Source organism: Pimephales promelas, chromosome 18, assembly GCF_988280905.1.
Source record: "Pimephales promelas chromosome 18, fPimPro1.hap1.1, whole genome shotgun sequence".
Classification (NCBI taxonomy): domain Eukaryota; kingdom Metazoa; phylum Chordata; class Actinopteri; order Cypriniformes; family Leuciscidae; genus Pimephales; species Pimephales promelas.
Window position 1 is genome coordinate 10,319,497 of NC_142786.1, and position 124,107 is coordinate 10,443,603.

General features: G+C 37.1%; 4 protein-coding genes across 8 annotated transcripts; 2 read left to right on the forward strand and 2 right to left on the reverse strand.

The window, feature by feature from the left end:
• The first annotated feature begins 13,654 nt into the window (after positions 1-13,654).
• Positions 13,655-15,895, forward strand: npy (neuropeptide Y). The gene is made up of 4 exons (XM_039679004.2): positions 13,655-13,882; positions 14,180-14,367; positions 15,188-15,265; positions 15,466-15,895. The coding sequence occupies exons 1-4, from the start codon at positions 13,655-13,657 to the stop codon at positions 15,488-15,490; spliced, it is 519 nt and encodes a 172-aa protein (XP_039534938.2). The 3' UTR covers positions 15,491-15,895.
• Positions 15,896-20,446: 4,551 nt separating this feature from the next.
• Positions 20,447-49,765, forward strand: pals2b (protein associated with LIN7 2, MAGUK p55 family member b). 3 transcript variants are annotated; one of them, XM_089123267.1, is made up of 14 exons: positions 20,447-20,583; positions 27,953-28,029; positions 28,127-28,160; positions 36,820-36,938; positions 38,031-38,183; positions 39,070-39,222; positions 39,418-39,645; positions 42,480-42,611; positions 42,698-42,794; positions 44,593-44,661; positions 45,015-45,176; positions 45,294-45,496; positions 46,164-46,292; positions 48,724-49,765. In XM_089123267.1, the coding sequence occupies exons 3-14, from the start codon at positions 28,151-28,153 to the stop codon at positions 48,898-48,900; spliced, it is 1,632 nt and encodes a 543-aa protein (XP_088979393.1). In that variant the 5' UTR covers positions 20,447-20,583; positions 27,953-28,029; positions 28,127-28,150; the 3' UTR covers positions 48,901-49,765. The 3 variants fall into 3 exon arrangements, with proteins under 3 accessions (XP_088979393.1, XP_088979392.1, XP_039534903.1); XM_089123266.1 differs by lacking the exon at positions 28,127-28,160 and adding an exon at positions 31,856-32,071; XM_039678969.2 differs by lacking the exon at positions 28,127-28,160.
• Positions 49,766-49,890: 125 nt separating this feature from the next.
• Positions 49,891-67,298, reverse strand: LOC120483763 (gasdermin-E). Its single transcript, XM_039678980.2, has 11 exons — positions 67,200-67,298; positions 67,011-67,061; positions 62,752-62,960; positions 62,433-62,625; positions 58,660-58,822; positions 57,716-57,836; positions 55,683-55,811; positions 55,390-55,508; positions 50,838-51,186; positions 50,683-50,756; positions 49,891-50,589 (listed from the first exon to the last, which is right to left on the reverse strand). The coding sequence occupies exons 3-11, from the start codon at positions 62,957-62,959 to the stop codon at positions 50,374-50,376; spliced, it is 1,572 nt and encodes a 523-aa protein (XP_039534914.2). The 5' UTR covers position 62,960; positions 67,011-67,061; positions 67,200-67,298; the 3' UTR covers positions 49,891-50,373.
• Positions 67,299-69,728: 2,430 nt separating this feature from the next.
• Positions 69,729-112,100, reverse strand: osbpl3a (oxysterol binding protein-like 3a). Of its 3 annotated transcripts, XM_089122645.1 has the most exons (23): positions 111,852-112,100; positions 111,660-111,782; positions 86,600-86,731; positions 86,293-86,409; positions 86,161-86,214; positions 85,930-86,043; positions 85,694-85,822; positions 83,677-83,761; positions 83,411-83,514; positions 83,097-83,180; positions 82,864-83,017; positions 82,629-82,714; positions 82,398-82,529; positions 81,320-81,413; positions 80,994-81,229; positions 79,955-80,092; positions 76,614-76,677; positions 76,453-76,531; positions 76,183-76,333; positions 75,880-76,024; positions 75,577-75,703; positions 71,185-71,307; positions 69,729-71,097 (listed from the first exon to the last, which is right to left on the reverse strand). In XM_089122645.1, the coding sequence occupies exons 3-23, from the start codon at positions 86,714-86,716 to the stop codon at positions 71,001-71,003; spliced, it is 2,430 nt and encodes an 809-aa protein (XP_088978771.1). In that variant the 5' UTR covers positions 86,717-86,731; positions 111,660-111,782; positions 111,852-112,100; the 3' UTR covers positions 69,729-71,000. The 3 variants fall into 3 exon arrangements, with proteins under 3 accessions (XP_088978771.1, XP_039534900.2, XP_039534901.2); XM_039678966.2 differs by having other exon boundaries at positions 111,660-112,100; XM_039678967.2 differs by having other exon boundaries at positions 82,864-83,014; positions 111,660-112,099.
• Positions 112,101-124,107: the final 12,007 nt, after the last annotated feature.

The window sequence follows — 124,107 nt, forward strand, 5'->3', positions numbered from 1 at the left end:
CATTTCACCCCCCCAGTTCAGTTGGACTCCTCACTCCCTCCGGTCACCCGTCAGCTCTCACTCCCTCTGTCCCCACCGTGTCCCTCTGTGTCCCTGTCATCACTTCAGTCACCTGAGCCTGCGGTGTCTCCATGTTCCCTTGGTCCCTCATCATCACCATGTCTCGTCGGTCCCTCAGCTTCGCCCTGGTCTCCTCTCTCACTTGCTCCGCCCTTGTCAGTCGGCCCCCTGGTGTCGTCAGCCCCGTCTCCATCGGCTCCACCAGGGGTCCTCCCTCCATCTACTCCGCCCTGGTCTCACCCTGAGCCTGCTCCGCCCTGGTCTCGCCCTGAGCCTGCTCCGCCCTGGTCTCGCCCTGAGCCTGCTCCACCCTGGTCTCGCCCTGAGCCTTCTCCGCCCTGGTCTCGCCCTGAGCCTGCTCTGCCCTGGTCTCGCCCTGAGCCTGCTCCGCCCTGGTCTCGTCCTCAACCTGCTCCGCCCTGGCCATGCCCTCAACCTGCTACGCCCTGGTCTCACCCTCAGCCTGTTCGGCCCTGGCCTCGCCCTCAGCCTGCCCCGCCCTGGCCCCGCCCTCAACCTGCTCCGCCCTGGCCACGCGTCGCTCTACCTTCAGCTCGTCAAATTCTGTCACAGTCTCGTCTGCACCATTCTGTCTGCGTCTCCTTCATCATCACGCCAGTATGGTGACGAGTTTGTTGAGGATCAGTGTCAATGAGGCCTTCACAGGACTGATAAGGCTGGCACTTCAGGGATGCGTCATGGATGGGTCCAAGTGCAGGTTCACCATCTGATCTGGATACGGCTGGGATCCGGCTGACTTCAGTAAACAGGGAAGGGACTGGTTGACACTTCAGGACTGCACTGTCATCGTGTCCTGCATCATATCTGGATCTGGGCAAACTGCCGAAAACCTCTGATAAACAGACGGACTAATATTAGTGTAGACATCTTCCTTCTTATGATGTAACAAGTACATCAGGATTTGTGGGGAGTATTCCCGGTTCCAGCTGATCTAAACTAAACTAAATTGAATTATAGAATTCTATAAAGTGTTATGTGTATGCTAGGCCAAAGAGATGTGTTTTTAGTGTAGATTTGAACTGACAGAGTGTGCCTGCTTCCCGGACAATGCTTTGAAGATTGTTCCAAAGTATTGGTGCTAAATAGAATAAGGATCTGCCGCCAACAGTCGATTTTGGTAAGAACTCTGCTAGATGTCATGAACTAATTGTTCTGCATTTTTCATTGAGAGCATATGACGCAATTTAGATATATTTTTAAGATGAAAAATGTGGTTTTAGACAGACATGTGACTTGATGAAAGGCAAGACAAATGAAAGGTTGGTATCAAAGACCACATCAAGGTTCCTAACTGACGACAAAGACTTGAGAGAGCAGCCTTTAAGTGTTGGACAGTATTCTAGATTATTAGGTGAGGAAGTTTTTTGTCCAATAATTAGAATCTGTTTTTTTTTTTTTCAGAGTTAGCCTAAGTAGGAAGTTACTATAGTCAATTTCTTTTACCATTTTTTTATATCAGTAATGCATTCTGTTTATTTTGTGAATTGGTAAGTTTCGTCAGGGCATGAAGATTTATAGAGCTGAGTTTCATCAGCATAACAGAGAACTAATGCCATGCTTCCTATTGATATCTCCTAAGGGTAGCAAGTATAGAGTGAACAGCAATAATTACTCATTACTTAGTAATTAACTGTGTAATAATTACACTGTAACAAGAACACCTTAAAAGAGATTGTAACCATACTTGGTACGAATACTGATCGATAAGACATCTCTTCATTTACTGCTACAAACTGATAACGGTAAGTATTTATACTTATATAAGATAACTGATAAGTATTTAAACCGTGCTAATGCTTTTCCACTAATGCCATCATTCTTCGAGTCTATTTAAAAGAAAGTTGTGGTCAATTGTGTCAAATGCAGCACTAAGATCGAGTAACACTAATAGAGAGATACAACCACGATCGGATAAGTGCAAATCATTTGTGACTTTAATGAGAGCAGTCTCAGTACTATGGTACGGTCTAAATCCTGACTGAAAATCCTTGCAGATATTATTTCTTTCTAAAAAAGAACATAGCTGTAAAGATACTTCTAGTATCTTTGACAGAAAAAGGTAGATTCGAGATCGGCCTCCTTAAAGTGGTTTAATCATAGCCAGCTTAAAACGTTTTGGTACATATCCTAATGACAAAGATGAATTAATGATATTAAGAAGAGGATCTGACCTCTGGAAGCATCTCTTTCATTAGCTTATGTAGGGTCTAACATACATGTTGTCAATTTAGATGATTTTTAACAAGTTTCTTCTTCATCTCCTATAGACCATTTCACAAGATGTAAACAACACTGGCCCAGAAGCACTTCCTGTTTCAGTTTTTTAACACTACATAAAAGCTGGGATAAAATACAACCAACAGAACATTTAAAACTGAATCAAAAAGTTAAACAAACATCTTTAAGATGTTTTCTTTACATGTGAAATAAAGAAAACAGTTACAAACTGAAACAGGAAGTGCTTCTGGACCAGTGTTGTTTACATCTTGTGAAATGGTCTATAGTAATGAATGAATTGAATTTTTCCTGCAGGGAGACTACAATGCACTCCCGGATGCGATACTGTAGTAGATGGTTGCATAGTTATAATTTTCTCCCTCATATTATCAAGTTCATAAAGGCATTACTCCTGTGCTTCTTGAAAAACTTCTGGGCTTGAAGCTTTATTTTTTGTTCGTTTAGCCACTGTTTCAAATAAATACCTAGGGTTTTGCTTATTTTCTTCTAATAAGTTTGAAAAATAAGTAGATCTAGCAGCTTTTTAAAGGCCTCTCTATATGCAATCAACCTTTCTTTCCATGAAATGCGAAATACTTCTAGTTTGGTTTTCTTCCAGTTGTGCTCCATTTTTCTGGCTGCTCTCTTAAGGGCCCGGGTGTGCTCGTTGTGCCACGGCGTTGGACTAGTTTCTTTAATCTTTAAGCGCAATGGGGGCAACTGGTTTCTCAAATGGTCTAAATTGCTGGAAAAGAGAGAGTTAAAAGTTTCTGTCGCAATATTGAGTTCTTCTAAGCTATCTGGGATGCTGAGATGTTGAAACTGATCTGGAATATTATTAATAAAGCAATCTTTAGTGGCAAAATTGATGGGTCTAACATATTTGTAACATGGAGTCTGCTTTGTAGCCTTGGCTAAATGAAGTTTACACAAGACTAGATAATGATCATCTGAGATGTCATCACTCACTGATGCAGAATTTCAACAGCTTCAACACTGATTCTGTGAGATAATATTAGATCTATTATTACTACAATGAGTAGGTCTTGTGTTGTCTAACTCCAAAAGAGTTAAAGGAGAACTCCAGCGCAAAATGAACCTTTGGTCTAATAAAACATTGGTACCTAGTCAACCGTTCTCTGAGATTTATTTTCATGATAATCGAATGTAAAGAGTTTTATCTCCAAGAACTGTTTAACGCCAGTAATGGGGGCATTGACTAAGTAAAAAGAAATCGCTAGTTAATCCACTAACAACTAGCAAGGCTCAAAATAGCCCCACACTAACACAGTAACATAATGAAGGTCCCTACATGCAAAACGAATACAAAACTTTGTAACGTATCTTCTTATTAAACGGTCTGTACACTTACAAAGTTCTCAATGCTTCGTTTTGCATGTATGGACCCTCATTATATTTCTCTGGGGCTATTTTGAGCCTTGTTAGTGGTATAAACTAGCGATTTCTTTTTACTTATTAAATGCCCCCATTACTATACGCTAAACTGTTTTTAGAGATAAAACTCTTTACATTCGACTCTCATGAAAACAAATCTCAGAGAATGGTTGACTAGTTACCAATGTTTTATTAGACCAAAGGTTCATTTTGTGCCGGAGTTCTCCTTTAAGAATATCTTTGAAGGCCAAACCCAATGCATCTTTTTCATTATCTACATCATGTATATTAAAATCACCAACAATTAGGACTTTATCTGCAGCAATTACTAACTCTGAAAATTCTTTGATAAAGTCTGTATGGTACCCTGGTGGCCTGTATACAGTAGCCAGCAGAAATCTCAAACGTGATTTATCATTTAGCACCAACACGTCAAAAGAATTATATTTGCAACTAGATTTCTAAGTAATTCTGAAAATATTACTATAAATTACAGCAACACCTCCTCCTTTGCCTTTCAGACAAGGTTCATGTTTATAATTGTAATCGTGGGGGGTGGACTCATTTAAAGTAATGTTTGGTTTTAGCATGGTTTCTGTCAAACACGGCACATCTATAGTTTGTAATCAATAACAATAAGTACTTTTGAAGTAAGGGATCGAATATTCAGCAACCCAAGCTCCACTTTGCTCAACTGTATTATATCTGTTTTTTTTATTTTATTTGTTGATCATCAATTAAATTTTTACCCTTAGACCCTTATCTGACCTTGGTGACATGAGACAGCTGACAGGCAGTCGGTTTAGCCAGTCTGTCTGCTTCCTGACCTGAGCCCCAGTAGTCACAGGCATACATTCAGGCAGTGTCAGTATGTCTAACCTACATTAATTTTACATTTAGCTTGTTTTCAGGTGTCTGGCCACAAGGGCTCTCTCATGGGGGCCCCATTTGCTCAGTTAGTAATCTGTCTTTGCCAACGTCCATGACTCAAGCGTAGGAATGGACAGAGTCAAATAACAATTACGAAGAGCGAACAGAAACTTACTTTTGTAAAAACAAAAGAACATCACAAAAAAGTGAAGTTCCATGTTTTTATAGATTAATAAGACATTGAAAAACCGCCCTGAGAAAAAGATAAGGAGAAAGAGAGGGAGAGGTGGAAAAAGAGAGAAAAGAGACAATTGGTGTTTGAGTGGAGCAAAATTCGTTTGACGTTCTTATCTTTGGACGCTTTTCTTTAACATAAAGGCTTTTATGTAACATGTTTAACCAGTCAGACACAGTGAATGGGAGAAGAAACAAGAGCAATAATTGCAAATAGTGAGTCAGACATTTTTGTGAGCAAGTGAGTGTAACTGCTTTTTTTTCAGACAACCAGCCTTTACTTTGGACAAGTACTGTATATGTAGTACTATTTACATGTGTGTGATTTTATACAACATTTCAATAACCAATAAGTTTATATGGCCTATATTTCAGTTGCTCCATCAACAAAATTCCAAACAAAAACACAACAGAACAGCAGTGGTTTACTTCATGAATGATTCAGCATTTTTAAATTAATCAATTGTTCAAGGTAACTCTTTATTTTACTCTTTATTTTTATTCCTTGCATGTTAAATGTAATTATTATTAGTAATAACAGAAAATCATGCATTTAACTCTAACCTAACCCTATAGTAAGTACATGTTGTTAACTAATATTAAAGAGGCTACATGCGTTTCCTGAAATTTAAACTCGCGACTGACACCTGTGGCCAAAAAACAGAACTGCTCTTCCTTTCTGCTCGCTCTCGCAACACGCGCTTCTACGTGCACACTTCACTAGTCATCTGCTGCAAGGAGGTCAACATTATGTTTACAGAGGTAAGAACATTGATTGAGATAAAGCTTGCGAGTGTAGGCTACTTGCTGACTAGCGGTGGTGGCAGAGTGACCTGAAACGTTTAACATGAACGCGCTTGACGTCACATCTGCAGACAGCGCGGGAAAAGTCCGACCCGACAGAAAATAGGAAAAATAGGATACAGGCTTATAGGTGCACCCACTGTGAGCGGACAAGGTGTCAGTATGCTCATCAGGAGATGTTTTAGTCATAAATGGTAAAATTAAAAGGGTATTGTTACGTTTATTTTGGGGGGAAAAAGCTGCATATAGCCTCTTTAAGTCAAGTCTTCATTTACATGGCGTTTTAACAGTTTCAAAGCAGCTTTAGAGTGTAAGAAATTACAGTAACAGAGATTTTTTTGGCTTTACAGCAGCTCTAGAATAAAGTTATTGTTCAGCTAAAGTTTGTTTTGATTGATTCACTACTTTTGCAAAGATCATTAGTCATTAACTTATTGGCCGAGAACACATGCACATGCGTATTACGTGTTTCGTCTAGGTATACACGTTTGAATACATATGTGAGCAGCCGTGTAGTCTTTCTTTACAAATTGACCTCAACAAATTACTAGTCAGGCCTTAAAAATGTATAATACAGAATTTTTTATCACTTCTGTGTAGCCATGTGAACCAGAATTATTTCGACAATGTTTTATCTGTACAGCGGTAAAGGGAAGAAGGCCTTCACAGGGGAGAGACTGCATTGTCGTCTTGTCCTAGCGCAGGTCTTTTATCAGATCTGGATCCGGCGGACTGCTGTAAACCTTGGGATAAACAGAGAGACTAATATTAGTGTAGACGCCATCCTTCTTATGATGTAACGAATACATCAGGATTTATGGGAAGGATATGCAGCCTAACATTGAATTATTCGCCTTATTCACCTGGTGGCCATTTTGAAAACGCTACGCCGCTGAGGGGTACACTCACCCAGAAGTATGATTGCGAGTTGCGACACAGCAGTACCAGCAATGAAAACTTGCAGTGTGGACCACTAATCTGGTTTTATCCACGACATTGAACGTAAGAATGGACGCCTCAGATATCTACTAAAATATTATATTGTTTCAAATTAGCAAAGCCAGACAGCAATGGCAATGCTATTGCTTGTTGACAATGATAGTGTAATGACAGTATAACTATCACGAATCACAGCTGTAAACAACCTACCGTTACCAGCATGAAGCTGTAATATTTTAATGGGCAGTGTTTTCATTTAAATACCCCTCGGCGGTGTCGCGTTTTCAAAATGGCTGCCAGGTGAATAAGGCGAATAGAAGTTTATAATATGTTATCTGTAACATAAGCTGAGTTAAACTGATTTAAACTGAGTGTGTGCTTCCCAGATAATGTTAGGAAAACTGTTTTAAAGAGCAACATGCAGGTTGGACACCCCTAGATAGCATAGTGTATATTGATGATAAAACAACTAGATTTTCTGAACTGGAATAATATATATTTAGCCATTAACGATATTTTGAAAAAATTGTGATAAAATAACTCCAGCGTCTATAAAGCACTAACCGGAAGTGACTATCGGCGAGAGAGTCTGGTCAAATTCAAGCTCAGGTTACAATGGATGCGAATGAAGAAACCGAGTTCTCCGATGTTGACGAAAATGCCTATGATGGCCGACGGGCCTATATTTATGAGCCTCCTAGGTGAGATAGAAGCCAGGGGGAGATCGGGAGAGGAACAATGGGCAGTTGTTGTCAAGAAAACCAGTGCTGGATTTAAGTTGTGTTGTCAAGAAGACCAGTGGCAAATATGGCAAGTGACTTGTGAGTTCATGTCAGTTAGCACCATGGCTAACGCTGGTTCATCTACTGTACTACACCTTGATGTTTTGCAATAAATCTGCTTTAGCAAACATACGTTCGACTTTGTTCTTGATTAAACATCCATTTAGATTGTCTTAATTTAAGCCAGCAACGTTTTGTCTTCTCATATTCTACGCTGACAGTGATTATTCAGTTCATACAAGCTGGTTAGCACTATCTACATTGACTAATGACCATGCCATATCAACAAATAAATAATGACAATACCTAACAACAAGCTACAATAACAAAAGTCTAATGGCGCTTTTCCTCTGCATGGCACGGCTCGGTATGGTTCGGCTCACTTCGCGTTTCCACTGCGTGGTATGACTCGGCTTGGCACGGCTCGGCTCACTTTAGCTTGGTTTGCTTTTCAACTGCAGTTAGTGATACCACTTAAAGATCCCCTATCATAGCATTTGAAATGTTCCTATTTTTGTTTTGGGAGTTCCCAAAAACAGTTTAACGTGCATGGAAGGATAAAAACACTTTATTTGTCTTATAATATACATTTATTTTTACCTGATTTGCTCAATGATTCCCAAATCAGTCCCTCCAGGATTTCACGATTTTTTTTTGTGATTTTTGCGATCAAAATGACTGATTTTGTGGTGGTAATTTCCAAAAATTTGTGAAAAAATTTGCGATTTATATTTAACATTTACCATAATAGTATTCAGTCCTTCCAGAAAAACGTGGAGTTTTTTGTGATTGTTGCGGGCAAAAATTGATCGATTATGCGGCCAGTTTTCTTTAAAAATGCCATGGAATATGTGGGATATTTATGCAATTTTATGCGATGAAATTGCTGGAATTTGCAAAAATTGAGGGAACTTGCAAAAATTGCGGTTTGATGAAAAAGAGAAAAAAGTGATTCCCCCAACATCCTGTTAATATAAGAGTCATTTCTTATTACTTCCTTTGATAAACAAGCATACTACATCATAGAAAGTGCTGGGAATATTTAATTTCTCATCTTGTTTTATTTCAGACTGTAACGAGTGTAAATAAGGTGTGGCCCCTTTAAGAGCTGCGCGCTCCCTGTTGAACTCTCTGCAGTGTTATATGTGCGCCTCGAACACCCCATGTGTTCGGGTAATTTCTGTTTGATGCTACTACTTTTATCTTATGTTGTTTATTAAGTAACGATGTGACAGTAGAACGTGTGACAGACAGTTATACGAGTTCGATTTGTGATGTCAATCGCCTCCGCGAGTCTGTCTGGCGTCGCGTAATTGCGTCACTTCATAACGTTCCCATGGAAACAGGGGGAAATGGCTGCTCTTATGTGAAGCAAACGCAACATTTTTCAACTTTCTGCTAAGATACATGTGACTTTTTTTTGCAACGAAAATGCGAGGATTATGAAATTATGCAAACCCCGCATATTTTGCACGGAAATCGGCAATTTATGCGGCGAAAGTGCGGCGTATTTGAAAAAATGCGGCCCCCGCATAAATATGCGGACTTTGGCTGATTTTGCATTGAATTCAGCGATCGCATAATCGCGTTTTTCTGGAGGGACTGCCAAATGATTCGTTCGACGATTCATTTTCCCAAACACCTCCTTTGAGTGACGTGAATCTGTGGCGATTGGTTAAATGACCCAGTCAGTTGTTATTGGTAAAAGTTGTTATTAAGAGCTTGCTCAAGGACTGGTGAGCTATTTAGTGCTTTGTAAGTACAATACTTACAAATATTTGAAAATGTATCAGCAATATTTTAAAATCTATACAATGTTTAATAGGCAGCCAATGCAGTGTTGACAGAACGGGCTAGTCATACTTCCTAGTTCTGGTAAGAACTCTTGCTGTAGTTTGTTTATTAAGCATGCAGGTCAACCACCCATACGACCATTACAATACAATACTCTAGCCTTGATGTCAAGAACATATTAACTAATTGTTCCGCATTTGTCATTGTGAGCATATGACGTAATTTAGATATATTTTTTAGATGTAAGAATGTGGTTTTACCGATACTAGAGACGTGGCTATCAAATGAAAAAATAATATCAAAGAGCATGTTTCTTCAGAATTAAGTTGGAAATTACTAGTCCAGGAAATCCAGTTTTTTAAATCAGCCGTGCGTTACGTTAATTTTGTGAATTGGTTAGTTTCGTCAGGGCATGACAAAATATAGAGCTGAGTATCATTAGCATAACAGTGAAATAATAATGATATCTCCCAAGGGTAGCATGTACAGAGTGAACAATACTCATTACTCAGTGTTTAACTGTGTAATTACACTGTAACAAGGACACCTTAAAAGAGATTGTACCCTGGATCCCTCATAAAAAAACGGAATGAGGCTGTGTTCCAAATGGGATAAATCCGCCATCGACGCTCACTTCAGAGTGAGAACAATCATTGCACCCATATTGAAAGATCTCTCTAAACTGAAGTGATCAAAACTGGCCACATCAAAGGGCCCTTCAGAATGAAAGATTTTGAAGGGTACAACTGATAGACACTTTGCTCATGGATAACTGTTTGCTCAGGCAATCAGTGTACATAGACTACTACCGTGCCCACCGCTTTTTTAAGCAGCGCTGGTTCCAGAAGTATGGTTTCCATTCATTTATCCCATAGGGACTTTTAAAAAAAAAGTCTGAACCAAGCCACCTAGCTACTATATATTAATGCCATGCTATGGCATTAGTAGTATGGCACAGTAATGTTATTACTGTGATGAGCAGCACGAGGCCGAGGACCGTGAGAGAACAGCTCGAGAGGAACGTAAGCATAAAAGGAGGGAGCGACGACTGTGAAGGACGAGAGAGGACCAGGCCTGGACTGTTATATTTGAAGTTCTGTTTATATGTGGCGGCAGTCGTCCATGAGGGGATGCCGTCTTTACTTTCATTGTGTTTATTTATTTATTGAAAGTCTTTAAATAGTTGCAGGTTCCCGTCTCCTTCTTACCGTAACAACGAGCGTTGCCACAATTACAAACTTTGATTTGAAGCAAAAAAGTAGCAATATAAAACTACTCATTAAAAAATGTCGAACAATAGATCGAACCCCCAATAAACACCCCACCCCCCTTAAAATTCATCTTTGATCACTAAAATTACAAATTTAAATGTTTTTTTTTTCAGGGGAAAAAAATGTCTTCATGCCTTTAACTAGCTTGAATGTAACTCTACACCCTTGCTTCATTTAGTATACGCGGATTAATGAATATGTAAATTAGCCCCACCTCCATTCACTCACACCAGCTCAGAGATCCACTTGTTAAACTACCTGAGGTAAATGCTGCACAATGGTATTGCATAACGGTAATTAATATGATTAGTCTTTTGCTTGACTGCGTTATCAAACAGCTACAAACCATGTTCCTGTTCACAATCTCTGAGTCAGACAGCTGCCTTCTAAAATTTAGCATCCTAAACACTTTGAACAACCTCAAAAAGCATATAGTTCATAGTTCGTCATAACATTAATACATACACCCGCTATAATGTTAAATCAACCCTATTTTTCACATCAACAGAAACATATACCAGGATAACCTGGCTTGAGATTCCCCTACATCAGTTAATGATATGCTAAAGCCCACTGCTAAAGCACATTGACGTAATTGGTTTTACAAACGTCAGAAACACCAGCAATTTCAAACCATGTTTTTAAGACTGTCTTTAGATCACTGCAATTTTAAAGAGAATATACTCAAGCAATGGTGTTGACTTGAATTTGCACATGGTTAGTCCTAAAGCAAATTAAAAACACCACACAGACGTAAACAACATTGAATACTTGATTTTCACCACAGGGTTATTGAAGTGTTTTGAAAGCATATTTTGAGGCTGACGGCTGACATTATAAGTGGGCAGAACCAAAGAGCTCTTTTGGCGCATATTGATAGTGGCATCTCTCTGATTGGTGGAATTTTCACCTTAATTATCTCGGCAAGATGATGCAAAAGTGCGTTCCAAGTGCCAGTTTTTGTGGTCCCCTATACCCTTCATCCCTTCGAAGCTCTTCCTCTAGTCTCGATGGTAAACCCTTCGGAGGGATTAGGGCAAATTATACCTTCAAAATGGAACACAGGGTGATTCATGTTATTGAACAAATTGTTTGAATGAACTATAGCCAATAGCTTGATTAAAATAAAAACAGTAACCTGTTACCACTTTGTAACCTGCAAAAGGCTTCATTGATAAATCCCCTCCACTAATGCAGCTCTAAAATTCTATTTGGATGTTTTTGATTTTATACAGCATGTTATGTATAGGAATGAACAGGTGATGAAAAAAACGTCATGTTCCCAGTTTACCTGCTTTCTTGGCAGACATTATTGGATTGGCAGCTCTAAGACATGAGTTTACAGGTCAGCAGGTGTCATTAAAGTTATATCTCACCTTTTTGTCTGACCTGTGACTTTGCACAAGCCTGAAGGCAAACCGGTGGAGGAGACAGGTGGCACCACAGCACCAGTATTTCTGTGGTTCGCTTCTGTCCTTTATTTTCTTGAAAGATTGCTTCTTAAAATGTACACACATACAGACACTTATCATTTTAGTTAAATTATATATTTTTTCTATGGTTGAATAAGCTTTTAAAACACAATAATCACAGGCACATAATTTTCTAGGAAATTTGTTCTGACGTAATCTGGTCCTTTGAATGCTACTTCTTTTAACTCAATTATTTAGCAGCAGATTTAAACCGCAAACTCAATACATGCATGTTTCAGGCTATTATCACGCAGTTACCTCAACATAATAAGGCAGACAGAACATTTTATAGTGTTATCAATAGACCATGCTGTTATGTTTTCAAAGCAAGGTGTAATATTTTGTGAATAACGCTCAGGGAAATGCAGGGGTCGGGGTTGGGGAGAGTATGTTTTACAGTAAGGAGGAACTATATGTTCCCTTTTAAGGTTGAAAATTTATAATAATTATTGTACTTTTTTCACACACAGTACAGTACACACACACATACACACTCATGGTGGTTGCTGCAAAAAGAGAAAGAATATAAACTGGAGCCACACGTTTTAGTAAGGACTAGTAAATTTAATACGTCTGAGTGAGTGGAAGCAGATGTGCAGCAATAAATGGAGATGAATTGGTGAATGAGATGAACTTGAGGTGCTTCCTTTCAAAGCTCTATACTGTTCATCAGTGCAGTGCGAAAGAGAGATTGGCAGAGAGAGAGAGAGAGAGAGAGAGAGAGAGAGAGAGAGAGAGAGAGAGAGAGAGAGAGAGAGAGAGAGAGAGAGAGAGAGAGAGAGAGAGAGAGAGAGAGAGAGAGAACAAAAACATCAAAAAAAGTGAAAGATGTTAAATGGGACAAACTGCCCTATGTAACACAACAACTAAAAAAATGATTGTGCATGTAATTATCTACAGTTGTTGTCAAAGAAAGACATTCTGGCCCCACAACATTTTCCTTATCACAACACAGCCTCAGTCAACAACACAAAGAACATATTATTTTGTCATTACGAAGACAGTTTGCCTTTGACAAGTGCATTTTGCAAAGCTAATGCATTTTGACACTGTTTCATGTCATGCCTGAATAATTACATTTTTTAGTTCCTCTCCATTTCAAGGTGTGTTTAAATAATTAATTTCATTTGACTTTTAAAAAAACACACATCATTTGTATGCTTAGTTTTTGGGGATGTGCATTTTACTTCATTATTTTTCCTATAAGGGAATCATGGAGGGGGGGGGGGGGGGGGGGCTTTTCAGATTTTACATTTGAAAAAAAAAAGACCTCAGTAATATACACTGTCTTCTCGAATGACAAAATACCCAGTCTGCAATCAAAAATCTGATTTTTGTAAGATTAGAATATTATTATATTCATCTAAAGGTTAAGCTATCCACATTCATTTTATAAGTTTATTAATCATATTGCATGTTGAAGCATGTTGAAGCATGTTTGTGTTCCTTCTATAATTTTAATGGGAAACATGTGAGACAAATACTTCATTGAAACCGAGTTGTGAAAGTGCAATAAAGATTTCATCTGGCATGATATCCATAAATAACACTCAACATGATAATCATAAAAGGGCTCTTTGTATGGGATAATTGAAACGTTGCCTATCATGTTCAGTAAATGTGTAGGCTATAGGCAGATATCAGGATGGCATTTTTAGTAAAAAAAAAACATCAGAACAACTGAATAAGTTTAAAAGGTGAAACAGCTGAACAAAGCTGAAAGTTTCAGATCATGATTCGAACTTTTTCTGTTAAGTGCAAAATAGCGTCCCTGAATAACCTCCCACGCATTCAAATGAGGACCAAACCAGCGCGTTTTAAAGCAGTGATGATGACAGAGGTTTTAATCCGTGACGCGTGCTCGCGCGCATCAAGAGTCGCGCGCAATTGCGCGTGGGCTCCGCTCATATGGCACGAGCCGTACAGGTATAAAACCAGACGACACACGACTCAGAATGCAGAAAATCAGAGAAGTCGAGACCCACCGAGCAAGAAGTGCAATCAAGACCTCATTCAATTGAGAGTAAGTGCACCTTTTATATGCCTTTATATTATTTGGAAGCTTTATTTTATTAAAAGTTTTATTTGAGAAAGTAATAAAATGTAACTATTATGAAATATTTCTATTATGCTAGTAATATTAAATATCGCGATTAATTTTAAATGTTAAATGCTATTTCTAGTTTAATGCAGACCACAATCCACCCCAAACGTCTTCTGTTAAGATTTGTGATTATGAGATGGTTTTAGAACATTAGAGTGGGTATTAGCGCAAACATTTTGCTTTTTTGTTTTGTTTGTTTGTTTGTTTTTATCGCAGATGCATCCAAACATGAAAATGTGGATCGGTTGGGCAGCGTGCGCCTTCCTCTTGTTCGCCTGCTTGGGAACTCTTACGGAAGGGTATCCAACAAAACCTGACAACCCGGGAGAGGACGCACCTGCGGAGGAGCTCGCCAAGTATTATTCTGCACTAAGACACTACATCAACCTCATAACAAGGCAGAGGTGAGCTCTTTACTTTTACTTCTAACAAATAGGCTACTCCTCAAAAGAATCGGATGGAAATGTTTTAAAATTCTTTCTCGGTTTACTTTCTTCTCTCAACAACATCACTTCGCCTATTTTTGAGCGACAAAACTGAATCCTATTTAGGAATCGCCTATTTTAAAAACACCAAAATGGGCTCTCTACCTTGAAGCAATAGGGACTGGAAAATATAGTCCCGTTTCTTTCTTTTCAAAATCACTGTATTAATACATAACCCCCCACTGACTCTCTAATTGACTGCGCACTACACAGCGCTTTAAATGTGTTTAACAGCGGGATGTGCTTTTGTTCTTAAAAAAATCATTGCTGATTGCCTTTCTTTAATTATTGACGTGACGAAATATACCGTTTTGACAGCGAGCGAAGTATCAATCAGAAATAGGCTATTAAGAAACGGTTACAAATAAGCTGAAATTACTCCGCATAACTATAGTATTGTTATCCCTCCGCCTAGAGAAAAATGAAGGACATATACGTGGAAATGGGAATGATGCACTTCAACCAAAGCGTAAACCCGTCTAGGAGTTGTGTGAATCAAGTGTAAATTGACATTGGGATCTATGTGATCTAGAATGGGGGCAGATGTATATTGTTTCACATAGTCCTATTAGTATAATGAGGTCACGTTTTAGCTTTATTTTTGAAGTTTCAGTAACTATAAGTTCTTTAAAAAATTATTATTATTATTTTTTTTTACAAAAGTTGACTCCACTCATAAGTAGCCTACTGTATCATTCATACACTGATGTAATTTTGACATCTTTGTTTTGTTTGACAGGTATGGCAAAAGGTCCAGCGCTGACACCTTAATATCAGACCTTCTGATTGGTGAAACAGAGTCCCATCCCCAGACCAGGTAAGGCTTATAAACTGACTTAAGATAGCTAATAATTAATTGATTATTATTTTATGACAACATTATTATTATAGGCTAGTGTTCCATTCACCATTCTTAAGTAGTTAAACAATAAAAACATCAAGTGGAACAGCAAACAATTTATTGTGTAGAACGTTTTGTTTGTTTGATTATAAGAATTTATGGCTATTTATCCACAGATATGAGGACCATTTGATGTGGTGATCTCAGCAATTAACACAGTCATATCCATGTGTCATCCTGTTATACGGTCACCAAATCTCATCAAATTGAAATCTGTATCATCAAGATCAACAACTTTCTGTGAAGTTCCACAGCCATAATCAGGATAGTGAAAACACTGTCGAACATTTAAATAACACATCAAATCCTTCTGTCTGTACAAGTGCGCGTCTATGTGAAATGCTAATATGGTTCCACTGAATATGGCCTTGTTGACGTGTGCCCGCTCTGAGCTCATCGAAGATCAGTCAGCCGTCCAACAAGACAATTGTACAGAGACTTACTGTGTATATGCGTGTTGTGTCCATTGTAATCCCAAATATCAAAAGAGAACATTACTAACTGTACAGTATAACAGTGCTAATAAAGTTCACTATATTTGAATGAGTCGTCTTTGTTTCCGGTGTTCTTCTTTCAATAAAACCATATCAGCCAAGTTTAAGAATACTAAGAGCTTAATGCAAAGTTTCCAAAAAAAAAAAAAAAATTAGGCTAAATGTTTCATTTAGATATAAAGTAGTAGATTGAAGTTGTTCAATTTTAAAGTGCAATAAATGGCCTGTTGGTCAAATACTCATTCTAGGTTGTTGGTAATTGTGGCTAACCATTGCAGAAGTTGAATAAGGGTCAAACTGCATCAGACACATATTCCAAAGTTAAAAACAAAATGTAGGCTAGAATTTGTGAAGCACATTATATGCGAATCCAAAAAATATTGATCAAGAGGTGATCTTTCTAAATTAGATAAAGTCCATGGCACAATTATTGACATACTTTGGACATCAGAAAGATGACGTAAAAGGCATTTACATTCATCATGATGTTGACGAAAACGTGACGTTCAAAGCATTAAAATTGTAAGAGCTGATCCACATCATATGCAAATGTTTGCTTTTCAAGGCTTCAATGTTTTATTATCTTCTTCAATGTTTTATTATCTTCAGGTTTGCCAGACTCTACTTGTTACGTATATCTCCAGATATTTCCCTAGTTAACACTTTATGTAATTTACTTTTTGTCTAGGTCATGTATTCCATTTCCTGTGTCCTCCTGTCATAGTAATTGTGCCTATTTCACCTGTGTGTCCTTCGTTAACCAGTGCATATATTTAATTCATATAAACCAGTGCAGTGTGTAGTTTAGTCCGACTGTTAAAGTACTCTCCATCTATACAAGTGTAGAAGGATCTGATTCTGGACACACTATCCACCCCGTTGCCATTGCCACACAAACTACAACGTTAGCCACAAAGGCTTTTTATGAATATGTCAATATCTCTTCCATGGGATTATGGGATAATAGTGTCTATCAGATGCGTACTAAAGAATCTATGCAGAAGAATAGGTCACATCAGAATTTTCCATTTTGTGAATGCTGCACATTCTGTATTGCTTTTTGCATACTATATAACAGGATAGTTTGTGTCTCAATCAAACCTAGTTCAAAAGTAAGCGCATAGCTTTTGTCTTATTGTTCCTTACTGTTATGTTGTGTGTGTCTGTAAGCATTGTAGATGATTTTAGTATCAATTTGATTCGGTTTGGTTCAAACAGACTACTTTGTGGATGGCAATGAGGTATGTTACTATAAAACATGGATTCAACCATTCAAAATGGTCTGTATAATCTGATCGTATAGTAATCAAACGAGGAGGAACAGTACTTTCAGGGGTTTACTTGTCACTGCCAGCACATTAAAAAAATATTTAAAAAAAAACCACACATACCCACACAAAAAAGTGGTGGAGCCCTTTGTCCAATCCTAAAGTGATACTACTCCATGCATTGATGCATTTACTGATTTCAGGGATGCAGAAACGCCTCTCTCTTGCACCAGAGACACTCTCTCCAGGAGACATTTAACAACACTATAAACTAGTAGACACTGGAGGAAACTTCAAAAACATTCTGTAGAAAGTGCGCCCTCTTGTGTGCGTTTGAGCATCCAGGATCTTGCTTGTCCATTTTCGTAAAGCTGTCCTCTTTATAGACCATTTCAAAAGATGTAAACAACACTGGTCCAGAAGCACTTCCTGTTTCAGTTTGTAACTGTTTTCTTTATTTCACATGTAAAGAAAACATCTTAAAGATGTTTGTTTAACTTTTTGATTCAGTTTTAAATGTTCTGTTGGTTGTATTTTATCCCAGCTTTTATGTAGTGTTAAAAAACTGAAACAGGAAGTGCTTCTGGACCAGTGTTGTTTACATCTTGTGAAATGGTCTATAGTCTTGCAAATTGTATGTATACATGAAGTCTAAACTATTATATTAAATAACTGTACTCATATCCCTTTCCTCCTAAAAAAGTTACTGTTAAAGACATAAAAGAGAGCTCTCTATTGCAGCTTACAAACCCCATTTTCAGTTGGGACATTTTGTCAAATGCAATAATAATCATGAATCTGTGATTTGTCAATTCTGAACCTTTGTTTAACTGAAAAATGTATAAACGTTTCCCTAACCTTAAAGGGATAGTTCACTTTGTAATCATTTTTTATATGTTTTAGCTTACCTCAAGGGCATCCAAGATGTAGGTGTCTTTGTTTCCACAGCATTTTCAATTTTTACATTTTTCGGTCAAACCGGTGTTGTCTGTCAGTCGCAGTTTTAGGGGGTCCACCACAAAGAGCATGCACAGAGAAGTCAAAATTAAACATGATTTAATGACTCGTGAATTTAAGTACATTGGCCTAAGACACGAAACGAGCGGTTTGTGTGAGAAAACGAACAGTATTTATATAGTATTTACCTCTTGTTAACAGCCGTCGAACTGATCTTAATCAAATGTCCAACTGAACCGAACTGAACCGTCTCCAGACGTTACGCTGGAAGTGATCTCTCCCGCCTCGACGTCACGCATTGTTTACACGGAGATTTCTGAAGTTTTACCTTAAAGGTAAAGTTTTACCTTAAAGGTAAAACTTACGAAATATCCGTGACCAACTTCACTGACCAGCTTAATTGTATTTTGTAAATTTATATATTTTTCATTTTTGGTGGCTGCAATAATCTCCCAAAAAACATGTTTGCCACTGTCGCACACCACCTTTCCCTTTAGATAGGCTACATGTTTTAATCATTTGGGAATTGAGGATACTAACTGTTGCAGTTTTGTAAGTTAAATTTTTGCGTAATCTCGCCTGATATAAGACATCTGCTCAACAGTCCATGGTCGTCGTTGTCTGATTCTGCTTTTGCTTTTGATGACAGGCCACACATTTTCAATAAGAGACCGATCTGGACTGCAGTCAAGCACATCCACTCTGGTGTAAAGTGTCTACAAAACCACAGTTGTAGCACATGCTGAATGAGGCCTGGCATTGTTTTGCTTCCCAGGAAAGATGTCATCTTGATGGCAGTTTATGTCTCTGTACAATCCCAATATACGCCTGCATGTCAATATACCTTCACACACATGAAAGTCTCCTATGCTGTTTGCACTGAATGCACCTCATACCATGACAGATGTTTGCATTTGCATGTCGCTGATGATAGTCTGGATGGTCCCTTTCTTCTAAATGGGACTGAGAACTCAATGTCAGTGTTTGGACTCAGCAACTCTGCATTAAACAGATGTATATTTCTCATTGCGTCACAGAGATTCAAGACTGTGTTAAGTGACAAATGTTTTCCAACAAACTTCAGAGAACCATTGTTTAATATATTAAACAGAGTAGCACGATGGTTTCTCACGCAGTGAGAGCCCTTAGACTGAGGGCTCAAAGGTCACGCACGTTTAACAGAGGTTTCCTACCTTGCCCTACATCTACTGAGATTCTCTGAATTCTCTGAATCTTTTCACAAAACAATGTATTGTAAATGGTGAAAGACATAAATTCTTTGCAATCTTGTATTGAGAAATGCGATTTTTTAATCGTTTGACAATCCTCTCATGATAATTGGCACAAAGAACCATAACCCATCTTTGCTAGCAAAGACTGAGAAGCTCTTACAGTCAAACATGAATGATACCCTCACCTATTACCAATTCACCTGCTCATTGTGGACTGTGTAAAAAATCAGCTTTGGATAGATTATATATATTATACTTGTATTATATTATATTATATTATATTATATTATATTATATTATATTATATTATATTATATTATATTATATTATATAAGATCTTTTCACTTTTATTTTGGCTCGGTCCCAACTTTTTGGGAGTGTGTTGCAGCCATCAAAATCAAAATGTGTTTATATTTACAAAATACAATTATGTTGGTCAGTGTACTTTTGTCAGGTATAAAAAAGGAGTGTGGTTTTTATTGCATTTTACAAAATGTCCCAACTTGTCTGGAAGGGGTTGTGGAATTTGCCTGTAAAATACGATGCAAATTGTATGGGAAAACAAATCGTCCTGTCTCATTTGTCCTGTGTGCGTAGTCGAGGGATTTTAGTCATTGACTAATATGATTTTTATTATGTTAAAAGTCATTCTAATATTTGGTGAACTCTACTCATTAGCTACTAAATAAAACATAATTTCTTATCAATGTAATCCATGTAACCACCAGCATTCTCGAAGTGTGGGTGTCTTTACATGTCTTTAGTTGGTCGCGGAAGTTAGGGTGTTAGGGTGTGGGGTATGGGGCAGGGGTGTCCAAACTCGGTCCTGACTGTCCTACAGAGTTAAGGTCCCGCTTGTCTCAACACTCTTGTTGTCTGGACGTTTCTAATATGCCAAGTAAGACTTTGATTAGCTTCATGTGTGGTTAATTGGGGTTGGAGCTAAACTTTGCAGGACAGTGGCCCTCCAGAAGCAGGATTGGACACCCCTGGGAAAGGGGTTTGTTTCTATTGTAGCAATTTAACGCCCTACCTTTCGGCACCTGCAAAGACCATATAGTAAAATAAGGCATACCCCTGCGTCGCATAATCTGCCACGAGAGGGCGAGGCGCGAACCTAGAGCGCGTTCTGGTTGGTCCATTTGCACTGACGTCACTCGAAAGGCGAGGCTTAGGGTTTGATTGGCATTGTGTGTGTCCGAATTGTTAGCCACGGGACCCAAGACCACTGAAAGCTTTGAATATCTGACCGGGACAACTGGAGAGGACTCGGAACAACATAGGTGAGGGCAGAAATCATATAGTTTGCGAAGTGCGGAATCGGAGACAGTCGGGTTTCATTTAAAAGTATCATTGCACGTGCTGATAAGAGACACTTTTGAGTGGAAATGACTTTGCCTTCGGAAGTCCAGCCTCCAGCTGTCCTTTTTTAGTGTGCGTGAATTGTGCGTGTTGTAGGCTATGTGTGAGAGTTTGGAGAGCACAGGGTTCGGTCAATGATGGACGACCAGTGACTTGAGTATGAACTTCTCATCTGTCCATTGTCCCGTTATGGTTCAGGTGGAACAGGTTAAGTCTGTTTTGCGCTTTGGACATAAAACAAAAATGGCCGCGCGTGTGAAAACATCTGCAATAAATATAGTTTTTAAATGTATAGCATAGTATAGATGATCATTTGCCAGTAATATATTTCGTTCTGCTGATATTGATCCGTTTCTGCCCATCCGATGGGATATCGTTCATGGACTAAACGTCCCGCGCTGCAGTTTTGATGGAGCGGAGCTTGACAAAATTTCCTTTGGGAATGTCACACTCACACAACTTCTTAAATTTCAATAAAACACATTTGCGCTTTTCAATTGATTTTAGTTTGACTTTATTTGAAACAAGACTTTGTATTCTGTTGGAAGAGGACACGGCGGATGTCCTTGCGCATTCGAGCTTATTTTGGCCTTAATTGTGTCGTTTTAAAGACATCTGTCGGTTGTCAATGTTTCTACTGACTGAGCGTTATATGTGTACAGTACAGTCCATCTTATTATCTGGCTTAGTTAATAATTACGCAGTCTCCTACTCAAACCCGAAGCCTGCATATCTGCCCGTGGAAACATTTCCTGGGAAGTGACCGGGGAATCCCTCTACGTCATCACGCAGAAGACTTGGGGTTCCAAAGAGGCGTGACTTTTATTACCTTTAAATATCAGAGCAAGACTCTACTCTTTATTATTTTCACCCCTGCACAATTTTGATTTAAATAGTCTATTTAAGAAAATGTTTTGATTTTATTCTTGTCAAAATGTCTTCATACATTTTACCTAATTTATTACTTTATCCACACAGTAAATCTGTCTTCATTATTTGTTCATAGTAGAATTTTGTCCGTGGCATTTTAGTTTATGCTATATAAATGATCTCAAGTACTTAATGATGAGCAGTGTTGTGTTATAAATCCAAAAATTTAAATATGCTGATTATACGTTTTTCTTCATCGTTTTTATGAAAAAATGAAACCTCACGTAGACACAATATCAAATCTGTCAACAAGGACAATCAAACATCTAACATTTGCTTTATAATTTTTACCATTTTCACTTTGCTATGTTTACTTTGTAGGCTATACTGTGCTAGTAACATTTGTATTGTATATTTATTTAGATAACATCTGCCTCCAACCCAATAATAAAAAAAAATATATTGTATTAAAAAATATAAAAAGCATAAAAAACACAAATGAAACCAATAGATATTGTTAATATTTAATAGAATGATTTTAGACTCAATATGATGATACCATGATGATGATGAGAATTGATGTTGTGGTCTTTCATTATTTGTGTTGCTGTAACACTTGGGACAATCAGTGTAATCCTCTTATTTGCAGGGCAGTTCATCATGCAAGCTGACCTACATATTCATGCAAGTGAATAAGTGTGTGTGTAGCGAGGGGGTTTGCAAAGTGCCGTTCCCTTTGTTCAGAGACGAGCGTGTGTGCACTCCATCAAGTTCAGTAATGATCAAGCATTGAGACGTCAGCAGCGCAGGCTGTGGGATGGACATTAGGCTGTTGGCAAACCCATGTTACCAGTCCCTCTTTATGAGAACCGATCAGCAGAGACATTCATAATAGCTGGTGTACACAAACTTTAATGGATAATAATATATATTTTTATGTGTTTTATGATGGTGTCTTCTTCTGGTGCTCTTTTGACACTCAGAACATTTTCTGGACACATTTTGTCTTTAAAGTTGGCATGAAACGGAAGTTGTGATAGCCTTTTCTTCCCAATTGTGATGTATATTCAAGTGAAACAGCTCCTCAAACAAGATAAAAATGTAGGGCGGAACTTGATTTTGTCCTTTGGGAATTGTTGGATGGTTGTGGTTTGATATTGCTGTGATCTCGTGTGACAGGTTGTCCTGTCCTCATGTAGGTAAACGTCATCAGAGATGAGAAGAAATGTGCTGCCTGCAATTGGGGGCCCTCACTTTCTCACATGTTTCCCACAGGGGTCATTTTGTTTAAAATGTAGATGGCACAAGAATGAAAAAAAAGTATAATGATGTGCACAGATAAATCAATAATAGTAAAATAGGGCAATATTCCATGAAAAATATGAATTGTCCATTTTGAGTTCATGGTGACTTCAAAAGCTTGCAAAAATATGCATTTTATAGTAGTAACATGTCAACGTTCAACCAGGACAGAAGCTCACACACAAAGATTTCTTACAAAAACACTATTTAGAGGACAAATGCAGTAGATAGACTCATTTTGCAGACAGAAAACATTTTTATCTTTGTCTCTTCTTGTTGGTCTTTGATATATATATATATATATATATATATATATATATATATATTAGGGCTGTGCAGAAGTTAATTACGATTAATCGCATACAAAATAAAAGTCTCTGTTTACATAATATATTTGTGTGTGCTGTATATAATTATTTTGTATATATAAATACACACACATGCATGTATATATTTAAGAAAATATGTTATTCATATATAAAATATTTATATTTATATAATATAGATTATGTATTTATAAATATATACAGAATTTAACCGCAAATAATTCTTAAATATATACATGCATGCATAGGTATTTATATATACAAAATAATTATATACAGCACACACAAATATATTATGTAAACACAGACTTTTATTTTGGATGCGATTAATCGCAATTAACTTTTGCACAGCCCTAATATATATATATATAATTTTTTATCCACCAAAGTCATTTTTATCTACTAACACCTTCAATTTTGCACAGACGTTCTATGGCTTTTTTTTAGCTTTTTTCTCTATAGTAGCAACATGTAAACAAAATTCACAAAAATAGCAGAGAGATTCACTGAAGCTTTCAGAATTACACAGTCCCCCCTGAGAATCCATCTTATTTCAACATGTATGTTGGCCACCTATTTTTATCTGTCATGTAATATGCATAGCACACTCTCCAGCTTCATACTGAAATGAAAGTGCCTACTGTCTAGAAAGGTTCTATATAGAACCTTAAAGTCAGACTTCTGGTTCTGAAACGAAAATTATGAAGATGGCACAGGTTTATTTATACAACTCAGTCAGAACGAGATAGCATGTAAACAAACACTAACAACACATGGACAACTGAAGAGTGCACAAGGAGGAACTTAAATATATGATGACAAAATAACGAAAAAGGGTTCAGTCTGCAAGAGATTCTGCAGGGGTCTGCAAGTCTGCCAAATGACTAAAGAAACGTTGTCAGCAAGATGGTAGAAAACTGTACATTTCTTGTCTATTCCACCCACTGCTACTTTTACCAACTATGGAAATAAGAACAGTTACAACAGCTTAATATGTGGGAGAGCGTTGCTATAGAGAGTGACAGTACATTTATTCATTTAGCTGATGCTTTTATCCAAAGCGATTTACAATTGCTATATATAGCCCCTTTCACACAGCGCGTTGATCCCGGGAAATTGCCAGAACGCCTTCTGTGTGAACGCAAACACGACCCGGAATTGATACCGGGACTGATCCCGGGTTGGGGACCTAGTAACATTGCCGGGATCAGTCACGGAACACGCGCTGTGTGAACAAAAGCCAGGACCAATGCCGAAAAGGGTGTCATAGTGATGACGCTCGTGCCATTGCGCGACTCTGTTGCTCTTAGAAGAAAGTTTGCGTTCGTCATCAACAAAGAAAGGACGAACAAATACCTGCAAACTGGAGCGAAGCAGAGACCAGGAGCCTCACTATCCGCACTGAAGCTGAGATCGTTCACCAGCTTTGTGGAACGGTATGAGCGTGTACATGTTTTCGACGCGTCCGTTATACCTCTCATCCTGACGTCATGTGTCTTCCCGGGATTTTTACGGGTTGTGTGTGAACGCACTCATAGATCCCGGCAAATCACTGGCAGTGTGAATGAAACAAAATCAAACAATCCCGGGACAAATGCCGGGTCACATTATTTGTGTATTTTCTGGAATCTCTCTGTGAAAAGCTCTGTGAAAGGGGCTTATGTCAGAGGTCGCACACCACTGGAGCAACTAGGGGTTAAGTGTCTTGCTCAGGGACACATTGGTGTTTTACACCAAAGGCATTGTGTTTTATCCACTGCGCCATCACCACCTCAGTCTTTGCGCCATCACCCCAGAGTGACAATAATGTGTTGCAATAGGTAGCACTTCAAAGTCAATACCAAATCAAAGCTAGTTAGCACATTATTTGTAATTGAAAAGGTTTAATGACCAAGATGCTCATACTCATAGGAGATGAATGAGTATGAGATGATAACATACCATTAGTCTTACCCAACATATAAAATGTTATGAGAGAAAGAAAGAAAGAAAGAAAGAAAGAAAAGAGGAGGCAAAAGGAAGAGAGCCTCAAGAAAGGGACCCAGAGAATTAAGAAGAGAGCCAGAGCGTAAAAGAGAAAGAGCAACAGTTACAATCTTCTTTTATCCTTCCCCTGACCATGTGACTAAAACCCAAATGACAGACATTCAAACTGAGCAATCAGATAAATACAACTGATAATCCCACAAACACCACTGAAATTAGGAACTTAGTTCATACAGTCTTTGAAAACAGCGATGATGAAGGTACCAGGTGGGATAGAGTGGAAGTTACTCAGCCATTCCTCATTCTTCGTAGTCACTTCTCGTCTCCCTTGTCCGTTGATGTCGCGGGTTCGCACCCCTGGTCAGACCCATGATGGAGCTCCACTTGCGGGGCGAGGGTCAGTTCTGTCCTCTTCTCCTCTGGCTCTGGCTGATGCGTCACGGCGGGTGTAAGCTCCTCGTCCGTGCGGGGCTCACACGAATTCTCTGCGGTTGATGGTGGTGATTCGGGCTCTGGGTCTAGCTGTGTCCTGGATCAGGAACGGACGCTCTCTAGACACTGGATGATGGCTTCTTTCCAGTTCAGACCAGTGGTGTCTGGGAGGTCAACGGGATCTGATCCAGAACACTTCAGGGTCTCGTAGTCGAAGGGGAGGGTGATGGCGAAACTGTAAAACTCCTCAGAAAATGATAAATTCGTGACTCTCTGCAACAAACTTTGCAGCGTAATACATCTGGTCCAGTATTCTGTAACACTCTAATCCAAGGAAGAAGAAGACGATATAACAGGGAGGATTTATTTACACAGAACAAGATGATGCCAACATGCAAGATATAGTGTGTAAACAAACACAAACAATATCGGACAACTAAAGAGTGCACAAGGAGGAACTTAAATACATGATGATGACAAAATAACAAACACCTGTGATGATTAGTGTTTAGTGTCGGTAACTGATGAGTGGCGGGAAAACAAAGACAAAGAAATGTGAATAAATGAAAACAAACTAAAAGTCCATGACAATTAAACAAACTGAACATAATGGTGACAAGATCATTTTATGGATTTAGTTTTAATGAATTCATTTAGTTTTAATTAGCCTAATTTTTGTATATTGATTGAAGTTAATGAAATAAACAGCTTGAAAACATACACTGAACAATATTAAATGAAAACATGTTTTTACATTGCTTTAACTTATCAAAATAAGTTAAGCAATTTTCAACTTTTTTTAAAATAAGTTATAGAAGATTAACACATTTTTAAAGGCAGTTTAATGTAATTTAATTTGAATAACTTAAACTTCCAAGTTGATTGTACTTAATTTCAGGCAGCAACTTTTTTGTACAGTTTACTTTATCACTAGAAAAATCGAAGTAACATGTTAAACTTGAAAATATTATGCAATCATTTAAGACATTTAATAACGTATAGAAACCCACTGAACCTCTTTTCTATGATTTTATGAACGCTCTTAAAGGGCACCTATTATGCCCCTTTTTTCAAGATGTAATATTGGTCTCGGGTGTCCCCCAGAATGTATTTGTTAAGCTTCAGCTCAAAATACCCCATAGTTAATTTATTATAATCATTTGAAAATGTCATTTTGGGGCCTGATTAAAAATGAGCTGTTTTGGGTGTATGCCACCTTAATGCAAATGAGCTGCATATCCCGCCCTGCCTTTGGATGAGGGCGAACTTGATACCAATAGAGCATCACAGTCCCGCCCACAGCCCGAGAGAGCGCTGGTGCCGGAAGTAAATTTCCCATTCATTTCTCCCATTGACATTTTGTAAAATCCGTATCTAAAGAGTATTAGAGCATGTCTGAAGATAATCAGCTACGGCTGAACTCATAAGCATACAACACATCATTTCGAGTGAAAAAACGAAGAGAAAATACCAAAAAAAGTCGAGGGTACAAGCCTGTGTACATGTTTTCATTTCCGAGCAAAGGAACTACTCCTCCCATAAACCACCGCGCCTCACTGAAGTCGTCTGAAAACCACCGTGAAAGAGCCTTTTGAGCGACTTCCAAATCTGACGATGGGCACGTGAACTTTTTCCTCCAGTGAATTTTATATAGTGAATGTACAGGGAAACCCCTTTTCCTCGATTTACTGAAGCAAACGCATTTGCAGCTCAACATGCAAAAACATTGAGTATCTGGCTCGCTCATTAGCTAAGCTGTGGCAACTGCACATCCAATGGCGCGCGGGTGTCTCAGAAGTGCGACCAATGAACTTAGCCCTACGTCATCACGCGATCTTCAGTCTTCACGTACCTTCGCGGGGTTTCAGACACGTGACACGAATTCCACCAATCAGATGCATCACTGTTGGATTGTGGAATTGTTCAGGATTGTGGGTAATGAAGTACTTATCCAATACATCGCGAATAAAAGGCATTTATCTTAAAACAAGGTTAGTGCCCCATGAACTTTTGGCGTTTATATGAGTACATACAATTGCTTAGTACAGCCGTAGCTGGTTTTAAGTCAGTTAAGCTGACAGTTGTCCCTTGTAGGGGTGAAAGCTCAGCATCCTGGCCAAATTTGCCCCTTGGCCTCCTAATCATATAGTGATATAAAGAGTATATTTTTAAGATTGTGACATGAGGTGATCAGTGGAGCAGATGCATAGTGGATTTTGCTTAACACAACAAACCAGCCAACTGCCTTCTGACCTCAAATAACAGTTCACACAATGACCCCGCTGTATCAGGATCAGGGCTGTGACAGTCTCCGTCCTGACCCAAGAAGAGAAGTGTGTGCGTGATCAGTGTAAAATGGTCTTTCTCTCTGTAGATTCGGCACTTGCGTGGACCAGTGGATGAGAAGTTTGTAGCAGCACGGGGAGGGAGCGGGAACATCATCGGACACAAGTGAGTCGTGTGCCAGTGTGTGATTGTGGAGTGTTTCATTGTTCCAATGTTGCTTGATAGTATATGAACAGCAGTGAATGTGACATTGTCTTTACAGCTGGAATCTCATTTATCGGCAGCCATGATCACAGGTAGAGATGGTGAAGTGAGCTGGAGAAAGACTGAGTGTACTTATCTGGCTTGCAACTTACTATGAGTACAAGCGTTTTTTTTTTTTTTTAATAAACCAGTCCTAAAATTGCTGTAAAATAACTTGTGGTTAGTGAATCAGAGTTGTTGGTATCTGAGAGATATAAACATGAGATACAGTAGGCCTATATATAGTGATACAGATTAATAAAATATAATTTTAGATATAACACCTTGTAATTTCTATGCATGGTCAAGTTTTGAAGATAAACCAACATGCATAGTCTTTAGTGCCTGGAACCTTTACTTGTGCCTATTTGCAAAGATATAAGTAATGAGGAATCTGACAAAATAAATGGAAATATGTTTGAGAAATTCTTTGGAAATGTTGAAAGGCTGCATAATAATAGTCACACATTCGCCACCTTTATGATTCACGGACATTCAAATAGCTGACAGAGATCATTAAGTCAAAAAGCGACTGTGAAGTGCTCATAGTAAATGGTCAAATTCTAAAATCTGCAGTGATATTTAAGTATCATTGTTATGTTTAACCATGAATATCAATGAAAATTTGGGAAGGGGTGCATTATACAAAAACATATGCATATAACTCCATTATTCGAAGGTCAGATAAGTCATCATAGTCTTTCTTCACAGATTTAATCCTACTAAAATATTTTTTGTATAGCTATAGCCAACCAAGAGCAAATGTTCACTAAACATACTCGTTGGGAAATCAAAGGTTTTATTTAATTGTCTTTAATAATGTCTATGGGACACGGTAGACATAAAATGCTGCTTAAAGGTACATTCTGCAGTTGCTACAGGCTTAGCTACAGTTAGCCTCCAAGCTAATACCTTACAAAGATAATGAGCTTTTTCTCCGACTGCCGATTATACGTAAAAGCCAGTGATGTCAGATGCCATTTGTTAATTCAATGTCTCCTGATATACTTCTTTGGAATTGTTTTTCCTTAAAATTATGTTAAGAAATAAGTGTGAATACTGATCCAATATCGCTATTTGGTTAACTAGCTAATGCTAATGTTTAATATAGCTGCTAAATTCATCTTCTAAACTCACTGCCACTTTCCTGTGAAATGCATCATTTGAAGCACATGTGCAGTAAACATATGGACCTTTCCTGGAAGTATCTCTCCCCTCAGGCATTATTTGTCACCCACCTCTCCAATGAGTCATACACAACTGATGCCTGGACGTGCCTTTTCAGCCTGGCTCCAGCAAGCTCATAATGGATTCCCTAATCCACAGTTGTATAGAGATTAAAATCTGGCTTAGATTTACTGAAGGCAATGCCATGGGAGGGGGGAGGAAAAGAGGGAGACATGGGGGATGGGCGGCTGGATTAGGGGCAGATCGTATCCTCTTACGGCACAGCTGTGCAAGAGAGTGACTGTCATTGATGGGTGCATCTTACAAACTGACCTTAGATCAGACTACACTACTGTATCAGTATTGAACAGAGAACATTATTATTTTAGACCAGCCATTTGGATTAGCTGACTATAAAACACTTCTGAGGTATATATATATATATATATATATATATATATATGTATATATGTATGTATTTTTTAGTTTAGATTAGACGTCACTAAGTTGACCCAAGATTTATTCAGATCGCAGATTATTTTTCATCCAATCTCATAACATTACTATAAACATGATGTTTGGACTTTTGCTGGGAAGGAAATGTTTCAGTCTTTTGTAACTCGAATTCTACCATTGTTTAGATAATTTGGGAGCTAAAGGTCCATTGTTTCCAGATTTAACTCCAATTTGCACTCAAAAAGCACTAGGGGTGTAACGATACCTTCATGTCACGATTCGATACATATCATGATACTGAACTCACGATACGATAATATTGCAAATTGCAATACTCCAAGACATATGGTAAAAGGTTAACAAAAAATGTACTGTTGATTAAATGCTAAATTTGATATTACATTGTGGGTTTAAATGAATAGGCTTGGACTTGGTGCTTGTAACAATGGTGACACCAAATAACAATATTCATGATTCTGAAGCTGAAAATTCAGAATTATTTTAGATGAATGTGCTTGCACTCTTTCACTGACTAGAAATATTTGAAATAATGTTGGGCACGTTTTACTGCTAACATCAGACATTTGGCATTATCAGGACCCACAAATATTCCCCCATTGCACTATTATACATTATAATCAACATTATATATAGTAGTTTAATGTAGTACTGACACTAAAACCCTGAAAACTTAGTAATTTCTATTTTGGGGGACTATACATGATACATATTGTCACAATCCATGATACGTATTGTTGCAATTTTAAATTGCGATATATTGTGGCACGATATGTTGTTACACCCCTAAAAAGCACACGTATATAAAATCATAATATTTATTTAAAATTAGTTTAGTTTAGTTATTTTATTATGAACAAAATAATATTACATTTACTTAAATGTATTTATTTTAATATTAAATATATAAATATGTTTCTTTATATCTTAAATTGTATAAATATACTACCACCTTAAAAGAAAGAAATGCTTTTATTTAACAAGGATGCATTGAATATACAAAAGTGACAGAATACAGGAATAAATAACATTTATTAAAATAGAATATAAAATATATTGAACTGGAAAAAGCAGTAATATTTCATTACGTGTTTTATTGTATGTTTGTATGAAACATCAACAAATCCTACCAACTCCAAATATTTGAAAAGTATAGTGAATTTTTATACATTTCAGATAAATATTTAAATGTAAATGTTAAGAATTAGTGCCAGTAATTGATCAATTGCAATGTGCACAATGCATTTTTTGAAATGGCATAAGGGGGTTATTGCTTATATCACCAGCTTGGTTGGAATTCCTGGTTCCAGGAATTTATGATGATGGTCCTGAAATGAGAGTAGTGAACTAAAGATTACAGTTTTCAGTGTCAAAACTAAGTGAGCTGTTTTTAATACATCCAGCAAGCGAATGCATTTGACCTCAACTGACATTATCAGCACCGACACACCAGCTGATTCAATCCAAGCATAAAACATTACAATCAATACATGCATTTGAAGCTTTGTGACAGAATATGAGAAAACTGTGGTCTCAAACATGTCTGCTCAGAGTGTGACGGTAGAAACTGTGAACATCCCTCAAGTAGACCATTCAGTGTTGTTGAAGTGTTGAGTGTGCTGTTCATAATGGAAACCGCAGAATTTCACTCATGCATTTCCTGCGAAAGCCCATGCAGGAACACCATTGATTTTAAATATGACCATTTGGGACAAAGAATGAGAGACTTGCAGAAAAATCAGCGGGAGACATGTTCAGAGGGTGGGTGAATGTTGCGTTGGCCCCACAGACCCCAGTTGCTGAGCTTATATAAGGTCACATCTTATGTAAGATCCACTGGGGGGCTTAACTGGGCGATGGGCTGTCTCTGATGTGAGGGGGTGGAGTCTGAAACAGCAGGAGAGGATTGTGGGATTAGATGTTTGGAGGGAGGGCTGTATGTGTGTGTTTAAGTGGAGCAGTAGTAAGAGGATCTGTGTATGTATATGTATATTTATGTGTGTCCACATCTGTTTGGCAGACTTCTGTAAGGCTCTCTCTCTCTCTTTGTTTGGGTATCTCTCTGCCTCTTTTTCTGTCTTCTACCTCCTGCCTGCTATTTTCATAGATTCAGAGGAGTTTCTGTCTTGGTCAGTCACTTTATTTTCATTGGCAGAGGCAAGTCAGCATTTGTTCAGTTTTGGGACAGAGCAGAGGTCAGGAATGATTCTCACTTTAGGCGAAACGTTCTCAAACGGAGCAGGTTCTAACTCGGATGCCGGGGACGTTGGAGAAACTGGGGAGGGGGCGTCTGAACTTGCTGAGAGCGCAGAAACATCCGGAGGTTAGAGATCTTCATGTTTTTCCATATCCTCTGTAATTGTGCGTTCAAATACGAGTGTCATTTCTTGGCTCTTGTGAAACATCTTGGGGTGTAAAATATTCTGAACCAACCAAAAGAGATCATGTGTGGGTTGCCAGGTTGTGTCAAAGCGTGCAGATTAGAGTATGTTGAGAGCGTAGCTTAGCAATGGTTTGACAGATGCGTTGTTGTTGCATGTTTTGTTTGGTAATTTATGTTTTTTTTTTTTTTTTTAAGAAAACCAAGCGGAACTTGAATGTGAGGGTTAGAGAGGATCTCTTGCTAATCTTGAGACTGAGAAACTTGAGAATGAGAAAAATGAAATATAAAAGTTACACACCAGATTCAGTCAGCACTGAAGCTTTAATTTGTTGTCTATTTTGAAATAGCCTGATTTTAATGATCTGAAATTTGACAGTTTTGTTTATATAGTTGAAATTTAGTTAATGAACCAGTCACTGTTTGCTATAAGAAGTTGATCCAAACACTTATACCTTAAGTCTATATTATTTTTTATGGACTAAAGTCTGGGAAATACAGACTTATAAGAAATAAATATTTTTTTCTCCTCCAACTTTGTATTGTTTAATTGGGTAAATTAATTTGATATTATATGCAAGATTATTGACTTTTCTCAAATTAACATACGAGTTGGTCAAATTTTTTCACAAATACCGTAATATATTTTGATAAAACATGCAATTTTGAGACCAGTTGAGTGTGTGACATTTAGAGCTCACTGTTTGCACGGAATTTACAGTAAATCAGGTGTGTAATTTAATCTTTGGGTGTAACAGCCAAAACTGCAATTTAACTGTCAAACAGAGTGCTAATGCCTCTAATTAGGTCTTTAAAATAAACCAAATTAAAACACAGCTTACAGAATTTGACAGATATGAGAGGACGTTTTTATTAAAGGGTGTGTGCACACATATGTTTATGTTAAATGCGTGTTCTCATTTTTGAGCGTGTGTGTAACTTCATTTGTATTTTATTTCTCCCTCAATTGTTTATTACTCTGTCACTTCATCCATTATGTACTCTATTCAGCCAAATAAGGGACGCCCTGGGGTGCATTTCTCTGTGACATATTTGCAATAGAAAATAAACAGTGGCTCAATGTCAAAGCTTGCTGATGGTTGCTTCTGGACTGCAACAGTAGTGTCTGACCTGAATTAAGTGAGTGCAATTAAACCACTGAACTGATGTTAAATATTGATCTGTTGCTCTCGCCTACTGTTTCCTGATGGAGAGTAAATGTGCAAGCACACAAGTGCTCTGTTCTGTTCTACAGTCACAGATGGATTACGCTACTGCAGGCTATGACCTGTGTAGTCACGTGACTCACTGAGTGCTTGGCCTTGCAAAATGGTTGTGTGTGTGTGTGTGTAGATATTGAGGGAGATTTTTCAATGACTGTGTGCTAGAGTATGGAATGGGAACAACAGTATGAGTACACAAAGTTTTTGAACAAAACAAATAAATCATTTTAATAATAAATACTCAATTAATAAATACATTAAAAGTAATTTTATAAAATTTGAATAAGTATATATAGATTTTTAAAAAAAAGTGGTTTTAATATTTGATTTTAAATGTACATTTTTTTAATATATTTTTTATATTTATCTTATCCATATCCATATATATATATACTTGCTCTTTTATTTGATATAGATGCATGTGAAATAAAATATGCTTTTAAAAGGTTAGTTCACCCAAAAATGAAAATTCTGTCAGTATTTACTCACCCTCATGTTGTTTCAACCCCGTAAGAACTTCGTTCATCTTCGGGAACACAAATTAAGATATTTTTTGATGAAATCTGAGAGCTGGATCAGTCCTCCATACTAGTCCATAGGCTTCCTAAGGAATTGAAACTTGCCAGCCTCGAAAAGTTATTAAAGACATCTTTAAAATAGTCCAAGTGACTTCAGTGGCTCAATCTTAACTTTATCAAGTGACGAGAATACTTTTTGTGTGCAAAAACAAACATAAATAACAACTTTATTTCAACTATTCACTTCCTTCTCTATGGGCCTCTAGTCAGTTAACGTAGTGTGATAGCATAGAGCTACGTCACACGTAGGCTCACTATTGGCCGACGCTGGTCATGTGTGTGATGCGTGTGACGTACAACAACAGAAGCTTACGCTATTAAACTAGTAACCTGACTCGAGGTAGAGAGAGAAGTAAATGAATAGTTGAAATAAAGTTATTTTTGTTGTTTTTTGCGCACAAAAAATTGTTCTTGCGTTTGATATTCTGTCATATAAAATTCTGTCATTTTTTTGACAGAATTTTCATTTTTGGGTGAACTAACCCTTTAAGGTACAGAGAGAAAGAAATAAATGTAAAGTATATTCTTCATTGTATAAATTAAATATTAATCCTTAATATAAAGTTACAAAAGGTATTTAGTCAAGGTAGTGGGTATTTTTTTGTCTTTAGCTGTTTGCAGTGCAGCAAGAATATTAGGCTGCAGTCACTTTAAGAGCTGCATGGATCCAATATAGTGTTGTACAGTATTCAAGTATGTTATTTCTGATCTGTTTATGTTCATTTAAGACAACTAATGTGGTGGAATTTTTACTAAAAAAGAAAACTCTCATGAACTAATCATGTTTCTTACCCTTAGAATCTGATCTTTTGGTTATCTAGCCTTATGATAAACTTTTTACCTGACTTCCCCTTTGGTTCTAATATTATGACTAACTTTTACCTGACTTCCCATTTTAGATCTAACAATATAACAAAACAAAATTCTTACTTCCTTTTTTAGATCTAAGTATATATATAGTCAATGTACTTATAAGCAAGTTTATTGAAATAATTAGTGTTGCGTAAGTTACACTTTAAAAATTAATCAATTACTTGCTGATTACATCTTTAATTATATTACTTTGCTTATTACTCTCTCTAAAAAGCACTGCATTACTTTTTACTTTTATAATGACTTTCTAAATCCAGTTGAACAATACAAGCATAGGCTTGTATGAAACTGTAATCCTTTCAAATAAATAATTGAAAAAATTATTATTGACTTGACTTGAGCGTTACATTAAAAACATCAATTTTTGGTCCTTTATTTATTTGTGTAGTATTGCATTTTTCACAAAACATATCGTGCCAAAGCAGCTTTACAGAAAATGCATGTCTACATTACAATTTTGACTAATTTAGACTAATCCTGATAAATGCAAATAAAAAATATGTGTCTTTAATATAGACCATTTTGCAAGATGTAAACAACACGGGTCCAGAAGCACTTCCTGTTTCAGTTTTTTAACTCTACATAAAAGCTGGGATAAAATACAACCAACAGAACATATAAAACTTAATCAAAAAGTTAAACAAACATCTTTAAGATGTTTTCTTTACATGTGACAAACATGTAACAGTTACAAACAGTTACAAACTGAAACAGGAAGTGTTTCTGGACCAGTGTTGTTTACATCTTGCAACATGGTCACATATATAACTGGAAGAGTAAGTCTGAGCCCCAAACATTATCAGGAATGCTAATCCAAAATTTAGGAGTCAAATGTGAAAACGCTCTCCCTCCTTTAGTGAACTTCGATATCCTAGCAAAAGTCCAGAGTTGTCTGACCTTAAAGAGCATGATGGATTGTAGGGCAATAGAAGATCAGTTAAATACACAGTGGGACCATTTAGTGCCTTATAGGTCAGTAGTAATACTTTGTTATTGATACAGAACTTAATAGTTGACCAGAGTAAAGATGATAAATTGGTGTTATATGATCATATTTTCTTGACCTGGTAAGAACTCTAGCAGCTGCGTTTTTGGAATAACTGTAGATTGTTTATTGAGGATGCAGATCAACATTACAGTAATCCAGTCTACTGGTCATGAATGCTTGAAGCTTTTCTACATCAGAAACAGATAGCATGTTACGTAGCTTAGCGATGTTTCTGAGGTGGAAGAAGGCAGTTTTTGTAACATGAAATATGATTTTCGAAAGACAAGTTGCTGTCTAAAATAACATCCAGGTCTTCTGTAGAGAATGAAGTTACTGTACGTCCTTCTAAATGTAAATTGTGTTCTAAGAGATTCTGTGTAATGTTTTTTTGTCCAATAAGTAATAAACCTGTCTTATCCAAATTTCATAAGAACATTTCTGGTCGTCCAATACTTTATATCATTAACACACTCTGTCAACTTAGAAATTTCATCTGGTCTTGATGAAATACTGAGTAATTCCATGTTTTCTAATTATGTTACCAAGAGGCAGCATGTATATTGAAAATAGCAGAGGGCCTAACACAGATCCTTGCAGCACTCCATTATTTACTTAAAGTTAATTTGGATAATTCCCTGTTTAAATAAACAAAATGCCAATGGTTTGTTAGGTATGATCTAAACCACATTAATGCCAGTCCCTGAATACCAGTGTAATTTTGTAGTCGATCTAAAAGAGTCTATGTCATGAGCTTCGGTATAGTGTCAAATCTTGCACTAAGATCAAGTAAAACCTCAGTGGATCAAATGAACACAGAAGACAAAAGAATAGCTAAACACATACAGGAAGGAGATGATGGTATTGTGTAAGGGGGTGTTATATTTCAGCCATCTGATAGTGTAATGTTAAGTTTGTTTTGTTTTACAGATGAAACATTTGTTCTGTTCTCTGACCCTGGAGTGTATTACTAGTAGTGTTGCAAGGGGTGTTTTCTTGTGTCGTAACAGCTTTCTTTCTGTATGCGTGCAGCTATGCAGCAGGTGTTGGATAACCTGGGCGAGTTGCCCTCCACCACTGGGGCTAAAGACATCGACCTCATTTTCCTCAAAGGCATCATGGAGAGTCCCATCGTCCGCTCGCTCGCCAAGGTAAAGTACACTCAGCTGCACAGGCTTTGCTCTAGCTAATTTGCATTGCTAACACGGTTAATCTGAATTTAATTTGTAACTCATTGATATAAACAATTATTGGATGTTAAACGCGTATCTGAAATGACTCTCATGATCGACACCTTAAGAAAGTCTTTATCGATTTTTCCGATCAAAAGTCATGCCATTAAAGGAGAACTCCGGCGAACAATGAACCTTTGGTCTAATAAAACATCGGTACATAGTCAACCGTTTTGTTTTGTTTTCATGATAATCGAATGTAAAGAGTGTTATCTCTAAAAACTGTTTAGCGTATAATGCTAGTAATGGGGGCATTGAGTAAGTAAAAAGAAATCGCTAGTTTATACCACTAACAAGGCTCAAAATAGCCCCACACTCACACAGTAACATAATGAGGCTCCATACATGCAAAACGAAGCATTGAGAACTTTGTAAGTGTACAGACCGTTTAATAAGAAGATACTTTATGAAGACAGTTCACTTCGCGTATACAGGCAGGAGCCATCTTAAAAAATAGTCTCGATAAGTCGATCCCCGAACGCCGTTCATACAGTTCAGAAGTTCGTTGAACTTCATAGAGTTCAGATCACTCAGCACGACGTTCGTGGTTTGACTTATCGAGACTATTTTTTAAGATGGCTCCTGTCTGTAAACGCGAAGTGAAATGTCTTCATAAAGTATCTTCTTATTAAACGGCCTGTACACTTACAAAGTTCTCAATGCTTCGTTTTGTATGTATGGAGCCTCATTATATTACTGTGTTAGTGTGGGGTTATTTTGAGCCTTGTTAGTGGTATAAACTAGCGATTTTTTTTTTTTACTTAGTCAATGCCCCCATTACTAGTGTTATACGCTAAACAGTTTTTAGAGATAAAACTCTTTACATTCGATTATCATGAAAACAAATCTCAGAGAACGGTTGACTATGTACCGATGTTTTATTAGACCAAAGGTTCATTGTTCGCCGGAGTTCTCCTTTAAGTTTATGATAAATATACAGAGAGGAGCAACTAGATACTGTCAGATATATCAGTTCATGGATTGATGGATTGATGAGATGTTTGTGTTCAGGCTCACGAACGTTTGGAGGACGTGAAGTTGGAGGCTGTGCAGGAGAATAATGTTGAGCTTGTGACTGAGATTCTGGGTGACATCAGCGGGCTGAGCGTACGAGATGACAGTGTTGCAGAGCTCTCCAAAATCCTGCAGGAGCCCCATTTTCAGGTACAATATTTGTACCTTATCTCGTTTTATATTGTACCTTCTCGTCTTGTTTGGTCTAAACTCATACCTTCTTATCGCATCTCTTTTCTTTCATCTCATCCTTTCTCCTCTTGTCTCACCTCTCTCTCAGATCCTCTCTTCTCGTTTCATATTATCTCATGCCTTCTCTTCTTACTGCATCTCATTTTGTATCTTCTCTTCTCGTTTCACCTCATCTCATGCTTTCTTTTCTCGTACCCTCTCTTCTTGCCTCATCTCATCTCTTCTCATGACTTCTCCTCTTGTCTCATCTCATCTCGTACGCTCTCCTCTCGTTTCATCTCATGCCTTTTATTCTTCCTACCATCTGATCTAATTTCATTTCATACCTTATTTTTTCATTGAATCTTATTTCATGCCTTCTCTTGTCCTTCTCATATCATCTTGTATGTTCTCTCGTTTCACCGTTTGATCTTGTACCTTCTCTACTTGTCTCATCTCGTACCCTCTCTTTTCGTTTTTTTTTATTTTATTTTCTCTGTCTCTTCTTGTGCCATCTGTTCTTGTCTCATCTCAAACCTTGTCTTATTGTCTCTTCTCATGCTTCTTATCTCATCTTATACATTCTCTACTCATTTCATTTAATCTCATTCCTTCTCTTCTTGTCCCAATTTATCTCGTTCCTTCTCCTCTCGTTTCATCTCATCTCATGCCTACCTTCTTATCTTCTCTTCTTGTCTCATCTTCAATTCGTCCCTTCGTGTTTCGTGTTGTCTCGCCTTGAACCCTCTCTTTTTTTTCTCATCTTGTGCCGTTGTACCTTTTTTTTTTCTTCCATTTTTTTTTTAAAATATATATTTTCTAATTTTTCTACAGTATTTTATTCTCACATGCTCTTTTATTTCAGTCTCTTTTGGAGGCCCATGACATGGTGGCGTCTAAGTGCTATGAAGCCCCAGCCCCTCATGAAGTGATCAATGATGCAGCAGTAAACAACGCTCTTATGCAGGCTGATGCGGTCAGGATGATTGGCATCCGCAAGAAAGCAGGAGAACCTTTGGTGTGTTTTTTAGAATATATACTGTAGATTTGTATATGGCCACACAAGTTTAATTTACATTTTTATAAAATGTCATCCTGTCACAATTTCAGTCAATATCCAGTCCAATATGCAGATAATCCAACTAGGCAAAAGCTTCTCACTATATATATACAAAAATATGCATGTCATTACTCACGTTATCGTTTTGCCCAGGGTGTGACTTTCCGAATGGATAAGGGTGACCTGGTAATTGCCCGCATCCTCCACGGAGGGCTGATTGACAGGCAGGGGCTGCTGCACGTGGGTGACATCATAAAGGAGGTGAATGGGAAGGACGTTGGCAATAATCCCACTGAGCTCCAGGAGATGCTCAAAGAATGTAGTGGAGGAATAACGCTGAAAATACTGCCTAGCTACAGAGATGCTCCGGCGCCACCACAGGTACACACACACACACACACACACACAATAATATCCATAAACATTACTGTTAAAAAATGTGGGGTCGGTAAGAATTTAGTCTCTTATGACAAAGGCAACATTTATTTAATCAAAAATTATTTGAATTATTTAATCAGTAATATTGTAAAGTATTAGAATTCAAAATTTATATTTTAAATGTAATTTATTCCTGTTATTGAATCTGGATTTACAGTCTTTAGTGTTTAATATGGTGATGATTCAACGTTTATAATAATAAGTTGTGCTACTCAATATTTTTGTTTTGAAACAGTGAATGGATTCTTTGATCTTTTGAACATCATTATTTGAAATCTAAATATTTTATAACATTATAAATGTAGATTTACTGTCAATTTTGATCAATTTAATGAATTCTTGCTGAATAAAACCGTTAATTTCTTAATCCCACTGACCCCAAACTTTTGACTGTAAATACAACTGCATATGTAGACACTGAATATGCCAAATCAAACTTGCTTTTATTCATGCAGTTCCCTCCAGTATTTGTTTCAGGGCATCTCCTTTCATTAAATATAAAATGCATACATGTGGAGTTATGTGCATGCCTTGTAAAATCCCATGATGCTTTGTAGTAAAAAAGATCCCTGAGAGCCCTATTAATAACACTCCACATGCTATCTGGGGCAAGACACGCACACTCGCAAAATTCAATCTCATTACATGGCTCCTGGTATTTTCTCTGTATCGCACATCTCTCTGTGTGTTCACATAATGTATTTATGGATTTTTCTTTGAGAAAGGGAATCTGCTTATTATACATAATTTTGTTATTGTGATTCAATATCTGAAAGTCAGCGACAATAGGTGACAAAATAAGGATTATTTTCATCTTCCATTTATGTAAATATTATATCATCCCCTCTTCAATCTGTTAAATCCAGGAGATCTTCCATGGAAATTTAGTCGTTATACTTTTCGGATCATGACGTCTGATCAAATAGGAGTTTGTGTGTGTAAGGTTCAGGGTAGATTATCTTTAATAAAGCAGCTTTCAAGTCATGTTAAAAAGATTGTATATATTTAAAACATCTACCCCAGGCTTCACTGACGAGGTTTAAGCCTAGTCCTGGACTAAAATGCATGTTTGAGCTGTATTAACTGAAAGTAACTTGCACTGATGTATCTTAAAATATGTCACTGTCATCTGCATCTTGTTTTGTCTCAAGATGCACACCAGTAAGGTTTTTTTTCTTCTTCTAAGGCACATTTATTTAAGCTACTTAGTTAGATGTCCCAATTAAGGCCTATTCCTGGTTTAATATAAGCCCTGAGTCTGTGAAACCTGGCCTTACATTAATACACCACAAATATTTAAGATTTAAATGTTGCTTGGAAATCTTTTTTTTTATTATTTTTTTTAGAGTTTTTGGATGGAAAATAATGTTTTTTTCTCTCATGATGTGGTGTAGTTACACCCAGGGCTGTAGTGCTCGAGTCCGGTCTTGTGTTACTATAGTTATTATCTTAGTTACTACTTAAAAATCCTGGGTGTTGTGACACTTTTGCTTTTAGATCAACAAATAAAACCCCAAAATTACTGTCTTGATACTGTCATGCATAAGACCAGGCTCGAATTTCGGCGCGGGATTGCGGGCATTGCGCATAATTTTAATCAGTCCCGCAGGTCTCCCGCAGGTCTCCCATTTATAATGCAGGATATTCCCGCGGAGTCGGGACATTAAAGGAATATTCACTTGCACAATCAGGCCAGCAGTGCATTGTGAATGAAGTTTACCATTTGAATGTTTTTTTTAAATGTTTTTTAACATTCAAGCAATTTTAAACCATCAGTGCTCGCGCGTTCTCTGTTTATGCACCGCGCGCACATTCATAGAAAATTCGCCTCAAGAACAGCTGGCTAGGCAGCAACAAAAGTTATTTTTCACGGAAAATATTGCTTTAACACGCAAACTGTGTCAAATTTGGTCTTATACTCTAAACATAGTCGGTTTTGTCTTTAATAAGCATAAAACGCATGCCAGTATGAACACAGAATCTGTGCACTTGCTCTTAACGTGACAGCAACCATATGTGTCGGTCATTAATTTTGTCGTCAAAACAACAAAAGAGAGCTTTAAGTTAAAGGAATCACGATTGATAGCCTATGTGTTTAATTTATTCAGGACTAAAATACTATCCAGTGTTATTTTCCATTTCATTACTTTATTCAGTTTCTGTCTAGTGTTATACCTATTCAAAAACCTTTCTCTTTATTTGTCTTTATTTGTATCTTTATTGTATTGTATTGTATCTATTTGTGGAACTTTTTTTCAAATTTTTGTGCAAATTTAATTGAACAATTTAAATCAAGCCTTGTGTTGACTGAATACAATGAGCACAATACTGACCAGAGACAACTCCTCCACTTGTAGTTGAAATTAATATATATATTGTTCGTAAGTTTTATTTTAATTATGCTTTTCTTATTTAGCTGAATTTACAAAGTCTCATTTCCTTTCCTTCTCCGATGCAGTACAACAATGAAAAATACACAAATAATTACGCACCTAATACACATCATTTGCTGTACTAATGCTAACAAGTGTGAATAAGGAATATGAAATGTAATTACTGTATTAAAATTATTTGCCATTTTATTTTAATGTTAATATTAAGATTTTTTACCATGTAATGCAAACAACCCATGTTCAAAGTCAATGTTTCCTGAGAGACAGAGAATGTGGAATTTTCTCAGAAGCAATTTGCTGATTGTAAAATAAACGTGAATATAAAAATCATGCTGAGTTCTGGTTAGCGTTTGGATTAATCCCACCTGTTTTTATTTCTCTCAGGTGTATGTGCAGCCACATTTTGACTACAACCCAGCCAATGACAATCTAATTCCATGCAGAGAGGCGGGACTTGCTTTCAAAAGGGGTGATATCCTGCAGATTGTCAACCGAGAAGACCCAAACTGGTGGCAGGTATGATTATTGTGGTTTGACCTATTCTGACTCATTTGCATCAGTTGGGTATTGTATTTTACTGACAGTATTGTTTTGACTGACAGGCATGTCATGTGGTGGAAGGAGGTACTGGGCTGATTCCCAGCCAGTTTTTGGAAGAAAAGAGGAAAGCATTTGTTCCTAAAGACCTAGATGGAGCAGGTGATACACTTAAACACTACTGTTGCCTAAACATTAAACAAAATGACAGAAATATTCTGAAACTTCAGACAGTGTTTGAAAGAAATGCCACATACATGTATTTTGCTTTTACAGTATTAACAAGTATCTTGGTGAAAACTATGTAACATTTTTGAACGGAAAACTCACAAATTTGTCCATGTATGTTATAACAGTGGCACAAGCCTACAGAAAATACAAACGTAGTGCCATCTAGTGGACAATTACATAACATTAGAACAGTGGTTCCCAAACTGGGGATACATAAGTGAGGGGATAGAGGGGGAATATAGACAAAATGCTGCATTTTTCTTTACCCCACTTTAAAATAACATTAAACTGAGCATGAGTACATGAATAGATAGAAATACAGATATAGATAGAAAAATCGAACGGTGTAAAAAAGGTCAAATACATGATATTCAATCAAATTAGCTCATCTTTTGCGGTCAAAACCGACTGCTTCCACACAAGCAGCGTGCATACAGGTTGCAAAAATGTAAAAGTAGGGTTTTAGCACTTACTAGCTTGAAGAACAAATATAGACCAAGTTTGCATATAATATAATATACGAGGAAGAAAGGGTTTTTCCTAAATATCCACACAATTGCAAATGTGACATTGATTTATAGGCCTTTAACAGTTCAACAAACAAAAAGATAATATTAAGTGATGTACATTTTAGACACTGTATTGTCAATATTGAGTTCTCTATTTTGCAATGAAATAATAGTTCCAACGCAAGCCACAGCAGAACTGATATGATTCTCCAAGCAACACACAGTGGTTTTAAACAAATCGGGAGAGTCAAAGATTCAATGACCCATTCATAAATATAGCCATTTTCTTCAATACTGAATGAATGAATAACTCAGTGACTTACTCATTAAGACAGTTAATTGCTGCTACCTACTGGCGGATTTAGGTTGATATTTAAGGGTATGTTTACACAACAACGATATGCTTAAAACTGAAAAGTTTTCCTTTGAGTTTTCCTCGGACAGACACCATTGTCAAAACGATCCAGTTCATATGGATCCGCGAAAACTAATAGAAATGCTGTATTCTGCCAGGCCAATAGATGGCGATGAAACACTATAGATTGAACACTTAATATGCATTTGCAAGACATTATCGTTTTCAAAGATTTGCGTTTTTGTTGTTTACATGAAGACCATTTTCAAAAACTTGCACTTTCACATCTGCTTTCAATAGTTTGCATTTTCAGGCCCCCAAAACGCCTCTGTTGTGTAAATGAACGTAAACAGCCCCTAAAAGTATAACTTAGTTTTTACCATCATTCCATATTTCTCAGTTGAACTTTTTAATTTAAAACATTATCTCATTACATTATTTATGCTGATTGTAATTGCATTAATGTCAGCACTGAGCAGCATTAAACAATTTGTAAATACATCTAGATGCAGCTTTTACCACTCTTCAAAGATGGATTTTATTTGATAGAAATTATTTGTTAAGTTTAATTTATTGATTTATTTATCACATTGATAATTAAATAAATGGGATTTTAAGAATTTGACATACAACATAAGACATACTTTTAATAGGGTTTGACAAACTTTGAGACATACTTTTAAAAGGGTTAGAAAAACTTTGCATTTATAAAGATAAAAATGCATCTGGAAATCAGTTTAAGAGAGCAAATATTGTCCCTTAATAGAAAAGTTGAATGCCTCATGGGGTACACCACTCTAAAACATTTGTCTAAAAATCCTCTTATATATCTATATATCCTCTTTTTGTCTTTTTTTTTTTTTAGGAATCCTATGTGGAACAATTACTGGTAAAAAGAAGAAGAAGATGATGTACCTCACTGCCAAAAATGCAGGTAACCAGAAAGAAAAGAATGAAAGAAATCAGAAAGAGCTTTATCTTGACAGAATGAAATAAAATTAAATAAAATTAATTAAATTAAATAAAATAAAATTAGAGATTAGAGAACAAACATCAAGCACAAAAAATGATGTATATTAAATTAAATTGAATATATATATATATATATATATATATATTAAAAATAAAATACCGAATTATTTATAAATAAGTACAATATGACCCCAGTTTAATACAATTTCAAAATATGCCTCTTTTTGCTTTTTGACTTAAAATATGTGTGCATCCTTTATTCTAATACATCTGGTTGATCCATTATGTTTCCTCTCCTGTATGGTTTTGCTGCAGAGTTTGATCGTCACGAGCTTCAGATCTATGAGGAAGTAGCACATATGCCACCATTTCAAAGGAAAACCCTCATTCTGATTGGAGCACAAGGAGTGGGGCGCCGTAGCCTGAAAAACAGACTAGTTGTACTACATCCCACCCGTTTTGGTACCACTGTACCGCGTGAGTGGCTAAGGAATAATCCTACCTAGAAAATATAAATAAAACTTTTTTCAAATATCAATGCATTTTCTTGGCCATATGTTTACCCATTTCTTTGTTCTGTCTCAATATCTCCAGATACGTCTCGGCGGCCTCGCGATGACGAGCGAGATGGTCAGTCCTATAGATTTGTATCACGTCTAGAGATGGAGAACGACATCAAGGCGGGCCGGTACCTGGAACACGGAGAGTACGACGGCAACCTCTACGGTACTAAAATCGACTCCATCCATGAGGTGGTGAACACAGGCCGTACATGTATCCTGGACGTCAATCCTCAGGCGAGTGTCTTGACATTCTTCTCTCTCAACAGCTCTCAAAATCAGAGAGGCTCACAGATATTATATTATGTCATTTAGGCTAATTCACATTAGTGAATATATGATATATACTGTAACTTTTTCCCACATTGATGATCACAATTCAGCATATTCAAATGATTTCTGAAGGATTATGTGACACTGAAGACTGGAGTTATGACTGCTGAAAATTCAGCTTTGCAACACACACACACGTAAATGTTTCCACTTACATGGGCTGTAGACATTATGCCTCATTATGGCTACCATGTGGAGGTCACATGAGCTTGACAGCTAAATGAGTTAATCAACGACATACCGCAAGCTCTTAATAAACATACCACAAGCTCTTTCCAGGGAGACTGACCTTGTTATGTTGCATATTTGTCAACCATCACATAAACACAGGTTCTACAGTTTAGGAAGTAGAGAGGCTCATGCTGTTGTTTTAGCTGTTTAGGAAGACTTATTACTGCCAGCAATACATAAACATTTATTACTTTGTGCACCTTTCATCATGAGTTTTAAAAACATAATAATTATAATAATTTATTGAGGCTTTGGGTATAAACCATTGTGTAACCCTTGATATGCACAGATTTGGCTGTTTTATCTTTGTATTCTGATTGTTTTTATCATCTGTCCTCAGGCTCTGAAGGTGTTAAAAACGGCAGAGTTCATGCCATATGTTGTGTTCATCGCAGCTCCAGAGTTTGATACACTGAAGGCCATGCACAAAGCTGTGGTTGATGCTGGACTCACCTCTAAACAACTCACAGTGAGTTCTGTTCATCTGGGTCCTTGGAAATCTTATCTAGTTCTCAAGATGACCTACTCACACTATATTTGAGTGTTCGGGTTATGGCTTAGTTAAGCTTCACAAATTATAGCATGATGGCAGCACATACAGATTGGTATTTCCTGTTTGGTAAGATATGCTACTTACCTACTTCTATTTTTATGACAGTGGTAATACCTCAGGTTTCTTCTTCCTCATGCAATATGCTATCCATGCTGTAGTTCTAAACATGACAGTTTTAACTGCTTGTAAGTGATTCTGAGCACATTTTTGAATTTTTCTTCCATTTAAACATAGATGGTCATCATCTTTGAATGCTGTGCTACAATGCAGATAGAAATTGCTTTTTAATCAGATGGAGATGTTCATGGGATATATGTTATTCAAAGGTTTGGTGTGAGTCAAGATTTGTTTTTAAATAAATCAATAAGTTTATTAAGCAAGGAATGCAAGGAAAAAATACAGATATGACACTTCCAGTATGCTTTGTCGGCACATGCAATTGTGGGGCATGTTCTGGGTATCATATTTCAACAAGAACACATCAGAAAATGTTGTAATGCAGGATTTCGTTTAATAATGGATTTATCTATAACTCTACGTTCCCCATTTTTTTTTGAGAACTTGTGAAAAAAATAAAGATATGACTCCTCCCAGTATATATCTGTTTGCAACTGAGAATTAATGTTATGTAATTTATATTCTTTATAAATTATTCATTACTCCAGTCATATATATATATATATATATATATATATATATTACTGTAGTAATAGATAACTTCTAATAAAGATCAGAAATAACATAACATTCAATCTCAGTTGAGATTCTCAAAACATAATGTCTTTTTTATTTAATGTTTCCTTTCTTTTAAAATACATTTATTAAGAAATGGAACTTAAATACAAAATAAGTTCTCTGGTTGAATTTACCACATAGTTTACACCATTTACAGAGGCAGAAAAGATATTTTTTACAGGATTATACTTTATATATATATATATATATATATATATATATATATATATATGAAGAGTTCAGATGCAAAAGCCTCTAAATGCCATTTGAAATTTTCTTCTTTAATGATGATTTTTATCAAACTTGTATATTTAAGTTCAGTAATTTCACTTAAATGGCAATGATAATTACCTATTAATTGTTATTTAGGTGAAATTACTGAACTTAAATATACAAGTTTGATAAAAATCATCATTAAAGAAGAAAATTTCAAATGGCATTTAGAGGCTTTTGCATCTGAACTCTTCATATATATATATATATATATATATATATATATTTATATAATGTATAATCGGGCAATATAATGTATAATATATATATATATATATATATATATATATATATATATTATATATATATATGCACTGTTAAATGACAAATGCTGCCCGATCAACAGGCTCATAATTCCCATAAAACTGTTTCTTTAAAGGAGTAGTTCACTTTTGAATAAAGTTTGCTGATAATTTACTCACCCCCATGTCATCCAAGATATCCATTTCATTCTTTCTTCAGTCGAAAAGAAATTAAAGTTTTTGATGAAGAAAACATTCCAGGATTTTTCTCCATATAATGGACTTCAATGGGAACCAAATGGTTCAAGGTCCAAAAGACAGTTTCAGTGCAAATTGTTCAAAGGGCTTTAAACGACCATTTGAGCTTTTAAACCTTAAACTTTGTTATTTTTGTCTTTTAAATGAGCAATCGTTTCGCTTGATAAGACCCTTATTCATCGTCTGAAATCGTTTAAAGCCCTTTGAACAGTTTGCAGTTTGCACTGAAACTGTCTTTTGGACATTGAACAGTTTTGTTCCCATTGAAGTCCATTATATGGAGAAAATCCTGGAATGTTTTCATCAAAAACCTTAATTTCTTTTCGACTGAAGAAAGAAAGACATGGACATCTTAGGTGACATGGGGGTGAGTAAATTATCAGCAAAAGTTTTTTTAAAAGTGAACTACTCCTTTAAGAAATATGGCCAAAAGCACAGAGAGGGGGAGGGGTTAACAACATCCAACATTTTTAAGGTGGACCAAATAGTTTGACGAATAAGGAGCTGGCAAAAAATGAGCTGGAGTCAGCCTTGTAAAAAACGTATGATTTTTTTACGCGTTGCTCATCATGATAATCTTCACAAATTATCACAACTTAAATTGATTTTTGAAGCGTAAATACAATCGGCAGAAGTCAAAAGCTAAATGTAGGCTATAAATCAGTGGTTCTCAAACTCTCCTGCAAGGACCCCCTGATAGGCTATGTTTCTGTTTAACCCTGAAATGGTGCACCTGATTCAATTAATTAAAGGCATGTCTGGTAATTAGACTAAAGGTTCATTTTGCGCCGGAGTTGTCCTTTAACTCCCTTAACAATTGTGTTCTCTCGTTCTCACAGGATGTGGACCTTAAGAAAACCGTAGATGAAAGCGCTCGTATCCTGCGGGCGTACAGACACTACTTTGACCTTATCATTGTCAATGACAACCTAGACTGTGCGTTTGAGAAACTGCAGTCAGCTGTGGACCAACTCTGCTCTGAACCGCAGTGGGTTCCAGTGAGCTGGGTTTACTGAGGGCACTTCTAGAAGCTCACCATACAAGCATGTTTGAGTGCGTGTGTGTGTACAGTATGTGTATGATTGGTATTCAAGGTGACTGATATGGGGCAGAGTGAAGTTACGTGTTTGGAATGACCAACGCAAAAGCACCGTTAGCCCCAACCTCAATGCAATGTTTTTTTCTACTCAAAACTGAAAGGGAAGAGTACTTATTTATTTTAGTATTTCTATGTTTTTAATGAAAATCTTTCTATTTGTAACTTTGGAGTTGGAAGAAAAACGAGGAAAACTAAAACCGGCCTTGGCGAATCAGAGGCCATATTTTTTAATTTATTATTGTTATTTTTACATGTGTTCCTCCTTCATTTTGTAGTTCCTGAACCTACTGTACTGTGATGTTTTGATTTATACTCAAATGACAGACTAATCTGAGTGTAGCAGGCCAAGGGCTTACTATATGTGGAACATTTTAGATCCTAAAACCATGAACCATAAAACTGTTTACATAGACCCTGATCTCTTAACCATTTGTTCGCTTGTCTTCATATCTAAGAGATGTACTGAATCTTTTATGCAAAAGTCCATATCAATATGTGCAGTTTGTTTTATTTATAGTGTGTTTTGTACAATTTCATTCATCAATTTTGTCTTGTAAAACATTGGGCTGCACATTGTGTCTGTGTCTTATTACGATCCTGTCATTTTCTTTAAAGTTTTTTAATTTAAGGAACCGAACAAATAGGCCTGTTGATTTTCAGCTGTTTCATGTTTTTTTTTTCTTTCTCATCAGCTTTCCAGAATGTCATAAACTCTCTGCCAAATGTATTTTTGTCTCAACAACAAGGCTGACATTAAACATGCTGACTATTGTTACTCTTTATTTCTCTTTTCCGTTTATTAATAATAAAAGTGTATGATACAATAAAATAGAAGCTTTTTGGAGAAAAATATATGCATGTGCTCTTTATCTGTAGAGATACATAATGCCACAAATATTTACAGGAATAAAAAAAAAGTTTTTTACAAAATGTATTATTAATATTATAAAAGATCTGATAAACTAACAAAAATAAAGACTAAATTAAACAAAGGAAAAACTATTTCAGAGATAACTGTTAAGATAAAATAAAATAATATAAAGGTTTTTTGAATGAGTCTTACCCAATTTCACTTTAAATAAATGTAAATAAATTTTAAACATGCAATTTGGTTGTTTTACTTTAAATAAATGAAAAGTGCAAATAGTTATAATGTAAGTGCTTATATATAATGAAAAGTGTTTGATTAAAGGTGCATTGTTGGAGATATATTTGTTTTTGGATTATTATTATGGAATTAATAAAGTGGGTTGATGTAAGGAAGCAAATGTCTTCATTAAAACTGAAGTGTGTAATCTCTGTATTACAAATATGTCTTAAGTAATCAGGAAAAACACACACTTCACACATTAATAGGCCATTTAAGCCATCAGAAAAAGCACTAACAATGTCATGCATTACTGAGGGAAGCAAGGCCATGGATGGCAATGCACAGTACAATAGGAAGGAATCCCTCTCCGCATGTAATTTCTGAGGTTAGTGTGTCATTCTCTTTCCTTAGTAAAACATTACATGACTTAAAAAGTGCCTCCACTCTGTGGAATTCATCGTCACTTTGTAGGAAAACAGGGATGGCATCCTTGCAGTTAGAAGTCAGATGAATTACCTTGGTAAACAGAAAAAACAAAATTAAATTAAACATTTTAATTAGATAAATAAAAAATCCTAAAACATTAATGCAGAATCTGCAGAAACTCACTAAATCCTGTAGACTTTTGAGACTTTCAGAAGTGCAGAACGGTTCTAGCAGATTCAGTCCAGCATCAGTCAGCTCTGAGTGAAAAATTAAGAGTATGAGTGAAAACAGAAAGAGTCTATGTACACAAGATCTCTCTTGAGTTTAGGTGTCCAAACCTTCAAGAGCACTGATAAGCATTTGAATGGCATGCATAGGCTCCATGCTCTGCTTGCTTGCTTTTGTTGAGCATCCGTTCTGATGGGATACCGCCGTGTGATGACCATTCTGTTCTTCTGGTTTGTGGCTTGATCCATTTAACTCAGATGTCAAGGAAATATCACTGTGATTGGCTGTTGATATCCGACATCCATTATAACTGGACAATGGCGTTGATGTGGAAAGTCCATTCTTGTCAAGCGGTTCACACTTTAGTAAATCTAAAAACGCACCAATAATCTGGCTCTGATTTTCAGACAGCTCGCTGGTTAGGAAGCATGGAGTTTCATCACTGCTCAACATATCACTCTGAAAGACATACAGACCATGAGATAAGACAAAAATAAATAGAAGTGTTAAAAAAATGGTGTCTGACCTAAAGGATTATTAGGAACACCATACTAATACTGTGTTTGACCCCTTTTGCCTTCAGAACTGCCTTAATTTTACATGGCATTGATTCAACAAGGTGCTGAAACCATTCTTTAAAAATGTTGGCACATATTGATATGATAGCATCTTGCAGTTGATGGAGATTTGTAGGATGCACATCCAGGGCACGAAGCTCCCGTTCCACCACATCCCAAAGATGATCTATTAGGTTGAGATCTTGTGACTGTTGGGGCCATTTAAGTACAGCAAACTCATTGTCATGTTCAAAAAAACAAAAAAAAAACAAACAATTTGAAATGATTTGAGCTTTGTGGCATTATCCTGCTGGAAGTAGCCATTAGAGGATGGGTACATGGTGGCCATAAAGGGATGGACATGGTCAGAAACGATGCTCAGGTAGGCCATGGCATTTAAAAAATGCCCAATTGGCACTGAGGGGCCAAAAGTGTGCCAAGAAAACATCCCCCACACCATTATACCACCACCACCAGTCTGAACAGTGGTAACAAGGCATGATGGATCCATGTTCTCATTCTGTTTACACCAAATTCTGACTCTACCATCTGAATGTCTCAACAGAAATCTAGACTCATCAGACCAAGCAACATTTTTCCAGTCTTCAACTGTCCAATTTTGGTGAGCTCTTGCAAATTGTAGCCTCATTTGTCTGGCCCGTCTGGCACCAACAACCATGCCACGCTCAAAATTGCTTAAATCACCCTTCTTTCCCATTCTGAATTTCAGTTTGGAGTTCAGGAGATTGTCTTGACCCGAACCACACCCCTAAATGCATTGAAGCAACTGCCATGTGATTGGGTGATTAGATAATTGCATTAATGAGAACAAGAACAGGTGTTCCTAATAATCCTTATATATATATATATATATATAGGGTATATGGTATAAATAGTTTTTCTCCTCTGAAAAATGTATCCATAATATAGTGTAGTATCCCTAATATATATATATATATATATAGGGGATTAGTATCCCTAATATACTGTATACTAATATAATACATATTTTTGTCAATTTTGTCTTGTACAACATTGGGCTGCATATTGTGTCTGTGTCTTATGATCCTGTCATTTTCTTTAAAGTTTTTTCTTTTAAGGAACCGAACAAATAGGCCTGTTGATTTTCAGCTGTTTCATATTTTTTTTTCTTTCTCGTCAGCATTCCAGAATGTCATAAACTCTCTGCCAAATGTATTTTTGTCTCAACAACAAGGCTGACATTAAACATGCTGACCATTGTTACTCTTTATTTCTCTTTTCCGTTTATTAAGTGCGATACAATAAAATAGAAGTTTTTGGAGAAATTATATGCATGTGCTCTTTATCTGTAGAGATACATAATGCCAAAAAATATTTACAGAAAAAAGGCTTTATATCAAAATGTATTATTAATATTATAAAGGATCTGATATACTAACAAAAATAAAGACAAAATTAAACAAAGAAAAACTTACAGTATTTCAGAGATAAGTTTAAGATAAGGTTTTTTTTAAGGAGTCTTACCCAATTTCACTTTAAATAAATGTAAATATTTTTAAACATGCAATTTAGTTGTTTAACTTTAAATAAATGAAAAGTGCAAATAGTTATAATGTAAGTGCAAACAAACTGGGAAAATATAATATGTTTAAATGTAACTTTTTTGCATACATATTTAAAGTGTTTATGATTAAAGCTACAATACCTAAGATTTAGATGCCGCTAGATGGCGCTACATTCAAAACAACAACAACGGCTTTGCTTGATGACGACGTGGAGAAACGATGGGAACTGTTGTTTTCAACTCCACCGTGGATAAATCAGTCAGAGACAGGAATCGAAAATTAGTTGTCATGGATGAGGTAAAGTTCGATTTCTATAAATGTTGCGTTTACATGCTTGTTTTTCCTTAAACTGAAATAACCGCAAGAGAAGTCAGGTTTAAAAGTAAATTAGTTATCACAGATGTTACTGTACGAGTCACTGGACGAAGCTATGGTGGAGAGGGTTTGAAGGGGCAGGTCTCTTGCAAGGAGTTGACGTGGCTGGTCCTCCTTTTTGGTAACTTTATCAAAATAAAAAATCATGTACATTTGACACATCTTTTCATGTCGTGTAAGTATTCAACCACAGCTACAGTTTCACAAAATTAATGTTGGGTCGCACACCGGACGAGAAGCTCAGCGCCTCATCGCGCCACATATTTAAAATTCGAACACATTATTATCTATAAGTGTACACATACCGGCGGCGCCCAGCAACGCCTCAGGACCGTGTTCAAAATCCTGCTGCGCCACAGAGCGCCATTTACATAGTTTTGTATAATTTTTTAATTATTTTTGTCTCAAATCGTTGCTAATGGATCCTGACTTCGCCCTATGCTTCAATATGCATTTAGTTTTGCATTCATTTACAGAAATCAGCTGCTTGAATGACAATTGCTGATGTTATTAGATTTTTCAGGTGAGATTCTCAATTCATTCAGTTAACGGATGATCTGAGGTAAAGTTTTCAGAATGCAGACTCAGCAACGATTGTATTTAATTGTACAGTACAATCATAACATAGAACAGACATTATCTTCATTTCCTGTCATTAAACAGAACAATATTGCTGGCCATACACTGATGAGAAAGTGCGCGCCCGCCGTGTTCGATAACGTTACTGTGGAGTTGTCCTAAACGTGGCGCGGCGCTTCTCGTCCGGTGTGCGAGCCCCTTTACAGCCAACAGTTCACATTCCGAGAATAAATGAAAAGAATAATTGTGCTCCATTCCATAACAAATGCGCGTAACAAGATGACGTTTGTTGCTTGATAGACGCTAACGCACAACTACAACTACCGCATTTGTCCAGGACTACACGTAGTACGAGCGGAAACCGAGGTAAGCGGATATGACGCGATTGACTCGCGACTCCAAGCTCACCCCTGCTCACACGACCCGTTTCCTTGGTTAAAATCTCAATTTTCTCGCGATTTAAACATTGTTTGAAACATTTTGAATATTGTAAGTTATCATCTTAGCTAAATATATAACACTGGTCTTGTGATTTTGGTATATTTTAATGCAAAAATCTTCCACCTTTAAAGGTGCATTGTTGGAGATGTTTTGGATTATTATTATGGAATTAACTAAGTGGGTTGATGTTAGGAAGCAAATGTCTTTAAAACTAAAGTGTGTAATTTCTGTGTTACTAATATGTCTTAAGTAATCAGGAGGAAAAACATTCACACTTTACACATTAATAGGCCATTTACGCCATCAGAAAAAGCACTAACAATGTCATGCATCACTGAGGGAAGCAATATATATATATATATATATATTTAGGGTATATAGGGAAAAAAATACATTTTTTTCTCCTCTGAAAAATTTATCCCTAATATAATAAATATATATAAATATAATATAATATAATATAATAATATAAAACTACAAATTTAATATAGAGAAATAAATAGCATGTCCTGATTTTGCCGAGTTAGACGTGTTCCTGGATCAACATATTTTGTTGATCCTGGAACAACATTCCAGTCCTAAAATTTTATCCTAACCATCCCTACCCATAAACCTAAACCTACCCATAAGTTATCCCTAAAATTAGAGGGAAATGATAGCTGGATAACACTGATATATAAGCACCTAACCCTAAACTTAAAATCATACTAGGGGACAGAAAGTTCCCTCAAAGAAATAATCCCCTGCTTTTTTTTTTTTTTACAATATCATTGTGCAATATGAGTACTGTCACGATCCCTGTACAGTTTTGTATTTTGTAGGACTTTTATGTTGAGGTATAGTCTTGGTTCCCCATTGTTTCTGTGTTCACTTCCTGTGTTTTCCTTTTTTGTCACCATAGCTACCCTCATTAATTCCCATGACATATCACTAACACCTGTCCCTCATCAGCCCTGTCTATTTAAACCGCAGTACTTCAATTGCTGTTTGTTGCTTGCTATTGCTGTTTCGTGTTCATGTCCTGAGTTTCTTTGTCTGCCCTGGATTATTGTTAGAATTATTAAAGTAGTGCTTGAATGTGGATTCTCTTTCTGCTTCATCCCTACCTATTAATTACAAGTACAAGATTAGCAAGAATTTTTCCTTTCACTCACTCTACCCACCAAAGCTGACAAGACAGATCGGTCCAACAGAATTTTCCTCAACAGGAGCAGGATGGAGGAACGGCTTTCAGTAGACAAGTCATCCAGCTCACAAAAGTTAGTCTGAACATCTGCGAGTGCTGCGAGGAGACCAAAAATATTTATCTTTAAGCAAAAAAGTAAATGGTCTCATTATGGCATTATCCTAATAACCAGACAGGAACCTTAAAAAGGGAAACAGGAATAAATGGCAGATTCTACTTCTGCTTCTGCACACATATTTGCACAGCACACAAAGGAACTGAAACACCCACCATATTTCAGGGTATGAAGTGGGAAACCTTCTTGGATCAGTGGCTGTTGACCATCCACCTCTGAAAAAAGCGATGAGTGATTGCAAGAAGTGTCATCTGCTTCTAGTCCACGAGACGTAAGACACAAATCTAAACACACAAAAATCAAAGGTCCAAATAAATGTACAGCACACCTGCCTTACTGCTTTTAAAAGATGTCATGTTTGTTTTCGTTTTGTTACATTTTTTATGGGAATGTACATCACATAATATTCCATATTTAAATAATTAACACCGAAGACAAAAACAAAAAAAAAGGTGCGAGGCCTGGTTGAGTTAGTCTGTTGAAACTTGCGGTTATTCGGTTGTTAATGTTAAGTCGTGACGTAATCACGCTCTGATAATACTGTTTCCGGGTCCAAATGCTGGGTCCTCTCTATCTGCTTACCGCTTTTGCCCGAGTTTCAACATGCCGCAGTGCTGTGTCCCATGTTGTTTAAATAGATCGGAGTTAAAAAAAAACAAGTGACATTCAACTGTCATTCTACCGCTTTCCCTGTGACGAGAAAGAAAAGAGAAAATGGCTGCAGTTGATAAAGTTACAATTCTTTCCTTTATCCCTAACACCCACTGGCGCTGAAGCGAAGCCAGTCCTTTAAGAAAAGGGCTTAAGGCCAATTTATACTTCTGCGTCGAGGGTACGCCGTAGTGTACGGCGTTGGCTTCGCACGTAGGCGACGCCGTTGTGAGCATTTATACTTCTGCGTTCAGGTATTGGTTGCTCTGCAGTACTGCTCCGAAACGCTAGGAGGCGGCGGAGGGTTTTAATGTTCCACTGTGTTTAGATTCCTCGCGGCTAGGTTACTACAAGCAATAGCGACTGAAAGAGAGTGGATCATGTTGGAGTTGGAGCTTATTGGGGTGAAAAAACAGTTCATTTTAGTGAAATTACTAAAACTGACAGGCAGAAATGAGAGAAGACATCGGAGGAGATGGTACGTGCGGAAATGCGTGAGAAGGTACGTGCGGAAATGCGTATGAGGAAATACGACGCTACCAAGCCGACCAATCACCGATCTTGCGGTCCGCGTCGTCGCGACGTGTAGTTACATTTTTGAAGAGGTGCGCGTCAGGCAACGCGGAAGGGTACGCGGTATGGGACGCGTCTGTGCGTATGCTACGCCGTACCTACTGCGCGCACCCTACGCAGAAGTATAAATTGGCCTTTAGTCTAACGTTATGGGTTGTAACGTTAATTAGATATGGACGAGCGGAGCGCTTGGACCCGGAAGAGGCTAAACGTCACGCGTGACGTCAGACTTAACAACCGAATAGTAATGAGTGTGATATTTTCGAAACACGCTTGAAATCACAAACACATTCGTCCAGCTGACCACATTTTTGAAGAAGGGGCTTCATGGAGACTGGAACTAAAAAGAGTGTTACTGACAGACTGGAAAGAAAGGTGGTGCAACTGTAACAGACATCAGACTATTGCCATTCCCTCAAAAACTACATCTCCCATAACTCACTGCCTGGTGTCTCATTATCTTGTTTAGCTCACCCCATATAAGCCTGGTTTTCTCATTTATTATCGGTGAAGTCTTGTTTAGTGTTACATTGCAATGCTGAGCATTCTCCCTGGTTTCACGTCTCTTGGTTTTGGATTTCTTGCCTGTTCCGTGGATTACTCTTTTGCCCGTGTTCCCTGCCTTGTTGTGTTTGTTTGTATGGACTGCCGGCCTGTGTTCTTAAATTCAACCTTCTTGTCGCAGAGCAGTTTGCAACAGCAACATTGTAAAATATGTGAAAAACATTTTTTAAACGTTTTAAGCATGAAACCCTGTTTTAGACCCCAAAAACTAAAATAATTTGAAAAAATAATAGGTCCTCTTTAAACAATCAAGCAATGAAAATAATTTATATACAAAAATAATAATACATTTAAATAATCAATTTACATAAATGAATTGAAAAATAATTAATACATTTAATAATAATAATAATCAAAGAATTGCTGCCTTCTCCAGCCACATAAAGTAAATTTCACTGACCAAAATAGCCGTCACTTTCGATGGTCATTTCAGTGACACTGTAAGCAATCACAGTGTCCGGTGGGATGTCTAATGTAGTCTCAGAGCCATACTGTAGTTTAGCGCTGCTTTCCATGCACATCTGAAACCATAGAATCACTCAGATAAGGACATTTATTAAAGGGATAGTTCACCCAAAAATGAAAATTCAGTCAGTATTTACTCACGCTCATGTTGTTCCAACCCCGTAAGATCTTCGTTCATCTTCGAAACACGAATTAAGATATTTTTGATGAAATCTGAGAGCTGGATCACTCCTCCATACTAGTCCATAGGCTTCCTGAGGGATTGAAACTTGCCGGCCTCGAAAAGTTATTAAAGACATCGTTAAAATAGTCCGAGTGACTACAGTGGCTCAATCTTAAGTTTATCAAGCGACGAGAATACTTTTTGTGAGCAAAAACAAACATAAATAATGACTTTCGACTTATTTCAACTATTCACTTCCTTCTCTTTGCGGCTCTAGTCAGTTAAACTAGTGTAATTTCGTAGAGCTACGTTACACATAGGCTCACTATTGGCCGACTCTGGTCATGTGTGTGATGCGTGTGACGTACAACACAAAAAGTGTTCTCGTCATTTGATAAACTTAAGATTGAGCCACTGTAGTCACTTGGACTATTTTAACGATGTCTTTAATAACTTAACGAGGCCGGGAAGTTTCAATCCCTCAAAAAGCCTATGGACTAGTACTGTATGCAGGAGTGATATGATCCAGCTCTCAGATTTCATCAAAAATATCTTAATTTGTGTTCCAAAGATGAACGAAGGTCTTACGGGGTTGGATAACATGAGGGTGAGTAAATACTGACTGAATTTTCATTTTTGGGTGAACTATCCCTTTAAAGCAATGAGCTAATCTTAAGCCCATCACTGTTCAATCCCTGAACACACTTCTTACAAACCTCAAAACAATGTCCTCCAAACATAGAATTGCAGCCACCCTTCCCCAGTTCGGTACAAAAGATGGAGCTGTTGCAGGTGGTGAAGATTCGCTCTATAAGGAGGGTAAAACCCTTGTTCCTTTTTAGAGACTGCTGGATCAAAGAGTGTGTGAGGTCCAATTTCCTACAGGAGTCATCAAGGTTAAATCAAAAGGTGAAGAATGGATTTCAAATTCCATCAGTTTATTTTATATGTATTAAAGGTATTTTAGGGAGGAATTTTATAAAAAAAATAACTTTTTTTCCAAATTTGTTTAAACTTTTTGTATATACCAATGCATAATTAAAGTGTAAGTACTCTGAAAAAGAATCGAGTGTCTGTAGACCTCTCACGACTGTTATAAAGTAACACCAGGGAGTTTTTGCTCTCGGGGGTCCCCCTACAGTTGGGACACAGTATTGTCCTCTACTACTGTCGTAAACTCTGTCATCCCACATGCACGCGCATTTGTTGACATACTTGATAGCCCTTCACTGTAGGAGGATGTCACATGCAGCTGTTCTGCTTGCGTCGCGTGTGAAATGTCTTAATCCCAGGTACAGTGGCATATATTTCAGCATGTTATATGAATATAATTTCATGGGTTTGATTTTTATTTCTAACGACAAATGATTACGATGCTCACGTTTACAAGCCAGCATCATTATAGTAGCCTAGTCTATTGGTTACCATTTTACTGAATCTATATGATGCTACAATGCAATGTTTGAGGTGTAGATAATAACCATATCGTCAATATCATAATATCAAGCTATCATAAATAAATCTGCAAATTTTACAAATCGATTTGCATTAGCTTGAGGCAAGAAAAATAAACGAATATCACAGACATGTTAGGTATCCTATATATGATTTTGTACATCTTATGTATTTACTTGCAAGAATGTAGCCCCTACCAAACTTGTACACGCCGTTTAGAAGTTAAAACACCAGTTAACTTTATTTTGAAGATAAACAGAGGATAACATAGTAAGGCAGACAAAAAACAAAAAAAAGTAAGAGATAGTATGCAAGCAACATAACGTAGTCAGGTCAGGGCTCAGGGCCTTCAGTAACGATCACCCCCCCAACCCCCCTCCCGCCCGCGGAATTCGTGTGCATGCTAGAATTAGAACTGACGCCTATTTTTCATGCGACACGAACTACTAGTTCTACTAGAACTTCAATTTATAATTTGTTAGTTTATTGGTGGTACAGAAAACGACACAGCAACTCTTCGGCATGATTATCGTATGCATTTCAATGAGCGCCAAGGCAACGTTTTCCTCTAAGGGCTAAATTCACATTACGTGACGGGGCGTTCCCGAGGACGTTCCGAGACGAACCGACTGTATCTATGACAGCCAAGTCTGCATCGGTCGGCCCCCCTCCTCCTCCTTCAGCTCACGCCAGAAAACACTGGCCCAAAATTGGTCCTCGTTCTGCCTTTAACGCGATCATTTTCTCTTTTTGCTTTGCTCCGATAAAGCCTTTGCTTTCTTGTTTTTTTTTTTTTGTTCTGCTTTGGTCATGACAGAGCCATTGACTATAACATTTGGCTCGCACGTCCGATTTTAAGGAAGTGAGGGTGGTGTGGGAGTGACGTATATGCCATCAAGCGGTCGAAATGGAATATTGTAGTTCTCTTTGTTCGCGGGGTTACTACCCGAAACCCGAAGTTTAAAAGTACGATTAAAAATGCAACACTGTAAAAAAAAATCTTTTCATGATTAGTAATCACAACATTTTAACTTAAACACACACTTAAACAATTTATTTAGTTTAGATGACATAATTTTGAGTTTCTGATGATTAAATCATTCTATTTCATTGTATTAACTCACTTTTTCCATTTCAATGAACTTAAAATGTTGAGGCAACCAGGTTACTTACTTTTTTTAAGTTAAACCAACAATATTTTTTTTTACAGTGTACAGACCCCGTCAGGCTATGGCAGACGGGTCATTCAACCTATTGTAAGTTGATGTACCATCACAAGAGACTTGGAAATATATTATGAAGGTTGAAAACTTCTCTGGTGTTACTTTAAAGACTCATTTCCATTCACTTCACCCCCTCCCTTCTGGGCTCCTTCCAAAGCCACGCCCCCAAAACACATGAACGCGCGACTTCGACCGCTGAGCTGAAGACGCATTTACCTGAGACGAAGAGAGAGGAAGGAGCGCAAGATGTAGTGACATCATGTCAGAATCACATGTAATAAAATATCTAACTTTATAATTATGAAGATAAACAAATAAGATGTAATTTAGTACTCACTATCAAGCATCAAGCTATTGGTAACGTTTTAAATATATATTTATTGATTCGCTAGCTCGTTAGTCATCTACCTATTTGCCTATGGCAAAGCTAAAAACAGGTTGCATGAAACAAGTTTTTCCATTGCCATCATTTACACTGTGATGAAGATGAATTTCGTGTCAGATTCGTAACATATAGGCCAACAGTGTTCAAAATGTAAGAGTTTCCATGATGAATTGTTGACTCTGATGTGGACAGTGGGGTTAATAGCATTTATGAGTCTTTCCCTACCATCCTAGAAAAAAATATCGCTCCCCAGATGTAGTTCTTCATTTTGCTTCGTTTCGCTCGGACGTTTAACGGTGGTACATACACGCATACACGCAGATTGCTCAAAATGCGGATAGATAACATACCACTTGACTTGAAAGTGGCGTGTATGTTTATGCAAAAGTCATGATGTCATGTTGACACTTCAGAGACAAGTAGCCTACCGCAACGTCAGCTCGAGGACAAATACGTGGTCCAGGGCGAAGCAGAGGAGGTCGTGCAAGAGGCCGTGCAACTAGGGTCCGAAGAAGTAGAGGCCGAGGACGGGGTGGTCGAAGTGCAGGGCAAGGAGCACTTCTTGGACAAGAGGACCTGCGTCGAGATTTGCATCTTCAAGCTCAAACAAGGGCATGTGAACAGGTATCTGGATACGCGCAAGTGGGCAGGTCCTGTGTGGCAAAAGGGTGGTTGCCATGGTTGCGAGAGAGTGACAGTCGCCTAAGCCAATCCTTTGTTTCGTCCCGGTGTGAAATAATGAGCTGTGTTTAGTGCAGATTAAACGGTCTAGAGTCACTCGATTTTATACTCTTTTTATCAGAGTACTTACATTTTAATTATGCATTGATATATATATAGAAAGTTTAAACACATTTGGAAAAAAGTTTTTATAAAATTACTACCTACAAGACCTTTAAGTATGTTAAAGGAATAGTTTACCCAAAATTGACATTTTTGTCATCACTCTCATGATTTTCCAAAAATATATTTTTTTGGTCCAATGACTGTTTACATGAGTTACTTATAAGTCTTCCTGTGTCAACATTTTTGGATAGGAATGTTGTTCCAGGATCAATAAAATATGTTATGTGAAGAGATTTGCTTGTGTCAAGTGATTAAGTATTTTCTTTGATTATTGGAACTAATCATTTAATTGGTCTACATGGAAATGTAGTGATTTCAAATCAATCCAATATTGTTTTTGGACAGTTTAAAAATTCTTAAAAATATCTCATGGAGAGTGAATAAAGTATTCCAAAATAATTTTTGGATGAACTGTCCCTTTAAGATATTCAACAAGGTTCAACTTTATGTTCTGAGTAGATTTTCCAAATTATGCTTAAAAAAAAGCAAAAAAAAAACAAAAAAAAAAACGTATTCTCTTTAGTTCATAATTAACAAAGTAAAATAAAATGATAAACATATTAAAGTATTTTTCTCTAACCGTCCTTTGGACTCTTTCGTTAGCTCTGGAATATTCACGTATTCCGTCTGTAGTTTCCCGAGAGATAAACAAAGTTTTGTTTTGTCCTGTCCATTGAAATTTAGGTTGACAGCTGCAGCTCCCACCTCTACAGATCCATCTCGGGACTTTTTGTATATCCCATTATACTTTACAAACTCTTTCTCCACACACGCTGTTTAAAACAAAGAGGTATTCATTTAGACAAAAAATATTTCCATTTAGGCACATATTGCCCAACACAAAACACATTTGTTAAAGATGAAAACATACTGAGATTCCAATTTGCTATTCACTTTACCTGGTTCAATTGCTTTCCCATTCAGCAGGTGATTGAGAGTGAAGGGTGTGGGTCTGTATTTAGTTTGCTGCCAGAACCACCCTTTCGGGATTTTCAGCACCACGGCAAGCGGCTGGAGGTTTTGGGAATCACTTGGGCTGGAAGCCGCAATCAGAGCCCCCTCAGGATCTATCTGTTGGACCAGCTTCTTCGTCGCTCTCTTAAACATCCTTTGCACAAACACGTGAACAGGCAGCATTAAACCACATTGGAAAATGTGTACACATGATGAACAACTTTATTCATAGGCTTTTCTCAAGCGGTGTTCCTGGTGATGGATGTAAAAGACTGGAAAAACTGGAAACAGGTTGAAGAGATCAAGAATGCTAATTTCCACTGATTTTAGCAGATGATAGCAGACTTCTTCCCCCAGTAAGTAATGGTGGGGGAATACAGTAAATTTCCACTAAATTCATGTTTTACATATCAAATAAGGTCATAAGGAAAATGCAACAAGAGCTCAGGGCTGCTTTTTCTGTATCAGATCAGCCTGTGTCTTCGAGACTCAGCATTCATGTTGGGTAAAGTCCTTTGTTCTAGAACATTTGATGGTTTGCATTGATTATCTTTTGATTATTGATTATGGAATTGTAATAATACATTTCCCTGACATAATAAATTGTTATATTTGATTATTCTAACAGACTTTGATTATTTTCATAGAGGAATAGTCAAACATTAACCTATTAAACGATGAACAGATATCATTGAAACCTTTTTCATTTTATGGAGTCAGATGAAATGAGGTAATACATAAGATAAAAAATGTATTGCATTTAATTAAATATCCGTTTGGCATGGGAAGACACGGAACACGCGTGAAACCTTCGCCTCTGATCGGGTACCGCCTTTGGATCGATTCAGCAAGCCTTACAACACTCATTTAGATTGCACAATTGTTTGGTGTGAAACCACCGAATCATCATGAAATACGCAAATGCTCCACTCACAACTGATTTCCTTGAAAGTTAAGAAATGTGATGAACCTCAAAAACACGGAATGCGCAGAAGCTGGTGAAAAAAAGAAGTGTTCTCTTCTTGCCATAAATACGAAGTAAAACTAAAAAGGGGAATAAATGACAGATTGATATTATGAATAGCAAGGATTAAGTTAGATTAGAGAACAGTGAAGTGAATCAAACCTCACAATGAATTAAAATGTCAGAGATACTGTGAATGGCAGAAAATAGCATTTGAGTTGCATCTGCACACAACACATGGTGGTGGGTGACAGATATGGTTCATCATGCTAATAGAGTAAGACAGCATAAAAACCTACCGCTCTAACAGTGATGTAGTGGTGCCTGGAGAAGTGGGTATACTCTTAATTTATGCCCCCAATATTTTTTTAAGCGTCCCAGCAAAGGATGAACGCCCTGTGTTATAAACAGTGACATGTAAGACTACTAGTCTTGCATTAGTATTCAAAATGCAAGACTATAGAATAGAGTATAATGAATGGAACACATAGAATCAGTAGTATTCTTGCATATCAGGGCCGCACATATAGTTTTCTAGGTTACCCAGGTGCCAGGTCCCATACATTTTATTGTTAGGGGGGTTCGGGGGCATGCCCCCCCGAGAAAATTTAGATTTTCCTGATCTCGAAATGAGCATTTTAAGGTGTTTTGATGGCCAAAAAAATTGACAACAGTAGCTTTAAAAGCATGAAGTAGCCTATTTGATCAGATTCTTAAACATGAGAATCAGTTCCAGTTTCAGCGACTTTTCTTTCCTAAATTAATCAATGTTTTTTGGACTAATCTGTTAATTTAATTAATGGTTCAATTGCTCAATCAAAAAGACAGTCACTTGTCGCCACCCTCTGGCTAAATGATGCAATTGGCGCAAACGCAGACAAGTCAAACACATTCGAAAAAATGTTATACAAATATATTTATACAATAATAATGGCAATGTATTTAATAGGGTGCTTGTGTTGTTAAATTGAGCTTGTAATTTCCACTGCCTTTAATCAAACTGATTATTTCTGTCGGTCATTTAAAACGTCTATTGAAAAACAGACGTAAATTTGAGCTACTTGCATCTTATCTCGCACTGTCGTTAACTGAAGTGAAGCGTCGCGTTGGGATTCGCTCAGCTCGCGCTTCTATGAACAAAAATCCTGCATTCTTTGATTGGTCTCACGAACATTTTGACATTGACGAGCAGGTGAGTGCTGAAGCAGATCAGATGAGAAGGTCAGTTATCGTCGCGATGGGAGAATCATTGCAGCAACAAATTAGAGTTAATATTACGGGTACAACTCTAACGGGGTGTTTTTTTTAATTCACGAAATTGGATTAGCAACTAAATGATGCGCATCAGAGGGGATTTAGAAGTGGGTATACGCAATGCCGACTGAAAAGGAAGTGGCTACCCTATCTCACGACCAATTCGTACGAATTCGTACGAGTGATTAAAAAGTGGCTAATTCGTACTAATTCGTACGACCTCACTCGTGCGAATTCATACGATTTGTCTAAACCCACGTGACGGTTATGTTTAGGGGCGGGGTCAGGGGTAGGTCATTCGTACGAATTCATACGAATTGGCCAATTCGTAAAATATGTACGATTTAGCAAAAATCGTACTAATTTGTACGACTGAGGTCGTATGAATTGTTACGAATTAGCCACCTCGTAAAATTCGTACGAATTCCCGCCGTATACCTGCGTATACCCTGCTGCGCTCTAAGGGGCTTAAACTGAGCAAAAAAGGGAAAATTTTAAATTGGGGAGTTTCCAGTCAGTGGAACTCCCCTGACACTGGGCCAATGAAGCTATAGTAACAGGTGCTAAACAATCTCTCCAGAAGTTTCTGAGGCTCCTTATTTTTAAAGGTATAGTTCACCCAAAAATGCAATTATGTCATTAGTTGCACCCTTGTGTTGTTCCAAACCTTTATCACTTTAATTCTTCCGTGGAACATAATTCGGACAACATAATGGTCAATTTGTCAATTAAGTTACAAGCTTGATAACTTCATCATTCATTAATTATGGTGAAAAGAAAGACTAGTCTTCAAAACTATACTCTCTCGCTTTAACTATACTTTTCTCTTTCTTTTCTTTGAAAAAGTCACTTTTTTGTGGACTTACTGCTGCTAAGAAAATGCTTGCCTTACACTGGAACCCCCCACAATCTATAGTATGGACTCGCTGGATGGACTCTTTCTTGGACATTGCGAACATGGAGCTCTCAGTGGCAAGATTACATGAAGCTTCTCAGAAGAATATTTCATCATGGTCAGGTGTCATTTAAAAACTGAAAGATCTATATCTCATGTTTTTATTTTTATTTATTGTATTCAGATTTTGATCTGCACTGCGAGATGGGGGTGGGGGGACTTGGTTGCCTTGAGAATATGTGAGGGAAAAAAAGAAATGAAAATGTGTTCAGAATGATGTTTATGTCTACTTTTGTTTCTGTACAATAACTTTCTCTGACTCAATAAAATTTGATAAAAAAAAAAAAAAAAACCCAAAACATTCATTGGAACAAAATGAGGGTGAGTAAATGATGACAAAACTCTAAAGTCAGAATGAAAGTTTGAAATGTATATCTGAGTGATCAGAATGTAGGGCATTTTCTCATGTCTGTAAACATGTCATTCAGAGAAAGGTCAATTATTTTGATAAATGATTACGAGGGCACATTATTTATTTATTTTTAAATAAGGATGAGCTTGGGAAAATTATTAATAATACTGCAATATTTAAAAATAATAAAAAATGATACACTTTATTTCATGGTCACTAATTTTGGGGTGAATTTTTTAAATATGAACCATGCACGTAAAAAAGGTGTAAAGATAATATGTGCATCATTTGAATGGATTTGCAATGTAACCATCAAAAATAGCCTACAAAAATACATGTGTAATTTGCAGAAGTCTCAATTTTATTATTAATAAGGGGTTCCTGTTCCATCTCTCCAAAAAGGTTTTAAAGAAACCAGCTCAAAATCATTTGTTTTATTGACACAAATGTGTGGCACATGCAGCAAACAAAAGTGAGTTCTTCAAAAAGACTTAAGAGGATGTTTAAATAACCTCAGTCACAAAATAGAATGACCACAGCGGATCACCATTTATATCTCCAAACTTGCCACTTCCTTTACATCACATAGACTAATCTTGCTTAACTGGACTGCAAAGTAATAGTAAAATCAGGTGATCAAGAGTAAGATTTGATCGATTTCTATAAGTAGCCTACATACCTGTATCTGTTAGTCAGACTCCTTGTTTGCGATAGATCAACGTCCAAAAAGCTGAAAAGCGATGGATTATGAAGAAACGATGAAGAATATGCCTATGACTTTAATCAATACAACAACTGTTTTTTTTAAAGAGAAAAGTCCACAATATTTCTCGTATTAGAAAGTGCAAAATTCAGCACGTTCACTCACATTTAAACGTATTCTCAACTAGGCTAACTAAAATGCCATCTCACACGTGTTCCACTGTGGTTTTGGATCTAGATGCGCACGGTCGAGAGTCATATGTCAGGAGGAGGCGGTACAATATAGGGGGATTTCGTCTTCTTGTTTCCTTGCTCAAGTAGCCTATGGGTTCCAAAGGCTAATCATATTCATATGGACAGAACCATAAATAATCTTGGCACAAGCCCAATTGTGCTTTCAGTGATATATAACACACGTAAAGCGAGTGAAATAGTTTGGAATTGTCTAGAATAGACTAACAAAAATATAAATGAACATAGATCAAGAAATAGGCTTATTTTAAAATGGTAATAAAAGGTTGTCAATATTAACCTAAATGTTTTGTTTGTTGACTGAATGTAGGGTACGGAATGAGAAAGAAACAACGTGATAAAGAATAGAGCCGCAAGAGTAGCACTTGGTTGCTCTTTTCGGTCTAGTCCCTTCAGGTCGAATTATGTTTCAAGTTTCTGAAAAATATAAAAGTACATTTTCCCAGCTCATGAGGCTTCTATAAATGAAAAAAAATAAAATAAATAAAAATTATATATATATATATATATATATATATATATATAGCATTATGACTTTCATTATGATTTTTTTTTTGTCCATTCCAATGGGCATCAGGTCAAAACAGGAGCACTTCCCAAAAATGTAGCCACATGAAATAAATTAATAAACATACAATTTGTTGGTCTATACTTTAAGCTTTTTCTCAAGGTCAAAAAATGTCTGCAGTATACAATTTCAACTAAAATTTTGAGGTTTTTGTTTTACAAATTGCACATTGTTTGTAACAAACTAAATATATTTGAATCAATCAATCTGGTCATATTGGAGTTATTTTCTGTGTGCATCTTTCTTTTTTTAGATAAAAAACTTTATAACATTACAACTTTAATCGTAAGGTTTTCTGGCATTTGATTGGATGACAAACGTCCAATCTCATGGACTGCAGGCTTAAAAGTAGGTGAAATGCTCCAGAAGTTAAAAAAAAGGGGGCTGACATTGTGATGTCCATAGTTTTTCAAAAAGTGCCCATTATAAGTACAAAACCTTGAAGTCAAAAAGGTAGCTATGTTAACATCTAAACTGTTAAAGGAAGAACTTGGTTAACTTGACAATAAAATATTTTATCATCATTTACTCACCCTCAAGTTGTCTCAAACCTGTAAGATATTTGAAGAATGTCGGTAATCAAACAGTTGATGGACCCGATTGACTTCCATAGTCAGAAAAAACAAACAAACAAACAAACAAACAAACAAAAAAAAACTATGGAAGTCAATGGGGTATCAACTGTTTGATTACTGACATTCTTCAAAATATCTTTTGTGTTAAGCAGAAGAAAGAAATTCATACATTTAAAAAAACAAACAAAAAACAAACAAACATGAGGGTGACTAAATGACAGAATTTTCATTTTTTTTTTCTTAAAAAAAAACAACAACCTCAAAGTAGACTCACAATAGTCACTTTAGTTTGGAGAGCAGTTGCACATGGAATTTACAATGGCTAAGGTCAAGAAAGAACATGTGACATTAATTGTGTGCATATGAGTTTATGAAAAGATTTCCATTCAAAAAAACAAAAACAAATAAATAAATAAATAAATAAATAAAATCAATAAAAAGCTAAAAGGAAGTGTGGGGAAAAAAACACCACATCCTAAGAGTTAAAGAAGTAGTTCACTTTAAAAAAAAACTTTTGCTGATAATTTACTCACCCCCATGTCATCCAAGATGTCCATGGAAATAACCAAACGGTTCAGGTCCAAAAGACAGTTTCAGTGCAAACTGTTCAAAGGGCTTTAAACGATTCCAGACGATGAATAATGGTCTTATTAAGCGAAACAATCGCTCATTAAAAAAAAAAAAAAAAAAGTTTAAGTTTTATAAGCTCAAATGGTCGCCTTGCTCTGTTCTGTGATGCGCATTCGTGACTCCTGTTCAAACTCGTTTATCAAAATGAACTAATCTTTTTTGTGTCACTTGGTTCATTCAACTAATGAAATGAACAAATTGACTTGGGAATAGATTAGTTCATTTTGATAAACGAGTTTGAACAGGAGTCACGAATGCGCATCACAGAACAGAGCAAGGCGACCATTTGAGCTTATAAAACTTAATTTTTTTTTTTTTTTAATGAGCGATCATTTCGCTTGATAAGACCATTATTCATTGTCTGGAATTGTTTAAAGCCCTTTGAACAGTTTGCGCTGAAACTGTCTTTTGGACCTTGAACCATTTGGTTACCAGTAAAGTGCATATACGGAGAAAAATCCTGGAATGTTTTCATCAAAAACCTTAATTTCTTTTTGACTGAAGAAAGAATGACATGGATATCTTGGATGACATGGGGGTGAGTCAATTATTAGCAAAAGTAAAAAAAAAAAAAAAAAAAAAAAAAAGTGAACTACTCCTTTAAGCAATAGATGAATCTCCAAAAGCATCTGTATAATAAAAACAGGGAAAGTTTCTTAGATTCATGCGCACTACATTTATTGTGCAAAGCAAACATGTGGTCAGTCATACACTGATGCAATTTGTTTCCAATCCTCTGAAAGCAACAGTCGCAGATCTGTTTAAATTCTTTTGAAAGTATGTCACTGACTAAGAAAAGAAAGGTTGTGTTTATCACATCTAAAACACCAAACCCACAATTTACAGAAACAGGACAACAGTTTTCAAGTGTAACATGGTATACCACATGAGCACACACAGAATATCGCTCTCTCTCTTTTACATACATACACAGAAAAAGGAGGACAGGCATGTACATGACATAAAATTTCCATCCAGTACACAATCATTGTTTTAGACAATTTATTTTAAACATTTTATATATTTTTTCATTCGTTTTCTATTAATATCCCTTTAAAGAAAGACAAATCCCTGTGCAAAAATATTTATGGACATATATATATATTTCTAGAATGCCGGAGTGGATTTTAAGAGTCAGTAATTGATGAACTGTGGCTTTCAAACATTGAATATAGTACCCTGGGGTAAATCTCTTTAAGCTATTCAGTCTAGATTTCACTCAAAATCAATTATTATTTAAGGAAAAAAAGAGAGATATAAATAAGAAATTATATCTTGCACAAAAGAACATCAAGCCTGTTTTTAGGACCACAATTTATTTTTTTTTAAAAATTGTTTGAATATTACTTTCATGATAATTAAGTACCCCAAAATTCTCATTACTGTAGAACTTTTTATATTTAATTTCTTACAATATTTTGTGCCAATATAATAAAAGGCAGTACAACAAATACTACCATGTTGTATAAATACTCTACAATTTTTCAGATTACAGTAATGGGAATGAGAGCAAAAAAAAAAAAAAATTTCAAATCAATAATGCAAAAATTTAAAAATCATTATGGTCCAAAAATAAGCTTAATTTACAAAAAAAAAAAAAAAAAAAAAATCTTATTTATTTTAGGGTGATCTTAAGTGTTTGTCTTTAAAATTCTAAATCAATCTTAAATCTTACTTTATTTGATTAATTAATAAGATGATTTTTTCTCCTTTCCTTATTAATTATAAATGCATTAATTATATCCAGGCACTTACTGTACAACAGTCTTTGGTCTGTGCTTTTGCATGTAACATCAACAAGGCAGTTTGACAAGTAAGGCATTGATGTGTATCTATATTGTGGAATAAATGTCTGTTTAGCAAAGATAAATACCAATACAAAAACCATCAAGATAAACACAGTACACACAATCTATATACAATCAGAGCAGAAAGAGAATGGTCACCAGAGCACAGGGAATTCTAGTTTGCTGAACCCAGGGTCCTTCCTGAGGTCCCAGTAAGTGCCATTGCTCACCCACGAGTCGTCTTCAGCACGTCTGATTGAATTAACAAAAGTGAGTTGAGAAACTCATGATGCGCCCAAATGCAACAACAGCATCTTTATGTTCATAACAGTCACTTACTTGAAAAATCGGGGTGAGTGTGTCATGTTATTTTCTTGCAGGACTCTCCTCCTCTCTCTTTGAAGGACTTCAATTCTTTCTTTCTGTTCTTCTGCTCCGGCAAGATCACCATCTTCAAGTAATCTAACAAAAAGAGGAGCAAGTAGACAACAGCTGGTTTTGGTAATGGGAAGAGTTCACTATGCATGGCATAAATGCACAATTCATACAGAGTCAAAATCTGCTAAGGGGTAATTAAATGCAACAAATCATGTAAGAATGTATAATCTTTTATTGGAAAATTAAACAACATTTAAATCAAACTTTGATCATTGTTTTAATCTTTTAAACTGAGAAGATAGTGATCAAATTACATTTTATAAAAATCATCAGGCAAGTTTATAATATATTACATCAGCATATGAGAGTCAAATTGGATGACTACTGGGACTCATATCAAGATCAGTCATTTGGCAGTTCATCAATTGCCAAAATTAGGAAAAGGGATTTTTAAATAATCAATAGATTATTAAAAAAAGATTTTAGATAATCAAAAGATTATTGAAAATATTCAAATCAGGAATGTCAGAATCAGAATGTGTAGTTTGTGCATAAAAAATATCCGTCAAAACCAACACTATCGTGCACTATTCAGTATGAGAGGCGACAGCACAGAAAACAGCATATGAGTATTCTTGCGTTTGAATGGTTAAAAAAAAAAATAAAAATAAAAAAAACACATTAAAATAATTTTTTCTGCTGTGTGCAGGTTTTGGATGTTTTTTTTAGCGGCTTTTAGTGCCCTCTGAAGGCATTTGTTAAAATAAATAATGTACATAAGTTGATTGTTTATATTATATTATATTATTATGTTCAATAAATCATTATATTATTATCATTATAATAACCATCTATTATTTTATGCAAAAACGATCTTATAACTTGATTAATCATGAAAATAATCGACTTATTACTCTATTACCAAACATAATCGTTAGTGACAGCACTAGCTTATATAAAACATTTCAAAATGCATTTGCATTATTTTGCATTTTGTGACTTTCAGTCGAATAAGAAATTTTTCTTTTCCAGTCATACATTTCATTGAAGATTCATTAAAAATGTTTTTTAATTTAGTGATGGGCAACAGTTAATCGTGATTAATCGCATTCAAAATAAAGTTTGTGTTTACATAATATATGTGTGCGTACTGTGTATAATTATTGAGTATAATTATTTTGTATATATAAATACTCACACATACAAAAAAAGTTATTTATATAGAAAATATTTATATATAAATTATGTATATATATATATATATATATATATACACACACACACACACACACACATACAGTACATGCAAATATTTCTTAAATACATGTATATTTAATTTATCTACACAAAATAATTATAAACAAAACACACACATATTTTATATAAACACAAACCTTTATTTTGCATCCGATTAATCGCGATTAATTGTTGCTCAGTCAGCAGCACTAGTTAAAATATTGTCTTGTGAACCCAAAATCTTGTACAAGTGTATCGTCAAACCCCTACTCAGAGACTGACATGAAAGACTGAAATTTTCCTTTCTATTGTGGCAAAATTTGTTCACTTTTGCAGATCAAGTTAATTTTTTACCAGGAAAACAGTGGTTTTGATGCAAAGTTGTTTTTATTGTCTCTTACAACTAAATTATTTTATTTAAACACATGAAAATGCATCCTGTTGTACTGTAAATAATAGTGGATAATGACTTGTTGTTCCATTATCACCTCTTATCAGATTTTGACTCATGTTTCTAACAGGGGCGTTTCCAGCATTGAAGGACATCCGTCGTCATTTAAATTACAATTCTAATGTTGCCTTTCTTTATGAAACTTACCAACATTTCAAGTGTTGATAAAAAAAGAATGCATAAAGCTAATTAAAATTAAAGCTAAAGGTATTTTTTAATACAAAATAGTATCTACATTTGAACATAATAGTATACTGCAAATGCAAAAATAATACATAAAAAGCTATAACGAGTACAAGTTTGTTCACTTAAAGGGTTAGTTCACCCAAAAATGAAAATTCTGTCAGTATTTACTCACCCTCATGTTGTTCCAAACCTCTATGTGTTTATTTGTTCTGCTGAACACAAAGGAAGATATTTGGAAGAATGTTTTAATCAAACAGATTTCATTCCCCATTGACTACCATAGTAGAAAAAATACATACTATGGTAGTCAATGGGGAATGAAATCTGTTTGATTAAAACATTCTTCCAAATATCTTTGTGTTCAGCAGAACAAATAAACACATAGAGGTTTGGAACAACATGAGGGTGAGTAAATACTGACAGAATTTTCATTTTTGGGTGAACTAACCCTTTAAGTGAACAAACTTATACTCGTTATAGCTTTTTATGTATTATTTTTGCATTTGCAGTATACTATTATGTTCAAATGTAGATACTATTTTGTATTAAAAAATACCTTTAGCTTTAATTTTAATTAGCTTTATGCATTCTTTTTTTATCAACACTTGAAATGTTGGTAAGCTTCATAAAGAAAGGCAACATTAGAATTGTAATTTAAATGACGATTAAATAAAATGATGCAGACAAAATTAAAATACGGCACACTGTTTATGACTTGCGTAACGCGGGACAACAAAGCTTCATATTCTTCACAGCTTCACAAAATGAGGGACAGGTGGTCCACCTTTGATGATATTAAACGGGTTTTTGATTTACACACCGTTTAATGTTTGATGATGATCACGATATTGTATATTTGAGTGAGTGAGCAATTTTCTATCACTAGTTTCGGCTTCTTCTCCTGTGTTTTCATACAGAGAAGATGTACTGTACTAGAAAATGCCAGTACAAGACAAGTGCTCACATATAACGTTAACCTATGCTATGGTAATAACTAGCTTGTTAAACAAATAGGCCCACAGTGAAAGCCAGCCAGATGATGATCTGTCTTCAAACTTTAAATAAAGACTTAATTTTCATTTTTGGGTGAACTAACCCTTTACTCACCCCCATCCTGTACCAACCCCGTAAGACCTTCGTTCATCTTCGGAACACAAATGAAGATATTTTTGATTAAATCTGAGAGCTGGATCAGTCCTACATAGACTGCCTAAGGGACTGGCTCTTGACGGCCCATAAAGTCATTAAAGAAAAGGTTTAAATATTCCATGTGCCTACAGCGGCTCAATTATAAGTTTATCAAGTGACGAGACTACGTTTTGTGTGAAAAAAACATAAATAACGACTTCATTCGACTATTCCATTACTTCCTTATGGGCGCATGCGCGAGAACTGAGATGACGACATTCTTCTTCTTCAACTACTTCTTGTTACCGGCTGCTCACCGCTTAGGAGTATTACCGCCACCTATCGTATAAGATGATGTGCTGATATAGCTGGAAGCGCAAAAATTTCTGTTTACAAGCAGAGGAAGATCTGCCCTGTACATACGCTTTTCAATTTGCGTATTTTCCGCACTATAAGGTGCACTTAAAAGCCTTTAATCTTCTCAAAAATAGACAGTGTGCCTTATAATCCGGAGCGCCTTATATATGGATCATCATCTTATACGATAGGTGGCGGTAATACTCCTAAGCGGTGAGCAGCCGGTAACAAGAAGTAGTCGAAGAAGAAGAATGTCGTCATCTCAGTTCTCGCGCATGCGCCCATAAGGAAGTAATGGAATAGTCGAATAAAGTCGTTATTTATGTTTTTTTTTTCGCACAAAAAGTAGTCTTGTCACTTGTTAAACTTATAATTGAGCCGCTGTAGGCACATGGAATATTTAAACATTTTCTTTAATGACTTTATGGGCCGTCAAGAGCCAGTCCAGTAGGCAGTCTATGTAGTAGTGATCCAGCTCTCAGATTTAATCAAAAATATCTTTATTTGTGTTGTGTTTATTTGTGAGTAATTAATGACTTAATTTTCATTTTTGGGTGAACTAACCCTTTAAGGATAAAAAAAAAAAACCCTCAATTCTTACCCACTGACTTCTTTCCGAAAAATCCCCTAAGTTTCTCAATTTTTTTTCTTTCCTGCTCGCTGACTGTCTCAGTTGTTACCTCGCACTCTTGCGGTTGACTGTGCTAGCTCCTCCCCTACCTGCTGCTGCATATTCAACAGAGAGGAAGAAACGGAGCAGCCCATAGGCTATCGACATTTATTCTATAGGCTAGATTATTTTTAAGATCTATTTTTACAGGCTGTATGCAGTATATGCAAAGCCAAAGCGCAATGAAATAAAGCAGCCTATGATTTTGGGCATTACATAGGCTGTTGTCTAGTTTCATATTTGCTCAGTGACAGTCATTACATTTGGGGCTGAAGTCCCGGGCAAAAGCACCGGCAAAAGCACTGGTTTCGAATTATGTCTGTACCTTTGGTCGGGTCTAAAACGAGTGTCCGTCAGGGGCAAGAGTGGCATTAAACTCTCCTCCAATTCATTCAGCTCAATTGCAAATTGGGTGAATCCATAGTACTGCTCGTGGTCCTCAGGTATAGGATCTATATGCACCCATACACAAACATACAAAAAAGACAAAAACAGTGCAGTGTTGTGTAAGCACCCTCCTGAGATCATTATCCACAAATGCATTGAAGATGGTCCAAATGATTATAATTTAGATATTTGAAACATTTAAATAGTTAAATGGACTGCTCTGGACTGGTCCGGAACTCACTTGCTCTCCAGATGCAGGTTGCCGAGGGCGGTTTTCCAAGGTACAAGGCCTCGTTCCATTTGCCAAACAGAGAGTGAATGACACGCCCCTCTGAATCAGTGACCACACCCTCTACCTCATTAGCATTCAGACCTCCAGATCTCGACTGAATATAAAGCATGCATAAAACAAATCATAATAAAAGAACTGGTAATAAATCATTTATGAAATGAATATTTGGTTGAGGATGAAGATGTGGGCAAGACAAACAGGGATACACACATATGTGGTATGAAAGTATTTTGCATGTCTTGAAGGTCCCACCTTAAGGAAAGTGACTTTGCAATGACTGACATCTCCCATCATGTTTGAGTGCTTGATTGACATTTCCCCATAGTGTTCGATCCAGCGCTGACCACTTAGAATGTTATGAATGCATGAAGTGACCTTACTCCACTCATATCGATCCCCAAAACTGAGAATGAGCGAGTGAGTGAAAGAAAGACAGAGATGCTGAGACATGGAGGAGAATGCGTGCTGGAATAATGGAAGTGAATGATAAGCAGAATAATTCATGATAAAAAGAAAAATCACCCTGGCAACTCTAAGTGAGTGACTCCCATGGGAACAATCTCCATTGATTTTCCCCAAAACTTATTCTTCCAACGGATATCTAATGGACATATACAGAGAAGGGCATCAAATCCTGCAAAACTCCTAAAATGCGTGACACTAGCCAACTGTGCTTCACTTACCTTGCCAAAATGTGTAGCTTTTGGACTCACAGTGACAAGCGGACACAGGTGGATGGTGACTGACCTTAGGGACACAGTGTTAAAGAGCATGTGAGCGTGAACACTAGGGCTGTCGCGGTGCAAGAAATTACCTTGCTGTGATTTTGAGTGGCTCAATAATATCACAATATGATTCATGAAACACGAGCAGAACGAATTTTTGTGTAAATCGTGTGTAAAGTGGTTCTGGCGTAAATTTTCCGATTCATTAAAATGTTCGTATTTTCCAAATGTTAGTTGGTACGCAAGAAATCTACACCTGCTCCCAGCCACGCGTAAATGGTATGCTTAACATCCGAACGTTTTGCTCATTAATAAGGCTGCATTTTAATTCACCTTAATCGGGTACATATTTAAACAGCATTTTGAAAAAATATTCATATTTTATATAGTAATTACATACGGTTTTTCTTTTTACTTCTATTATGAGAGCCAGTAATAGCAGATCTGGTGATCGATGGCGGTCCTTCTCCAGTTTGAATACGATTTTTCTGAAGTGAACTAACTCGTTTTTTGCTGTCAAGCTTAATGTCGAACCATTTTCTTCTCACTTCTGGGACTGTTCGATTAACAGAAGAAACTCCATTAACTGCATCTGTAATATGCTGCCAAGCTTCCTTTTTTTAGGATCTGATAGGCTACTATGTAGCTACGCTTGAAAATAAAATTGGCATTTTGAATGAACTTCTGATAATAAAATTTCAATTTCTGCATCCAAGAAATCTTTCTTTTTCATTCGCATTCATGTTATTATATGCCTATATAGATGTCAGTCGGATATAATGGGTGGAATTGAAACGTGCAGGCGCATCCCATTTACGACTGGTTGGAATTCACTAACACACACACATACACACACACACACACACATTTCACTATCACATCTGACTAGGGCTGGGTATTGAGACAAATTTCACAATTCGATTCAATTTCGATTCACAAGCTTGCAATTCGATTCGATTTCGATTACGATTCGATTCGATTATATATCGATTATTTTGGATATCAGTTACAATAAATGGCAAATTTTCTCAAGGGAATCAAATCTCTTAAATGCTGTAAACTATGGTCTATATATATAGTCTAGTTGTAGCCTATAGGCTTCATTAGCCTAATATGAAGGTAATAATTAACTGTTTTATAGCTATACAAACACTTAAATTATACTTTTATTTATTTTTATAATAAGAAGATTATATGAAATATAAACATTTAAATGGTGGCTGTCATAAAAACTTGCCAGATTTATTCAAATATGCATTAAATATTGAAGAACACTAACGAGTGTGGACTAACGAGTTTATGTGGCTTTTCTGAGGTAAATATGACGATGACACTGATTACAAGCTGTTTAACTGACGTCTTTCCACGGATGAAACGCAGTTTGAGCGAATCAATGTGACATGATACGGATTTGGATAAGTTGTACTCTATCTTTAACACACTTTCAGATGCTCATTCATGTTTATTTGGCGCTGTGACTGGTATTATTAAGCCGGAAGAGAGATCAGCGCTGCTGCTTCTCCAGAGCGATCTCACGCCACAGCGCCAAAACGCTATTTATGTTTTTGAATTTCTAAAGAAAATGGACGTAATTTGAAAATTGAGACTTTGTTTCATATCAATAGTAACAAAGGACAAAGATTATTGCGATTTTTTGGATGCGCGCAGCCGCGATACAATGTCTCATTCATTCAAATGAAACAGGATGACTAATCGATTCTTGAGATTTAAGAATCGATATCGGTTTGTAAAAATGAGAATCGATTAATATCGAGAAATCGATATTTATTACCCAGCCCTACATCTGACGTTTATGAAGTATTTGTGAATCAGGAGAAGAGTTTTCGTGAAGGTCTCTTTACGCGCAAATCGCTCGCATATTTATTCGTATATTTACGAATGTTTCATGAATGAGACCCAATAAGTTGTTTGGGCTATTGTTATATGTGTAACAGTTAGTTCCGATCCTCGAATCTGACTGGACGAGAGGCTTCCTATAAGACTGCTGATATTTCCCAATAGTATCCAGCATTAGCCCTGCTTGCCTCTACACATTCTAGACTGGCTGGCAGTCAATGCAGGTTACATTGTCTTTGACAGACAAAGCTCAACCAACCAGCAATGCTCTACAGATCTTCTTTACAAATCACAATGGTGTACAGTCTTAAGAAAAATTACATTCTTCACTTTTGCTCATTATTAACTTAATTAAAGGGATAGTTCACGTTGAAATTAATTTTTGATATGTTTTAGCTTACCTCAAGGGTATCCAAGATGTAGGTGTCTTTGTTTCCACAGTATTTTCAATTTTGACATTTTTCGGTCAAACCGTTGTTGTCTATCAGTCATATAATGCAGGTATGGGGGTCCACGTCAAAGAGCATGCACAGAGAAGTCAAAATTAAACATGATTCAATGATTTGTAAATGTAAGTACACATTGATGGCCTAAGACACGAAACGAGCAGTTTGTGTGAGAAAATAAACAGTATTTATATCGTTTTTACCTCTTGTTAACAGCCATGTCCAACTGATATGAATCAGATGTCGAACTGAACCGTGTCCACTAAACATATTTAGATATCGAAATCGTCTTCCATTGCGATTTCCCGTATAATAAATATCCAAGTATGTTTAAATATGTTCACAGTGAAAGGTAAAACTTCCGAAATCTCTGTGTAAACAACGAGTGACGTACACATGTAAGCGATCACTTCCAGTTGGACACGGTTCAGTTCGGTTCAGTTGGACATCTGATTCAGATCAGTTGGATATCTGATTAAAATCAGTTGGACATGGCTGTTAACAAGAGGTAAAAACGATATAAATACTGTTTGTTTTCTCACACAAACCGCTCGTTTCGTGTCTTAGGCCATCAATGTGTACTTACATTTACGAGTCATTAAATCATGTTTAATTTTGACTTCATGCTCTTTGACATGGACCCCCTAAACCTCCATTATATGACTGACAGACAACAACGGGTTGACCGAAAAATGTCAGAATTGAAAATGCTGTGGAAACAAAGACACCTACATCTTAGATGTCCTTGAGGTAAGCTAAAACATATCAAAAATTAATTTCAAAGTGAACTATCCCTTTAACACTCAATATGAATGCATGAAGTGTAAAACAAGATGGGAATAGCCTTGTGAATAAAGGAAACAAACATGAAACGGTTGCTAGCATACCTTGCATTTGGCATGTCAGTATCGCGGTATTACAATATTGCGGTTATTGCGTCAGCCCTGGTGTACACCTTTGTGATTTAGTTGAAATAACAGAAATGTGCATGGTTACCTGTTCAGCAATGAAGCGGAAGCCCTTATCTGGCCGAAGACACTCGTATGTCTCTCCCAGTATAGGATTAAAGGGTTTTCCTCCAGCTCTAGTGAACGAACATGCATAGGCTGACACAGCAAATGCTGCTATATATACCTTTAGAAAAAGACAAACAAGAATAGAATATATGGTAAAACATAGGGCAGCACAATAACGCTTAAACTAACAATGGCAAATATTTTGCTCAAAAATTATAATTGCAATTGTGAATCACTATTGCTTTCATTTGAGAAATGTCTTTTTCCATTTCATTAGAATTATTGCACTTTCACCTAAGCAAGCTTTTCACCTAACAAGCAAGCTAATTTTATTTATATAGCACTTTTCCAAACAAATGAATGCAGTTCAAAGTGCTTTACAGGCACAACAATTAAAAGCAGGTACAAAATACAGGTAAAGTACAAGACAAAATAAAATACAATAAAATAAAAAAAAGGTAAAATGCAAAAGACTTCGTTTGGACTTCGGAGTGGCTACAGAAAAAAAGACTGCAACCGGACCCATGCAAAAACAAGGATATATCGGAAGGACATTACATGAACCAAAACTGGATGTTTCTTACTAGTTTAGATGACATTTTCCAGCAAAAATTATTCTGTTGGTCATACACAAACGCATCGCTTCAGAAGTCCTTTATTAACCCCCGGAGCCGTGTGGAGCACTTTTATGATGGATAGACGCACTTTTATGGACTTCAAACAGAAACGATGCCATTCTAAAGCTTGGAAGAGTCAGGAAATTTTGTAATATAACTTTGATTGCATTTGTCTGAAAGAAGAATGTCATATACACCTAGGACAATTTTCATTTTTGGGTGAACTATCCCTTTAAATAATCAAGAGAAACAGAAATAGAGAGATCACGGTTAAAATACAATTAATCATGCAGCCCTTCTGAAGCTTAAAAGTCTCCTTTCATGTTCCATAGAAGAAAGAAAGTCATACCAGTTTAGAAGGACATGAGAGTGAGTAAATGAGTATTATTTGATTGATCTCACCATGCGCATGTGTGGGTTGCGTGTGTTTGCAGCGGTGTCCAGCAGGTGGCAGTACTCAACTTCCTCACACAGTCTCTGCAGAGTGTTCATGGGCTCATTGAGTTGGACGGGCATGGCCACTTTCGACAGGTCTTTACCGATGTTACTGCGCAGAATACTCCACAGATTCACGCTCTCGTTCACGCGTGGACTTGGCAAACGGCCTCGTCTCATCACTGCACTCTCATTGCCATTACCTGAAGACACAAACACACTGACTATGACTGCAAAGAAAGGTTAAGCTTCATAAAAGTGAACTTGAATGTGCGGGTTTAACAGTGCCTCACCAAAATTCTCCCTCATGCAGCCGTTCTCATTCCTGCAATACTCTACTGATGTGCTGTCACTCACATCACTGACGTACGAATCATCATCAGACAACTGAACACACAAAAAAATAATAATGATCATAAAGGAATTAATGTGATAACATTTCAGTTTTCCTGTACATTTTTAAAGTCAATCTTAAGGCTTCTTAAAACCTTTTTAATACCTGAAAATGAATAACAATGAATAGTATCAGTAACGTAATAGTAATGATACACTCAGGGTGTGCAATATTGTTAAAAAAAATTGTCTTGAAATTTTCATGGATTTTGTTAACAATAATTAGACAATATTTTGCTGAATGTGTTTTTGAATGCATTTACAATTGCATAAATAATGCTATAAGGTAGATCCCTGCACAGGACTGTTTTTCCAGCTAGGAGTGTTCCACTCCCTCCCACCCTTAGAGAAGCACAACAGTTCTGCTGTGTTTTTATTAACCCTAAAACGTATTCTGGACAAATGTGGGCAAAATAGTTTATTTATTTTTAAAAAATACTTTCCTTGATCTGAGCGGTACAAGACTTGGCTACTTTTCCTAAGTTTGCCTCCTGAACACACACTATTTTTTTTACTCAATTCTACAAATGTTAAGTGGGTGAAAAAAACAACTCCTTAATCTTGTATTTGGGTTAAAAATGGGCACCCATAGAAATGAATTGGAAAAACTGTAATTTAGAGCATTCTAAAATGTTATAAATATGAAACAAAACTCATGGGGGTAAAAATGCCCATATATCTTGAATTTTGGGGGTATTCTAACTATATCATACAGTGAAAGCATGAACTCTCGAGCTATGTTTTTGCAAAGTGAGTGACAATGTCAGCTTTCATATCGTTTAAACAATAATATACAATATTATCGAGAAATTACACTAAAATAAAAATCTCACAATCTCAATACATACTCCGCAATTCATTTCACAGTGCCTTACATTTTAGTTTATTTTTGCAAAAATGTTTTAAATTTCATAACATTTTCAATCACTGACAGATGATTCATGCATATCTGCCATTTGACCACATGACCTTTCTGACCTCATTCTCAGACGAACTGCCAGACAGCAGATACTCTTTAGCGTCAAAGAACTCTGATAAGGACTCTGGGATTGACCCTCGACTCTCACTGGACACTTGCTGCAGCAGAGGGCGTGACCCATCAAGGACATCCTGATTGGATAAGAAGATAAAATTGGCTTGATTTTGGCCAATAATAACAGAAAACATAAACACTTAAAAACAGATAACGTAAATGTGCTGCTTCCTTACCTTCTCACTGATACGATCTAATGTGTTCCTGACTCTGTCTCTTTCTGAGCAAAGGGAAGTATACGCTGACCTAAGAGTGGAATTGACTAGTAGAAGAAAGAAAGGGGAAAAATATGTGTCATTTCATCATAAAGTTATTGTAATATCAGAAACTATGAGTTTAATTACTAATATGATATTAGTGATTATATATATCATAATTCCAGCAAAAACACATGTGAACATTCATACTCACTAGTGGCAGCGAGTCGAAAGAACTCCTCCTGCATCCGAGAGGCTTCCGTGGGCGAGTCTGGACTATCCAGGCATGAGTCTGGTGAAACGGGCTCTGAATATACCAAGTTTGGATGAGATACGTGCAGACGGGAAGATGAAGTGTCAGGATTCTGCTAGAAAATAACAGATAGTGAATGACATAAAATATGTGAAGCAGTGTCTAGTACAGTATGTGTATAATTTAAATCTTACCTGTAATGCACTTTTATTTTCCTTGCTATAATTCTTTGATCTCCATTTTTTGTGTCCTCGTTTCTCTTTTTTGGAGCCTTCAGTCTGGAGTCACACACAGACATTTAATGTTTTGTCTCAATAATGACATACAATGAGCATTGGAAACTGCAAAAACATCAACAAATCGTGCTGACCCCAAACTTTCAAACAGTAGTGTACATCTATAAAAAGCTTAGGAGGTATTTGGATGTCCCCAAATTAATTTATCATCACACTTAAACACATATTGATGATCCATTAATCATTACATACAATAATGCAAAAGGCACTACCTGCAGAAAGTTAATGGCAGGAGCCGAGAACGCTCGGTGAAGAACTTCCATATTTTTCAGAAGAAGATTTAATTCCAGCAACGAAGTATCACACTCCGACAGATCTAACAAAAAGATAACCTTTTAGCATTTTATTTTCTTAGTGATGGTCATTAAAAGCCATCCTGCTTTTTTTTTAAAAAAAAAAAAAAAAAAAAGAGAGAGATGGTATTTTGGCCATGATTAATACTTCAGAATGATGCGTCAGTTCCGGTTTTTACAGCTACCTTTGCAGCACTTCTCCATGTCTTGTGAGTTTTGGAGCCAGCTGTTCTTCAAAAGGGCTAAAGGCTGCTTGGAATGAAATGAACGCTGTGAACAAAAGAAAAAAAAAAAAGACAAAATGTCACATTGGTGCATACTTGAAAATTATAGGGAAGGCTTCAAAAATTTGGGATATATATATATATATATATATATCTGTATATGAAGAGTTCAGATGCAAAAGCCTCTAAATGCCATTTGAAATTTTCTTCTTTAATGACTGAACTTAAATATACAAGTTTGATAAAAATCATCATTAAAGAAGAAAATTTCAAATGGCATTTAGAAGTTTTTGCATCTGAACTCTTCTATATATATATATATATATATATACATATACATATATATACATACATATACAGTATATATATACATACATATACAGTATATATATATATATATATATATATATGTGAAGAGTTCAGATGCAAAAGCCTCTAAATGCCATTTGAAATTTTCTTCTTTAATGATGATTTTTATCAAACTTGTATATTTAAGTTCAGTAATTTCACTTAAATAACAATTAATAGGTAATTATCATTGCCATTTAAGTGAAATTACTGAACTTAAATATACAAGTTTGATAAAAATCATCATTAAAGAAGAAAATTTCAAATGGCATTTGGAGGCTTTTGCATCTGAAATCTTCATATATATATATATACTGTATATACTGTGTATATATATATATATATATATATATATATATATATATATATATTTGGAACCCTTTAGTCTCCAGTGCCATACTTTTCTAGAATTAAAACCTACCTGGAGTCTCCAAAAGTACAAGGTTCTCAGTGACTTTGCTAAGGTAAAGAATCATGAAACTTGACCCTAACTTAATAAAGATCACAAGCCGAAGTGTTGTGGAACACGTGAAAACAGATATATTTTTTTAAAGGCTTTATAGACAGGCAGGTTATGAGTGACTCTTGAAGGACCTGCTCCATTTCCTCTTGTACCACTGTTTGAAGAATTTATCTTCCAGAATCTGGCAGTAAGTTATAGAACTTCATATTCTCCTACCCTGAAAGGTCCGTCTTGCTCAATGTAAGTAGCAGCTCACACCATAGTACAATCACCTCAAGAGTCGCTCTCAACCCATCTGTTGATGAAAGTTGTTTATTATTTTTTTTTAATCAGTCTGTGACTTCTATTAAAGGGATTCTTCAAGATTTATCATTAAGCTTTGTATTAGTGGAAAACCTGGAGTATTTACCCTCATGTCTCCCTGAGAGGAGAGATTTATGTATATTTTCTCTGGAAAAAAAATCCTCTGATGATGCAAAAATCGTCATTTTGCATCATCAGAGGATTTTTTTGGCCAGAGGCTAAAGACTACAGTCAGTAGTAGGGTCTGTTCCGCATGTTCTCAACATGCCCATAGAGGGTGGGATCTCACTCACAGAATGTACACATTATGTCAGCCATCTTTTTTGGAATCTAAGCTAGCAGGCTCTGGTTCTGTGGAGAAAGCGGAGTAGTAGAGGTTACCATGCTCTTTTTCCCGGACATGTCCGGCCGTCGATGTCCGGGATTCAGCTTTTGCTTTCTGCAGTCGCCATTCATGTTTACATGTACACCTTGCATGTTTCAATCTAACTGGATTTTAAGGTGAAGAATCAAGTGTGAAACCACTAGAAAAGTTTTTTTTTACATTAGTAGATTATTAGACTGATGTTGAAATCAAATTCAGATACATCGAGATGTTTTGATTCCTGATTTAACAAATCATCTAAAATTCTAGATGGAAAACTATTAATGCGATTTAAAAAAAGTCAGAACAGTAGAATTATCAGCCATTACCTCTTTCACAACATAAGTAATCAATTGTGAGTTTCAAACTAAATTTCATAAGCGGATCTCATTATTACTGTGACTTTTCTAACATTTTACGGTTTCTTAGCCTGTTGACGGGTCTGAAGGCTGACTTTTACACCACACTGTGAATGATTATTTTATAAGAAGGCTAAATACTCGTCTGTTGGAGACGGAGTCAGATTGCAGGTGTCGCTCGGGAGGCTCCATAGCTATCTCGTTCTGACGGAACATTCGATGAAGACGTAGTTGCGTCACCCACTTTTCAAACAGATCTCGAGTCTTTGCCTGTGAATGTTAAAGCAAATACAGCTGATGCATGGGCATTGACAAAACGAGATTAAATAATTCTTTACCCATCAAATGTACGTGTGTCTTTGTGTCTATGCCAATACCTTGAGGTGATAGATACTGTCCTCTGTGTCCAAGTCGATGCACATTGACTTCTTCTTCATGGCCATGACAGAGAGACCAACATCAATGCGACCTCGTAACCTTCCCTTCTTTAGCTGAGGAATCAATCACACAGTGAGGGATGAAAGAGCATCTCTGACAGGTTATCTTACTCCATATGAGCCTTGAGGAATGTGTGTGAAGTATGTGGATGAGACTGTTTTTACACTCACATCAGTCCCAGTCTTGGCATATGTAAGAATCCCCCTTTCGAGCAGGAAATATCTCTGCGAAAATAATAATAATTAGCACCCTTAGATGAAAGATGCATACATTTAAGCATCATTACAAAATCATTTGATCACCTTATGCCAGCCTTTCATTGGCCACTTCCTCTTTTTCAACAGCAAACCTTCCTGCTTCTCAGGCTCCTGAATATTTTCTGTTAATCCCCGCAAATCTTCAACCACCTCCCAGCTCTCCTAAAGAATAAGAAAATGAGATAGAAAGAAAGAGGTGTACATTTTAAAAAGCTGTGGGGGAAAGAACAAACTTAAAATAGCCCCAATACCAGATGCTGCAAAACACATCATATGTATAATTTGCACACTAGATGTTTTAGCAAACATCAATTAAAGTCTCTCAATAGAGATCTGAAGCCGTTTGTCTTGCCTGTTTGTTGTCTTCTGACGAGGAATTACTCTCTTTCCGTTGTGTAAATGGTGTCATGCTTGGTGTGGCGGGTGATGTCTTGGGAGACAGTGGTGCCATTTGCTCGTCTGAACTCATCTTGTAATTAATTTACTGTGGACACAAAAACAGTAAACACTCACTGAACACACAATTGTACGCAAGTTACATCATGTGGCCAGCAGAGGGCAACAGAGTCAAAGAAAAGAACAAGTGAGTGAGGCAAATGAGGAAGTGACAACCAAAAGAAAAACATCAGGGAAATTTGTGAGGTTGTAAACTTGTGCCATTGGTGGAATTTCAAAATATTTCATTTTAGTTAGTGTACCTAACATTAATCTAATAGTTCATAAGAAAAACATACAAATTCAACAAAATACAATGTCAACATTTTAAATGTTTTTTAACATACTAAAAAATAAAGAAATAGTAGACACAAAAAACAATATGTAAGAAATGTCAGACAAATGTCCCTAATAAAGAACAAACTAAGAGATCACAGCAGTTGCAGCAAAGACATAAAAAATAAATGTGAGTGCGAGAGTCTCATTGTTTTGAGTCCACAGGAACACACTGTTCTGTGAGGTGTTGCATCATGGTTTCTCCCACAACAGAACAAGAGGCTTTCAATCAATAGCCAAAACTTTTAAAATCTTGTGAGCAACATTTTTATGGAAGAGTTTTTAGATTTATGGAGCAGTCAGGTGATTAATTCATTCATTCATCCACCCTGATTGAGCAGGTTTAACAAATCAGACATACTTAAGCATCAGTGTGACAGCAGAGGACTTATACAGTTTTGATGCTGTTTGACACACTGTTTGAATTGTAATTACATACATATTTTGAAGTAACTTTGTGCATCAAGTTAAAGCTAAATATAGTTAGTTACTTACACACAGCAGTTCGATGCTCATACCCACATATCTGATGTAAAGTTAAAGGTGCTATATGTATTTTTTAGCGGCCTCTATTGGTGATGTTTCAGATTGCAACCAATTTTTACAAGAGCGCTTGAACCATAGACTAAAAAAATATGGACGTAGTATCCGTGACGTCACCCGTAGGTTTCTGAAGAGCGTTTTTGAAGCCTAAAGTGGGCCGGGCCAGCCGTCGCCATTTTGGCAGTGCGTCACCTCTCATCACTACCGGATCAATTAAAATGGGCAAAGAGGCGGGACATGGGTGGAGCTGAGGTACTAATGCTATGCTACTGCCCTCAAGCTGAAGTGACAGCTGATTGAAAAAGTAAAGCCAATCGTTAAAGTTCATGTTTTTGCCCTTCGAAATATTATAATAGTTAAGACGCAACTAAAAGTGTGATTATTTCCTTTACTTTTTTATCAACTTTATTAATCTCACAAGGGGCAATTAGTTAAGAGCATGTATACAAGTACTGTACATAACACAGATCACACACATTTCTCACAACATACAAGCAGTCAACTATGTGTATCATGATGCATTATTATTCTGCTAGTTAAAAATCTATTAGTTACTTACAATATTGCTCTAAGTTGTGCAAGTGACAGTGATTCAAGCAAATACATGTCAGTCGGCATCTCACGTCAAGTTCATAAAGAGCTTTAATTCAGTCCATTTTACAATCTGATTTTGGCCGCCTCTCAGTTTCTCAGATGGGTCAAACCAAAGATATTACCTCAGAAGTTCAATTCAAATGAACTAGAAATTCATGCTCATTCAAGGGTGTGTGCATGGATGGAGAGAAAGCACTGAAATCATCAGACATCCATTAGTGCATGTGAGGGAAACAACTGGAAATACAGCGCTGGTCGTTCTCTCCACACTCGACAACAACGGAATCCAACAGCGTGCACAGGCCAAGGTATAATACATGTATTAAATTGTATGAAATAATCCCGGAAAAAGCATACACACAGCCAGTGGCGGCTGGTGAAAAATATTGTAGGTGGGGCTGTGGGTTGTCTGGGGGTTCTCCCCCATTAAATTTTGAATTTAGAAGATGTGTTTTCCTGCATTCTGGTGCATTTTAGGCCTTTGCTCCTTGCCACTTAATACCAATGGTCTAAAAATACAATGTTAATTGAACTGCCATGTAGAAAATTAAATGCATCAGTCTTGTGATGTTTGAAATTAAGAGCTTCAACCCATGAACTGCTCGTTAAACAAAGATAAAGCATTGATTTGTACCAGGACAATAAAGAGGGCTCAAACATCTTTTTAATTATGAGAGTCTCAGTCTACATTACATTACCAATGGTGTTTTAGGATGCCAAACAATTATTATAATAATGTAACAATGATTTATATAATTATTCCTATGACGTAAAATCCATATAGCCTATAAATGTACTATATAAATTAAAATGAATATTTCAAAAGTATATTTTAGTCTACATTACACTATTATATAAGAAAATTAAAATACTTTAGTCCTTATTTCTACACTTGCAAGAAATAAATCCTTGAGCTTTTATTTAGGAGAAAACACCAGATGACCATGAAGATCGCGTGAGCAAAGTGCACACATTTCTCTAAATACCCAGCAAAAACAGAATGCCTATTCTTAAAGTCTTGTGCTGTTTTATGAAGGCAAAAAACATTATTCATGGTTTCGATTTTTGTTCATTGGCAAAATATAATGCTAGAGACCTTCATGATAGTTTATACATTTTACATCTCATATGTTCGGCAAAAGGCGGATTCGAATTAGGGTCTGACTGCATCAAAGCTCTTTCCCGAACCACACGCTCTACGATCCACGGCACTACAGCTGTTCCGTGACGGCGCGTTTTAGCTACACTTACTGCAAATATAGGCTACGATCTGTTTAATCAAATTTAAAGTGACGTTTTAATAGGATATCAGAGCTTCATTGGTTAGATAGCGAGAGCGCTCTTTATCAGCGCCCCGAGGATAAAACTACACGAATAAGCTGGCTCCCAAAAATGTCCCCACCCCCTCCCCGTCCTTCTAGTGTGTAAAACACGTACACCTGTACAGAAGAAATTCATGTTTTTGTCAAATTAAAATTTGTCAAATTTTGTCAAATTTTTTATTTTATTTTTTACTTGGTAGGAGGGGCGCCCATAATAGACCAGCCGCCTCTGCACACAGCTGAGGGTGACGCTAACGGCCAGCAAACAAACGACTAGCAGTGAAAACAGCAGCAATCCACCTGTCACTCAAGTGGCCACGCCCTTAATCATGCAGAACTTAAAGGCTTAAAAATATAAAGTTGTAAAAATATTCACCCCTCCCCCTCCCTTTTGAAGCCAGCCTCAAGCGGCCACTCGATGAATTGCAGTTTAATTCACTTGCGTGTTGGTTTCAAGAGAGAGACGGGTTGCCGCTTGGCTCGAACTCAAGAGCGAGCACTCATGGTACACGGCCACACTGAGACTTTCAACACACCGCAGAAAGCATCACACAACATGCTAGAAACTCATAATCTGCACGTTACATTAATAAGCTACTTTTATCAGCTTAATGTTGAACTAATGCTCCATGCTCATAGCATGATAACGTTTCATATGTGGTGCTATCTAGCATAAGGCATTTCACTAACTACTCGTGTATCTTTCACAATCAGCAATGTCAACATAGGTGAATGTATAACATGATAACGAAAACGGTTAGTGAACTAGACTGAACAATTTCAGTGAAACAGTAAGATCGTAGTGAGTAACATTACTGGGCTGAATGTGTCTGGAAATGTGTATTATAAACAATATAGTACCCAGATAGCAAACTGACATTGAATCAACGTGGAAACATGACATCGAAACAACGTTGATCTGACATTGTTTTGCTCATCGAATTAACGTTGAACCAACGTCAGACGCGTCATTCTTTCAAAACTAACGGAAAATCAACTTGAAATCAACGCGTTGTTTCAACGTTATGAAAGCAAACCAATTTTCGATTTTCATTTAGCTTTGAAGAATGCCGCGTCTGACGTTGGTTCAACGTTAATTCGATGAGCAAAAGAAATAGCAGAGGTCTATCCATAAATAAAATGCTCTGCCGATGTTGATCCGTGTTTTCGTCCTAAGGCGATCCGATTCACATTTGGCCTGACAAGCTGCAGCAGATAGATTTTTGTTTTGTTTTTTATATTTTTGTGGAGTTTGTGTTGGGAGTCTGTGTTGTGCTGGAGCCAGGTTCTGTTTTGGTGTTATCAGACTCCATGTTGTTTGCTGCTGTGCCATCTCATAGACTGTTTATAAAAAGGAGAGAGGCTTGGGAGCGCACATGCACGTCACATCCGATGGATTTCGCAGAAAATCCGACCCGGAGACTTCACATAGAAATAGGAATACTGGCCTTCAGAGGTAATAGCACAACCCGACAAGTGGATCATTTTAGTGTGCGATTACAACCCCGTCACACACAGGGAATAAAAAAAAGTATTCATTTTAGAAGTTACATATAGCACCTATTTAGGAATAGTTCACTTTAAGGCTGCAGTCCGGCGTTTTTCCTCTGTCGCCATCTCTGGTTGAAATCTGCAATTACAGTCATTTAAGGAATTATCAACTGTACGCGAGTTGTACTTCGACACCCTCGAAACAGCACAGCGCGGATGAACACAATGTTTGAGGAGAGTGTGAGGCTGTCAGTCACCGCGCCGGTGTCGATACTGGCATTCAGAATCACAGATTATTCTTTTTGGAAGTATGAGCAACACAATAATTTTCACCGGAAAATGTAATCTGAACAAGTAACATCCAATTTTATTCTGGTTCTGACATTGCATTACGCTGAATTGCTTATCATATCACGCAAAACCGTGCAAATTATACTTTGTTCTCAAATTGTTAATGTTAACAACGTCAGTAAGCATTGCGTGACTACATGTAATGCCCTTCCGATATGTATCATAGTTTTTCGCATGGGTCCGGTTGCAGTCTCTTTTTCTGTAGCCACTAGAAGTCTGAACCAAGTCTTTTGCATTTTATAGTGGGTGAATCTGCTATCACTAGTGATTGTTGTTTGAACCTTTCTGGATCCGCCATCAAATTGATAAGTTTAATTATATCAAGTGCTGTGAGAAAAGGCTATAAATCTCCACCTCCAACATCCTCACACACAGCTTATAACCAGACAGTTGATGGACCCAATTGACTTCCATAGTTGAAAAAAAAAAAAAAAATACCATGGAAGTCAATGGGGTCCATCAACTGTCTGGTTACCGACATTGTTCAGCAGAAGAAAGAAATTCATACAGGTTTGATACAACATCAGGGAGAGTAAATTATGACAGAATTTTCATTTTAAGTGAAATTTTCCTTTTAAGTATAAAAATGGCTCAGCATATATTTGTGCATTAAATTAGAGATACAAAATTATAGATAAATTACAGATACCTGACTGGACCACATTATTAAGAGGGTTTCATAACACCTAAATTTGAAAACACAATCCAAAATTGTAGAACTAACAAAGTCTAAATGTGAAAATATGATCTGATGATCTGTGAGACTTTATAAAAGTCAAGGGGTTTCATAAACTGTAAACAGTCTGTCCCACTCACATTTACACACTTATCATACTGTCAAACTACTTCAGAGTGACCACAAACTAAAAATGACTTTATATACATCCACACCCAGTGACACACACCTAAAACATGTATGGAACGTTTACAATACATACACTGTTAAATGTTGTTAAAGCATTAAAGAGGGAGCACACGGATAGGAGAAAAAGACAGAGAGTGACAACACAGACTACTAAATGCTCAGGAAATTTGAGTCACCAGGGCAAATTTGTGGTAAATAGACAACCACACACACACACACACTGAGCCTCTCTTGCCTAGGGATAAATATGTTGTTATTCCACACAAACACACAGTAATTTCCCGAGCATTCGAGGGGGGGCACTTGCTTGTATCTTTTTATTTTATTTAAAATGTATGTATGTTTGAGAATCTGGGTGTAAATACCAAATAAATAACTCTAGTTAGAGTTTCCAAACTCACAGTCTGATTTTTGTTTAGTTTGCAGAGCCAGACTCGTCTAAACCTAGACTAAGGCATGTATAGACAAGAATGCGGTGCATTCGAATGCATATTGGTGTTGAATGCATAAAATGAATTCCTGTGGTTTTGCATCTCCGCGTTTGTACACACACTACAAACATTTCAGCATGAACTGCCCTGCAAATGTTATTTACATTTCTGCTAATCATGCATAAGGTGTTGCTAAAACACATGCTTGTGCTTTCGAGTTGCTAATCTCATAAAAATCAACATTTATGAAAAGAAACTTTCACAAAATAGGTGCAATTCCCTTGGCGGGAAGATTTGCAAATACGGAAAGACTTTCCTTTAACCCTTTTCTTCCCTATTATGCTGACAAAAGATTCAAATAGACAGTCATGGCACACAAATAATACAGTGACAAGGGAGTTAGCGATGATGCAAACTGGGGGAAAAAAATAAATCACTGTCCCACACAGCCTTGAATGTTATAATGTTTTATATAAAAAATATAGCAAAAAGTAAGGTAAAAACACCATTGTTCAAATAAGAATTACATTTATTGATGCTAATAATGATCAAATAACTAGATTTAATAACTAGATTAAGCCTTCAGATAACGGCATACTACATACACTTTTTTTAAGTCTCTTAACTGCATTTATTTTATGAAAAAAAAAAAACTGTAAACAACTTAAACTAACATTTTAATATAATATTATAGTATATTTTAATAATTTATTCATGTGATGGCAAAGCTGAATTTCCAGCATCCATTACTCCAGTCATCAAGGTCACATTATCAAAGCAAACCTGTACGCGCTGAATGACTGTGATATGAATGATGTAAACTGTGAATGAGTGAGTGATAGTTTCCTGAAGTAGAGAGTGTTTTTATGATGTGAGTGAAATAATGCCTCCATGTATTATTGTGTATATATTTTATGAATTTTTGTAAGTATAACATCAACCAGCGGGTGTAAATTAGCATTTTTTGCCATAACACGGCACATGACATCTCTTCTTTTTTAGACTAATGTTTTTTTGTGTGCATTGTCCCTGATCAAATAAAGAAATAAACTAAACATGATCCTTCAGAAATCACTTTAATTGTAAGTGTTCTTATGTGGCTCTTGGGTATAGGGGAGAGAGGGGATGTGTTCTTTGTTTACGCTTTATTCTTTATTTAAATTTTATATTGCATACTTCATTCGTTTTAGAAAATAAGAGAGGTCCATACAAAAAAAATAAATATTATATGCCGATGTGGTGCTATTAGTATTATCAAAGTTGTAAATACTTGTGCTGCTTAATATTTTTGCGAAAACTGTGATTAATTTTTTCTTTACGATTCTTTGATGAATAGAATTTTCAAATAAGCAGAATGCATTTTAAATAGTCTTTACTGTCAGTCTTGATTACTTTAATGCATCTTTGCCGAATAAAAGTAGAAATTTCTTTAAAAATGTTATAATATAAATATATATTATTTTCTTTATATACAGTATATATATATATATATATATATATATATACTGTATATATATATATATATATATATATATATATATATATATATATATATATATATATATATACTGTATATAGATTCATTATATATCTCTTATGGGCACCAAACTTATATAAATCAGATTTCTGAGCCAGAACTTTCCATTTTAAGGCCCTGATCCTCACAGCAAAGTTATTTTAGTTCTTCACTTTGTGGTTAAAAAAAATAAAAAAATAAATAAATAAATAAATAAAAAGGTTTGAAATACGCGAGCATCAATATTAGCAAACATCTGATCCCTGTGGTGGTACACTCTGTTTGACATTGAGCACAGGTTGCCTTGTCTCATGACGGTGAGTAACCTATGATGTAAACAGAGAACGCCAACACAGTATGATCAGAGTTAGTTGTAATGCCAAACAACAACAATCAATGGAAACTGACATTGTCTAATCCATACTGACATTTATGGTATTGTGAAAACACGCATACAAAGATGCACAAAATATGAGGACTGGCCCTGTATAATACATGTCAATCATTAACACCACATAATAGTCATTGCAGTAAAAGGGCTGTAGGGTGAGGGCTGTGGGAACAAGTGCACAGAAGCATAGCGAAATACAAATACAGAATCATCTGAGGATTAAAAGGAGTAAAGGTTGTTTGACTTAATGAATGAGCAGTTTATTGTGGGTGAGGGTCCAATGAAAAGTGCAGTTAACATAAACCAAGTATGCGATGTCATGCGGAAAACTAACATAACCCTTGGATTGAGGTGTTTGAAAGATGCTTCAGTCACACGATTAAGCATGATCTCACAGGGGCAATGAAAGCTTACCAAATGGTTAGATAGTGGACTAGGGCTGCTCGAATCACAATAACGATTATTTTTGGTCAATATTGAAATTGCAATTATTTAACAGTCTTATTTTACAATACAATTTTACATAGAATGAAAATTAATGTCATTAATTACTCGCCCTCATTTCGTTCCAAGCCCGTAAGACCTCCGTTCATCTTCTGAACCTCTGTTCAGTGACGCTGCTGACGTAAGACGCTGCTGACGGTGTGCCCGAGCTTCGTTCAGTCTGAGGGAGACGCACGCTGCAAACAAAACAATCTTCGCAAACATGTCTTTCGACACAGACTAAGACTTGTATTTTTTTGCCCAGCCATATTTATTTAAACCTGAATACGCGGACGCACCAGATAACACGTCAGCAGCGTCTTACGTCATTAGCGTCTTGACAACAGAACCGGAAGACAATACCATGCTGAATAAAGTCCTAGTTTGTTATTTTTGGACCAAAAATGTATTTTCGATGCTTCAAAACATTTTAACTAACCCACTGATGTCACATGAACTACTTTGATGATGTCTTTATTTCCTGTCTGGACAAGGACAGTATACCGTACATACATTTTTAATGGAGGGACAGAAAGCTCTCGGACTATATCTAAAATATCTTAAACCGTGTTCTGAAGATGAACAGAGGTCTTACGGGCCATGTCATGAATGACATAATTGTAATTTTTGGGTGAACTAACCCTTTAAAGGTGCCATCTGCCATAAAAAAAATCAAATCATACTCCATATTCCATACCAGATGGAGGCAGTATACCTCTACCAGTGAGTTGTGCCCGGATGTGCCGCGGCCGCGCTCGCGTACACGCTCACGTCTTCAAACAACACAAGCGAGCGCTGTTTTGCTCTCTCTCCCTAGTGCATATTAATCAAATCATTTGACACGATAGTAAAAGGTTGGAAGACCGCAGTTTCACATGGAGCATTTGGAGATTTTTAGAGATTAGAGACTCAACGAACAATAGGGCTGGGTATTGAGGAAAATTTCACAATTCGATTCGATTTCGATTCACGAGCTTGCAATTCGATTCGATTACATTCGATTCGATTCAATATCGATTATTTTGGATATCAGTACAATAAATGGCAAATTTTCTCAAGGGAATCAAACTCTTAACTAATGCTGTAAACTATGGGAGTCTAGTTTTAGCCTACTAGGCTTCATTAGCCTAATATGAAGGTAATAATTAACTATTTTGTAGCTATACAAACACTTAAATTACACTTTTATTTATTTTTACAATAAGAAGATTATTTGAAATATAAACATTTAAATGGTGGCTGTCATAAAAACTTGCCAGATTTATTCAAATAGGCATTAAATATTGAAGAACACTAACGAGTGTGGACTAACGAGTTTATGTGCGTTTTCTGAGGAAAATATGACGATACGACACTGATTACAAGCTGTTTAATTGACGTCTTTCCACGGTTGAAACGCTGATTGAGCGAATCAATGTGACATGATGGGGATTTAGATAAGTTGTACTCTATCTTTTAACACACTTTCAGATGCTCATTCATGTTTATTTAACGCTGTGACAGGTATTATTAAGCCGGAAGAGAGATCAGCGCTGCGGCTTCTCCAGAGCGATCTCACGCCACAGCGCCAAAGCACTATTTATGTTTTTGAATTTCTAAAGAAAATGGGCGTAATTTGAAAATTGAGACTTTGTTTCATATCAATAGTAACAAAGGACAAAGATTATTGCGATTTTTTGGATGCGCGCAGCCGCGGTACAATGTCTCATTCATTCAAATGAAACAGGATGACTAATCGATTCTTGAGATTTAAGAATCGATATCGGTTTGTAAAAATGAGAATCGATTAATATCGAGAAATCGATATTTATTACCCAGCCCTAACGAACAACATCTCAACACTAAATTATAAAGGCCGTCACATAGACGCCTGCAAAAAATACAAGCTGGTGCATTCGACGATATGGGAAAATAAAAGCCCAGGCTATTATTTGTAGTTTTACAGTATTCGTTTTGTTCATATTACATTTTTATTATTAGTTTGAATTAATTTGACAGAGAGCATTCACTGATGTTGACCAAGCTAGTGCCATTCAGAGCTGCCAACTCTCACGAATTCTCCGTGACACTTTTTACACGCTCTCACGCCACACATCAATTTTGTCATGCACAGAAAAGGACAAGGAGACTGACAGACAAGATGGAGCAGGTTACCGTATTTTCTGCACTTTAAGGCGCACCGGATTATAAGGCGCACCTTCCATGAATGACCTATTTTAGAAAAATGTTCATATATAGGGCACACCGTATTATGAGGCACATAACATACTGACTGGGTTTCCGTTATGCATCCACTAGATGTGCTGGGAATGTAGCGAGTGCGCGGCGCCGGAGGTGAGGCGTTTATTAGTGTAAGCGCGCTGGGGCGGGCACGTAACTTACATTTGCAGCCAGACTCATATGATATATAAGGTGCTCCGGATTATAAGGCGCACTGTCGTTTTTTGAGAAGATTAAAGGCTTTTAAGTGCACCTTATAGTGCGGAAAATACGGGGTAGTTATAATATTGATAAAAAAATCTCAGCTCTCAGATTCTGTCAACTTTATTACGCAATTGTAACAATACATACACTTTTGGTGCTTGTAAATGTTACACGACAGATCCCTAGCGCGCGTGAACCAAACACGAACACTGTTGAAAGATACAGTATGTTACAACTTACCAGAATGTATTCCTCATGCATAATATCGACCAATCATTTTTTGAACTCTTCCCTGAACTGAAATGTAGTAGTGGGCTGTACTTTCCACATGATTGACATCAGGTTTAAGCTTTCTTTTACTGTCTATGGGTTCAAGTACACCAGAGCCCGTCTAACGGAGAGCCTTGGCACTTCCAATTAGCCCCGTTGTGTATCATCTTGGTTGCGGTTCCATAAGAATTCCACTGGAGGTAATCGCGGGCGAGAGCAGAATGAATGGGAGTCTATGGGGCTAAACGGCTAAAAGTGTCTTTCACCTGCTTGTCGTTAAATTAACATAGATTTTATTGTTGATTCCGCAAGTTCAATATAGATTATAGGCCAAAAGTCGACTGAACGAGTACTCATGTCCTTTTGATTTCTTACAGGTTAGGCTGTTGTTGGCTGGAACACGCTAGCATTCTGCTATTGTGTGACGTCATCACATTTTTGAACGGATTTTTAGAACAGATAAGTGAACTTAAAAATGCAATTTTCAGCTGAGTGTATTATCTTAGCCCTCCCTTTTGAATACAACTTTCAAATTACTTGACCAAAAATTATATCCTGAGAAAAGTGGATTTATGGGGGTGAAACCCCATTGACTCCCATTCATTCTGCACTCGACCGCGAGCGCCCCCGCATGGACAGAGACGTGTTACTGCAGCCAGTCCAGAACCCGGAAGTAACCAGCCAGTGCCAATTCTCTTCAATTAGACATTCTCTGAGTACACCCACAAGCCGTGTGTGTTACTCGTGTATTGCAGTTCGGCTGGTGGTTATGTTGCCCGCTCGATACCGCCTCCCATGGCCCAAACTGGTATTACGACACCTGCCGGGCCGGGGCTATTAATTTAGCATGCTAATTCAGGTTAATAACTCGGCAGCACTATAACTTGTCATTTTTTTAATGACATCATTGACCTTATTTCTTCTCATTCTTTTGATGCGTGTAGCTCATTTTTTGGATATTTTAACTTCAATTATTACAGATAGCACCTTTAATGGACAAAAAGGCGCTGAGCACTCAGCTGCTCATAAACATGGCTGCTATAAATTTGACCTGCCACAAGACGGCGCTGTTTTCGATACTCTTAATGCTTCAAATCTTTTCCTGAAACATTCAGGGGAAAGCCTCAGTGCTTCATGAAGCTTCGTTAGCCCATCCCTACTAATTCACAGCACTTCACTTTGTCACACCAATTACATCCTCAAGTCTTTTTGAGGATGATGCTACAATCTTGCCACACCTATTTTTTGGGCAGTTTCTCCTATTCTTTGCAGAATCTCTAAAACTCCATCAGGGTGTATGGGGAGCATAAGTGCACTCCAGAGATGTTCAATCTGGTTCAAGTCTGAGCTCAGGCTGGGCCACTCAAGGAAAATTACAGTTGTCACGTATGCAGTCCTTTGTTATCTAAACTGTGTGCTTAGGGTCGTTGCCCTGTTTGGGAGATGAACCATCGCCCCAGTCTGAGGTCCAGAGCAGGTTTTCATCAATGAGGTCTCTGTACAATACTGCATTCAACTTTCCCTCGACCCTGACTAGTCTCCCAAGTTCCTGCCACTGAAAAAAAAATCCCCACATCAAAATGCTGCCATGCTTCACTGTAGGGATGGTATTGGCCAGGTGATGAGCGGTGCCTGGTTTCTTCCAGACATGCATGATGCGTGCGATTCAGGCCAAAGAGTTCAATCTTTGTCTCATCAGACCAGAGAATTTTCAGGTCCTTCAAGTCCTTCAGGTGCCTTTTTAGCAAACTCCAGGCGGGCGGTCATGTGCCTTTTACTGAGGAGTGGCTTCTGTCTGGCACATACCATACAGGCCTGATTGGTGGTGTGCTGCAGAGATGATTGTTCTTCTGGAAGGTCCTCCCCTCTCCACAGAGGAACGCTGGAGCTCTCTCAGAGTGACCATCAGGTTCTTGGTCACCTCCCTGACTATGGCCCTTCTCCCCCGATCAATCAGCTTGGCCGGATGGCCAGCTCTGGGAAGATTCCCTGGTGGTTCCAAACTTTTCCATTTACGGATGAGCTGTTCATTGGGATCTTCAATGCTACAGAAATTTTTTTGTACCCTTCCCCAGATCTGTGCCTCGATACAATCCTGCCTCATAGGTCTACAGACAATTCCTTGGACTTCACGGTTTGGTTTGTGCTCTGACTTGCACTGTTAACTATGGGACCTTATGTAGACAGGTGTGTGCCTTTCCAAATCATGTCCAATCAACTGAATTTACCATAGGTGTACTCCATTCAAGTTGTAGAAACATCAAGGATGATCAGTGGAAAAAATATGATCTTGAGCTTCATTTTGAGTGTCATGGCAAAGGTTGTGAATTTCTTTTTATTCTTTTTAATAAATTAGCAAAAATTTCAAACAAACGTGAAGTGAAAAGTGAAGTGCTGTGAATACTTTCCAGATCCACTGTAGCCTACAACAAAATTTAAATAATCAAATGTACAATAACACTGCATAGTCTTATTGTACACATTAAATATAGATTCATTCTTATTAAAATAAGTTACTCAGTCAAGATCAGTGAGTGATTTTTTTTATTTTTTTTTGCCATTTAGGGCTGCCTCTTTTCTACCTTATTGCTTATGAATGCCCTGTGAAGCCGTGCACATTTTACTTTTTAAATTGGTTGATTCATTTTGAATGGTGGATTCATTATTATTCTTAATGAAATACACATTTCTTAATTATTCGCTTTATTAACAAAACGAATAAGCACGGCAGCCTCATTCTTGTGGTGCACTTGAAGGTGTGTGTGCAAATTAGAAGTGTTGCCTCCGGATAATACCACCTTCATCAGGCGAAGTTTACAGATTGTCTAATTAAAGGCTTAGTTCACCACAAAAATGTAATGATCCCATTATTTATTTACAAACACAGTCAGAGTTATATTAAAAATGATCCTGGCCCTTCCAAGCTTTACAATGGGTGTGAATAGTAACTTCAATCCATTATAAAAGTAAGGCATATGGCTTCAGGGGGTTATTAATAATAAAGTGAAGCAATGCGTTTTTGTAAACTATATAAACTATAAATCACTGGCTTCCGGTGTAGTTAAGTGTTGAATCCCACTGAAGTAATGGGTCCCAGCAAGGACCCAAGCAATCCGATTGTTTCAAAGCACATTTTATAATGCCTGGTTACAAATCAGATACCACTTTATTATACAAGTCGTTTGAATAAGTTATAACGACTATTCATAAATTTTAACTTATATTATACATTTCATATACTAGTATATAACCGAAGCTATAGTTTGTGAAATTAAAGATTTCTTGTTCTTAGTGTTTTTTTTTACTTAGATAGTAGTTTACTAGGTAGCATAGCATACAGCTATCCGAAATGATAGAGATAACGTTTTTCTCACCATTTACAATTTTTGATAAACTTTGATAACAAATGATACAAGCATAATTCTGTGTAATAATTAATTATGACATGCTCGTAATTAAAACAAATTATATTATGCCTTGTTGCTTAATAACAATTGACAATGTTGCAAAACATACCAAAACATTTTATTTCTTTCACTTAAAGGGATAGTTCACTTTGAAATTAATTTGATTAATTTTTAAAATTGATTAAATAAAAGCTAAATTTGCTTTAAGTTGTCTGCCATTTGTACTCATTGCTTTCTTTAATAAGTAGGGGGAAATTGTAAAAAAAAATCTTAAATCGAATTAAAAAACTAATAAAATCGGACATCGGAGAGTCATATCGCCCAGCCCTAATTGCAATCAATTTATACAAGAACGCTTGTGCTCTTGCACGTGCTCAAACAAAAGAGCGAGCACTCATGGTACACAGCCACACTGAGACTTTCAACACACCGCAGAAAGCATCACAAAACATGCTGGAAACTCATGTAAACTCCCATTGCAGCGTTACAATAATAGGCTACTTTTATCAGCTTGACGTTGAACTAAAGATCCATGCTCATTCCATGATAACGTTACATTGACTGCATTTAGCCGACATGGGGTGTTATCTAGCAGCATAAGGCATTTCACTAACTATTCGTGTATCAGCAAAGTCAACATAGGTGAATGTATAATATGAGAACGAAAACGGTTAGTGAACTAAACTGAACAGTTTCAGTGTATCAGTAAGATCAGTAGGTAGTAACATTACTGTACTGAACGTTTCTGGAAATGTGTATTGTAAATAATATTATAGCAGTGGGATGAGTGACATTAGACAGTAGATCTATACATAAAATAAAAGTTACATCCTAAAGCACCTAATTTTTGTTATCCTGGAACAGTCTTTTCTATTCATTTCATGTCTCATATGTTGTAGTTTACCTTGCTATTTCATTAGTTTACTATTATTTATTTCAGCATATCTGAAAACGTGTAATTTTTCACAATAAAAACAGCGGAGGTCTCTCTATAATTCAAACGCTCTGCTGATGTTGATCCATGTCTTCGCAAGTCGATCCGATTCACGTTTGGCCTGACGAGCGTTTTTTGGTGTTATCAGACTCCGTCGCATAGACTGTATATAAAAAGGAGAGAGGCTCAGGAGCGCGCATGCACATCAGATTCGACCCGGAGACTACACATAGAAATAGGATTACTGGCCTTCAGAGATAATTGCAAAACCTGACAAGCGAATCATTGTAATATGGGGTTACACATATTTTTTTCACCTCAAGAGGGCGCAGTTTCTAACAATAACAAAGGCATAGGTTGATGACGCAGTGATGAGCTGAATGATCAAGTCAAGTCAAGCTGATGGATCTAATAATATTTATGGATGAGTGCTGCAACCATTCATGTTTTTTAACATTACAATGGAATGAAGCAGGTCGAGATTGCTAAAGAGACCGATATCACACGCAAGTCCCGCAGATATAAAGAAATAAGGATATTTAATTCTACCGAACTACCCGCAAGTGCTGGATTACTCACACAGGTCAGTTTATTAGATGAATTAAACTTGTGAGGTAACACAGCGCTGCTTCACTTGGTCTAACGTTACACTATCACACTAAAAAGCATTTAAATGTCTGTTTAAAGTTATAAATGTTATAATACGTGTTCGTTCGTTTGATATACAAAACTAGCAGTAAGCTAGATCAACATTAGAATAATATACTGAGTCTGACCATAATCTAACATTTCATCATGTCAAACTAACGTTATAGAACATTGATTTGTTTATAGTACATTTGCTCACCTGTCTAATAAGGCTGTCAAGTGATGACTCATGAAGCTCTGTCAAGTCTAGGGCTGGGGATCGATTCAGCGGTTTAAATTCGATTTGATTTCATTTTGATTCGACTTTAATGAATATAGATGTACAAATCCTATATTTATAAAAAAAGTGAACAAATCTTTTCCCGAGTCAATTCGTTCATTTCGTTCGTTGAACGAACTAAATGACACGCAAAAAGATTCGTTAATTTCGATAAACGAGTTTGAACAGGAGAGTCACGAAAGCGCATCACAGAACAGAGCAAGGCGACCATTTAAGCTTATAAAACTTAAACTTAGTTTGTTTTTTTTGTTTTTTTAAATGAGCGATTGTTTGAGTTGATAAGACCCTCATTCATCGTCTGGAATCGTTTAAACCCCTTTGTCTTTTGGACCTTGAACCGTTTGGTTACCAGTAAAGTGCATTATATGGAGAAAAATCCTGGAAAGTTTTCATCAAAAACCTTTATTTCTTTTCGACTGAAGAAACAATGACATGGATATCTTGGATGACATGGGGGTGAGTAAATTAACAGCAAAGTTTTTTTTTTTTTAAAGTGAACTACTCCTTAATTAAGAGCCACAAACTTCTATATAAAACTATATTTTTATTTTAGGTACACTATATACTAAATGCATACAATGAATAGACAGGATTTTGATGCAAGATACAAAATTGATGCTGAAAATTGGACAAGTCAGAACATGTCGCATGCCTTCATCAAACAGGATCAGGTTATTTTTTGTTTAAGATAAATAAATATCAGTTACCATTTTTTAGACAACTTTTTATTACATTGATCTCACTTAAATGTTTTTTTTTTTTACAATGGGGTAATTTTTTTGTTAAGAGTTTCTGTATAACACATGGAAGCTTGACTTCAATCTTTAAATTTAATTGAAAAAAGTAGCACAAATAAATACAATAGAATAAAACACAAAAAGAGACATAAATGAAAAGTTTTTTGGGTAGGTCCGAAATACTTCAGAAACTGAATAAAGTAATCCAATGTAAAATAACACTGGATAGTCTTTTAGTCCTGACTGAATTAAATACATAGGCTATTAATTCTGATTTCTTGCTATTAATGCTATATTATGTTGTTTTGACAACAAAATTAATGGCAGATACATATGGCTGCGTTCACTTTAAGAACTAGTGAACACACGTTTTATGCTTACTTAAAGGGTTAGTTCACCCAAAAATGAAAATTAAGTCATTAATTACTCACCCCCATGCTGTTCCAACCCCGTAAGACCTTCGTTCATCTTCGGAACACAAATAAAGATACTTTTGATTGAATCTGAGAGCTGGATCAGTCCTATATAGACTGCCTAAGGGACTGGCTCTTGACGGCCCATAAAGTCATTAAAGAAAATGTTTAAATGTTCCATGTGCCTACAGCGGCTCAATTATAAGTTTATCAAGCGACGAGACTACTTTTTGTGCGAAAAAAAACATAAATAACGGCTTTATTCGACTATTCCATTACTTCCTTATTGGCGCATGCGCGAGAACTGAGACGAGGACGTTCTCATTCGTCTACTTCTTGTTACCGGCTGCTCGGCTTAGGAGTTTTACCGCCCCCTACCGTATAAGATGATAATAAGGCACACTGTCGTTTTTTGAGAAGATTAAAGGCTTTTAAGTGCACCTTGTATTGCGGAAAATACGCTAATTGAAAAGCGTATGTACAGCACGCATCTTCCTCTGCTTGTAAACAGAAAGTTTTGCACTTCCAGCTATATTAGCACATCATCTTATACGGTAGGGGGCGGTAAAACTCCTAAGCGGTGAGCAGCCGGTAACAAGTCGAAGGAGATCGTCCTCGTCTCAGTTCTCGCGCATGCGCCAATAAGGAAGTAATGAAATAGTCAAATAAAGCCGTTATTTATGTTTTTTTTTTTTTGCACAAAAAGTAGTCTCGTTGCTTGATAAACTTATAATTGAGCCGCTGTAAGCACATGGAATATTTAAACCTTTTCTTTAATGACTTTATGGGCCGTCAAGAGCCAGTCCCTTAGGCAGTCTATCTAGGACTGATCCAGCTCTCAGATTCAATCAAAAATATCTTTATTTGTGTTCCGAAGATGAACGAAGGTCTTACGGGGTTGGAACAGCATGGGGGTGAGTAATTAATGATTTAATTTTCATTTTTGGGTGAACTAACCCTTTAAGACATAACCGACTGTCTTTACGAAGTTACTCACCAAGACCAGAGTTGACAGAATTTTGCGTGTTTTTAACTGTTAAAGCGATGTAATCCACGAAAAAGAACTTTTGTTACTGGCGAGCTGTTTGTGAGGCTTATTTAGGCTTTACTGTATGTGCACGCAGTGAAAAACATCAGTGCGCGAGCACTGGATATTTTAAAATTGCTTGAATGTTTAAACTGGTAAAAAAAAAGAAAAAAAAAAAGATAAACGTTAGTTACGATGCAATGCTGGCCCGACTGTGCAAGTGAATATTTCGTCATGTCCCGACTCCTAAACTAGCCTGGCTAACGCCAGACCCAATTCTCGTTGAGAGTTGGTTCTGGGAACCACATGTTCATTTTCCCGTATTTGAGGCGTGGTTTACGAATGCCCTGCACCGTTATTTGAGGCGTGGTTTACGAATGCCCTGCGCCGTTTATTGGGTGCTAAAAACGTCTATCAAATGCGCCTGTACGTAGCTCATAGCCAATCATTTCAATTAGAAAAACACAAGTATTAAGCACAGTTTAACATAGATGTATAGGTTGTTATTTGCATTGGAAATTGTTTGCACTAGTACTTCACAAGTTTAAAAAAATTAAAAATTTTATTACATTTAATCGGGTCCGTGTGCACAGCTGAAAGTTATGCTACTAAAGCGGTAGCTGTATATTGATATTGAAAAGCAACACAACTTAGTGGCACTGTGACAACCACAATAGGTAATCTACAGGCATAATGACAATATGATATATTACAGTTTTTCTCCATTGGTTTGGCTCATTTCTTGAAACAGAAATTACATTCTCAAAACAACACGGACAAACCTCCATACTTGGCAATTGTTCATAACAGAATTGAATTTCTCATTCAGTTCATCAAATTGCTCAATGTCTCAGTACATCTTTGCAAATGATTAAGTACAGGTAGCCTACATTTAGCACAATTTCCAAGTGAATAGATCTTGTTGATCTAAACTGATTGTTCATTCTCAGTCTAATGGTTGTTCACTCCAAAACGTGTCAGTGTCATTTCATTGTATAAGTCATCACATGCACAATAGTCTGTTCAATTGTCAAAATTAGTCAAGAACATAATACCATGAATACCATATGAATCCCTTGGAACATTTGATACATTTATTACAGCAATTGACAGATCTTGACTAACAAAGGAAGAGTTTCACACATCTCAGATGACCAATCAAACCGTATGTTTGAAGCTGCAATTAGTGCCGCCCATGTAAATCTATCTACAGTAATATCTATCTTTAGATAATATCTATCTAATACTGTGGGTTTTACTATAACATTTCAGTAGTCATTGATGATTTTCCCCCTCCCCTTTCTGTCAAATACCCCCTGTAGTACCTCTGCATAGGGGTCCATGTACCCCAGGTTTGAAACCACTGGAGTAGTGGACAGCATATTGAACTTGTGGAGAACATTGAACATTCCTATGTAATCGGAGGTGTGGCCATGTTGTTTTGAGAATGTATTTTTTTTACCTCTGATGTATAGAAGTTACTTTATGTGTGTGAATGATAATGGTTACAATTCCTTGGCAGTATGAGTGCAATGTGTGATGGAAAAAAAACAATTTCAGTTTTATACACAATTGTATTCTGTTAGCTAGACAAAAAAAACAGTACAGTAACCATTGTCAATGAAGGACTGGGCTAAGACTGAAAGATGGACATGAGGGATATTTCAATGGTCCTCTGCCATAGTGACAAAAACATCTAAACATTTTGGCCTGCAGTGCTTACACAATGCCAAAGGGACTAAGCATTTTGGGGGCACTGACTGGTTAAATGAGAAGGAAATTTAGTTTTGACACATGAGTGAACTGTTTTGGGAGAGGTATGAGCTTTTGCAGGTGAACCATGGTGTTGTGCCGAACCATCCACGTTATTTTGGCAAAAGCACCAAGAGTGTTGAGAACGTCCGGTCTGTTTCGAGAAAAGAGCCAAAGCAATTGAGAAGGATCTTTGCCATTTTGGTGGCACCGACTCTTTATATGAGAAATGAATTTAGTTCATTTGAAGCTTTGAAGCATGAGTGAACTGTTTTGGGAGAGATATGAGCTTTTGCAAGTGAGCTAGTGTTGTGCTGTAGTGTAGAGTTTTGAGAATGTAATTTCTGTTTCAAGAAATAAGCCAAACCAATGGAGAAAAACTGTAATTTTTAATACCTCTCTCCTCCAAGAAACTGTTCCACGTATTTTTAAATCTTCTATTATAGTGCTGGTTCCGAAAACAACAGATACAACAACAATGAATGACTTTAGACCAGTGGCGCTCACTTCGGTTGCCATGAAGTGTATGGAGAAGTTGGTACTACAACATATTAATTCTGTGGTTCCAGACACAGTAGACCCTCTTCAGTTCGCCTACCGTCCAAATAGGTCAGTGGATGATGCGGTGGCACTGGCACACTACTACATTCTGCAGCATCTGGACAAGCACAATACATATGTACGGCTGTTGTTTCTGGATTACAGCTCCGCCTTTAATACGATTCGGCCAATGAAGTTGACTAGTAAACTGATGGAAATAGGAGTACCAACGACCACCTGTAACTGGATCACAGACTTCCTCACAGACCGCCCACAGGTGGTGAGGATGGGAAAGAAGATCTCAGCTGAAGTTGAAGTGAGCACAGGAGCACCACAGGGCTGCTGTCTCAGCCCTAAACTTTTTTCACTGTACACATACGACTGTGCCACTAACTCAGAGAATAATGATAATATTGTCATTAAGTATGCAGATGATACAACTATCCTTGGCCTCATTAGAGAGGATGACGAGTCATCATACAGGGACATGGTCCATAAGGTCACCCTCTATGGGGAGGACAATGATCTTGTCCTCAACATCAACAAAACAAAGGAAGTTATTCTGGATTTTAGGAGGAGAGCCCCCTCTCCACAGCCTCTCACCATTAAGGGGATTGAGATAGAGCGGACTGACAGCTATAAGTTCTTAGGACTCCATATCTCAGAAAATCTCAGCTGGGCTAAAAACACTTCGACAACGGTGAAAAGAGCTCAGCAGAGACTGCATTTCATCAGAGTATTAAAGAAGGCCGGACTGCAACGCCAACCACTAACCCATGTTTACAGAGGTCTTGTTGAAAGTCTCCTTACCAGTGGTATCACAGTGTGGTATGGTAACACCACCCTGGCTGAAAGGAAATCACTGCAACGGGTCATAAAAACTGCAGAGAGAGTTATCGGCTCCAACCTCCCCTCTTTGGACACTATATACATCCAGCGCTGTAGAAGGAGAGCACAGGGCATCCTTAAGGACAAACATCATCCAGCTTACACCTTGTTTAAATGGGTGGACACAGGCTATAACTTGAGACATCGTAGGCCTGTGAGCATCAGTACCCACAAGGCCCGTCTATGTAATAGCTTTTTTCCAGCCACTGTTAGGCTAGTGGCACAGGATATTAAGGAGGGCAAAAAGTATCCTATTCCATGTTTTTAAATTTTATAATGATTAGTGTGTATATATATATATACTTAAATTTTTAGAGTTTCTATTTTTGTATGTGCTATATTATTATTATTTACTATAATGTGTATTTATCTAGTTAGATTACTCTTACAGTCCTCGGTAGTTTAATTGTGATGTGAGATTTATAGTTTCATGTTATTTTATTTTATTTATTTAAAACCTGACTCTGAGAAACGCACAAGAATTCCAATGTACCTGTACTGAAACGTACCTGTGCAAATGGCAATAAACTTTGAACTTTGAACTTTAATAAATACCACTTACCATTTATAAGTTAAATGGACTTCGTCGACGATGATGCCTAGCAGGTTGGACTATACAACTCCGTGGCTAACATGTCTTGCCACTTTGCACTCATCCAGGCCTCGGGACTGCCGAACAGAAGTTGGTATCGACAACTCTTTATCGCATTTTCTTTCTCGAGACACAGCTGAGCGGCAGATATTCCAAGGTTGACCGCCTCCTGTACCTGGTCCTCCATTAGGGTGATTAATGGCGAGACAACAATAATGACTAGGGGTGTAACGGTACACAAAAATCACGGTTCGGTACGTACCTCGGTTTTCAAGTCACGGTTCGGTACGTTTTCGATACAGCAAAAAGAAAGAAATGCCAGAGAAATTTTCTATTTGTTTAAAGAAAAAATATTTTTAAATAAGTGTGAGTTTTCCTAGATCTTGAAACTTTCAGGTTTATAAATGGGGGTCATCTTTGAAGGATGAACAAATAATGTTTTGGTCATCACATTAAAAATAACATTTATATATATATTTATTTAGATAATATTTGAATTTTGAAGTGCTGGAAGATGTGTGAAGTACTTGAAAGCATTTCACCATTCCAGCCAGACTGGTTCCAGTTAGTGTTACTATATTAAATCCATGGTGAATGTTGCTGGTGGACGTAAAGTATTACTAGTTCATTCACGGCACAATGTTTCTCCTGGTTTCCATGACAGCGCTGTTTGATATAATAGAGATCTACGGTTAATAACGGAGAAATGTGAATGCATCTCACTAGATCTCGCAGCGATGTTATTACCTCAGTGGTGAATTCAAATGTTTTCTTTACCGGATCTCTTAGCGCTGTGTAGTAACAGTGCTTGATGGAGATCGGCTCGCGCTGCACAGATGTTGCTGGTCCGAACTGATAAACGATCCGTGAAGCAGATAACGAGTAGCGCAGTTTCGTTCTGCTTTCATTACGCTTGCCATTTGATGTTGCGCAACGTTGTGTTGGCGTCAGCACGAATTTTGCCGGCAGGAAAAATAGTCCAAACAACCGTTCGGTTTGTATGCGTACCGAACCGGAAGCTTCGAACCGAAACGGTTCAATACGAATACATGTACCGTTACACCCCTAATAATGACTGTGGTCTCGCGAAGTTTAATGCCAAAAGCTGCTGTTTTTTTCAAAATAAACTTGCATTCTAAACTACTTAGAACAATATCCAAGGCTGCATCAAAAGGTAGCTACGCGTTTGCTGCCATGTTGAAGATATAAACAAACTACTTCGGTGGGTCGCATAGATGTCATCATTGTCTTGCTGCTCCCTCCCCGTTCTGTGATTGGTACACTAGTTCCCTAAATGAGGCGAAAATCTGGCCAAGGTATCCAGACTGCCTTTCAGCATGAATAAAATCGCGCGGCGGGAAGGCAGCATGGGGAAACCCAGACTACTCCTAAACACGAGTGTGTATATCAATGCCTGCAGCGCAAGACGCTTGCCTTGTACAGAGAGAGAAGACGCAGCACCGCGAGAAATATTGAAAAATTCTTACGTATTGTACCTTTAATGCATTTTTTAATGACACTGTTTAACAAACACATCCAGCAGTTTTGCAACAATAGATTTCATTTTACAACACTCACTTTTTTGGCTGATTTAGATGTTAAGTTTAAATGTTAAGTTTGTTTTAGGGAGGAACGAAACTTTATAACTTTAAACTTGGAAAGAAGGCCACAGACATGTTTAATAAAAGGTTATGTGTGGCTGTAAAATACATCAGTTTGTTTCATCACAAGACTGTGCATGTGCAGTTGGGAAAAACCTATTAAAACAGCTCATATGCCACAAGTCATTTCAAACCACTTAAAATCAGCATGAAAGTTCCACTAAACCACAGTGATTGTGACGACAATATGACAATGTTAATAAAAACTACAATAAAACCTACATAAAATGAGGTGTCAAGGGACACAATATTTACTTTTATGGCACAACCCGGCTTAAGTTGGAATACAATGTTCAGGAAGCTCAGGAATCTTTCATGGTCAATGAATGAAAAAAAAAATGCAATGAAAATAAAGTGTTATTGAAGCTGTCAGTCCCTTACATTCTGCCTAACATCGAAGATAGAAAACCATACAAAAACAACATATAGTAAGAAAATGATGCCAGACCTTTCACTTTTGGGGAAACTCTGTTTTAAGTTAATATTTTAATATAATGATGCGAGCCACAGATTTGACGATGTCACCAGCTCTCTATTAAATAAACAACAACAAAAATAGATGGAATGAGAATAAAAGGATGCATTGCATAGAATACTTGCATTCGTGGCGCCGTCGTAAGCAATGCGTGTTCTTTTTTGTTATTTTTTTGTTGCCACAGCAACGCAATGTGCCTGATCCTTCACGATGTAAGTGAATTGTGACCAAGGACTTAAAAAAAAAATCTGCAATCTAAAAAACTTGAGGTGAGACAGCCTTACAGTAGGAGAAAAAGATTTAGTAAAGGAAACAAATGAGTCAGTCTATCCAAGATGAGGACAGGAAGTTTGTAGGGTTTCCAAAGCGAAAGACACTAAAACAAAAGTTGATTGGCTATCGAGGCTGAGTTAACAAAACACACTTAATGTTATATTTATGTTTTGGATGTATAGCCTACATTCACGAAATGCCAAACGTCGAAACGTAGCACAAGGTAGGCTAAAGGTGGCTCTCTTACAACAACAAGCTAGGGTTTATCTGATCATTTAAATAGGCCATATAAAATGTATCCCAGTGTAAAATGAACACAAACTCAGTGCCTACCACAGTTGCCAGGTAGCCTCTGTCGTCGTGTCACCGGCGGTCCACTTATAAAATCGCCTTATCAGCACATTTATACTTTGGAACAAGTGGCTGACACCGGTTTCACCATCCCTGTTCTTCTACCTGCCGAAATCAAATATTGGTAACTTCGCTTCTGAGAAGATTATCGCGAGTGAAATGTCTCTGACGCACCGCTGTAATCCGAGAGTGAAGGGGAAGGTGGAGGCGACGGCGACCGCAAGTTTTAAGTTGACTTTTACCAGCTCAGGTTTGAACCTCGAGCTGTTTTGCTGTGAGGCGAGGAAGAGGGGGTGGGACATCATGGTAATTGACGTCTAAGAAGCAAATGAAAATCCACCGAGGAGTTAGCATGTCGCCCTATCCAGAGACTGCATTTCAAAACGCAACAGAGACCATTACGTAACTCAGGTAGCTACGCCCAGGTAAAGCTGCCTGCCTGTAGCCTATGGCAAGCCGCTTTAGCTTAAAATGTAGCGTTAGTTGTCATAATCTCATTTTTACTAGCTAAAAATTCAATTAGGCCTAGAGAGATCTACAATTCAATTCTTAAAAGTAAAAATTACAGTCTATTAACAATTACAACGAGAGAGCTCTCCTAATCAATTATGACTGACCATGAGAATCACATATATGACATATCTACTATTTACTTTTTACTAGTTATCTCAATTGACTTCCAATCATTTTTAATTAGAGGTCTAGCTACAACTCAATTCTTATAGGCTAACTATTACAATAACTCTGTAATCCAATTATGAGAGCTATTTTATCTATCTAGGCCTATCTATCTATCTATCTATCTATCTATCTATCTATCTATCTATCTATCTATCTATCTATCTATCTATCTATCTATCTATCTATCTATCTATCTATCTATCTATCTATCTATCTATCTATCTATCTATCTATCTATCTATCTATCTATCTATCTATCTATCTATCTATCTATCTATCTATCTATCTATCTATCTATCTATCAACCTGAGAAATAACCACCTGATATGTACATGAGGGTAACATAATGCATGGAAGAGGGAATCCATCTTCAATTCACTATACATTAGCATGGTTCTATGATGAATTTGTTGCTAGACAAATCTGCTCCTTTGCATGTCATCCAAGGGTTGCCTTAACAACATAGGTTTTAGTTCATTGCCAACACCCATCTACGCTAGAAAGGGAATCCTCCCTACATTGGAATTCACCAAACCACTGAACTTGACTCAGGTATGTTTTGAAGAGAGACACATAAGCACATTCACACATACCACCAGAGTGCAGAACTTTAAACAGTGAAGTCTGAGTGACGTCAAACGGTCAGCTCTGGGAAAATTCTGCAAGCACTGAAACTAGTGTTTTCCCGTGACAAGAACTGCATATGGAAATATGACATTATCTCATATTATGCCATTGTAGAAGTTCCATTAAGTGAAATCATTATTGACAACCTTCTCAGAAACAGCTTTATTTAGAGAGATAGGCCTAGTATTTTGGCAAATGCGAAATTCTTCCCTTTAAAAGATCTAGACTTGCTGATCCATCTATCAGCATTCATTCTCTGATTTAAGTTTTTAGGTGGTTGACACATGAAAACAAAGGAAGACACATAAAATGCATTTAACGTAACATTGTAAATGACTGCTTCATGTTCAACTGATTAAGATTGAATTATTATTTAACTGATGGTGATTAGCATAAGCATCTTCTCTGCCCCATTTTACCAATTCAGGCACCAGTTTTTGACTCAAAAAAGGCCTAAAACAAGTTACATTTTACAAACATAATGCTTAACACAATATAGGCTACTTTACATATAGGCAAATGTGTGGCATTTTATCAGATGGCTGCATTACATAAAAAAGTCAAAACATTGGAAACTCAAATTGTAAAATATAAGTACGTTTTTATAAAAGCTCTCAAGAAAAATTCAAAAATCAGGACGACAGTTTTAATACAAAGACATAAGACATATGGTTAAATGATTCCATGAGTGATATTTTACAAAATGATAAATGTATTCATCAGAAGTTGATTCGATATGCAATGTTGCATTGCTGGATTATTGTGAATAGAGGTGTAAAATGCTTTGTGGCCTCCCCTTTTTCCATGTAATTTGTAGCCATCTAGTGGCTGTGTGTGTGCAGTTTCACGAAATTAAAAAAGATCTTCTGAATGCATTTAAATTATTAAAACAAGGGAAAAGGCGATTAGGGAGAAGCAAAAAATTATTATAAGAATTTTAAAACATAATACAATCTAATTACAAGTACTATTTTTTTTTAAATTCTAATTGCCTAATCCAGATTACATGATGTAATCAGTAGGCCTACTATTTTTTTTTTTTAATCTAATTGTCTAATCCAGATTATGTAATCAGTTACTATCCACAGTGTTTCCAAACTCTGTTCTTGGAGGCACACCAGCACTTTTTACACATTTTGGATGTCTCCCTAATATATTTCTGGTCTTGAAGTCTCTAATGAGAGGAGTTAAAAAAACAGGCGTGTTTAATTAGGAAGAGTTCAAAAACGTGTAGTATTGTTGGTGTTTCTCCAGGAACAGGCAGGGTTGGGAAACACTGACTGGACTAGATAAACATTGGGCTGGTCAGTGTTACAGTAAACATTTGATGAAAAGATGAACTCTGGTGGTGAACAGGAGTATTGTTACGTTCGATTCAACAGTAAATCATTAAAAATGCGTTAATTAGCAATGTATCAATATTAATAAACATCTGTTCATTTGAGAGAATTATTTTTTATTAATAAAATATTTATAAAGTATGTTGGCTAAATGTGTTACAACATGTTTTAAATGGATGATGTGAATGTCTTCAAATATGTTATCAGATCAACTCTTTCCTGATTCTTACGGATTCCAGCGAAAATCATCGTGGTCCCTGGAATGTAGCCCTTTGGATTCTTTAAATACTTCATAAGAGTGTCTTCCTCCCAAACAACACCTAAACAAACCAAAGCAATGCTAAAATAACTTTTCTTGGTTTTATTTTACTGTATTAGTGTGAAGTGAATTAAAATGTTCAGAATGGATGAGGTTTATTAGTACAGGCCTAGGCTTGTAAATCTGTTTCATAAAGCAAACTTAATAGTTCGCTAATTTGATCCAGGTTTTTATCTATAGGTAATTGCATGTGCACGCGTTTCTGAAGCAGCCCAGAGGTCGATCGTGGATAAAATCGATCCACCATCAAACAGCGTATATTTTATCTAAAATATGATAAAATCAAAGAATATTCCCTAAAATAAAGGATTACATATTAGCCACATTAACTAGTCTACATTTTTATATAACTCTCCGCCTTTTAATTTTAGTTATTTGTTATTTTATTTATTTAATATTTAATATTTGATATTTAAATAATATTACTTGAATAACTCAATAATTATTATAGTGTCACTGTCATTATAAGAGTTTGATATAAATATGTAAAGGTTAGTTTTTATTAATATTTATTTTTATTAATAAATATTTTCTCTTTCCCCCATTTTTTCATATGTAAAAGTGTAACTATGTACTTATTTGTTATTGTTCTAGTTATGTATTTTTCGGATATGTGTTGGTGGTATCACAAAAGAAAAAAAAAATATTGTCTTTAAAGAAACTGTCCATTTGTATAATTGTATTTTTATGATAGCAATAACAAATGGGAATATTTGTAATAGGTAAATTAAATGTAGTCTTTGTATAGTCCAATGAGCTTAGTAGGCTACTCAGATTCATCCTGAAGTTAAAATGTAAAGTCCGCTTTTGTAACTTTTTAATTTTGTGATTTTAACTTTTGCTATAAAAACTTGAACATAAACATTTTATGTAGGCTACAATATAATTTAACATGTTTGTACGTCGATTGTCTAATTTATTATTGTAACCCTGTTTAAGTAAATTTCCTGCATATTTATTTTTGGACAGATAGTGGTTAATAAATTAAGAAAAATAATGGAGAGAGTATCAGTGGTAATATCATTGTGTTCCTATTGGTCAGTGTTAGAGGATCTGTGTAACAGCTGAGGCTGATAGTTAGCCTGCCCTGGACCAGGTTAGTTTCCCAGCATAAATTGTAACTACACTTACATTTACATTTAGTCATTTAGCAGACGCTTTTATCCAAAGTGACTTACAACTCAGGACTAAACCTGTCACAGTGTCTGGTTTGTGTTTCCCTGAATGTCCACTAGAGGTCTCTTTCCGCATACTGTCACCATTCACTCTGGAACTGCAATTCCCACGATCCTTTGTCTTTTCTCATCACTCATCATTGCACACAGCTGTTTCTAGTTACATTGTTTAGTCCTGTGTATATATACCCTGTCTGTTTCTGTCCTTGCCACGGAGTCATTGTATGTGGTCATGACACTTCGAAGTTCTGTTTGTGGTGCTTGCTGGTTTATTATTTTGTATTTGTATTGCTACATGGACTTTGAACCTTGCCTGGATGACTATGAGATGGATTACACTTTAATTAACAACTACTGCCATACTGTGTTTGGTAGGGATGGGGAAATGAAGCTTCATGAAGCAATGAGGCTTTCCACTGACTGTTCCGGGAAAAGATTCAAAGCTTCGAGAGCGTCGAGAACAGCGCCATCTGGTGCTTATTTAAAATAAAGCAGCCAGAAGCTCTGGCATATGAAGCAACAACACACTACAGCGTTTCAATGTTACGTCTACAAATAAAAACCTTACATGTTTGTGTTTGATTTGTTCATTTAATAAATTCATTTTCCCATTAAAGTGTGGCAATAAAATATAATATAAGCATATATTACTCAATAAGATTTAATGTAGGCCTACTCTCTCTCTCTCTCTCTCTGTACACACCCACACAATGAATATATAACATTGTCTGATAGGATCATCTGTTTTTAAATATATGACACTTGGCGATAGTGCTTAGTAACTGTAGGAACCAAATACCAACACCAAATTACCAAATCCACCAAAGTGCAAAGATTTTACAAAAACAAAAAGACAAAACAAAAAAGAATAGACTAAGTAGTGAAAAATACATTTTGGTTATTTAATGAATTATATTTAGCTATTAACTTTCAAAGTACAGCACTCAAACACCCATCAACCAGACTGAGGCAACGTTGACTCGTTAAATGAGATCTGGAGTTCGAGCCTTCTGACACCCAAAGCGAAACTCTCACGTGATCGGACAGAAAATGAGGCTTCATTTGTCATAGATCACGTGACTCTGGGAAAACCAATACACACCCCGATACGGGGCTTCACTACAAATTGTGTCGCATATGTGATACGCGCATCGAAGCTTCAGTGTCATACGTAACATCACTAGTGTTTGGATCGACCTATTTTCCTGTGTGTCCCGTGACAGAATGACTCCGTCCCCTTATAGATCCAGCGGTGTGAAGTTTCGTGATTTTTCCTCAATCACGAAAAAGGAGAGGAGACAGCAGAATTGGAGTTAAGCTGAAGAGGAGGAGCCACGCATGAAGTTAGATGAGTGTTATGCTTTGTGTGCTCGTATCAGGGAGGAGAATGCTGCACTCCCGGTTAATTCCGGGGAGAGAACAGCACCCAGTTGCTTGTGGACAAAGAAGATGAAGACTTCCCGTCTCCTTAATGTACCGGTGGTCCCGAGTCTGGTGGTCCCGAGTCCAGTGGTCCCGTCTGCCAAGTTAGAGACAGTTCATGTCCCGTCTGCCCAGCGAGAGACTGTCCACGTCCCGTCTGCCCAGCGAGAGACTGTCCACGTCCCGTCTGCCCCAACGCATTCTCATCCCAAAGCGCCATATAGGACGCTTTTGCAAAAGCGTAAATTTCCAACGCACATGGCACCCTTTAACGTCTAATGAGACGCTTCGGTTATGGTTAAGTTTAGGTATGGTGTAGGGTAAGGGTTAGACCACTAGGGGGCGCCTTCTGCCCAAATATATCTGCGTCTCATTTCACGTTAAAGGGTGCCATGTGCGTTGGATATTTACGCTTTTGCAAAAGCGTCCTATATGGCGCTTTGGGATGAGAACGGGCTCTCTGCCCAGCGAGAGACTGTCCACGTCCCGTCTGCCCAGCGAGAGACTGTTCACGTCCCGTCTGACCAGTCCGAGACTGTTAACGTTCCGTCTGCCTTCCTGAGCCGGGACTATCTGGAACGTCTGGCTCGGATATTGGATATGCCGGTGTTTGGTGTTTCAGGGCTGGAGCCAATGCCTGTTCCAGAGGCAGAGCCAATGCCTGATCCAGAGCTGGAGCCCATGTCGGTTCCAGACCCTGTGTTTGTGTCTGTGTTTGTGTCTGTCCTTGTGACCGTTTCTGTTCTAGTGTCTGTTCCTGAGCCCGTTCCTGAGCCCGTGCCTGTCCCTGAGCCGGAGGCAGAGCCCGTGCCTGTCCCTGAGCCGGAGGCAGAGCCCATGCCTGTCCCTGAGCCGGAGGCAGAGCCAGTGCCTGTTCCAGAGCCGGAGGCAAAGCCAGTGCCTGTTCCAGAGCTGGAGCTCATGTCAGTTCCGGACCCAGTGTCTGTGTCTGTGTTTCTGTCTGTCCTTGTGACTGCTTCTGTTTTAGTGTCTGTTCCTGAGCTGGTGTCTGTTTCCGAGCTGGTGTCTGGTCCTGAGAGGGCTTCACCGCCCTGGCCGCCCGAGGGGTCTTCACTGCCCTGGCCACCCGAGGGGTCTTCGCCGCCCTGGCCATCCGAGGGGTCTTCGCCGCCCTGGCCACCTGAGGGGTCTTCACCGCCCTGGCCACCCGAGGGGTCTTCACCGCCCTGGCCACCCGAGGGGTCTTCGCCGCCCTGGCCACCCGAGGGGTCTTCGCCGCCCTGGCCGGCCGAGGGGTCTTCTCTGCCCTGGCCACCCGAGGGGTCTTCGCCGCCCTGGCCACCTGAGGGGTCTTCACCGCCCTGGCCACCCGAGGGGTCTTCACCGCCCTGGCCGACCGAGGGCTCTTCGCCGCCCTGCCCGCCCGAGGGCTCTTCGCGCCCTGGCCGCCCGATGGACTATGTGTTTCGCCCTGGCTGCCCGATGGACTATCTGTTTCGCCCGGGCCGTCCAGGAGTAAGCGGTCTGTCCCTCCCGCCCTGGTCTGTCCCTCCCGTTCCCCCCCTGGTCGGTCCCTCCTGTTCCCCCCCTGGTCGGTCCCTCCTATCCCACCCCCGGTCGGTCCCTCCCGTCCCGCCCTGATGTTCACATCCTGTCCCACTCTGGTCTGATGGAGCGTCTGGGATCCGCTCCGTAGAAGAGTGGGTTATGTCAAAGTGTCTGGTTTGTGTTTCCCTGAATGTCCACTAGAGGTCTCTTTCCCCATACTGTCACCATTCACTCTGGAACTGCCATTCCCACGATCCTTTGTCTTTTCTAATCACTCATCATTGCACACAGCTGTTTCTAGTTACATTGTTTAGTCCTGTGTATATATACCCTGTCTGTTTCTGTCCTTGCCACGGAGTCATTGTATGTGGTCACGACACTTCGGAGTTCTGTTCGTGTTTCTTGCTGGTTTCTTGTATTGTTTGTTTATTTTGTATTTGGATTTGTATTGCTACATGGACTTTGAACCTTGCCTGGATGACTATGAGATGGATTACACTTTAATAAACAACTACTGCCATACTGCGTTTGGATCGACCTATTTTCCTGTGTGTCCCCGTGACAAAACCAAGCGAGTCATCGTGAAGAGGCAAAAACAATGCAAGAAATGCTCAAAATACAAAGTTCAGACATTGCTCGGAGTAGCATAAGCCAGATAAGCAAGGATTTAAAGGAAAAGGATTTATATATATATATATATATATATATGTTAAGTGCTCAAGGAAGAGATGAGTTTTCAGTTGTCTTTTGAATGCTGACAGGGATTCTGCATTCTGGATGAGGGTGGGGAGATCATTCCACCAGCATGGTACCGTGCATGAGAATGTTCTGGAGAGTGTTTTTGAGGCTCTCTGTGATTGTACCATGAGCCGTCGCTCATTGACTGATCATAGGCTTCTGCTAGGGATGTAGACTTAATGAGTGGAAGTAACCGAGTTTGAAGTATTTTAAGTTTGCTTTATGAAACGGGATCAACCTACAATAAGTATGCTAACCAAAATAAGACTGGCTTGTATTTTAATCATCTTGTTTTATAGAACAGCCCTCTGGAAAATAAACATTCAATAATAGACAAAGAAACAATGCGAACATGAGGGCTTAAATGCATGCTAATTACAAGACAAAGGAACACATGTGTACAATGATTAGACAATTAAAGGGATAGTTCACTTTGAAATTAATTTTTGGTATGTTTTAGCTTACCTCAAGTGCATCCAAGATGTAGGTGTCTTTGTTTCCACAGTAGTTTCAATTTTGATATTTTTAGGTGAAAGCGTTTGTGTCTATCAGTCGTATAATGGAGGTCTATGGTCAAAGAGCATGCACAGAGAAGTCCAAATTAAACACGATTTAATGACTCAAAAATGTATTGATGTATTGCATTACCTCTTGTAACCACAGCCACATCCAGACACAAACGCAAAAAATATCAAAATTGTAACTACTGCAGAAACAAAGACACCTACATCTTGGATGCGCTTGAGGTAAGCTAAAACATACCAAAAATTCATTTCAAAGTGAACTATCCCTTCAACAAATGACAGACAAGAACAAGAAGCAAGACACAGATCCCACAACCCACAACGTGACAAGGCCAATGTGGTCACAAATATATTTAAAACATTACACTTATTCACTCTATACCTGCTTGTCAAGGTCAGAAATGGCTATGAAGAATGTTCACACACAGTTGAAAGTGAAGTCACTTTCTCAGTCACTTTGTTTCCTTGTAATCACCCTTACCCTTATCCTTGTTGTTATCCGTGTAGTAGAAGTAGTCAGGTACTTTGCCAGCCATGCGACCAAAGAGCCCATGTAGGTTTGGGCCAACTTTGTGCTTGCCACCAGCCTTAACTGTGTGACACTGAGAGCATTTCTGCACAAAGATCATCTTTCCTTTTGCTATGTCTCCCATTTTAATGTCATAAATGCTCACAACAGATGAATCTGACAAAAAGAGAGGATAGCTATTTTATTGGACAACTTTAGATGTAGTCCTATATGTTGATTTTCAAAAATAAATATTCACTGGAGTAAAACCCGTCAGGAACGTACTTCTGTGATTTATCCGTAATTTATAAGCCATGAACATCATTATAAAACAACGCAAATCAACTTCTGTAAAACGTTCTGTAAAAGGAATGTAGGCTATTTAATACAATTTAAAAGTTAGCTTATAGGCTACATCTATAACAGTGTAACAAAGTTGTATATTAATCTTTATTTATTCGATTAGTATTTTGAATGACTGAACTCGTGCACTTACCTCCGCTCTGCACAGTGAAAGTGTTTCTAACATCATGATCGATGAACTTGTTTAAGATTCGTGCCATAGCATAACCTTACACCAGGTCTCATATTTCAGTTTTCCTTCCTCAGGGTTTCAATTGAGTACAGTTCCAGGTTTCAGCAGTTGTCGTTGTTTTTTTGCAATGGTGGATGTGAATATCCATATTTCATAATAATTTAGGGTGCACATTTAGGACATATAGATTACATTTAGCAAATATAACTGAACCCCAATGTCTTCATACCAAAATGTATTTGTTTGTAATCTGTTGGTTGTGAGGGAAAATGATTAAAAAATGCTATTTATCTCTTTACTTATTCATGTGTTTATGTCAGTTTTGTAATTCACTGATGCAGTTGGAAGCTTTTGGAAATGATGTAGGCCTGTTACATTGTGCATTTAATTCAGATGGTTTGAACTGCGTTTGAACAAGACAACTATTGCATGTGTGTTGTAAGTAATTCAATAAGCAAATAAGCATCACTTCATGAGGTTTTATGTCACACATTAATCCTGTTGGTAAAAAAAAAATTGAAAGCAAGGAACAGTATTGTGGAAAAGTTAGGCTACTTAGTAATGTGTTACAATATTGTGTTACTCCCTAAAAAAGTAACTAATTAGGCTACATTAGTTACTTTTTCTGTGTCTTGATAGTAATGTCTTGCGTTACTTTTGTATTACTTTTTATAACCTGGGTGTCACGTAGTGGTTTTGTGTGTTTTCGTTATTAGTTATTGCCCGTCTATTATTTATCCCAGGTGTTTCTCATTTCTCACGCCCCCTTGTTATCTTGTCTAGCTCGTTTGTCATTGATTATTTAAGCCCTGTGTTTCTGCCCTGTCTTGGTTGGTTGTTGAATTTATGTATGTGAACGTTGGTGTTTTTGTATTCTTGCTAGTCTTGCTTCTTGTCTTGTTTCCTGTTTCAAGTGTCTGATTAAAGCTACACTGCGTTTGGACCCAGCCTCAGCTCTGTTTCTCCGCACAGCGTCACACTGGGCTAGGCCTGTTCGTTTGTTTTATAATAACAAAAACCAGAACAAAACAAAAGTTTGATTTTTGGTAAAAGTAAAGGCCCTTTCACACCAAAAGTGAAAAGAATAAGCAACAGGCTGAAGTAAATGCAAATGCACAGTGAGGGCGCAGGTCAAACAAACCTTTCAGTCGTGCTGATTGCAGGAGAATAGGATGCAGGAGAAGAAAGTGTAACATTCTTAAAATAAAAATACAAAAAAGAAACACAAATGTGATGTTTATTTAAAGTCATCTGGTATGGTTGAATTGCCAGCAGTAAGCAAAAGCATTGGTTGATGTAGATTAAAGGATAGATTAAATAGCCTACATGAAGTTGCATAAATTAATGTGTGTAATTTACCATTGAATTGCTATTGAATTGTTGCACGTTTGCGTAGTATTCTGAGTTTACAGTTCAGAATAGGGGGGGGGGGGGGTCTACTCAACCACCACAAATGTGCAGCATCCACCTGGATGATGCGACGGCAGCCATATTGCGCCAGCTTATTGTTGGAGAGGAGACAGTGATGAAGCCAATTGGTATTAAGTCCTATTGTCCTGAATTTTGGTTTTGTACTGATTTGATTGATCAAAGATTTGATTGTAGCCTACTGTAGGTTTTGCAAGTTCAACATGGTTTATAGGTCGAAACTTGAATGAATGAGTGCTTATGTCCTTTCGCTTTCTTACAGGTTGAGTTGTTGTTGCCCATAACACGCTAGCATTCTGCTAGTGAATGCTGTTTGGTCAGTCAAGGACTGATTACGACCAGAGATGCCGCTTGATGGCATCGTGGCATCCGAAGCGGGACCAGAATATTAAGAACTTTAGTTTTACAAAAGCTCTTCTAGCATGTGTATTTACCTGTGTCAGCTGTCTTAAGAAAGTGCAGAGCGCAAAAGCACCAAAGCGACTGAAGGATTGCGTTAAGCACTTTGGTTGTACGATGTGCATGAAGTCGTTGGATATTTTAAAAGACTTTTTTAAACCAACACATTCTCACCCCAAGGCGTCACCTTTGACCATGCTTCAATATTTGACGTTTTAGGCGCCCTTTAGCGTCACTTACATGACGCGATCCTACGGCGTCATTTAACTGACGCTAAAGGAAAGCGTCAGTTAGAGGACTCGGTTAGGTTTAGGTATGGGGTGGGGGTAGGGTAGGGTACACGCGATCCTAGGGCGTCATTTAACTGACGCTAAAGGGCGCCTAAAGCGTCAGATATCGAAGCATGGTCAGTTAGGTGACGCCTTGGGGGTGAGAATGGGCTGTTTAAACAAGTGACTCTAAAACATTTAACACCCAACAATGTGTAATTTCTTTGCATCTTGTTTCGAATACAACATTCAAATTACTAGACAAATAATATCCTGAGAAAAGTGGATTTTGAGAGGTGTAGCTCCATATTCATTCTGCACTCGTCCTGTGAGTGCCCTCATATGGAACCAGAGTGGAACTGCAACCAGTTCAGAAGCCAGAAGTTTACTGAGAGTGGAAGTTCTCCCCTTATTAGACATTCTCTGGTAATGCTATAAGAAAGCCGAGTGAACACTGCTTGCAGAGGTTTGTAACTGAGTGTGAAACTGGTGTGTTGTCCTGGTGTATTGCAGTTCATCTTTTGTGTGTGCTTGGGTGTCAAAACAGCATTATAGGTTTGCTTTCAGGTACTGACTTTTCTTCTTTTATCTCTTTTCTTTCTAACTTTTGTTTTCGGTATTAAAAGGTATTGTATCTAGATTTTATATATCAACTTTTGTTATTTGTTATGGAAAGCAGTAGGGAGATTGAGTCACCTTTTTCTTTTTGTAAAATATGAATCCCTGTTTTTGGTTAGTGAGGTGAGGTGAAGCATATGTTGTTTATTTTCTTTTACATGTAGGTCATTTACCTCTCCTTCCAATAGTAAGTTTCCTCTTTTGTTTGTTGTTGTTTTGGTCTGATCTTCCCCTGAAGATTGAATACTTCCATTGTCTTTGTTTAAATACAATAAATCATTTTACTTTTGCATCAAGTGCTGGCTCACATTTCTGGGGCAAAGGACTGAAGGAAACCT

What these genes read in the sequence shown, in the direction of transcription:
- npy (XM_039679004.2), top strand. Translation starts at nt 13,655, where the DNA reads ATGAGGACCAAACCAGCGCGTTTTAAAGCAGTGATGATGACAGAGGTT. An exon ending in AAGACCTCATTCAATTGAGA is followed by an intron (nt 13,883 to 14,179) that starts GTAAGTGCACCT and finishes TTTTTATCGCAG; the next exon opens with ATGCATCCAAACATGAAAAT. An exon ending in GAGTCCCATCCCCAGACCAG is followed by an intron (nt 15,266 to 15,465) that starts GTAAGGCTTATA and finishes ATTTATCCACAG; the next exon opens with ATATGAGGACCATTTGATGT.
- pals2b (XM_089123266.1), top strand. Translation starts at nt 31,951, where the DNA reads ATGATTCTCACTTTAGGCGAAACGTTCTCAAACGGAGCAGGTTCTAAC. An exon ending in AGAAAGCAGGAGAACCTTTG is followed by an intron (nt 39,223 to 39,417) that starts GTGTGTTTTTTA and finishes CGTTTTGCCCAG; the next exon opens with GGTGTGACTTTCCGAATGGA. An exon ending in AAGACCCAAACTGGTGGCAG is followed by an intron (nt 42,612 to 42,697) that starts GTATGATTATTG and finishes TTTGACTGACAG; the next exon opens with GCATGTCATGTGGTGGAAGG.
- LOC120483763 (XM_039678980.2), bottom strand. Translation starts at nt 62,959, where the DNA reads ATGTTTAAGAGAGCGACGAAGAAGCTGGTCCAACAGATAGATCCTGAG. An exon ending in TTGGAGGACATTGTTTTGAG is followed by an intron (nt 57,837 to 58,659) that starts GTTTGTAAGAAG and finishes CTATGGTTTCAG; the next exon opens with ATGTGCATGGAAAGCAGCGC. An exon ending in TCAAAAGTCTACAGGATTTA is followed by an intron (nt 50,590 to 50,682) that starts GTGAGTTTCTGC and finishes CTGTTTACCAAG; the next exon opens with GTAATTCATCTGACTTCTAA.
- osbpl3a (XM_089122645.1), bottom strand. Translation starts at nt 86,716, where the DNA reads ATGAGTTCAGACGAGCAAATGGCACCACTGTCTCCCAAGACATCACCC. An exon ending in ATGCCAAGACTGGGACTGAT is followed by an intron (nt 86,044 to 86,160) that starts GTGAGTGTAAAA and finishes TTGATTCCTCAG; the next exon opens with CTAAAGAAGGGAAGGTTACG. An exon ending in CACTCACCCCGATTTTTCAA is followed by an intron (nt 71,098 to 71,184) that starts GTAAGTGACTGT and finishes TAATTCAATCAG; the next exon opens with ACGTGCTGAAGACGACTCGT.